At 41.1% G+C, this 144131-nt stretch overlaps 5 protein-coding genes across 11 annotated transcripts in view; 4 read left to right on the top strand and 1 right to left on the bottom strand.

Annotated features, from left to right (window-relative positions):
- znrf1 (zinc and ring finger 1) overlaps positions 1-16895 on the top strand; it is a 59462-nt gene extending 42567 nt beyond the window's left edge. The window contains exons 2-5 of the mRNA XM_028585415.1: positions 1119-1214; positions 14318-14423; positions 15585-15680; positions 16173-16895. Of these exons, the coding sequence (XP_028441216.1) occupies positions 1119-1214; positions 14318-14423; positions 15585-15642 (260 nt within the window). The 3' untranslated portion in view covers positions 15643-15680; positions 16173-16895. The remainder of the gene's footprint in view (positions 1-1118; positions 1215-14317; positions 14424-15584; positions 15681-16172) is intronic.
- A 6429-nt stretch (positions 16896-23324) lies between these two features.
- Positions 23325-33345, top strand: gins3 (GINS complex subunit 3). Its single transcript, XM_028585397.1, has 3 exons — positions 23325-23678; positions 24471-24704; positions 32070-33345. The coding sequence occupies exons 1-3, from the start codon at positions 23508-23510 to the stop codon at positions 32298-32300; spliced, it is 636 nt and encodes a 211-aa protein (XP_028441198.1). The 5' UTR covers positions 23325-23507; the 3' UTR covers positions 32301-33345.
- A 12273-nt stretch (positions 33346-45618) lies between these two features.
- ndrg4 (NDRG family member 4) lies at positions 45619-123791 on the top strand. Of its 6 annotated transcripts, none has more exons than XM_028585107.1 (17): positions 45619-45683; positions 85756-85846; positions 100200-100238; positions 105855-105960; positions 108367-108487; positions 108887-108949; positions 110107-110167; positions 110562-110648; positions 110754-110810; positions 111536-111639; positions 111840-111896; positions 113461-113512; positions 115746-115793; positions 117549-117584; positions 117719-117770; positions 119295-119333; positions 122212-123791. In XM_028585107.1, exons 1-17 carry the CDS (start codon positions 45652-45654, stop codon positions 122364-122366), a joined length of 1200 nt encoding a protein of 399 aa, XP_028440908.1. In that variant the 5' UTR covers positions 45619-45651; the 3' UTR covers positions 122367-123791. The 6 variants fall into 6 exon arrangements, with proteins under 6 accessions (XP_028440908.1, XP_028440909.1, XP_028440910.1 ...); XM_028585109.1 differs by lacking the exon at positions 45619-45683 and adding an exon at positions 53590-53711; XM_028585108.1 differs by lacking the exon at positions 119295-119333.
- Positions 123792-127805: 4014 nt separating this feature from the next.
- LOC114560859 (olfactomedin-4) lies at positions 127806-136026 on the bottom strand. The gene is made up of 7 exons (XM_028586515.1): positions 135395-136026; positions 134640-134765; positions 133719-133937; positions 132923-133076; positions 132164-132391; positions 130559-130727; positions 127806-128572 (listed from the first exon to the last, which is right to left on the bottom strand). The coding sequence occupies exons 1-7, from the start codon at positions 135446-135448 to the stop codon at positions 128107-128109; spliced, it is 1416 nt and encodes a 471-aa protein (XP_028442316.1). The 5' UTR covers positions 135449-136026; the 3' UTR covers positions 127806-128106.
- A 5447-nt stretch (positions 136027-141473) lies between these two features.
- The window catches only part of LOC114560576 (olfactomedin-4), a 6850-nt gene continuing 4192 nt past the window's right edge, over positions 141474-144131 (top strand). The window contains exons 1-2 of one of the 2 annotated variants that reach the window (XM_028586044.1): positions 141474-141557; positions 141849-141967. In XM_028586044.1, coding sequence (XP_028441845.1) covers positions 141536-141557; positions 141849-141967 — 141 coding nt within the window. In that variant the 5' untranslated portion in view covers positions 141474-141535. The remainder of the gene's footprint in view (positions 141558-141848; positions 141968-144131) is intronic. The other variant, XM_028586045.1, reaches the window with a different exon arrangement.

The raw sequence follows: 144131 nt of genomic DNA, 5'->3' as shown, positions 1-144131 counted from the left end.
TTTACAGTCTATGAGAGGAACTGTGTTAAAGTCTAATGTTTTTGTTGACAAGTCCATCCACCCCGACCTTCTCCCGACACAGAGTTTGTCGCTCTATCATAACGTCACCGTACTTTCTCCATTGCTCCCGTCTTAATTACTTCTTTGTCACTTCAACGTAAACAGATGTTTGGGACACTTGCTGAAATGACCGATGCTGCCTTTCTTCTTGGACAAACATTCTCAAAAAACCATCGGGGCAATTTGTGTTAATTCGTGTCCACTTGTGTCTTTGCTTTGACTTTATATACTAACACGCCTTCTCTAAAACTTGCTCAACATTACTGATGTCCAAATGAAGCTTCATGAACCATTAGTTGTATTTGTTGACCCCACTGGATGGATAAAGAAAAGGCTCAAGCAATTCAGTGTGCTTTCAACCCTTTGTTGAACAGCGAGCACCATCTATTGCGCTCAGGAAAATAAAGCAAATGCTCAAATCATTGTGCCAACCTTTAGATCTTGCTTCACTTAACTTTGTGGTCGTATGAAGTGCAACAGCTAGAATCATTACTGGTTCAAAAGTTTTCTTTTGATGATTTAATGCCTCAATCCACATTGGAGTATTTTTCTTTAAAGTTCACAGTGGATTTTGTTATTTGTTAGGGCCAGGGCCTGTTAGGGTGGAGCTGTTTTTAAAGTCACAATGAAGAAATGTAAAACATCACTAACACCACATGAACATGTCTTTGTTTGAGACTCAAAGGGGTCCGTTTCGTCCAGGCTGCATCCGCACCTAGTTTGACATCAGACGGGATCCAGGGGCCCTGATGATGAATGACCCATCAGCAGGTTGCTGTTTTTCATTAGGGCCTCCTAGATTTTAAATCAACACTTGAGAATATAAATGTGTGTCATTGTTTAAATCTGAAATACATTTTTTTGACCTTTCATTTATGAAAAAACATGAAAGAAAATGCCCTTTACCCCCTTCCTTGGAGTATGCTTTGTAATGATGTGATAGGCTGTCAACTGGGTTACAAGTACCGATGATGGTGAAGTTGATACTTATTTATTTCAGATGTACTTTGTATGTATTTGATTTTTTTCACTCATCTGTTCTCTGCTGTTCTTCCTAGGATTCAAGTGTCCTGTCTGCTCCAAGTCCGTGGCGTCCAATGAAATGGAAGTTCACTTCATCATGTGTCTAAGCAAGCCTCGCCTCTCCTACAATGGTAACGAACACCTTTATCTCTTTCTCTTTTTACTTTGTGTTTATACGACAGGAGGCCAAATCTGGTACATAAGATCATGAACTGATATGGGCCCTGGTTTTTACTTTGGTAGTTTACTTTTTTCATATTTATTGGTCTTCCAGAGGTTGTGCCAAGTGTCCTGCTGCTGGGCTGATAAATATTCATGACAAGGTGGGTAGGTCTATGGACTGATGCGTGTTGTCGAGCTAGTACTTCTAAAACATGATGAATATGAATGAGGGGAAATGAGAAAAATCATAAAAAAGCATAGAAGGAGTTTACACAACCTGGCATATTCAGTCATGCACTCTCGAAAATACCAACACGACTGAAGCTGCGAAGACCCCTAATGGCAATCGCCCCTTGCTGTAATATGTAACCTCTTTAGTGTCACAAGATGCTACTGTTCCCATCTGAGGCCATTGTGTCTGTATTTCTTTAAAACTACAGGTCAAACTGTGCAAGAAGCCAACACTACAGTGTACAGTACAGTGAGTCCAGTAGTGACAGAGGTAGCAATAAATACCATATTCTTCACTTGTAAAGATAAATAAACTTAAGGCTGTTAGTCACCGTGGGTCCATGCAGCACATGACTAAAATCTATTTTTTTGTCACATTTTATTATCAATAAATATCAATTTTTTCTATTTCTATTTATCTATTCCACTTTAATAACTGCTCTTCAATTCAATTTCAATTTGTTTTTATTTATAGTGTCAAATCATAACAGGAGTTATCTCAGGACACTTTACAGGTAGAGTAGGTCCAGGAATAACTTCCGTTTAACAGACAGAAACCTTGGACAGACACTGACTCTTGGTTGGTGAGCGTCTGACGCTGCTGGTTGGGACACAGACACAGATACAGATATACAGAAATATGATTCATAAGTCCTATAACAGTTGGTATGATGAACAGTGGCAATTATAGTAACAATAAAGATAATAGAACTATGACTTAAAATAATAGTAGTAGCAGTGCAGGGCGTAGCAGGGCGTTGAGCAGGACCACGGCAGCAGCTGCAACCATGATTTAGGTTCCACCCTAATCCAAGGAAATCTGCGAGGCGAGAAAACATAAGGACTCCGGGGGATAAGCTCCCCGGAGCTAAGTTAGTAACAAGCACTGGGACATGAATGCACACAGATGGAAAGAGAGAGGAGCTCAGTGTGTCAAAGGAAGTCCCCCGGCAGTCAAGGCAAACCTGAGCCCGCCTACTAAGGGTTGCTCTTAATTGCAAAGTGCTCTAAGTTCTAATACATTGTAAACAGCCTCTCCGTTCCTCATGCAGCGTAGTACTTTATTTTTCACGTTGCTGTTTTCCTTGCTTTTATCATACACCCTTTCTATAATTTTAATTTGGATATCCCCAGTACTTGTAATGTCTCCAATTTTCTTATAACATTTGAGTACTTTGCCATTTTAACCAAATAAAACAATAATTTGTTCATCGGCACTTAACAACTACAGCTCCCGCTCTGTCGCTACTGTAGGAGCATTATCAAAACCTTATGGGTATGCTAACAGAAATTGTCATTTATTTGAATCTGGTTGAAATGATTAGGTGTTTAAAATGCATTGTCTATCTCCAGAATCAATGGTTTGCAAACTGTAGCATGTTCTGATGATTATTGTGTTTTTATCGCTTATTTATTAAATTTTTCAATGAAATACTCTACAGAAATATAGTGTATTATAGTAATATATTAGCTTTAATATGTATCTACTCTTTGGAGGCTGTGGGGCTGAGACTAGTGGAAAAGACTAGCTTGGAGAAGAAGTTGATAACTCAATTTCTTTAATACAAGTGAAAGAATAATCCTATAAGGTCTATATTAGCATTATTTGTAGGAATAAATACAATCACTGGATTGTTGGTATAGTAGTGACAGACATCACAGATGAATACCACCTCAAGAAACTCAAACTGCTAGTTCAGCCAGAAGTTTGCCTCCATAAAACCACGGCCATTAGTGCAAATATAGAGACAATCAACAAAAGAAACTCAAACTGCTAGTTTTCAGGCCAGGTAGATGAGAAGGACAAACAGAAGAATGATCTAACGAATAGTGTAAGGAGTGCAACTAATCGAATCATTGCATATTGCATGCAAATTTATAGCACTTGCATCTTTCTAACCTTTAACATTTTATTCAATATAATTTGTCAAATGATCAGATGAGATGGACTGCCAAAAAAAAAACTTTAATATACTGATCCTTCTGTTTTTAATACATATTACTTGTCAAAAGGCTGAATTCAAATGCTTGTGGTATAATTTTGGAACATAATATTGAAATGTAGTTTAGTGTGTCGTCGAAACAAAGAGAGTTAACCATCAATAACCTTGAAGATCAATTCTCAGCTTGGTCTCTCTGGGTTTCCACGTAATGTCTGCTGTGGGATCCAGCCATGTCAGGGTCTTTTTTTCATTTTTATTGATCGTCTGTGTAGAGGCAGAGGCAGAGTTAGCTCATCCCTCACTGTCTCTCCATGCTGTTCCTCTCTCCTTTCTCCCACTTATTCAACCACCAGTTGGCCGATTCGATTTTGTGACCACTGATCTATTACTCCTTGGTGTATTTCATGTTTTGGGGGAATGATACCAGCAATTAGTTTTAGTGAACTGTAAAGGATTACTTTTGTGAATTTGTCCCATTGGTCAACCAGCCAATGCATGATGAGATGCCAAAATCATCCAAGTGTCCCAGGTAGTATCAATATTAACTGCTGGAAGGCTCAGGTGTATCATGTGGACGCGCCGACAATTTGGTTTTCATCCCTTAGAATTCCTAATGGGGGGGACAGAAACTACACACTATAGCTTTAACAGCCATTTGTCGACCCTGGAAGTGATTTTTGTGTTAGTGTGACGTCACAGCGATTCGGCCTATAAGATCCAAAGGGTTAAATGCCACCAATAAGACCAGGCGGGGCGATGGAAGATGGTGCTTACCTAGCCAAGACTCGTTCTAACATTCTTCATGTTTATTGTTACTCTGTGTCCATAGTGATACCCAGGTATATTTAGGAACAGAATAAAAATGGACATAAAGAGCAAAAGGAGTCAGTAATACCACTGCAGACACACCATCCACCTTCCACTCTACTGTTTATTTCCCTGAGTAGGCTGCTGTTTAATTATGGCCTGGGCTGCCACTCCTGGTTGCTTGGAGACACGTGATTGACAGCAACCATCCCTGTTTATTACCCCTAGCAACTTTTTGACATTTAATTGACATTCACTTGTTTGACTCAAGAATGTGTTCCACTGATCTGGAGCCTGAATGTCACCTTGTAGAAGTGTGTGTGTGTGTGTGTGTGTGTGTGTGTGTGTGTGTGTGTGGGTGTGCATGCAGTGTTGCTGTGTTTCTCATGATAATGATGATGGAACCACACACTAAATCCTGACTAAATCCTCTAATAAATGACTAAGTCATTTTACAGCTCCACAAATAGCTTTCAACTAGACCCAAAGACCAGTGCAGAAAAAAAAGTAATGTAAGTATGAAGCCTGCAGCTGGATTCAGACTGTAGGGGAAAGAAGAGTGAGTGACAGAGACAGAGAGAGGAGAGTGAAACTGTCTCAGGGAAGATGGGATCCAGAGTGATGGAGTACCCTGATGGCTGATAACGGATGAGAGGAGAGAGGGTAAAAGGAGAAAGACTCCCATCATTCCTCTCTTTTTTTCTACAGCTCTGTCTGTCCTGTCACTCTTTATTTCCAGCAAATTACTCTTTCTCTCTCTCGTTCTCCCTCTGTCCCTCTCTCCTCTGTGAGTCCATCCGTCTGTCAGGCTCTGTTCCCGCTGTGTTATCTCACTGTCTTTTTTTCCCTCCCTCTCCCTCTCTTTCTGGGGTTTTTGAGACCCATAAAACATGCCGAACTGCAGCTTATCTTGTTTCCCAGCATGCTCAGGGGTATTGTCAATCACCTGGGCCCAGTAACTACCGCACATCAGCATATCTCTGAGCAAGGTCATCACACGTTTGCTGTACAACAGACGCAGGAATCCAATCAGACACTTTTTCTCAATATGTAAGTATTAGCTGCAAAGATGTAAAACTTGCGTGAGAAGGGTAATCCAAGACAGTGAATAAGGAACTTCATTGTTTGAGTTTAATTTGATTTATCACATGCTTATGCAGTTGCTAGCAGGGCGGTTTTTAACAACCCTTCTTGGTGTTGCGTTCATGTTAGTTTGTTTTTGCACACGTTAAATATCTACATTGTAGAAAGCCGATCATTACCTGTGTTCCAATAAGATATACTTATATATCTTATTGGAACACAGGTCGATGGGGTACTGTGCAGAGCTGTGATCCAGTGTGTAGTGCAAGGCCGGAGCACATTAGCCCGTCTGCCCCGGCTGTCACCGAATCCTGCACACCAGACCAGCAAGAGTCGGTGCGCGCTGTGTTGCTCCCAAAACCCAAGATCCCGTAAAATATCTCTCAGAGCTCTGCTCGGCATGCGCACGCTACAAGGCAGTTTCAGCCGATGCAACTAAGTGCAGAAAAACATTTGGACCTGAGGTTTGTTAAAGAAGTGGAGACTTTAAATAATGTTTGCTCTGTACGCTCCACTTTTGGTAACCAGGGTCACGTGTATGAAGGTAAATATGTAACACAAGTATGTGAATATTTTCTATGAGTAAAAAAGTAAAGATTGTTTCTACCAGCTTTCATGTGTTTTTTCTTTCTGTGACTTCAAATTCAGCTCACATGTGTATTAATATTTATACAAGTTAAAAAATGTGCATACAAGTTCAGATTTGTGTTCTAAAAGTACACACATTTGAGGCCTATATATATATACATATATACATACATACATACATACATACATACATACATACATACATATATATATATATATATATATATATATATATATATATATATATATATATATATATATATATATTTATATTATGGTATATGCCGTTTAGGAAAATATTATACATATGTGAAGTATGAATATATAAAATGAAACTTGAATATATTGAATGAAAGTCTGAATATACTGAATTAAAGTCTGAATATATGGAATAAAAGTCTGAATATATTGAATGAAAGTGTGAATGTATGGAATAAAAGTCTAAATATATTGAATGACAGTCTGAATATATGGAATGAAACTTGAATATATTGAATGAAAGTCTGAATATACTGAATTAAAGTCTGAATATATGGAATAAAAGTCTGAATATATTGAATGAAAGTGTGAATATATGGAATAAAAGTCTAAATATATTGAATGAAAGTCTGAATATATGGAATGAAACTTGAATATATTGAATTCAACTGAATATATATAATGAAAGTCTGAACATATGGAATGAAAATCTCAATATACAGATATAAGGAAATAAAACAAAATTGAAATAGAAACAGGTTAAACACATGTAAAAGCCAGAGAATTAAAGTGGGTCTTAAGGTGCATCTAAAAGCATCCACAAACTCAGCCATGGTCTCTGGCAAACTACTGCAGAGCTGAGGAGCCGCTACAGATAAAGTCCTGTCCCTGGCCTTTTTTCTCCTTGACTGGGGACAGCCAACATGCCACAGTGGGCTGATCTGAGGGGTCTGTTGGTTCTGTAAGGGGTGAGAAGTTCTGATATATAAATATATATGTAGTGGTGAGACCAAGGAGAGATTTGTAGAGGGTTTTGAAATGTATCCTGAAATAAACAGGGAGCCAGTGAAAGCATTCAAGGACAAGGGATGTGGTCTCGTTTCTCTGTCCTTGACAACCAAAGAGCGGCTGCTTTTCAAACTAGTTGAAACCAGGGGAAAAGGCAGCCTGGGAAATGCAGAGGAAGAGGGAATTACAGCAGTCCAGCCTGGATGACATGTCAAGTGAGTGTGGCATCAAAATGACTTTGCTGTTGTTTTAAGGTAAAATAGCTACATAATGTTGCTTTCAGGTGTGGTCAAACACTAAAAACAGCACATTTACCAAGCTTGGACACGCTGATAGACTCTCCTGACATTTTCACTGCACACCAATAACAACTTGGTGAAATAATGACACCAATGTGACGCTAAATGTATAAAATCAACTAAAAACACACGTTTAACTACTTGTCTGCACTAGGTATACTCCATGAGCCCATATGAGCTGACCACTGGATCTTTTCTGGGCTTTGACTTTGCATGATGATATTTTAATGTCCTCCCACTAAATATAGCCCCTTGCACAGAGAGGTGGGGGGGCACATACACACATAAAAGTCAGAAGGGTGGTACTGTATGGAGACCCAGGAAGCAGGAGCATGTGTGGGAGAGAGAGAGAGAGAGAGAGAGAAAGATGAGGGACATGTACTTTGCCTCTCGCAGCTCAGGTCATCAGAGGACACAGAAAGAGAGACAAGAAAGAAGAACTGTGAGCTGCGAATCAGAGAAGCAAAGAGCAACTCCTTTAACTCATAATTGATGCGGAGGTGTTGGATGCCAAGTGTCTGTTGGCGAGCCGGCAACCGGGAGAGACAGCTGAAAGTCAAGAGGGAAACAGGGGCAGTGAGGAGGGAGCCGATGATTGAGAGACCCGGCAAAGGCTGCACCACCTGAAAGCACACATGCAGAGCTTTGCACATTCAGGGTTCCACACGGTCTTAAAAAAACGACTAAAATTTCAAAATCAAAATTGACGGCCTTAAAAATTCTTAAATTTGCTGAATTATAGTGTTTTCTAGGTCTTAAAACAGGCCTTAACTTCCCTACGTCCATGTAACACTACCTCTAATTTTTTTAGGATTCCGTTCTTTTGCTAGTCCAAATATAATTTGATATTCTTATTCATTCATTTATTAATATGCTACTGTATTGGACAGTGCAATTTATAAAACACCTCTTTATAATAAAACTCCCATTAGTCACCTGTTGGCAGCGGAGACAGTGTACCTGTGAGCCATCTAGTTATGTAGCAACTCCTATACATAGTGTTTATTTATATAAAATATTCAGTGTTCAGTCTGTTTGTATGTATTCATTGTGTGCTAGCAGCCTAAGGCCATGATCACACATGGCGTCTTTTTTGACAAGAAAAAGACTATTGACTAAGGCGCTTTTGAAGGTTAAAAAACCTGGCAGTGTTTTGGTTCAAAAATACAGCCGAGAGCGTCTTTTGTTGCTATCACACTACATATGCTACTGCTACAGCAGGCTATCCCAAAGTAGCATGTGGAACTGCGCTAGATAAAACAAAGCGATCTAGAGAATGAACAGAGGGAGGAGCGATGCTAATGCTAATGTTAGATCAAATTGCCGTCCTCCGACACTAGCACAAGTCTATCAATGGGCACCTTCTCCATTTTTTTCTTGTTTTCTTGTTATGGAAAAGACAGGTCTCACTACTCTGCTTTCCATTGGTCAACTGTCAAAAAAGCGCTTGACAGAATTTTTTTCAACTTTAAAAAAAATGCGCTCAGGTTTCTTTTTTGAAAACACGGTTTACTCCATAGGATTCTAATGTGTAAACCAGACGCTGGCAGCTTAAAAAAAGACGTCAAGTGTGAACATTGCAGGAGGATGTAAATGTCAGTGCATCTGTTCATCTGTCCATCCAACATTGCCACAACTTGGCTTATTTTTTATGGTTCCCAGAGGATAAAACCTAATGACCTCCTGTCCTGTCCTCAAAATGAGTAGTGCACAAAAGACGACAACGAGTTCTTTAGTGTAGTACAGTATGTTGTACTGCAATGACCTAGTTTCAGCTCCAGGAAACTGGATATTGGGTCAGAAGCAGGCACACGAGGGGTTAAAAGCAAGCTTTAAGAGAATAGAAAGGCTTAATGTATAAAATATTATAATCAGCTAAAATTCGCTGGGAGTCCAGCGGAGAGGAGGTGATATGCTCCAGTTAACAGCCTCGCTGCTGCATTTTGGACGGGCGATGTGGAGAGTTTCGGCTGAGGCAGGGCTATGATGAGTTCAGGATCTAACTCCGGATGACCTCATTTTTTTTAAAACATTTCACAGGTGAGGGAAACAAGATTGAACAACACTCTTCACTTGATTATAACAGCTTGGGTTAGATGTTGCCTTTGGATTTAATACACTCTGCACTCACAGTCAAATGCAGACTTTTGGGAAGTTGATTAATCTCCGAGTGTTTTCTGCTTGGATTTATATGCTCAGGAAATTTGGGGAAGAGGAGGCGTAGAGCTGCTGTATTGTTATCAGACAGTGCATGTAGATTCCTGTGAGTTAATCCGGAGCACTCTGTCAGAGAGATGCTGGGTGTTTTTTAAGGGGTTGAAAGAGGATGGAGAGACGTGCCAATGTGAACAATGGAAGAAGGGATAGGGGGTCAGAAGAGGAGAGAGATAGAGGGAGGGAGGAGGAGAGTGGGGTTATGGGAGTTTGTTGAGGAACTAAGCTGATTTGCAGTCAGAACATATGTCTTCTGTGTCTTATGCTGTCTCACAGCCCATCCATCCATCCATCCGTCCGTCCGTCTGTCTGTCTGTCTGTCTGTCCATCTGTATCAAAGATTCCTATTCAATGAACATTTCTCTGTAACTGCAGTTTCTTTTGCATTCATATTTCATTTGACAGAAAATTGTCCACTATCATTCTGGCACATCCTTTTTTTCTTTAGTATCAAGGCAATAATGTGTGACATTTCCACATGAGTAAATGTTACACTTATGTGGTTGGCGTAGTGCAACAGTGATTGAAACTTTGTAGAGGTGTTTGCATTCATTCGAGTGCTGTACTTGAATTCTGTCACTTTACTTAATGCTTAGTATTACTATTTCATGAGACTGATTAGTAAATGTTAGCAAACTAACATGCTAAACTAAGCCGGTGAACATTACACCTGCTAAACATCAGCATGTTAGCATGCTGGCGCTAGCATTTAGCTTAAAGCACTGTGCTTCTTGTGACTTAAAAGTAAGTGCCTCCAGGATTTCGCGGCCTTTTTTTGAGATTGTTGCGGTCCAAAATGCCTGATTTCGCGGGAGCTTTTGTAAAAAATTGCGATAAAAGTTGCGATGTATTTTGTATGTTTGTTGCAATGAAGTTGCAGGAGACATAATAATTTATTGAATGAATCAAATTTGAAAATATCTATCAGTGGCTTGTTGATCTTTACATTGTTAGTTAATTTCCTAACCTGGCCTGGGACTCACATTCATACGATTTGATAAAGTTCTGACTTTGACTTATCATTGCACTTACAATAACGAGCGTAGCTGTCCTCAATTTAGGTCATTGTGTCGTCTCATCTCCTTTTTCTCCTGCATCCACCGTGTGTGCTGTTTGTGTGTGTGTCTGTGTGTGTGTCTGTGTATGTGTTTGTGTGTGTGCAAGTGTCAGTTGCGGAGGGAACGGAGCAGTAGCCCCACCCGCTGCAGAGAGCCGACAGCCAGGATTGAAACGGCAGCGGCTTTTAAATCATTAAAGTCTAAATCGTTGCACGTCTTGCAAAACAGTTCACCCCCACTTTCGTAAAGAACATCTGGAGACTGTTTTTCACGGTCCTTTGCTGTTATTTTTGTAGGTAAATGTGAGACGTTGGCAGCACACATGTCTGCTGCGCATGCTGCTGCATCTTCTGAACAAAACAAGGAAGTGAGTTTGCTGACGTATGACGACGCTTTGCAGGAGACCGCGATGATTGGTCAAAGTTGTAGAAAAGTTGCGTGATTGGTTGAATTCGCGTGAATTGGCGCGATCGCGACATCGCGAAATCCTGAAGGGACTGAAAGTTACCTCATAAAACTTGTGAATTTGGTTCTTTGAATATTTTGATTTTGGCATTATTTACGCTGCGTTCCATTTACCTCCGAAGTCCGAGCTCGGAACTGGGAATGAAGACCACGACACCCGGGTCAACCGCGATCCAGTAACAAGTTGCAAAACCATAACTGACTCTAGCCAGGTTGGCAATACCAGTTTACAACAGTATTTTGTGCATACAATGAGTAAAGAGTGTGTTTGCGATTAGCTTCATGTAAATCAAAGAGAAGGCAGTTTGGTTTTATTCCAGAAGCTATAAGGCTTGTGAACAGCCTCTAAATCACAGGTGTCAAACTCAAGGCCCACAGGCCAAATCCGGCCCCTCACAAACTTTGATCCGGCCCACGTATCAATTTAGGTTCACAATAAAAATTTTGGCCTCATAGTTGTGCTCCAAACCAAAAACTGTTTTTTAAACTGTAACATTCAGAAATTCCTACAGAAGCAGAGAGTTTGCATATTGGCAGCATCAGGCTGTGAAACAGGTCGTGTGTGTCGGCTGTGTGGTATTACACTTTTAATAATGTAATCAAGTGAAGTTGTTGGACTGATGAAAGGTGCCTGTGTGCTCTGTCTGTTGGTCAGCACTGAGTTGGCAAGTGCCATCCACTTTTATGTTTTCTTAAAGCTTTACACTCTCATATTTTTTATTTAAGTTACATATTGTTTTATTTGTGTAAATGAATTGCTGTGTTTTATGTTTTCAAAGCAGTTTGCTTCAAATAACACGCTTGCCCCCATTGCTGGGGAAATGGTATAAAGTTTGGTTATGATTTGACACTAGGGATGCATGATATATTGACTCAATATCGGTATTGCGATATCACATTGCGCAATATTATATTGAAAGTGTTGCAATAAGTATGCAATATTTTGTTTATTTTGTGGAGCACTGCGTTAGTTGTGTTTGATTTAGAGCTTGAAACGCTGTAATGATCAGGTTTCATTGGCCAGTTACCGTGCCACGTGCACATGTTAGTGCACGTCAGCGCACGGGGCCACTACGGCAAACCCTATGGAGCGTACCACTTGACGTGTGTGCATATTTCAACAGAGTGACAGTGTAAGTGAAGAAACAGATAGAGACAACAAAATGGGACGGATCAGAGAAGCGAGAGGACCTAAAGAGAGAGCAAAGGGAGTCAGTGGAGCGAAAGAAAGAACACAAAAGTAAGAAAATGAGTGTTGCTCAGGGAGAAGATGAAATAACAAAGACTGAAGAGAAAACTTTAGTGGCCAAAAGTAACGCCTCCTCGGTAGCTTGGAAATACTTTGCTTTAAGCCAACAGATGTTGCACAGGCTAAAGCACTATGCAAAACATATCAAATGGTGGTAAACTGCGCAAGAGGCATTACAACAAACCTATTTTTTGCATTTTAAAACCAACATATACAATATCAAAATTAATAACTCAATATTCATAATCAATATCGCAATATCACATTTTGTCAATATCGTGCAACACCATTTGATACTGTAAATCAAATTGAAGTAATTTGAATTGAATTGATACCTACCACGCGTGAACAGACAAAGAGAAGAACAGCCTGTTCATGAACCATTCGTTCAGAAAGCTACGAAAAGTTTGGCACTGTAATTCCTAAGCATTACACGTTTTTTTTGTTTGTTTCTTTTGCTGTATCACTACATTGCCATCCGGCGTCACGTGACCAGCTGGCGGTCTCCTAATTTCATAGTATATCATATGTTTTGGTGTGCATACATTTTCATATAATATCATACAAACCTGTTCATGAGAATGCGTTGCAAAGACTAATGTTCAGCACACGGTTCAGCAGCAAAAGATGACACGCAAAAGAATGAGCAGCAGGCTGGAACCAGCTCGTCTCTTGCAGTAATTGACTCACTGTGGATTAGAAGCTGGGCTTTCTGCTTTTGATTTACCAACCAGCCAATCTCAAGGTGGAGCAGCATCCAGGCAGCAGAGTCTTTGTAGCTGTGCCCTACACTGACAGATGTGAAATCAGGTGTTGTGAAATAACAGGCCGTACTGTGTTCTACTATTCTGCTATATTTCAAGTATGATCCTGTATGACATTAAAACGGTAAGATGCTGTGAGATTTTAGCTGTAAATTTACATCAAAGGTACAGTGTATGTGTGCTCTTGGAGGTGGACTGGTAGCTGGAGAGGTGCCAGTTCACCTCCTGGGCACTGCCAATGTGCTCTTGAGCAAGGCCCCGAACCCCCAACTGCTCGGGGCGCCTGTCCATCGACAGCTGCAGCCCCCTCACTCTGACATCTCTCCATTAGAGCATGTATAGGTACTGAGCAGGTGTGTGTAATTCAGGCCTGTGTGTAATGTGTATTCTTACAACATTGTAATTTCCCTTGTTGGATTAATAAAGTATAAAGTATAAATTATTATCATTATTATTATTATTATTATTATTATTATTATCATTAACGGTATAGAGTCGAATGAAAGACTGAAATTCCGCATAAGGAGGTTGGTTGGTTGGGGGGGGCGGGATGGGTCAAACAGCATAGGACTTTCACCCAAGAGGCCGCAGTGTCCCATTCTTGTCCCGCGTGTCACTGACACGTACATTTTGTAACCCCACCCACTATCTTTTCCTAAACTGTCCCGTCTCATGTTCCTGTGTGTTCCTGTGTACAGTCCATTCTTTTGTCATGGAAATGGGGTTCCATTATCCCTCGTTAGTCTTTTGCTTCACAAAGATGACAAATCTTTGTCGCAGGTCTCCAGTCATGCTGGTTTTGATCTGAAGACGAACAGAACGTAAAAGTCCTTTCCTATCAGGAAACAGCCGTAGTCTTTCCAAGTATGCAGGATCCACGAGGTGCTGTTGAATCGGTATTTGCCATATTGCTTCATTCATTTAGTTTTTCTTCCTTCCCAGCTCAGCCTTGACTTCATCTGACTGAATATCTCTCTTATAAAAAATGTAACTTTATAAACTACATTTGATGTATCCATCTTTTATATAGACCATCCAATACTCTTTAAGAGCCTGCCTTCATTACAGTAAGTAAATGGTTGAAAATAAAAACATTCAGTGGTGAATTTCCATATGATGATTGACGCTATTTTCTACAGTTGAAACTCCAGCTTGTGCATTTTCACTGGTGCATGCAGAAACTAACCACCATATGTACTGTGTGTAATGTAATGCAACAACCTGCTCTCTGCTTTGTTTGATATGCTGCCGGAGTATGAAATTGTCGCTTTCTTTGGTGCATACTAAAACGTGTTATGCTGTGTATGCGTTTGTGTGTGTGTGTGTGTGTGTGTGTGTGTGTGTGTGTGTGTGTGTGTGTGTGTGTGTGCGCCTGCCACTTTAGATGATGTGTTGGCGAGGGATGCCGGTGAGTGTGTGATCTGTCTAGAGGAACTGCAGCAAGGGGACACCATAGCCAGACTGCCTTGCCTCTGCATCTACCACAAAAGGTGACACACACACGCATGCACACACACACACACACACACTGCACACCGCACACACACACACGCAGATTTGAACCACTGCCCGTTATACAACTTTGCACTTCTTCTAATTAAATCCACTTACTGCACTCCAATAAAAGACATTCCTTAAAGATGGACAGTAGTTGTTGCGTTTGATTTAGAGGTTATTCATATTATATCGCTCGACAATAAAGGTGCTGCGTGTAGCATTTCTAAACATCGATGTATCACTGTCAAATTAACTGTGATGGCTTGGGATAAATACCATAAATATATGAGAGCAGGCTGCATTGAGTGCTTCGTTAGCTTTAAAGAGATCGTGGGATTTCCCAAACTGAATAATTACCGCATATTTAAACACCAAACTGCTGTGCTAGCTCTATCCTGTTATAACTAAGATATCTGCTGAAAAAACTATTTTTTCCATGGATACATTTAGATACTAAATGTCAGCGAACTTCACAGAGACGATTTCCTGTCTCTGTAAAACGTTAGCAGCTAATGTAAGCTAACGTTAGCTTTGTAGAGATCGTGGGAAGCTGCAATGGTTAGCCGATCAAACACTTAGTTGACAAAACTGTTTTGATCGTTTCCAGTTTCTAAAATGTGAGGATTTTTCTTCTACTTTTAATACTTTTAAGTACATTTTCCTGATGGTCCTTACATACTTTAACTTAAGTCACATTTTCAATGCAGGACTTTTACTTAAGTAAAGGATGTGAATACTTCTTCCACCACTGATGGAACTGTATGTGAATCAACTTGCCTTTGGAAGACTTTGGAGACCCAGGCTGGTGTGAGTTCATCTGCACACGTCTTCAGAAAAGGGAAAGCTGAGACGCCATCGGGGCCTGTGGCCTTATTGGTGTTAATTGCTCTAAAAAGCCTTGTGACGTCCCCAGGACTGATGTCCATCCTTTGGTGACCCAGTCATCCATTGTTACAGTACTTTGTTGTGCACATGACCAATAAAGAACCTTAAACCTTGTGTTACTTTAGCAACAATTTGTAGTACTGAGTCCATTTTTCAATTCTCTTTTGATCTCTCTCTTTTTCCAAGTGTTCTCCGTATTTGCAGCTGTATTGTGTAGACTTGTTGTTTGACTAAATAACTTGTCCCTGTGTTTCTATTTGTATCCGCAGCTGTATAGACTCATGGTTTGAGATCAATCGGTCCTGCCCCGAACACCCATCTGACTGACTGACTGACCACCAGGCCCACTCTGAATACTGTTCAAGGTGCGACACACAGCACACACACACTACTGTCTGAATGCTAATTATTGCAAGATACGTTTGTGCCAACAAGTCCTCCAACCCATACCACCACATAGGTCATCTGTTCCTACCCTCTGATACGACACGTTTCCTAAATTAGTTCCCCCTACCGGTGGCAGCACCGTGATGAACACGTCCTCATATCTAAATGTAACAGTCGCAGTTTTAAACATGCGGTTACCGGTTAGGTTTAGGCACCAAAACTACTTAGGTTTAGGGTAAAATAAAAGAAGTATGTTGAACTGGAACCACACTGTCAAGCTCTATACAGTGTGTATCTGTAAAATTACACAAATTATTGTCATCTAAGCCACTAAAGCCATTTTCCATCTATTAATATGCTGCTTGAAAAACCATATATAACTACAAGTCACGCATCATTTTCCAACTCTCTCTCTGTCTCTCTGTCTGTCTGTCTATCGGTGCCCCATCCCTCCTCCTCTCTGTCTCCAGGACATCCCGTGGTCCTGCCATGGATATCTGGACACAGACATAACCAAATCGGATGAAACAATCAAAGCGATCAACACGTACTTATCCTGACAGAATCCATCATCCCTAACCAAGATAATTATTCCTTGTGAGCTGAACCCAGAAATCGTGACTGTCCAAACCATCGTACACATTAAAGGGCACACATTATTACATCTGCTGAAGAAACTGCTTACCCCCTCCTCCCCCCACCTGCCCTTCCTTCTGTCACCCTCCCACTTCTCCAGGCTAACAGTCCCCTTAAAGGGCTTCATCGGCCTCCCTGACATGCTCAGGATTCTTGCAGGCCTCCAGCAGCTAGCCTTCCATCTTGTATCTGGATCCAGGCCTGTCAGTCTTTAGTGTCCAGCCCCCCCATGGCCTTAACTGGGGGAGAAGAGAGGAAGCAGAGCAGGGAGGGGACAGGAGGGAAGATGAAGGAAACCACACGAGCAAGAAAGAAGGAAGACGGCAAGCATGAGAAAGAGGGGGAGGAGGAAACCAAGCGATTGACGATTGTTAAGCTGCAGAAGCTTGCTTTGAGATCAGACCTTTGAAATGATTTGGTGGGGGCCTCTCATCTCACAACAGGACTCCAACTCGGTGACGTCCACTCATAGCAGTTCAGTTCTGCGCCCTTCCTCGCCAATATGACTCAAATCCGAAAGTCCTCAAAATGCTTCTTAGATCTGGTTTGTGCACACCAGGGCGGGCGGGGAGGGAGGGAGGGATGGTGGAACACAGAACAAACAAACTGGGATGTCAGCTTGTCTATGTACAGAATAGAGATGGGGGGGATCTAAAGATGGACTGGGGGTGGAGAGGAACAGTCTGAGCATGCTCAGTTCTGATTGGGAGAGAGCAGTGTACTTTACGCTCCTACTTTGTAATGTGCGTGTGTTTGGGATGCTCCAGTGTCAGGCTTCACCCGGTATGTGTATGTACACTATGTGTGTCTGTGTGTGTGTGTGTGTCTGAGCTTGGAACTGTGACAACATAGCTTTTGCTGAAGCCTAATATGTGTGTGTCTGTGTGTGTGTGTGTGTGTGTGTGTGTGTGTGCTTGCGTGTGACAGCGTGAAAGGTCACTGTAGAGGGCTGACTGGGACAGTGCTGTGTGTGTGTGTGTGTGTGTGTGTGTATTGAAATGTTTACAGTCTAGATGTCCATGTTCCCTGTTTGTGTGTGTGTGTGTGTGTGTGTGTGTGTGTGTGTGTGTGTGTGTGTGTGTGTGTGTGTGTGTGTGTGTGTGTGTGCGACTGGCAGTCCTCCCTTTACTTTGCTGATGTTTACAGCTACAGAGAGGCGACATGACATATTGTAAATTACCCACCTAACCTCTCTCTGGGGTTCTTTCTTTTTAGATCTGCCAGATTTTTTCATGTGATCATGATTAGTCATTTTCTCGTGAGCATCTTGAGTGTGAGAGCGTGTGTGTGTGTGCGTGTGTGTGTGTGTCTCTGTACATGTGTCTCTGAGTGTGTGATTCTAAAGGCGCCTCTTGGTCTATGCTACTGTCGGTTCCCCACATTGTGTTTCTGCTGGACGTGGTCTGGCTGACTGCGACTGGAGACGCGAGCCACTCAGACCCGAAAAAGGACTCTGTAGTCCCACTGTGGATCCACTGGATGGGGCTTATTTATTCATTTGTTCATATTTAACAATATTTGTTTAATATTCCAATCATGTGAGGTGTTACCCACTCTTCAGAATGCCAAGAGCTGATGTATGAAGACTTCTACAAATGAACATACAAACAAACTGCATTTACAAAGCTACTGTAAACAAATGGTGGAATAAAATGTGCTAGATGACTCTATTTTCATTAACTTCCCTTCTGTGACCCAGAAACATCTTAATCCTGGGATAATTGCTGGCCTATAGACACACAGCATGTATTATACCATTTAGCTGTATATTAATAGGACATGATGTTACCGTTAAATCTTCGGAAGAGCCCACCCTTCAATCATTTACATCTCTTACACCGGTCAGAAATGTTCAACACTCCAAGGGTTATTTGGGGATTGAATGTGAGGTATCCTCTTTCTCTTAACAGCCTGTGTGTAAATCCTTTCATTTAGCTTAGTTTTTAGTTTTACTACAGTTCCCAGAATGCCGTTACACAAGAAATGGGCCTTGAAGGGACATGTTTATAGGTATAGTATATGGGTACAACTGTCTACTTCTACTGCTTATTGAACATGTCGGAATGCCAGTAATTGTTGCCATGGCGAGAGAGTTGTGAGATGCAAGGAGCTGCTTTTTCCAAACAAGTTTTTCCCCTCTGTAAAATCTGTAAAAAACAATTTCCTCAACGTTTCTCAACATGGAAACGCAGGGGGGGTCATGGATTGTGATGACTTCTTATAAATAATGCACGTGAGACAGATTAGCATATAGCAGAAGGCGGCTTTACTTTTCAACAACCTGTTCGACGTACAACAGCTATCCCAGCATTCTTAGCTTTCAGGTACTACGGCGCAACTAAGTTGCCAAAATACTACATCACATCACCTCCACTTAGAATGAAGGTAGTGATATGATATGATATAGTCTACATCCACGACCTTCAACTTCTGTTACAGCAGGAAATTCCACCGTATGTCCTTTTTTTCCCTCGCATTTTCATACCTTCCTCTTTCTTTGTGTTGGCGTTCTAACCTCCGGTGGATTTGTGAGGACTATGGTTAACTGCTCCTCAGATCTCTGCAGGGTAAATCCAGACAGCTAGCTAGACTATCTGTCCAATCAGAGTTTTCTGTTGCTCGACTAAAACTACTTTTGTGCAGGAATCTTAATGTGTAAAGTAACTAGTAACTAAAGCTGTCAGATGAATGTAGTGGAGTAAAAAGTAGAATATTTCCCTCTGAAATGTAGCGGAATAGAAAGTAGAAAGTGGCATGATAAGACTCAAGTAAAGTACAAGTACTTCCATTTTGTATCTAAGTACAGTACCTGAGTAAATGTACTGTAAATGTAAATGTATGTCCATTCCAGCACTGGTTAAAACCAGGAAGTCGTATTTGAAAGGGGCCTTCTGTGGCTGACCGGAAAACTGCCTCAGATGTGACAGGTTGGGAGTTAACTATTGACACAACAATGGCTGCTCGGCACTCATACTGCCTATTTCCTGTAAAAGATGGACGGTAAAGTCAGTACAGTACATTTTGGGGATGTACTGTATATCAGGAGCCTTTTCATAAACTTTTCTTGAAGTGCATTATAAGCATTGGTGGAAGAAGTACTCTGATCCTTTACCTAAGTAAAAGTACTAATACCACACTGTAAAAAATACTCTATTACAAGTAAAAGTCCTGCATTGAAAATGTTACTTAAGAAAAAGTATGTAAGTATCATCAGGAAAGTGTAAAGTAAAGTGATGTTACCCTAAAAGATTGGAAAATACAAAATTACAGTATGAGCTAGCTGTGATTTTCCAATTTAACAAAGCTTCCTGACTGATAAACATTCCTAAAACAGGACCATTGGCTGTATACAACTGACAGCACACAAGGGGGGCTTTACATTTGGAATGGTAATATTCTGACCTCTAAGGGCTACATTTGTAATTGCACCTGAATTTAATTTTGTTATTCATTTCACTGTTGGAAACGTTGGCATTACAGTAAGGGCATTCTTTTTTCTCTAATGCAACATATTGTATTTGAATTCAAACCAGCTTTAAAGGTCCAATATGTAATATTTATACTGTAATAAATCCAAAAATGACACCAATGCCTCATCAGATATTAAGGAAACATGTTAAACTGAAATACTATCTTTTTTGACAACAATGCTAATTTCAGTATTTTTTCTTTTTGAAATTTACATTCCGTGATGGAATTTATGTTTATGTTTTGATCTGTGTGTTGTTATCAACGACCCAGTTTGACAGGCAGGCCGGGTTGCCAGATATACCTGTAAAAACTTAAACCCAGCGCGCTACAGCTGTAACGGTAGTACAGCCATGAAAGCAGCAAACAAACAAACAGGATCAACGGAGATAGATTCTACATGACATACAAAAAAGAAAACAGCATGTTTCTAACAGTTGCGTGACCAGAGACGTAACAACCCCCTGGTAAATATTGGAGATGTATTTGAAAGATGGAGACAGCTTAGAGCCCAAAAGACGCAGAGTTGGCTTATTTTCTCCTGAACAGGTAAGCATTAGCTTCAGGCTAATTTATCACAGCTACTAGGGATGGGCATTTTTTGTCATTTCAACATTTGTGTACTCACATTGAATTATATAGCTAGAGTAACCGAGTTGGTTACTCGCAAAAACAATTGAGACATAGCCAGTAAAGTGATCCCGACTGGTCCTGGCTAACGCCGCCATGCTAACCCTGTTAACTGCTAACGTTACCGGGAGGACCAGGCAAGCAGCCCATGGCTGTTTACAACGTGTAGCCTTGTCAGCAGCTGGAGCCGACAACGGTGAGTTATTTTAAACCACGAGAGGGGGGCTGTAAATCGGAAAGAGAGGACTGTGAGTTTGCAGTGTGTTTAGCGATTGTTGCCGTAATTCTAAGCCAATAAAGTGTGTCGGCAAGGTAGTGCTATTTTTAGCGTTTCGTATTGTAATTCTAAGCCGAGGAAGTGTGCCTGACTGGCGTGTGGAGAGGACAGTGAGGTTGTTGTGTTTTTAGCGGTTCATACTGTAATTTTAAGCCGAAAAAATGTGTCTGTCAGTTGGTTACAGAGCTCCGCGTGAGCACAGGCTTTTATGACTGTCAATATAGCCAGCATCTAACGTTAGCTACTCGGCTGTGCTGTGGAGTAATGTCTGGCTATGTGAGACTAGCATCTAACGTTAGCTACTCGGCTGTGCTGTGGAGTAATGTCTGGCTATGTGAGACTAGCATCTAACGTTAGCTACTCGGCTGTGCTGTGGAGTAATGTCTGGCTATGTGAGACTAGCATCTAACGTTAGCTACTCGGCTGTGCTGTGGAGTAACGTCTGGCTATGTGAGAAAAGCGTCTGGCAACATTGTTGTGAATGCTGCGGTCTCAGCCTGGCAACCCCCGTGAACTTGGAGTCTGGGCAGGAGGGGGCGGGGGAAACAACTCTCAAGTATTTTGAATTGGTAGTGCAGTAACTATTTTAACCGCTAGCTGCCAGTATTACACACAATATTACATATTGCACCTTTAAGATGCAGGATGCAGGAAAACATGGTAAAAACCATAGACTGTATAACAGTCTATGGTAAAAACACAAGGTGGGTATGGCTGCAGCCTGGAGCGTCCCATCTCATGCCGTCCCGTCTCATTCCGAGGCGTGTCCAACGGTAAGTTCAGAGGGTCAAAAATACGAAATCGCGAATTATTTTATTATTATACTACTTTCATCTTTGTAGAAACCTTTTTATCTTTAATTTGAGAAATTATATTATATATAACATTCATTTACGTTAAAATTCCTAAAAATATGTGTACAGCTAGGTTTTGAAGCTGAGAGAGAGACACATTCTTTTCCCAGACTCCTTATTCCATAAACATCCGGAAGCCTCAGTTGGCTTTGGCGATCAACGTTACATTCAGATTTGCATGTTTCAACTCATTAAGTTCAGATGTTCAATCCATCTGTTTTGGATTTTAAGTTGTTAAAGTTATTCTAGGTGCTTTTGGTCTGTTCCTGACCACATTAAGTTGTTCAATAACATATTTAGTTAGATCTGTTTTAGGAATTTTGGAAAATAAAATGCTGATTAATACTTTAATTGCAGCGATCTTGCGCAGAAGATTAAACCAGGAGAATTGACTGCGATCTACAGCAAGGACATCAAAGTAAATGGGTTTCTACGTATTTTATTGTTTATTTTCCATGAATGAGCTGTGCTGAATGTTGTACACGGTCTTACTATATTTCTGATTTTCAGGGTCTCCCAAGACAGGAAGATGGCAATGCCTGTGGGATCTTCATGTTAATGGTATTGTGTGTTGTCCTCAAATGTCACTTAATCGTGTTAAATATAATTAACCTGACAACATATTAGCTGTAGATCTCTTATTTTATTTAAATACCAGGGGAATATAGCTTAGTATGTTTTTCCAAGACTAGCACAGACCAATACGTTTTCTTTTTTATTACAGTATGCTCTTTACATTGTGCTGGGGGCAGATTTTGACTTCACAACTGTAAGTGCCCAGAAAGTCTACAGACATATTACAGTACAGTTTTTGTAGAACATGACTTCATTGTTTAAAATGTTGTATTTCTAGGGTGACATGGACACAATCAGGACATGGTGGTGCCTGTTGCTCCTGTCTGGTCATTCAGTTGTCAGGTGTGTCTGATTTCATTATCACATGTACAACTGTAACATAAAAATGTGTAACAAAGTCAAAATTATACATATAGATCAAATTGATATTCTTCTTAATCTCTAACATGTAATTTAAGAAAATCTGTCTGTTTTAAAGGTTCGCACAGAAAAGGAAATATGAAGATCAAATCGCAAGAATCACATTTTGATAGTTGTTGACGATGTTGTGTCCTGCATGCTAAGGATTATTTATTATATGATTTGATTCATTTTGGATCCAAACCTCCCACTTCATATGCATACTTTTTACTGACTTTTAAATATTTAAATGTGTATTTGCACCCTGTGATGATTAAATAATTGTTGTCTGTGTACAGATAATAGCAGATAAGGATAAGGAGGAGGCAAAGAGGCCCAGGACAATCCCTCCTCGGTTAGTGTGAATGAAGTAAACTTGATGCCTCAAAATACTACAAACTGTCTACATAATGAATTCTCAAAATAAGTGTTAAATGTGTTCATTCAGGAACCTGTTGACCTGAACAAGGAGGGGATTCTGGAGGTCATCAATGTTTCTGAACTTATAATAAAATAAACATGTTACACTCTTTCCAAGACTGCTTTTTATTTTTATATTCTATATTGCACCAAATATATTATTCATTAGCATGATAGTCGACGCAAAAACGTATTTTATTCCGGACGGCACCAGGCGGGATGGCAAGAGACGGGGACGCGAGCTTTTATTTAGAAAAGTAGAAGGTCAGGGATGGCCCCAGGCGGACCAGCATGGGACGCTCCAGGCTGCAGCCATACAGTCTTGAAAAACACGGACAACTTGACTCAGTTCGACTCAGATTGAATCGATTGCTCTGCTCTAGATCTGACAGCAGCGCTCTGATTGGTCAACAAGTCCTGGCGCCAAAATAGCAAGGAAGAAGAAGACTGGTAAACACAACAGGAGAGGTCTCTGCTCACAATTTCAGTGTTTTCAGCATATACTTAATATAAAGCTACTACTTTCGGTCTTATTCGGGCACACAATGGATACACAGTCATATCTACCTGTACAACCTGGGGTGGGGATGGGGGAGAATTTCCTGTCTCTCGACGATATTGTACTCTCTCATGAGAGACTTCCCATCCGGACAGAGTGCCGTTTTCCCCGGCTGGGATTTCTGGAGAAGTCGAGTGACTCGCAGGACATACCGGAGGTCGGTAAAGTTACTAAAGAAAAATGCCGTCGTAATAGTTACAATGTTGTCAATGTATTTGTTTAGTGTCTTTCAGAAATACAACTAAAAGTACCCCAAATACAGGTCATTTTGTTGTGTAAAGAAAGTTAACCAAACGTCATTCACTATTTTGCGGTTTAACGTTAACGTTACTCTTGGTTACCATACTGTATTGGCATTAGCACGTGTGGTAGAAGACAACTGCCACAATCAATAGTGAAGGACATAAAAGCAATACAATATAAACTAACGCTACAGGCCTAACGTTATATAAAGCTGCCTTACCTAAATGGAAATTGAATAACACGCACGTCAATATAATTTCAACGTCAGTGACGTTATGTCACAGATCATAGTAGATACTTAAGTTATGTTTTTCAGGACCCAGCATTAAAGGTCCAATATGTAATAAATGAAGACTACATAAAATATAACACTGCAGTCATCAAGTATTCAGCTCTGATAATGTGTGTAAAGCTCCTTTTGGTATAAACATGCAACCAAATAAGAAACAAACATAAAAGAGTAGCTTCTTATGCATAGGCTAGGTGGTATAGGGGTGTAGAAGATTAATTCAGTACAGTATATAATTATTGTTTTTCCACCATAAAGACATGCATGCTGGGTAACTAGGACTACAGTTGAAAATTAACCATCTGACTAACACTGGCACATTTACAGAAATGTTGATTTAATGTGCATTGTCCTTATAAAATAAATACATCTTAAATCTTACTACTCCCACTCTGAAGTCCATTTTCTTTATCTCAGGGTACAAAGATGGAGCTTCCGTTGTGGCTGTCCAAGGGTCTGTACGAGAAGAAGAGGAGAGTGTTGTCAGTTGAGCTTCCGAAGGTGTACAGAGAGGGCTGGAGGACGGTGTTCAACGCCGACCCAAACGTGGTGGATCTGCATAAGATGGGGCCCTACTACTACGGCCTGGGGTCCCAGATGCTGCACTTTGACAGCCCAGAGAACCCCGAGATCGCACAGACGCTGCTGCAGGTGAACAACATGCACAGACATCAACACAAGAGTTAATTAAACATGATTGAATGTCAAACCTCATTGTTGGTATTATAAAAAAAGCATCTTTCTATAATGTTGTCAGACACTTAGAATATTAATCTGAGTCTGTCAGCAGCAAAATGAGCACTTTTGTAAACGTAAATACAAGCTGCACAAAAACTCACATTGTAGCTTGTTTCGTAGCTGCCAACTGCAGAGATCTCTCTTAATACTGGACCAATGACAAAGATTGTTGTTCCCATCAGTCACTTATGGCGCTTTTCCATTACATGGTACCTACTCGCCTCGCCTCGACTCTACTCGCCTTTTTTGGTTTTCCATTACGAAAAAAAGTACCTGGTACCTGCTAACAGGTACTCTTTTTAGTACCTCCTCAGTCGAGGTTCCAAGCGAGCTGAGAAGGTGACGTGAAACCCTGCAGGCTACAGATTGGTCGGAAAGAATTGTCACTGATCACTGCATTGCTAGCGACAGACGGCATTTTTAAATAGTTTAGCCAGCTGTGTTTTTTGCTGCCGGAGGCTCCACGCAGAGCTTTCTCCGTAGCATACAAGTGGCCTGATGGTTATACTGGTGCGCTGGTGTGTGTGTGGGGAGCTGGTGAGAGAGTGCCTGGCGATCGCCGTGTGTGTGGGGAGCTGGTGAGCGAGGGAGAAGTGAGAGAGTGCCAGCAATTAGCTCGGCAGCGAGTAGTGACTCTAGAGTCATATAGTGAGAGAAACAAAGTGTCTCCCCTGTTCTTTGTGACCACGGTGGGAAATCTGGAGCAGGAAAAGTTAACTATCTTGTTGATTTCATGTTGTTTACGGAGAAGGAGAACCAGGAAATGAGTCGGGGGAAATGCAACGCTACCAAGCCGCGCCCACGGCAGTCGCTATGACGACCAGCCACGCTGAGGCGATACTAAAATCTGCAATGGAAAAGGGACGCACAGTGCGCCGAGTCGAGTAGGTACCATGTAATGGAAAAAGGCCATTAGACACAAAAACATAGGAACATAGGGTCCAGGTTGAAAAAAAACGGAAGTTACCCTTTAAGCTTTGTTTGCACAGATAGACACAGAGTATGCTTTTACAGATCCCAATATCTCTTATTGTGTGGTGCTAATTGGCTGTGAAGACAAAAGACCCCGTTAGACTTGGATTGCTGTGCATTGCTAAATCTACCTTGTGATAATTATGTCGATATATGCTTTCACTAAAACAACTACACATACAACATACTTACATTTTTTCAATATCATTGGCAATTAGAGAAAATACTGCTAAAAATAATAATACTATTAAAAATAATAGTAATAACTGTCTGATATGATTTTTCCATAACGTATATTCAAAATAGTCCAGCATTTTTACTCTTTGGTTTCTGTGCGGACTAAGCAAACAAGATATAACATGAGCGTTAGAGGCAGTGTTTCCCAAACATAGACTATTGTGTGGTGCTCCGCCTTTTTTTTTTTTTTTTTTTTAAACGCTATTTAAAATACGTTCTTCTGCATTGCCTTTCCCTGCTCTCCTCCGTCTCTCTGTCACTTGTGTCTCGCTCACATACACACACACACACACACACACACACACACACACACACACACACACACACACTCAGCTCCTCCCACCATGCGGTGTTGGGTTTTTTTAAGCCCCTAAACATCACCTTCCAGGCAGTGCGGCAATGGTTATATTTAAGGTTACTGTGAGGGTTAGTGCCTGTAAGGCGAAGTTGGAGTCTTAAAAAACCATCAACCCCACACAGCGTCTTTCTCCATCAAGGAGAAAAGACGGCTGGCGAAATTCACAAGTTCACGAAAGGTTGGTATCTATCTGGTGAACACCTTTACACAATCACACATTCACAATCACCGACCGACTCTTAGCAAACAAGCGATTGTGCCCTCTTTAGAAAGTTAACTAGTCGCAAGTTTGCGGTAAAATGCAGTTGGGTTGTCGAGGTCAAAACCCTATACAGTGGTGTGAAAAAGTGTTTGCCCCCTTCCTCATTTCCTGTTCCTTTGCATGTGTGTCACACTTAAGTGTTTCGGAACATCAAACCAATTTAAACAAAAGTCAAGGACAACACAAGTAAACACAAAATGCAATTTGTAAATGAAGGTGTTTATTATTAAAGGAGAAAAAAAATCCAAACCATCATGGCCCTGTGTGAAAAAGTGATTGCCCCCCTTGTTAAAACATACTATAACTGTGGTTGTCCACACCTGAGTTCAATTTCTCTAGCCACACCCAGGCCTGATTATTGCCACACCTGTTCACAATCAAGGCATCACTTAAATAGGAGCTGCTTGACACAGTAAGGTCCACCAGAAGATCCTTAAAAGCTACACATCATGCCGAGACCCAAAGAAATTCAGGAACAATTGAGAAAGAAAGTAATTGAGATCTATCAGTCTGGAAAGGGTTATAAAGCCATTTCCAAAGCTTTGGGAATCCAGCGAACCACAGTGAGAGCCATTATCCACAAATGGCGAAGACATGGAACAGTGGTGAACCTTCCCAGGAGTGGCCGGCCGCCCAAAATTACCCCAAGAGCGCAGCGACGACTCATCCAAGAGGTCACAAAAGACCCCACAACAACGTCCAAAGAACTGCAGGCCTCACTTGCCTCAGTTAAGGTCAGCGTTCATGCCTCCACCATCAGGAAAAGACTGGGCAAAAATGGCCTGCATGGCAGAGTTCCAAGGAGAAACCACTGCTGAGCAAAAAGAACATCAAAGCTCGTCTCAATTTCTCCAGAACACATCTTGATGATCCCCAAGACTTTTGGGACAACATTCTGTGGACCGATGAGACAAAAGTGGAACTCTTTGGAAGGTGTGTGTCCAAGTATATCTGGCGTAGAAGGAACACTGCATTTCATAAAAAGAACATTATACCAACTGTAAAATATGGTGGTGGCAGTGTGATGGTCTGGGGCTGTTTTGCTGCTTCAGGACCTGGAAGACTTGCCGTGATAAAAGGAACTATGAATTCTGCTGTCTACCAAGAGATCCTGAAGGAGAATGTCCGACCATCTGTTCGTGTACTCAAGCTGAAACGAACTTGGGTTCTGCAGCAGGACAATGATCCTAAACACACCAGCAAGTCCACCACCGAATGGCTGAAGAAAAACAAAATGAAGACTTTGGAGTGGCCTAGCCAAAGTCCTGACCTGAATCCTATTGAGATGTTGTGGTATGACCTTAAAAAGGCCGTTCATGCTCGAAAACCCTCTAATGTAACTGAATTAGGACAATTCTGCAAAGATGAGGGGCCAAAATTCCTCCAGGACGCTGTAAAAGCCTCATTGCACGTTATCGCAAACGCTTGGTTGCAGTTGTTGCTGCTAAGGGTGGCCCAACCAGTTATTAGGTTTAGGGGGCAATCACTTTTTCACACAGGGCCATGATGGTTTGGATTTTTTTTCTCCTTTAATGATAAACACCTTCATTTACAAATTGCATTTTGTGTTTACTTGTGTTGTCCTTGACTATTGTTTAAATTGGTTTGATGTTCCGAAACACTTAAGTGTGACAAACATGCAAAGGAACAGGAAATGAGGAAGGGGGCAAACACTTTTTCACACCACTGTATGTAGCAGCTGTGAATCAAATAAACGTGTTATAAATAATGTTATGTATTTTTTTACTCTTACACTGAATGTTTGCTGCTTCAATCCAGATGAGTATTGTAAAGTATTTTCCGCAACTGAAAAAGGCCCGTGTTGAGGATGAGGACCAGCCTGAACCGGAGGTATCAGTCTGAAACCGAGCTCAACAGTCCCACCAGTGGAATTAGTTATGTTATTAATTTGTTTTACAGTATTTTCAGGCTTCAACTAGTGAAAGACAGGGGGGTCAGGGAGAGATAGATTCGTTAGGCATTGAAGTAGGACATGAGGACAGCATCCAACTACTGTTGCCTCTGGAAAGAGCCAGACTAGCTGTTATGCCTGGTTCCAGTAGCCTTAAATCAAATGTAGAGGTATGAGAGGGGTGTCGACCTTCTCATCTAACTCTCCGACAGAGCGCAAATAAGTGTAATTTCCAAAATGTTGAACTATTATTTTAACAAGATTTTGTTACATTTAGTTTAAATGTTTATAATAAAAAGTGATGGCAGCAAGCAAAAGTCACATTTGCTTAGTCTCGCTTTGCTCCAAAGGATGGTCTGGCTACTCCATATAGCATTCGGGGATGGAAGGAAACGTGCTCTGGTTTAATGGCATATCTTTAAATTAGGGCTGTCAAAATTAACGCGTTAATTTTTGCGTTAATTTTTTAATATTTAACTCGTTAAAAAAATTTAACAAAATTAAAGCAGCTGTGTTTGTTTACTTCATGGGGCGGCTGAGAAACGTAATACGCCTCCATAACAGCAGGCGGCGCTACTCTGTATTGTTGCCCAAGTAATGAAAACTGGCAGCTGATTGGACGAACGCGTCACATGGGTTTGTTTTCTCCGGACATCCAAAGCCAGACTGACATTGCGGCCGTTCAGAATACGATCTCATATTGTACTAAAATAGTTCACTGAAACATGTTTCTGAAAACATTTTAAGCGAGAAATAGGCCGTGCAGTTGCTGAATCTGTCTTCATTTCAGCTCAACAAAGGTCAGTTTAGAAGATTTTCGTCAGATTTTGAGAGACTCTAGTCACCTCATCCTGCTGGCCATTTCCGGGTGAGTCCTAACTGCCCTGCCGCCAACTGAACTCTCGGCTCGTTGGAGATGAACTGAACTCTCGGCTCGTTGGAGATGAACTGAACTCTCGGCTCGTTGGAGATGAACTGAACTCTCGGCTCGTTGGAGATGAACTGCTCCTCGCCGGTAAAGTAGACGCGAGCAGGCGACAGCAGCCGGGGACGGTGACAAAAATCTGCTCTCAAGTCAGACAGTTTCTTGCCGTTTCAGCAGCCTTCAGCAGGACTAAGCCAAATTGTTGCTGCTGTTGTTCTGAAAGATATTAAACATTCTGAACTTAGCAGAACCTTTCCTTGTTTGTTTTTTTCTTCATATTTGCAAAGTTAAGGGATTTAGCATTTAAATATCCATTATTATAAGCTTCAGTCTCAATTTAAAAAAAGCGATTAATCGCGATTTAATTACAGCAAATTGTGCAATTAATTAGTTAATTTTTATTAATCGATTGACAGCCCTACTTTGAACCAATCCGAATCGTAATGGGCAGCGCTTAACTCCGCACAGAGCCGTTGCAAAATAGTCGTGCAACAGAAAACAGAAAAGATTGGACAGATAGCTAGTCTAGCTAGCTGTCTGGATTTACCCTGCAGAGATCTGAGGAGCAGTTAACCATAGTCCTCAGTAATTCACCGGAGGTTAGAACGCCAACACAAAGAAAGTGGAAGGGGGCGGGACATAAATGCATCCGGCGGGATTTCCTGCAGCACTGGAGCAATCCCCGAAGTGGAATGCGAAGGAAATAGACGAGATTTGCTATGCAGAAAGTGAGAGCACATTTGGATTTTCTTTTAGAAAAAACTGTTCATGATTGCTTCACATAGAAGTCTGTATGGCAGAAAATTTCACAATTTATGGAACACACACAGTAGGATTTTCAGCCTTTGGCAATGGATTTGATTAATAATAAAAAGGTGGCCACATTTAATATGAACATGTTTTGCACTGTTCAACAGCGCAGATGCTTTGCTACAAAATGTCATAGACCAGCAGACACAATGCAGATTCTAAACAAACGCAGCCAGTGTTATTTACCACATTACAACTAGGGGGTGCAATCGGATCAGAAAACATGACAGACTATTACTGGTTGTCTGGTGCAGCTGTTACCAGGCAGATTATCTCTATCTCATTTTTGACAGTCAAACTGAAACAGAGGGTTGTTACACACTGTAAGGCGGGCGCCAAAAATTTCTCTATGAAGGAAAAACTCCTGCATACGGTTTTCACATATTTTAAGTGGCAAAATTGACACCCTGGTTGTTTTAACCACATGGACTTGATAAGAAAATGTATGATATTGGATATCAGCCCCATTTCCTTAACTAGTGTGTTTATGTGATGTTGTATCTCTGCCAAGAACCAAATGAGTGCAAACTGAGCTTGTTATAAAGAATGGTTTGCTGCATGCAGCCTGTGTTCAGATACACTGCTGGTGCTACCTACATTCATTTAAATGACACACAACTGCATATCTATAGAGACTATTTTAAAATGTGACAAAGGCACTGTAAAGACTGAAGAAACCAAAATATCAAGGGAGAAATTTGTTTTTTTTCCCATTTGATTGCAGGTTTATAGACTATATACCTGCTGCACTTGTAAAATGTTAGAACCAGTTCTTGGCTCAGCTTTAATGTTTCAATATTCAGTTTTGCCTAAAGTTACATGAAATAATACATATTTGAAGTTTAACATGACATTTTACATCAAAGGTGACTGCTTGCTTGGTCACAAACTGGAGGTTCAACAATTCCAAATTTTACTGTACAATTAATTGTCTCAGAAATAATTGAGATTAACAAGCTGATCGTCTCTTTCAGTCAAATTTTAAAAACATGTCTTTTTGCATTTCTTTTTCAAACAAATACAGTTTTGAATATATCCCAGGATACATCTTTTGGTTATATATCACTGTCATGTGACCCAGATAATGTAGTAACACAATTATACTTCCTATGAAGGACACTACGCCTCTTTATCATCACAAAACATTGTATTTTTTTCTGAAATGAACATGAAATTGACAATTACAATCAACAGCTATACACATTAGGACCTTTAGCTATTGTTACCAATTAATTGCAGTTAAACAAAGAAACACACACAATTACACACATGTATTTATAATCACGTTGATACAATGGTGATTTACAATAAAGCTACACTTTAGAGCGCAGCTTACTGTGCTCCATCGCTGTAACAACTAGCGCCTGGAGGTAAGGTGGCCTCTAGGGAAACCAAAACTTATGGCGCTTTTCCATTACATGGTACCTGCTCAACTCGCCTTTTTTGGTTTTCCATTACGAAAAATAGTACCTGGTACCTGCCAACAGGTACTTTTTTTTTTTTTTTTTTTTTTTTTTTTTTTTTAGTACCACCTCAGTCGAGGTTCAAAGCGAGCTGAGGTGATTAGAGTAGAGGCGAGTCGAGCAGGTACTGTGTAAGGGAAAAACGCTTTTAGTTTTAGTGGAACGATGATCAGATTCTAAACCACGATTTCACTCAACAAACGATTCCATTGGAATTGGAATTTTTGAAAGGATTCCAAGTTGGAACCGGTTCTCGATGCCCAATCCTAACCCTATATATGTGCTGTCCTTGTCTTCTGATCTAATGGGTGGCAAACTGTCCACATTGTCATCGTCCAGACGTTCATCGGTCGCTTCAGACGGAACATGGACTCCTCCCAGAATGCCTACAACGAGGACACTTCTGCGCTGGTGGAGCGTCTGGACTGCCTGGAGAAGGCTCTGTTCACGTCGGGGCAGAGCGGCCTCAACAGCTTCCAGAGCTGGGAGAAGGGCCAGGCCTCCCAACTCACCGCCTCCAGTCTGGTTCTCAACTACCGCAAGAGGAAGATCACTGATTTACAGCCCTGACCTGCAGCTAAAACATACAGAGACTGGCCAGAACTTAAGTCAGTACTTCAGAGCTGCACGACGGCAGCACTGACTTTTACATTCATTTTCATTTCGATGACCCTGCAGGGTTTCCCCCAGAAAAGTTGTTTAGTCCGGTGGCAAGTGTCTTTTTTTAGATTTTTAACCGGTTAAAAACTCGCCGTGGTTTACTTTGGTTTTTTGGATCAACCAACTCTCTGGTATTGTACGCAGTGTTTACACAGACTGGACTTTGGGGTCAAGTGTACTCAAATCCAGGCCCAGGTCCCTAATCTAAAAGCCCCCTTACTGCATTATATTCCATTATACTTTATTACTTTTTGAATTATCACCTACCTCTGGGTTTTCCAACATACATTGGTGCTCAAAAATGGATCAGAATGCAGGAAATGAAGTGTTTGGCACTCAAGATTTCCTGGGGGAGGACCCTCAGTTTGATATGTGTCTCCCCCTCCCCCCCCAGCCAAAGGCCCATTCTGAGGCAGGAAAAACCCTGCAGACTGATGGCAGCATTAATGTAGAGCCCAGTTGTTTCTGTGATGACAGAATCATGGACAGGATCGCGAAATTCAGAATTTTAAAAAGCTATAAGATTCCATTGGTGCCCTACATTAAGTCGGTGCTGAAAGCTAACTGGAGATTTGAATATACAACTACGTCTAAGTTTCCAACCGCGCCACCCCGCTGTAACTGTAGTTTAATAAATGTCTTGAAAATACATTACAAAATAATTCCCAGTGGCTGAGGCCTGGTGGGCCTCCGGGCTTACACTGGGGGAAACCCTGCCCTGTGTGGAGAATACATTTTATTTATTTTGTCCCATTGTATGAGTTTTATGTAATCTTGACAATTTGACAGTGTGTTCTTGATCACTTGGTGTTTTATCACAAGTACTGAAACCGTTGATTTAAAAAGTGGATTTTTGATGGAAATTCATTGATCTATGAATATGAATAGTTGGTTGCTGAAATTTGGTTGTTGATTAATTGTTTTAACATGTATTGAGTAAAGATTCCTAACAGTTGCTTGTTTTTTTTCTGTTATATCACTACAGATGGGTAACCTTATGGTTTTTAGGCAGGTCAGTGGGGGGTGAGATGTATGTGTGGATGTTTTTTGGCCTTGATGTATGTAATTTGATTACATAAAATGGCAACATTTTCCTTAAAGCAGTCCAACTCAGTAATTTCTAAATTGCCTACAAACACAACTGGAGATAATGAAGGGATGGCTATCTTGGTAGAGAAGCCGTAAAAAAGAAAAATCACCTGTTATCTCACTATCAGCAATTTATTTTAGTCCTGATTTTACAGATATCTGCATGGGATCTTGTTGCAGACTGTGTAAGCATCTACCTGCTGTCACAATGTTTACTGGCTGTGTTACTTCTGTGGTCATTCAAGTAACACTGTTGCATAGTCTGTGGTAAGATAGGCTTTGAAAATGTTAACTAGAAAGCAGCTATTGCTTTATTTTTGTTATAAATACTATACAAAGTGTAGCCACAGCATGCATATTTAGATATTTAGTACTGTTGTGCAGAGTGAGAAGTCCGCAATTTCCACTCACCAAATACTGGAAAAACTGAGTGACTGAGTTATTGAGATGATGTCATTCTGAATGCATTTATTAATAGTCTTTCCCTCATTAAGCATAACAATGTAGGAAACAGGCTGTTAATTAGCTGTCTATTCTGCTGCTGCTATTTTAAACAAGTGGCAGAGTCTAAACTACAAACTTTTCCTTTCCTTTCTTCTCTTCCCTAAGTGTAACTTTCCTTAAATGAGATGAGATGTATGGTTAAGTGAGGAAAGGCTGTGGGTGGATAGGCTTCACCTCCCTCCTGGAGACTTATACCCAGTGTCCGAAATTAACCAACGTCTGATCCGCAGAGTGCCCATACCACTTTTGACTGTCATGGTAATGTTGATAACGGTATTGTCAGACCTGATGTTCAGCTTAATGGCTCGCTTGTATAGCTGCCTTTGCCGTTTGGATTTACAGCATCACTGCCTGAATCACTGCTGCATTACAAACATGTTACATGGAATAATGTGGCGAAAAAATATATATATATGCAGAGTGCCGAGAGGAAAACTACTTTAACAAAAGATACAGTTGTCATACAGTAATTTAATCCTCAATAACACTGGAAGACATGTACCTAACAAACAAGAAAACCCATGATCTCCACCATACTGGTATATACTGACTGTGTTATTGCATGGTGTTACTGGTATTTTGTCCATGCCCTCTCTGTGTATGTGTGAGTGTGTTGGCCTTTAGCTGCTGATATCATTAGCTTGCTATCCTTACAGTGGCACTGCTTGTTATCCAGAAGTTACATTCAGACACCTCAGCCTGTGTGTTTGTTTTAGACTGAAATCACCCTAGGGCTTTTCTACATAATTAATTTATACTTTTATTTTTAATGCTTAAAGGTACAGTTTTTCAACCTGGAACCTATTTTCCTATGTTTTTGTGTCTGATGGGAACAACAATATTTGACATTGGTTCAGTACAAGCTACAATATGAGTAAATAGGGCAATTGTCCAGCTTGTATTTAACTTCACAAAGTGCTTGTTTTGCCACTGACAGACTCAGATTATTATTCTAAGTGTCTGACAACATTATTTAAAGGATCCCTACAGAGATAGACCTTTATAAAACCTCTTTAAGACCTTTGTGTTTAACCAGAAACAGATCTGAAGTCGCCAGCCCTAATACCACCAGACTCCACCAGACAATACTTTTAGTGTGTATATAGCCAACATATTTTGTGTAAAAGATGTAAATCTGTAAACGATGTGTTTATTTCAACCAAAACTAGAATTGTGATGGCTGGAAGAGTGGAAAAATGACCCAAAACGGCTTTTCAGTTTTATTTAGTTTCTGTCGACTTTGAATGAAGTGTATTTTACGATGCTAAAATGACTGTTTATTTACATGGAGTCTGGTGGCTTTAGCGAACGCAATTTCACAGATGTTTTCATGTTTAAAAAATGATCTTACTCTTTAACAGAAAGGTCGACCTCCTTAGAAATCCTTTCCATAATGTTCTCAGACACTTAGAATATTAATCTGAGTCTGTCAGCGGCAAAAACAGAACTTTTGTAAAGGTAAATACAAGCTGCACAATTGCCCTATTAACTTACATTGTAGCTTGTTTGCGACTTCCTACTGCAGTGATCTTGCTTAATACTGGACCAATGTCAAAGATTATTGTTCCATCAGACACTTAGGCACGAAACATAGGAACATAGGGTCCAGGTTAAAAAAAAACAGTAATTACCCTTTAAAGCTTGGGTAGGCAGTTGAGGTTTTTTGGAGCATTGGGCAAAAAATCCATAAAAACCTTTCAGGATATTGTAACTCAAGTGGTCTGAGAGAAAACTAGACTTCGGCACCTCCTCTTAACTCTGTTTTCAGGTTTTAGATAATCTTCACTCGTGACCGGAGACTCTGGCCAATCACAGGTCATTTCAGAGAGAGGGTGTTCCCATTGGCTGTTTTGACAATGCAGATGGCCTGATTCAATGGTGGAAAATCCTGAGAAAAAGTTGCTATTCCAAAGAGTCTAAATGTGAGCGTGACAATAAACGCAATACAAACTTGTCAATATTGGCGAAGCTTTTCGGAGAGAAAATGTAGCCAACAGTTCAGCCTTCTGCTAACTGTAGCCGTGATCTTCGGCTACGGTTAGCATAAGGCTGGACTCATAGCTACATTTTCTCTACTATTAGTTATCGTTTTCTCTCAATCCCTGAAACCCTTCGCAGATATTGGCACGTATTTTATTCATAAACATGAATCCCTGTATGTCATCTCAAAGGGCATTACATGCCGACAAGTTTGCAAAGAAAACCGGACTGTAATTCTCATAGAATTGCTGCTATTTATAACGGCATGGGGATCACAGTCATGATTATTGAAATGAATGGCAGGTTACTGTATGAAGAGTGTGCATGTGGCCGTGCCCGTCTGGTGGGAGGGGCTTAGGGTTGGAGAGGGGAGAGCTGCAGGAGGAGGGCTGTATTTTCAAATTCTGCTGTTTGCTGTTTTTTTATTATTATTGCATCTTTCAAAATGTTCTTATGGCATACGTTTTTGCTTGTAAAAAATGAAAGAAGGTAGGCAATCGCAGTGAAATTTGGATTGGTTAAATGTATGTTGTTTTTGTTCAGATCCATAAGTAGTGGTTAGTGGTATGTATCGCTGTCTACCACAATGCCATTTTTGATTCTACCAATGGTGCACTGTAATAAATTTCATGTTGGTTTAACTTGGAAATGAAAGTTCACCTGCTGCCTTGAAAATCGAAAATCGAAATTTCACTCAACTTGAAGACTGCCTTTGTTTCAACTTAGAAATTAAAGTTAATGATGTTGATGTCGCTACAGTGTTCTAGTTTTGTTAAAGTTGTTCTTTTAGTTGATTTAACTTTGTATTACTTGGTTTAACTTCATACTTCAATTTAAACCAGCACAACAATGACAATTACCAGGCAACAAAACACAACTCTATTTACCGCCTTGCATCATGGGAATTGGCCAGCCAATGAACCAATTGCAGTCCTGACTGCAGTACGCAGATCGGGGTTGGGCTAAATGTGGGTGGAGCAAGACGTTTGACTTTTGAAAAGAACTTTCCATTTCATTTTGAGAAGAGTGAAATTCACAAGTTGTTGACAGGTACTTCCTCCACCAGGCACCAGTGCTTTCTTATTTGCCACAACACATGTTATATTTTAGTAGAAATTTGAATAGGCTACATCACTTATCGGCGGTGTATAATTAATTTATTGTGTCCATGCTTTAACTTTGCCGTGGAAGAAGACAGGTTATTTTAAACTCGAAAGGCAACTCTTTTTTTGTTGCAACACACACATGCTTTTTTTTAAACTGATAACTTAGTTCAATCAACACATACATTTTTTTAAATAGTCAACCCATTGAATAAATGCAAGTTTAACTTTCAAAAACTCATAAAGTTAAGTTCAAAATCCACAACTTGTATAAGTTTGTTCAGTTAAAAATAAGAAATAAGTGGACATAGCTAGGGTCTGTAATATTTTACAGTGTGGGTGCCAATTTGTTCACATTTTAAAAAATGGCTTTAGATTTTAAATATTTAAATTTATTATTCCAAATTTGAGATCTTTGGTTCCAACCGCTGTGTCTTTGTGCGATGCAGAAAAGATGAACGGATGGATTCTACATGCCTGGTTCCCACCGTGAAGCATGGAGGAGGAGGTGTGATGGTGTGGGGGGGCTTTGCTGGTGACACTGTTGGGGATTTATTCAAAATTGAAGGCATACTGAACCAGCATGGCTACCACAGCATCCTGCAGCGACATGCCATCCCATCTGGTTTGCGTTTAGTTGGACCATCATTTTTTTTTCAACAGGACAATGACCCCAAACACACCTCCAGGCTGTGTAAGGGCTATTTGACCAAGAAGGAGAGTGATGGAGTGCTGGGCCAGATGACCTGGCCTCCACAGTCACCGGACCTGAACCCAATCAAGATGGTTTGGGGTGAGCTGGACCGCAGAGTGAAGGCAAAAGGGCCAACAAGTGCTAAACATCTCTGGGAACTCCTTCAAGACTGTTGGAAAACCATTTCAGGTGACTACCTCTTGAAGCTCATCAAGAGAATGCCAAGAGTGTGCAAAGCAGTAATCACAGCAAAGTGTGGCTACTTTGAAGAAAATAGAATATAAGACATGTTTTCAGTTATTTCACACTTTTTTGTTAAGTACATAATTCCATGTGAGAATCTACAATGTAAATAGTCATGAAAATAAAGGAAACGCATTGAAGGTGTGTCCAAACTTTTGGCCTGTACTGTATATATATATATATATATATATATATATATATATATAGAGAGAGAGAGAGAGAGAGAGAGAGAGAGAGAGAGAGAGAGAGAGAGAGAGAGAGAGAGAGAGAGAGAGACTGCACTGACAACTTCAATAAGAAAGCCTGTTTTGTCATTGCATAGAATTACAACGAAATTAGTTGTGACACTCAAGTGATGCATTCCAACATAAAAACACAAGAAAGAAGACATGCAGTGGAATAAAAATGTGATAAATGAATAAATAAATATAAAAGTAGTTTGAGAGTTATTTTTTTATTATTATCTGCTCTAGTTTCACACACAGATATGCTAGTCTCGCTTAGCCAGACCTTCCTTCACAGCGCTGCGGAGGAGGGTCTGGCTAGTCCACACAGCATTCTGGGATGGGGAAAAAAATGTGCTCTGGTTTATTGGCATATCTTAAAACCAATCACAATCGTCATGTGCTAAGCACCGCACGGAGCCCCGGTGCCTCTGCTAAATATCCTCAGGAAGGAACTTGTTTTAGTGGAACATGTGTACGCTCAAAAGTAGTTTTAGTCGTGCAACAGAAAACTCTGATTGGACAGATAGTCTAGCTAGCTGTCTGGATTTACCCTGCAGAGATCTGAGGAGCAGTTAACCATAGTCCTCACAAATCCACCAGGAAGGAAGGAACTTCACAAAGGAATCCCAAGGCAATGGACATCCAGCCTAAATGAGTGAAATCCGGAATTTGAAGGCGGAATTTCCGTCGGCAACGGAGCAATCCCAGAAGTGGAACGTCGAGGATAAAGACTACAGATATGGTAATAATAATGGTCCAAAATAATGTTAGAAAACTCAAAATTACCATAAAGTGACACCAAATGACCACAGAGACCCCAAAATACCCCAAAGAAAACACAAATGACCAAAAAGAGACACAAAATGTATGGGGAAATTGCTTTTTTTTGTTGAAAAACATCACATTTTCTTGAGGAAGGACACCTAAACCCCCCGCCAAATATGCACACCTAAGTCTTCCACAAACCGAGGGAAAACACTGTACAAGCAATATCAGAACGTTCCTACATCTTCCCTCTGACTTAAGATCAAGCATCAGAAATTAAATTAATCAAAAATAATTACAGAATTTACAAAAAAAAACAGTAGTCTTAAGGAATTTCTTTTTATTTCATTGAGCTGGGGCCATCTGCTCCATTATGCACAAGGGCAAAACTCTGCTGTGTTGTTGCCAACCTCAGCACTTCACATGCTGAATATTTAACACACTGGAGGCTAAGGGTCAAGTCAACTAAAGTCACTTTGTTCTCCTCAAACTATCAACTTGCTGAGGTCTGTTAACAGGTGTTAAATTCACCTTTGACTATTAAAACAGGGTTCAGTCAGGAACACTCGTCATAGATTTAACCATTTATTGCAACAAATAGAAATACAGTTATGCTTGGCGCTGATGGCTCCGCTCTTGATAATGCTCCCTGGACTAGCCGAGCAGCATGCTAAGCTGAGACAGGGAGCGCCATGCTGGAAGCCCCTGTATACAAGAGTGAGCCAAAAGAAAGACCCTTTTAAACTTTGAGTCAGGTTAGGACTCTGAAGTAGGAAGGTGGAGGCTGGGGGGGGGGCAAGCATAGCCAGCAGCAGCAGTGAGTGAAGCAGCTTCAGTGTAGCAGGGTTCAGTGAGGAGGGAGTCACATTTAAATGGACCACCTGAAAAAAAATATAAAAATAAATAAACAATAATAATAATAATAAATAAATGGACCACCTTGATGTGATTGATGTGTATCTGATAGGAATGAGGATTCAATTAGTGGGTGTATGACTTCGGTGTCCTGCATGAACTAACGCTAAGCTTAATTTTAGATAATTTAATGGTATTTATTTAGAAGCGGGCTGGCTGGTTAGTTAGGGGACGCTTGCTATTTCATCAAGCTTCATCAAACAGAGTTGTCCCTCCCTGGAAATAGAGACCCTGCATTCCCCGTCCTGTTGGCTCAGAGCTCCACAGCCGTAGTCCACAGGTACCAATTAGTTTTGCACCAAAGGTATCGCAACAAGCGTTGCAAAAGTCGAGGCGCAGATTGGCCACATTGCGATGCGAGAGAGCACATATGTGAAGTTGCAGTGACAGATTCCAGAGGTTGAAATCACTGAGTTGTGGTTGTGATGGAAAATGGACCAGAGTAAAAAAAAAATGTATATGAGTAAACATTGCATTACAAGTTTGCATCTGCCATTGTGTTCATGTAAATATCAATCTACACATTTGTGAATTTTTTTCCCGTGACTTCACATTCAGAAGACGGGTGTGTGAACGTTTTCTACGAGTGCAAGTTTCAATTTACAAGTTCAGATTTTTTTACAAGCTCTCATGTGTTTTTTCTTTCTTTGTGGGACTTCAAATTCAGATCACATGTGTGTGAATATTTTTTACATGTGCAAATTTTAATGCAGATTGTTTTGTGGTGCAGGTTCTCTCTTACCTTCATAAACATCCCAGGAAAACCCTGGTTGTTGTTGTTGTTGTGCATATTCACAGATAGCCATTAGGCTGTTATTGGTCATACATGGATTTGTGAAAATGTGAAAAAGGCATTAGTGTAACAAAAGCATGTGATGGTGGCTCAGTCCTAGTCGCCTGCCGGAAGTGTTAAATGTGGGTCAGGTGATGGACAGCGAGTTCAGAGATCACTGGTCACTGGTGTTGAAAATATTGACCTTGCCTCTGGGCTGTAACTATACTGATCCTGACATGGAATTGTCCTGACAGAGGGAGGGAGGCATACACAAAAAGACATTAGGGCTGGGCGATTAATTGAAAATGTATCGACGTATTTTTCCCATGACGATAATTTCGATAATTTATTCCTGTTGATAGGCCTACTCCTTCTCCTTAAAAACATTCTACCACGTGTGTACATTGTATTTTAACTACAGTGTGGATCATAACAGCAACACTCCTCAGGATTACATGAAAGTAACAATGGTCATAAAATGAAAGCTGCATTCACAATGAATTTAGCCCACATGTTGTGACCATTGAGGTACAATCTCAAGTCTCTGCAGTCTCAGCCACAGGCTAGGATTTTATGTTTGTAGGTGAATCTAACCATTACTGTCTGGTTGCATGTCTCTGCAGGCAGATCTATTACAGGCCTTTCATTACTTCTGTCTGTGGGTTGGGTTTAGCTGAAGCATAGGGCAGACTGAGGGCGGTCGTCCAGGAAGCTGACATACAAGACACTAATGCTGCCTCTGGCTTCTGTCTACTTTAAGGGCCTCTGACATTTGGTATTTGTTGGGAAACCATGTGTGTACATGATAAAATACTGAGAGGAGCCCAAGGCTCTTTCTCCCTCGCTCTCCCTCTCTACATATAAGTACCTAAATTGTTATTTCTATTCATCTATTCTGTTTTGTTTTATTCAAATTTATAGCCCTATATCTCTCTCTCATTGTGGAGACATTGTGCAGCCAGCATTTCTATTCTCAGCAGATATTGTTTTTCTTCCCCTGATACAGGTGCTAAAGCGATACTTTTAAAACCGGTGCCTGAACCGAAAAAAAAGCTAGAAAAAGAAAAAAGAAAAGCAGAAAATGACAGTGCCTTCACTTTATCAAAGTTAATCGGAACATTTTGGTCGCCTAAAAATGCCTTGGTAGCACCTTGCCAACCAAGTTATCTAGCTAGCGCTAGCGTTAGGTGAATTAGATGATTTTCGGTGTACTGCCGTACATGCAGATGAAAGGTGCCAGTTCCCTGAGCTTAATGTTTACCCACCGGCAAAAAAACTGTAAAAAGTAAGAGGGAGGTGATCCTGGATAGCAAAACATGGGATTTGCAAATCTGGATCAACTTGATCCAGATTTGTACATTTTTGAAAAACTGGGCCCAGAAGAGAGGGGTTAAGTGCATGAGGAGAAGAGAAAGAGAAGCGGGCATAGAGATGAGAACAAAGACAACATGAGAGGGACTGAATGTCAAGAAAGAGGAGAGGAGAGGAGAAGAGAGGAGAGGAGAGGAGAGGAGAGGAGAAGAGAGGAGAGGAGAGGAGAGGAGAGGAGAGAGACAGGGAGCAGCGGCTGAGGCGAGCACTGCAGCAGCCAGCCACATCTTGGCGATGAGGTGTGAGGATTAGCTGTATCTAAAGCAATGCCCCCGCTATGCTCTCCAAATGAGTGCTTTCTCCCCCTCAACCCCCCCTGCATTGGCACAAGAGCAACAGCTCATACAATGCCACGTTGTCAGGGATGGGAGGGGGAGGGAGTTCATCACGCTGAAGCCTCGCTTCATTATCTGTAGCAGGTGGCAGGCAGCTGGCAGGAAAAAATAGGCAGCTATTTGGTAGCTGGTGATATATGTGTTGGACTATGTAATAGTGATGCATGTGTTCGGACAGAGTTGTAAGATTGCATGGAAGTGAAATAGAGCTGATATGATAAGATTGCGGAAGCATCCTTCTGCTTTTGTATCGATATATAAATGTTAGTGATTACCAGCTGAACCGCAAGTAATGTTTTCACCTCGCAAGTCTGTTTGTGTCATAATTGCAATTATGTTATCGTGTTCACAATGCATGATTAATGCATAATTCATAGTAAACTCCTTTCGTACAGCAAATAAATAGAAAATGTATTTAATGTAAAGGTGACATTTTGAATGCAATAGTTAAAATAACGTTAGTACATTGTTTTTGTTCCGTCTCAGAACTAACGTCTCTGTTGTGGTTTCTACTTCTACGGACTTTAATATTGGACTGTGTGAAATCTAACGTGAGCACATGTTACGGTACTCTTCTACAATTCAGTCGGAGTTACATTGTTGATGTCGAAGGCCAAGGCGGACAGTAAAAGAGTCTTCAAAGGACTTTTAAGGATTTAAGAATCTTTTTTCAGTACAAGCAGCCAATGAGGTATTCTATTTTACATGTAAAGCTTTGTTAATATTCGCGCCATGTGCAATTTGTATTTTTCTTTGCTTCGGTACTGTATAATTTATTGAGGCACTTACTATGTTCATTCAAATATAGTTCTCACGGTGTGACACGGATGCGTCAAAGAGAAATGAAGAGAGCTACAGTAGTCCTAGTCTCGCATTGCCAGACCTCCCTCCACAGTGCTGCGAAGGAGGGTCTGGCTAGTCCACACAGCATTCTGTGATGGTAGAAAAAAAACGTGCTCTGGTTTATTGGCATTTCTTTAAACCAATCACAATCGTCTTGGGCGGTGCTAAGCGCCGGACGGAGCCACGTTGCCTCTGCAAAATAGCCTCGAATGTGTATGTTCAATAATAGTTTTAGACATGCGAGAGAAAACTCAGATTGGACAGATAGTCTAGCTAGCTGTCTGGATTTACCCTGCAGAGATGTGAGGAGCAGTTAGTCTGTCTACATAGTCCTCAGAAATCCACCAGAGGTTAGAATGCCAACACAAACAAAGCAGAAGGCAACGTGCATCCAGCTGAAATTAGTGAAATTCTGGCAGAATTTCAGAAGACAACGGAGCAATCCCGGAAGTGGAATGTCATGGATATAGACTATTAACTAATAACTTAAACCAGCCAACGGGACTTACAGCTATAGTGAGTAGCTTCTGTTGCCCCCATGAGGAATTCTAGTAAAGACAGCAACACTGTCCGGGCATCCATATGACGAAAGCCTTCGGTGGTCACAGTTACACCACCACTTGGAGTTGTAAGTAGCGTTTAAAGGCCAATTTATCCTTCAGTGGGTACTTACGTAGGTACGTGGAGATACCTTTGAAAGCAACGCCAGTGAGCTGTCAACAATAATTTTGTTTTTAGAAAGAAATTATGTCATTTGCTAGTAATCATATGGGGAATGTACATAGTGTTGAATTGGTACACCTCAAATTAATTAATTTGATTGCAAGTGCAGTCTAACCAATAGAGACTTTTTCTAAAAATTCTAAAATGTTAATGGAAAACAAAGTTTCCAGTAATATGATCAGTGTCAAATTAGGTAGTTGTTCCCGGGAAACCTTGATGGATGTATTGTGAAATTAGTAAGAAACTACAAACCTGTAAAATAAAGTTACACACAAAGCATGACTAGCCTCGTGAGACCGTTCTGATCTGGCGAGCTCCAGTTTTCCACTCGCAGATCAGTCTGGCATCTTGAGGCAGAGAAAATTTGGAGCCGTTAGCCAAACGACCGGGCCAATCAGCGTTGGTTTTGAGGTGGGTTAGGTGGTGATAGACAGATGGTTTATCCAATCAGCTAACCAGTATTATCAGACAGCGGTAGCCCTTAATTCTGTTAGCGGCTCGTAATTGCTTTTTTCTCTTGGATCCTTCTTTTGGAATATGGTCCGGGAACCTGAAATGGTGTCTTTTATTCCTAAATTCTCGTTACACAAACGGCAAATATCCTTTACCGACATGTTGCTTGCATGCTGAGCTTACGAGCTATGCTTTGCCTGCAGCAGCAGGGGCGGGCTTGTGGTTGTATTTTCATACGCTTCTTGGATCTGATTGGTTGATTTGGCCCGTCTATCACCAACATAGGTGATAGACAGATGGTTCATCCAATCAAATAACCAGTATTCCGCCCCTTCCCAAAAGTTCTCCAACGGAAAGTTCCCAGATGGATATGCCGAGCAAATGCGAAGCAATCCATCTGGCGGAGTCAGGTTACAGCATATATACATTGACCTTAATTAGCTTCCATTTGGTAACCAATTGGAATTTAATCCAGAAACTTTACCACAGATTCAGCTGGTGTTTTGATCTGACAAATTGCCTCAAGTCATGTTGGTTAGCTCACCCAGGGGCGACTTAGGCCCCGCCTGGGGCCCCCAACTAGGCTATAGTTATATTATCATAATGATACACCAATATATTCTAATAACTTACATAAGGCCTCAAAGCACTTTTGTTTTTATCGCCGTCAGTGCACTGTAACAATGTCATACCAGTGCAATGTTAAATCAGTAGAGTACTCTTTTAATGAATAAACCGCATCATCCCTCCCCGATCATATATCATAATATGATATATGATATCATAATCATATTATGGTCTCTTTACGCTGCAGGGCATTCAATACTAACTCCATATGTCTGTTCTATGGATGACAACAAAATGTCTGGTTCTGTCTGTAGCTTGCCATTTAAAACATTATACAGTAGCACAAGTCATTCACTCACTCGCTCCCTCCCTCTCCCCCATCCCTCCCTTCTTCATCCCCATCTCATTCAATTACCCTGTATTGTATCTCTGTATTACACACAAACACACACTCACGCATAAAGAAATCTACAGAGGCCAATTCACTGTATAACAGGCCGATGAGTCATAATAATGATAATAATAATGACAGCAGCTCAGTCCTCCCGGGGGTCTGTCTGTCTGTCTGTCTGTCTGTCTGTTGGCAGTAGACACACTCAGGGCTCCGGTGGCATTAGTGCACTAAGTGAGGGCTTTTTAGACAGGATCAATGGGAATGGACATTGGGGACAGACATGCCAGGGGGTTGGCTTTGTGACTGGTTCATGTAAGTTTTAAATCCCTGTCTGTGGTGTATTTGTGTGATTGGGTTTACTCTTTTTAAAGAATAGCTATAAATGTATAAAGTCATGATTTGTTGGTGGGTAAGGGGTTTGAGTCCAGGGTGGGTTGTCTAAGCCATGTGGTGGATCTTTGGAAAACATAAAAGAACACAGATTATATACAGGTCAGCAGACTAAAAACACTATTAGTTGTATGGCTGTCCTTTCTACAGTATACTGTACTGTGACAGTTTGACTTTATTTTAATCTGTTTTAAGAAAGTTTTATTTAGTCAAGGGGTGCCAGCCAGGTCTCTCTCCTGACATCTAAAATAGTCTTAGTTAGGTAACGTTTTATGTCAGTTGTAGTTTGTTAGGATATAAAATCAAATCAACCACACAAGCGTGTACATATTAAAATAGCACATAGTTTCGGGTTTCCACCTCTGACGTAGAGCAGCGTACAACCACTTCCATAGCGAAACTCTTTGTCTCATTCAGAGACCAGAGACCCAAACGGGGCTCTGTGTCTGTCTGAGATCTACCGTATCAGCAGAGCAATCACGTAATGCACAGCAGACTATGGTGCAGGTATAGATTATTTTCTGAAATATAGCTTGTAACTTTATTCTTGTAATAGCCTATTATCACTTTATTTTTCTCAAAATATCACGACTCCTCCAAATCACAGAGAACACATATACTGTGTTTATATACTTTGAATGTGCACAAAGAGCAGTAAATCTTGCTCAAACATCTGAAATATTACAGTCCAGGGGTTTATTAATAAATTAAAATGAATGAATGTATCATTGAGGTGAATAATTGTCATATGCACATTAAGGAGGTTACTTAACCAACAAAAGACGCAAAACAGGAGGTAAGAGTAAATGATGCCTATAGGCTACATGTGTGCTGACTCAGGTATAATTAGAAAAGTCCATCCAAAGGAGAATAAATAGTTGAAAGCAATACAGAATGCCTGACAACCTTACTGCAATATATTCCATTATGTTTTTATATTTGGATTGTAATCTGTTTCTCTTTAAATAAAGATATTTGCAGCATACATTGATTCAGAAAAAGGTAGAAATAGGTGCATAAAAATTCACCAGAATGCAGGAAATTGAGTGTTTAATGCTCAAAAGTTTCAATAAATCATTTTAATTACTTTGCTGTTATTGGAATAAATAACACTTCAAAAAATCTTTTTTAGAAAAAACATAACATAACATAAATCTCACACTAAACTGAAAAGGGCTGTTTAAAATTAATAAATAAATGGTCTTCCTTAAAATACAGGGGGCATAAGTATGCATACACCTATGTTAAATTCCCATTGGCATGGGATACTTTAAGATCATCTCTCAATGCAAATCAAACCAGCTATTAGGCTAACCAACATAAAACCATGCCAATCTCTAGGTATGGTGAAGGCTATGTGACGATGTCCCCCACATCAGCTATTTTAATTCCAAAGGCCAAAGGAACTTTATCAGGATGCATGGTATCCTGGATCCATGAAATAACTGGCCTTTAAAAGTAAAAATCTGCCTGCCTCTATGGGAATTTAACATAGGGTTATGTATACTTATGCCCCCTGTATTTTAAGGAAGACCATTTATTTATTTATGATACATTATTCATTCACGAAGAAAATTGGTGTCCTTAAAAGGATGGATTTTATTTTTATTTTTTATTTTTATTTTTAATTAAGGCATTAAGAACAATTTCCAAAAGATTTTTTTATTCCTCTTTTTAGTCAATTTTAGCATGGGTATGTAAACTTATGAGCAGCACTGTATATATATATATATATATATATATATATATATATATATACACAGTACAGGCCAAAAGTTTGGACACACCTTCTCATTCAATGTGTTTCTTTATTTTCATAACTATTTACATTTTAGATTCTCACTGAAGGCATCAAAACTATGAATGAAAACATATGGAATTGTGTACTTAACAAAAAAGTGTGAAATAACTGAAAACATGTCTTATATTTTAGATTCTTCAAAGTAGCCACCCTTTGCTTTTTTTGATAACTCTGCAAACCCTTGGTGTTCTCTCAATGAGCTTCATGAGGTAGTCACCTGAAATGGTTTTACCTTCACAGGTGTGCCTTGTCAGGGTTAATTAGTGGAATGTTTTCCCTTATTAATAAAAAAGCAAAGGGTGGCTACTTTGAAGAATCTAAAATATAAGACATGTTTTCAGTTATTTCACACTTTTTTGTTAAGTACATATTTCCATATGTGTTCATTCATAGTTTTGATGCCTTCAGTGAGAATCTACAATGTAAATAGTCATGAAAATAAAAAGTAAAAGGCATTGAATGAGAAGGTGTGTCCAAACTTTTGGCCTGTACTATATATATATATATATATATATATATATATATATATATATATATATATATACATACAGTGCTGCTCATAAGTTTACATACCCATGCTAAAATTGACTAAAAAGAGGAATAAAAAAATCTTTTGGAAATTGATCTTAATGCCTTAATTAAAAATAAAAATAAGGACACCAATTTTCTTCATGAATGAATAATGTACTGTACTATATATGTATGTATATATATATATATATATATATATATATATATATATATATATATATATACACATATCTCAGTGTAGAGCTCTAGACACACTAAACATAAAAGTCGAACTTGTCTCTTTGGATGAGTAATATTGTTTTTAGTAGACTGGACTGTTTTATATTTGGTAATATGTTAATGATGTTTTAATTCACATTACATAACTGTCACATTGAATCACTGTGGATGACTCTGACGGTAGTGGAATACTGGTCTCCTATGAGAGAAAGACCGTGTCGTGATTTGCCAGGCAGCCAAACGAGACAATTGGTAGACTTTGATCTAAGAGATTGTGACATGTGTCAACAGATATCAAATGATTCCAGATGACACAAACATGTCAGAGAAAGCTGCTGCCGGTCGTCAGAGGGTTTATGACAGCTTCTCATCTCTCGTTCTTCAGACTTGTATTCTATCTCACAGGAATGTTGTCACGTAGCAGTGCATGTCATTTGCAGTAGGTAGTCAGTTTTTCTCTGAAAAAACTTTACTTTCACAATTTTATTTAATAATTTATGCATTCAGCTGACACTATAGTCTAAAGCTGAGATCTTCAACAGGAAGTCCAGGGCCCCTATAGGGACCCTTAGAGTTACTGCAGGGCGGCCGTCAAATTATTGTCATTTTTTTACGTGAGGTGCTTTGGAGGGGGATAAGTAACTCACGCAAACTTGCAAAGAATAAATTTAATAGTAGGCAATGTTTCGGTACTAGACCATCATCTGGCAAAATGAATGAAGGGAATTCCTTTGCAACTTTTGAACGTTTTTTCAAAAATGAATATGTCTTAATATGAATCCAACATATTATTAGCAAATATAAATCAGCCTATTTGTGAAAAAAACATGAATGATAGGCTTACTGGCCTATAGGTGAGGTAGTCACCAAGGTAGCCATCCACAGATACAGTTCAATAAGCATTCACTCTCACATGTATGTTTAACACTAAAACACGTGTTATAAAATCATATCACCAATTATTTTTATAGCTTAGTTTTTTATACAATAAAAAAGAATGTATAAAGGCTTGAGGCTTTTATTGTAGGCCCAGTTAATTTGCAACTTAATTTGATAAAATATGTAGTAGGGGGTCCCTGCTTTGTCCCTCTCTCAGATAAGGGGTCCTGGGCTTGAAGACCCCTGATCTAAGCTATTTGCAGTGCACTGGTGGGCTGTCAGTCTTTTGCTCCAGGCCATTTTTACAGGATACACAGCTGTTGACGGGTCCAATTCAGTGGTTCATATGAGTTTTATTCACTGCGTAGTGCGGACAGAAGCTTACAAGAAGCTGTAGGATTCTCTCTGACCAGAATTAGTTTTCTGGTCAGGGTTTTATCCAAGGTTACAGAAAGCAACATAATATAAAAGGCTGAGACGACATTCCCTCACAAAACTATCTGGGTAGATTTGCAGAGACCCAATACGGTCTGCTCAAACTATTGAAAAAAGGTCCGTTGTTTAAACGAGGTGTAAACTCCGCTGGAGCCAACCTGGGCTCTGAACAAAAGGTCTCCCTCCCAGTGACCAAAGTAAAATGCTTTGTTTTTAACACTAAGCTAGACCAAAGGCAGACAGACTTAATTAACACAGGAGACACTAGAAGTTGTTGATCAGAGAAAATAATAGGAACCTAATCAGTGAACAGGAAAGAGGATATCAGGATATAATGAGACTAAAACTGTTCGGTAATTTATTTTCTTCTACAACGGACACATTGGGAGATTGCAGAGATTGAGCCTGTGGCTGTCTAGTTACAGAACGGTATCAGTCTCCAGCCTCACTGTATGGCTGGCCTTGTGGTTTAGTGGTTGCTAGAGTCTGACTAAGATACACACATGACGATAGCTTCATGTACTGTACAAAGGAAGTATGCAATGAGCAAGTACTGGTAGACTTCAATTGTAGAAGCTTGCTCTAGCCGTTCACGGGTGCGGTAAACATTACCATGGCAACAGCGAGTTCCACCAATCAGAGACGTAACTGTTACACTTAGGATTGTGGATACTGTAGTATTTCTCCATAAGATCACAATTTTTTATTTTTATTTTCTTAAAACAAGGTTAATTTCCTAGAGACACAACCTCGGGGCTCATGGTCAGTCTATCTTGGGATGGTTTAAACATTATGGATGATAATCAAAAACCATATGGAGAAAATTAATGTGATTTTTACTTCCGGAAGAACACATTCTCACTCCCATTGCGTCAAAAAGTGACGCTTGGTCAGGTAATTTTGGCATTTGTTATTGACGCAAAAATTCTCCTTTAGCGTCATATTTAGATGTGCTTGGTCGGGACTCTTGGTGTCACTTTTTGACGCTTTGGGTCGGGACGTAAGTTTAACTGACATGCGGCACAAGAACAGGACAGTTTTTCAGGTTTAGGAAAAGATCGTGGGTGGGGTTATAAAACACGTGACAAGAACGGGACACGAACCCCGCTCTCTTGGCTGAAAGTCCTGTGTTGTCGCTCTTAATACTATGTCATCTTACAGCGGTGCGTTCCATACAGACGCTAAAGGGTGATTTTGCATCAGTATCTGACGCTGAGAGCCACGGACCAAGTGTCAGTATTTTAGGAGTTGGGTTGTCTATCACTTCATAATCATGATGTTCCTTGTGACCTATCATCCAGCTCCCTGACTCATTCTGCCATCCTGACAGGCCAGAGTAAGAGAGGCCTAGTCCAAAACAATGACTCACAGAAGTCACTAAGCCAATGACAGTATCAATTGATGCTTCATAACAGCGCCACACAGGCGTTCAATGCTGACATCTTTTTCCTCAAGCCCCATAAACAGCAGTATCCTATTTGTCATTTCTCACAGTAAATGAAAAATTATTTTTCTGGGAAAATATAATCTTTTATTATACCTAACTGGCCATAACTAAACAAATGGAAAGTGATAACACCATTCACCATTATTGCCAAAAAAAAAAAATGGCAAAGTTGCTTATTTCAAGACAGATAATCTCATTGCAAGCTTCAAAGTGATTGCCATGTAATTATTGCACAAAATGCTCTAAATGTGTGCGCGACAATGTGAAATACATATTATATAATGTGACACAGATATGCTATTGACAATTCTATCCGAATCATATTAAATGCTCAACATGGTACAGCATATGCTTATCTAATGAAGGGTTGAGCCATCTATTTAAATCTAATACATTTAAATTAGATTAAACTCCAGAGCTGTTATTATATGCTGTTAGATCAAGATAAGTTAGATAGCAGAGAGTGTTTTGGGTGAGCTGCTGTGTAGTCAGTCAGATTGTAGTGTGCTAAGTAGGTCACACTGTCCATGAGAAAAAAAGAAATACGTACAGGGCAGGGAAGGGGAGGGATGGTGGGATGGATGGATGAACAGATGGATAGATGGCTCCCTTGAAACAAAGACAAGGCTGAGTTTCCCCAACTCTGAAAAATAGGTTTTACATGCACATTTCCGAAACGTTATCAGGATGGCAAACAACAGAATCAACTAGCAATCTTTTTTTTTTTTTTGCTTGTGCATTTGGACTGTGCATAGGTTATATCAACAGAGTTTCATTTCCCGGATTGTTCAGGTGGCGCCGAAAATTACGCTGAAAGTCCCTCATTTTACAGCCGGATATCTGTTACCTTCCTCTGTCTCTGTGTTGGGGTTCTAACCTCCGGTGGATTTGTGAGGACTATGTTTAACTGCTCCTCAGATCTCTGCAGGGTAAATCCAGACAGCTAGCTAGACTATCTGTCCAATCGGAGTTTTCTGTTGCACGACTAAAACTACTTTTGAACGTACACATGTTCCACCAAAACAAGTTCCTTCCTGAGACTATTTAGCAGAGGCACCGTGGCTCCATCTGGAGCTTAGCGCCGCCCAGGGTGATGGTCAGCGCTGCGGAGGAAGGTCTGGCTCGTCCACACAGCATTCCTGGATTGGAGAACAACGTGCTCTGGTTTATTGGCATTTCTTTAAACCAATCACAATTATCTTGGGTGGTGCTAAGCCCCGGACAGAGCCACGGTGCCTCTGCTAAATAGCCTCGGGAAGGAACTTGTTTTGGTGGAACATGTGTACGTTCAAAAGTAGTTTTAGTCATGCAACAGAAAACTCTGATTGGACAGATAGTCTAGCTAGGAATATTGGTCTTTCATACTACTGTCTGTCTACCGTTGTCTCTCTACGTCATCTTACAGCGCCGCGGCCCAGCTGCGTCTAAACGGTGATTTTTGTGTCGGTATCTGGCGCTGAGAGCCACTGACCAAGCGTCAGTATTTTACAAGTTGGGAGTGAGAACGGGTTGGGCACATCCAGCCACACCAACCAAACTCCCCACCACAACCACTCTCAAACAATCTGGCAGTGCAGGGAACTGATCTGGAAATCAAGGGTCGAAAGTCCAAGAGAAGTTTACATGTTTAGAGCTTTGTACTAAAATATCTCCTCTTATACACATAATATATTCAATACAGTCTCTGCTAAAGTTTTCTCATGGATTGCTCAAGTCAGTGAGATAACTGAGCCACATGGATGATGTTGCTATCAGTGATCAGTGTTACCATCATTTCATGCCCCAGTTGCCCAAACATGGTCTGTTCCTTGACGGTAGCTTTAACCAGTCAACAAAGCTCTTCTGGTTGCCTGTGGGCTGTTGTGTTGGTATGCCCGTGTGTGTGTGTGCTTGCGTACGAGCTTTTGTGTGTGTGTGTGTGTGTGTGTGTGTGTGTGTGTGTGGGTGTGTTTGTGTGTGTGGGTGTGAGGATATCTGGGAGCTGATATGGAGTAATTTCGTGTCAAAATTGGATGCTCAGAAGAGGTAATTTTCTTTCAGATTTGAATGAATTTATTTCCATTTTTACACTTTTTTCTAAAAAGCATGAGTAATTTCAAAGCAGGCATTTGCCAACTCAGAGCTGCAGTGTCCTGCTTTCACTAACAAGATGAACACACACAGGACAAACATCCACGCACATACTGTACACACATCTCTTTTCCAGCCAGACTCAACTCTTTCCCTTTTTCCTTTTCTTGTCTCCTCTCCTCAACTTGCCCCCTTTGTTCTTCTTTTCATCAAGTCCGTTTCCTCCTTTCTTTCTCCTCCCGTCACTTCTTTCCCCACCTTACTTCTGGGTGCTGTGATCTTCAGTGTGCTGCATCATTGGTGAAGCCACGTGCTTTCTGTTTATCATCAGCAAGGGGAGGGAGATAGAGAAAGAGAGATACAGTAGAGAGAGGAAGACTGCGTCTCTCTCTCTCTCTCTCTCTCTCTCTCTCTCTCTCTCATTTTGTTTAGTACACCCACAGACACACACGGCGACTCACAATATTCCAATCCTTAGCAGCCTGAGGGACGCACACACTAGCACAGAGAGCAGAAAAGCAGCTAAACCAGACTATACCGACTGGAAAAGATCTGAACTACACCACAGGTACAGTAAAGCTTTATCTGTCTGGAGCATGATTTTTAACAGTTTTTTGTCTGGAAATGTGTGTGTGAAACAGTCGTCCTGAAGTGTTTTTTGTACCAAAATCAAGGCTCTAAGAGTCTTTGTGAATCTGAATTGGGCAGAATATGTTAACTGTCTAAAAAAAGTATAAGAATTAAGCACCCATATGCCGTAGCTGTTTTGTGTTAGAGGACAACAGGAGGAGGATGTTAAAATGAGGACAAGAGTTTTGGCACGATGTGTGTGAGGGCTTTGTACTCTATACTGTACTTCACCACACACACACACACACACACACACACACACACACACACACACACACACACACCCCTCTGCATTGGAGTGAATAGCATGTCGACAGGCTGAATTTATTGTCCCCACAGAAAACAAAGTGTGCCATTTACACTACAGCCACTACAGCAGTGCTTATGAACACAACTCAAACAGTAAACATCGCAGACCTAAGTCTAAAGGGACATCTAACTGCAGAGAGGAGGAAACAGTGTGCGCTAAAGAAAATAATGTTTGGTTTGCAGCAGACCATGTTGAGTGAATGATGAACCTAGAGTAGGTGGAAGTCATAAAAGTTGATTGAATTTGGTGCAGGCTTGTGTTAGCGGTGCCCCGAATCTGCCTGTATTTGCTGAATGCTGCTGGCAACTCCTGAAAGACTGAGGCTGTAATGCATGACGGTATAATGGCAGAAAATAAAGCAGTTGGGTGCTCTTAGGCTACGTTTAGACTGCAGGCAAAAGTGACCCAATTCCGATTTTTGCTCATATATGATTTTTTCATGACAGTGTAAACAGCCTGAGTCACATGACATCCGATCTTTTCTGATTTGGGCCAGCCCAATTCCGTTACAGGTCAGATCAGAGTCTGGACAGTCGAATTGGAATTAATGCTAGAGCAGGGCTTCTCAAACGCATCACTGAAAGGTCGGCATCTGATCTTTATTCCAGGTCAGAGGTCCAGAACGATTGCCGATAGCAAAACAACATTGGATCAACTCACTTTTAATTTTTAAGCAACATACAATCAAGATGAGTTTTCCTGCTCAACTTTTGGACCAATTTGGGTACAAATACATTGAATTAGGTACATTTTTTAGAGGTTCATGCAGTTTTTCTACATTTTCGTCCCTTTTTCCCCCGCCATGATTCATTATTTGTATTATCTTATGGTACATCCAAGGGCTGGGTGCTGTAACGCCTGTAACATGGATATAACGTTATTACCATCTCTGTTCCCGAACTGCCGGCTATTGGCTAGCTATCGGTAGCTACTAGCACTACATAACAATTACATCTCCTTGGTTCTCTGAATACATCCATGGGTTTATTTTGCGTGACGTTGTAAAAATCAGATTGGAAAAAAATCGGAATAGAGCATTAAGTCTGAATGTAGCCTTAGACCCAGTAAGACACTTAAATATGTTAAAGCGCCTGGATTCTACCTGGATAGTCATATTTGTTTATTGGAAATACTACTAATAAATCTCATAAGACTCACAATTATTGTATTTTTGTATTGAATTTTGTATTTTCAAAGTGCTTGATTGGGTCAGGCCAGAACTAAACTATCAGCAGAAACGTCAACATGTAGCTTGTAGCATGTAACTATTGTATCCCATTCAAAGCCTTTGTAATAGCAATACTGTAATGTCCCATTTTAGTTTGGTCCTCCTTACATAATCTCTCTGTAGCATCCAGAACTACGCTCCCCTTTTCGTTTCCTTGCAGGAAATATTTGCACATTCTTTTTTAAACCCATAAAACTTATTTGGTTTTTGTCACTGCTGTGCTGCTCCTTCAGTACATAAACCAGCCACTAAAGCTGAGCCTGTCTTCCCTTTGGGAGCAGGTCTGTTTCTCAGCTCTGGGTTTATAAATAGATTTACAAAGAGCAATACACTCCTGCTTTTGTTCTTACATTAGCTTCACTTCATCACTGCTCATTTTGAATTTTTAGATAGCAGTAGCTAACTATTTACCAGAATCCTCCACAAGTTTGAGTGTGCAAGAAACTAGAATTGAAGTCAAACTGAAATGATATAGGCCTATATTTTTGCTAGAAAAATGTTACTTAAAAAACTCAAAATTGTAATTTCGAGGACAAGTTTCTTTAAGTTTTCTCCAGTGACAGCGCCCCCTATATCTTACTGTAACATATCACCTAAATTCCATTGATTCGAATCAGCTGGTAACATGCGTGTGAGTGTTTAGGTTACAGGGCTACCTGTTGCTGTCTGTGTTGTTTTGACAGTTCACCATGACTGGACTCATGAAGGAGACAGCTGAAAACCACTCTCCTTTCTATTTCTATAAAGCAAGATGAACAACAGCAAGTGACTCTGCAGGTTTTGAAATAAAATGAACAAAAAGTAACATCAAGTAGGAATCAGGGCTAAATGAATTTGCCAAATTTAGCAAGGTAGGCTAACTTTAGCGAGGTAGGCTAACTAGCTAGTTGGAGGGCTTTCACTTTCTGAGTGGAATACAAGTTTAACAGCACGACTGGTTTTCTTAAATGTTGAAAGTTGTTAAGAGACTGCTTAAGTCACAACAGTTGACAGTGACAGCAGGCTTGTTGAAAAGGGAAAAGGGTATCGCCATTCATAGAATATTTTCGTTTTCAATTAGATTTTGAGGGTAAAGAGACAATTACTGAGGTCTTAACTATGTACAGTATATTAACTACTTTAAGGATCCTTAGGGCGCTTTCACACCTGTAGTTCGGTAGACCCGGTGCGATTCAGACGTGGAGTTTGGTTCAGCTTGGTTAGCGTTCACACTGCACTTTGTCAAGTGCACCAAACATTGTAAACCAATGTCACGCAGTTGACTTACGGTCGCCTATTGGACAGAACGTCTAAGTGAAACTCACCGGCACCTCATGGTCTCAGATGTAATGGAGCAACACCAAATGTATGTGGTCTTAGGTTTTCTGGTTTTGCTTTAGTCTTTTTTAATAATTTAGAAGAAGGCGAACAATTTGAGCAGCTGACCGACAGAAAGGAAGAAGAGGGCAGGCCATAATGAGAGAGAGATTATCATGTGAGATATGAGCATAAGTTATGGATATGAAAGTTATCATCTGTTAAGTTCGTATATTGTGTGCAAGTTTGAATTAATTTTAAAATGCAAATAAATAAATAAAAACTAGTAAATGCATTGTTTTTGGTTCACTTCCTATATGTGGGTCAGATGGAGTTTTCACCTAAAATGAACCAAACTCAAGTGCTCTTGAAGGCAAACCGAGACACACTTTCAGGCAGACCAGAGTTTGGTTGTTTTGGGCCACACCAGAGTTGGATTGAGCGTTCACACCACCCCAAACCAACCAAACCATCCAGTGAAAAACTCCAGGGTTCAGATAAAAAGGACCAAACAGCTCAGGTGGGAAAGCGCCCTAATACTGTATGTGTTTTTATGATTCATACAGTTGCTGATCATTACTCGTGAGTCATTGATTTAGATGTTTCTGAGATTTCTGGCATGCAAGGCTAGCTCTGTGTTTCTTTCAACTTGAAGTCCCCAAACCCCATTTTCATGCTCCCAGCCCCTCGAACCCGCTGGCATTTTCAACAATGAAGTTTGGCACTGCAACCGGAAAAGCAGTGTTATTACTGTGTTTTGCATGCTAATATTTGTTCCTCTTAGCTCGATGTTTCTTTTAATCTAATTAGCTAGCTTCCTTGTTTCTGTTGGGAAATAGCACTAAAGTAATATTCATGGGAATCACAGTATGTGTTGCACTTCTTAGGGGCGTATGTAGCTTTAAAGACCTCACACTGGATTTGTTATTGATTATGAGATTTAATAACTTTGACAGTGGCAATCACTCGACCACAGAACAGTCTTCTTATTTTGTTAACCTTCACATTTCTCTCCCTTATGGCCAGTTCCACAGGATCCTATTCATCTCTCTCTCTCTACCTAATTTTATCCTTTGTCTGCTCTGTGTAGTTGTATTGCATGGAGTCTCCTCTTATAATTCTGTGAATCATATTACTGCCTTTGCACCTGCAATGCACCAACACCAGTACAGTAGATCTTGTCTCTTGTATTTTTATACCCACTGCTAGATGGGGCCTGGATTGTTTTGGAACTTCCCTCCCAAGGCTGGCTGCACGGTTCCACAGAGCCTCCTGCAGACCATGTACGTAGGATTGTGATGCCGCTGTACCTACCTACATTACGTACCATACCGTGCCACACAGGTCTCTCCTTTTTCCAGCCTGTGTGGATTTATCTATGGCATTTCCCGTCCATCCGTTCCATTCTGTCAATCAGTCAGTCCAGTGTTTCACATATTCATTCTGCAGCAGTGGGCAAAAGCCCCCAGATCCAATGAGAAGTCATCATGAACTTATTAAGCAAACCTGCAACACGACGAGTAGTCCATCTGTCATCTGATAAATTTCTATTCAGAATTTTTTTTTTTTAAATCATAACATACTGGAACAGATACTGGGAATTAGGCTGGGAGCAAAGCCAGACCCTGAAACTGAAAAATTCCCTCAACACCATTTGGTGCCAGCCTATTCCAGGTGACACACTGTGTCAGTGAGCCCTTTACAGCATCAGCAGTTTGCTCATCCCTTTTACCCTTTTAATGTTTTTATATACACATCAGAACCAGACACCACAAATAATCATGTCTTTGAAGGGACTGTACTCGACATTCAGAACATTAATGTAGCAGCAAACAAATATTGCTATGTAATGTATGTATGTAATGGAGTCCTGAGCAGAGAATGAAGTCACACTTCCTCTGTGTGTGGTAATCTGAGCTTCTCTGTTCTATTTTTTTGATAAACGGTTTGGCCGTGCGTGCATGTTAGTGCATGTACCCGCGAAAAAACGTAGGTATTTCAGGTATTGGGGAACCGTATGTGAGAGCTGTGTGGAGGCAGCCTGCTGTTTTTTCTCAGTATTTCGAATACAGCCCCTTCGCCAAACCTCTTGAGCTCACTGACTCCCATTCAATTAATAATACCATAATATGATATACTTTTATTTGCTTAAATGTGCTCCCAGTTACACCATGCCCAAGTTGTTTTGGGTTGTAGTTGTACAGATGAGCTTCTCTTAGACTTAAGCTTAAGACTAATCACTACATGGCATATTGTTGGCCTTAAATGTGATACTAGATTGACGAAAATGGATCTCTGGGATCTGCATTTATGCACTTAAAAGCATTCATAAATCCTGCAGTCACATAAAACTGTATGCTAAAGGGTTGGTAAAACTGAACAATAATTACATTACAGCTTGGGACCGTTTAATTACATTTAGCTTGTAGACGCTAGCTTAGGGTCAGATGTCCTTTGTTATGCATTTACTAGGTTCAAAAAGTGGCTGCACCGATTTTTTCTGCAATTCTTCAAGTACATGATACAATTTTACAACAAGATTACCAATAACTATGTTGATCCCATATTTATATTTTGCTATAATTTCAGCGCCCTGTTTCCTTGGAGCCCAGGCGACAATCCAGTGTCCAAAAACACCAGTACATTCGAACAAATCTTGTAACTCCCTAGTACGTTTTTGGATCCTTAACAACAAAAAGATACGATTCGATTGGGTGATTTTTAGGTGAATCCCACCCTGAATTGGTTAATATTACTGTAAGCAGAAAGAAATGGAGCATAACAGCATGTCCTGTGATCACACACATTTCTGTTCTCTCAATGTGTGTGTTATCTATTAATGTCGCCCATCAACTTAGAAATGCCGGCCTGGATGCTGGCTGTCCTGTGTGATTGTCTGAGTCAGTCTGGAAGGAACTGCACGTTCCACACATCTCTGCATGCGTATTATTACATATTATTTTTATGGAGTGTTATTGTGTATGCAATATGGTTCGTCTTCATCTCAGCAACTGCTATAAAGAGTTGCATATCTGTGGTAATAATGTTTATATGTTCCTGAATTGTCAAAAAAAAAACACACTTTTTGTGTTTACGTGATCACTGCAGAAAAAAAGCCTTCCTTATCAGAATTTGTTCAGAGCCAGAGCGGATGTCATGATGTGTTAGAGAGAAGGGGATCTATTCATTAAGTGAATGCTGCTGCTGACATATTGGTATTGAATGCCTGCGCTGTGGCCACTAATGGAGGACGTCTATTAAAATACAGGGTGGCACACCAGGGGCAACAGTTTCATAAGTGTGGGAAATGATTTAGCATTTTGCCCTCAAGATGAGTTGTTTGTGAGTTGAGCTTTTATTTATTAGAAAAACTGAATGGCCATTGCTCTCAGCAAAAACAATAGAAAATTATTTGAAATGTCACTGAATACAAATTGGTACTAAAATAGAAATGTGAGCTTTGGTAGTAAATTACTCTGCATTAATTAGTGGGTTATTTGTATGGAACAAAGATAGTAGCCGGGCAAGGATCATCATCTTCATCAAATTTCCCTTAGTGTCTGTACGGTAGCAACAATCAGAAAAAAATTCAATCTAGTGTTAGCAATAGCTACTAAATGAACATAATGAAATGTAAAGGCTAAAAGTAATGTTTTATGGATTGAATGGAAACAACTTGGTTATAAAGAATGTGTTTGTGGTCTATCAATCCAATAAATGCATCAGTTTTGAATGTGATCACTCTATGTTACGTTAGTTGGTTAGGTTTAGGCAACAAAAGTACTCGGTCAGGTTTAGTAAAAGATTATGGTTTGGGTTAAAATACCTTGCGTTAAGACTAAGAGCAGTAAAAATGTCAAAGGGAACTGACATTCCAGCCTCATATCCGCTAATAAAGCGCCTCAAATTGGCAGTTCAGGAGCATTTGTGGACCAAAACTTTAAATTAACGGTTCCGGATGCGGACCTTGGTCTGGACTTTGTGAAGCCCTGGATTAATTCACTTTTTAATTCCCTGATTAATAATCAGGAAAATAGGAATATTTCCTGACAATTATCGTGATGTCAAAATCTGATATTGTGACATCCCTACCAGGTAATAAAAAAAAAAGTCAACATTGACTTTTGCTTTTACACTGGACACGTCTCCTGGGTGAAAGTCCCGTGGTGTCCGACCCACCCCCCACCCAGCCTTCCTTGTTATGTAGAATTTTGCTCTTTATACCAGATACGCTTTAGAAGCTTTAGTTATAGAGCATCTTTGTTTATACAGTTTCCTACCATTGTCGCTCTTCATACTACGTCATCTTACTTAGCGTTGACTATTGACGCGGATGGGTGATCCAGCTTACCGAACAGTTACTCTGGATAAATTGGAGACATCCGTGTGAACACATTTCCTATAAAAATGTACAATTAGGTCTGTGGATATTCCAGAGTAACAGGGACACTGTTTCTTCTCCATCGCATTGGGTTGGAGGCAGAATTATCACAAGCCAACATGACAAGCTTACATTGCTGTAAGGTAGTTGGGTTTTACAAAGTCATCAATCAGCCTTACTGTATCTTTACCCAGAATAAATGTATCAATGGTGTTGAATTTTAAATGCCTCCACATAGCCTATGACCTCTCAGATGGTTTGGTGTCATGATTGTCCAGTCAGCACACTTTGCCAGTTTTCTTCATTTTGCATTGGCATAGACAACAACAACAGCCTAGAATCCTGTTTGTCAATACACTGGCAATATCAAATGAAGCAAAATAAAGTGACAGCCCTTCTCGGCACATAAAACTTGAAGTATTTCCTATGGCTAGATACATCTATGGAGTTAAGTGAAAGAAAAGTAGGCCTACAGTATGTCTTTCTGTAATTTGGGTTAACCCTTTATTGCTTTATAGGTTATCGCCAATAGATTTTCATCAAGATCTATTCCAAAATTCTCTCTCTGGGGAATGATGACCCCTTTATTTCTACGTAATTTGGCTTTACACCTCCAGTCCCAGTCAGAAATTAAAATGGAAGACAATCAGCTGTTGGGGTTCTGGGTTATGACCATGATGTTTTCAGTGGCCGCTGTAATAAAGCCATGTGTCTCTGAAGGAAGCGGCTGCAGTTTGCTCAGGAAACCATTAATCCCCTCCGCGTGCTCCACTGAGCTTTGCTCCTCGACATCTGGTTCGCCGTTTGGTTCAGGAAGGAGACCGGCAAACACTCCCCTCACCCCACAGTGTACTGCTGGTAGCCACACACTGTCTGCCCGTCTGGCTTGCTGGCATCCACCCCTGTGGGCGGACCAATAAACACACCCTCTAGAGTGGACATTTGGTTGTATTTTTCAGTGCGTCTGGTGGACGGTCCAACAGTGCCATTTAGCTTGAGCCAATTTAAATATAAGTCATGGTGTGTAAATGTTGGTTGATGAGGCTAAGATGTAGTGTTTTCCTGTGGCTGGTGGCCTTAGCATGATGGTAAAGGATCGGGTTAATAATGTCTCAAGAACTCAGCATGACACAAGTGATCGGTGAAGCATGTTCATAAAAACTGTGAGAGGTAGATGTGCTCTTTTAGCTTATATTATTATATTATATGATATTATATTTTTGAACCCAAAGACATGTTAATAACAAGGCAGAGCTATGACTCAGTGAGCATTAGTGAGTCCCAACACTGATGTTGGTGATAGGCTTCCAGTTCATCACCAAGGTTTTGGATGGGGGTTGAGGTCAGGGCTCTGTGCAGGAAGGTCAAGTTCTTCCACAACAGACTGGGAAAAGCATTTCTTTATGGACCTGGCTTTGCTTACAAAAGTGCATTTTGTATGTTAAATAGGAAAAGGTCTTCCCCAAACTGTTGCAACAGAGCTGCAAGAACACTATTAAGATAGTGGGCACTATTTTAACGATCTGAAACGCAAGTATGAAACGCAAAACGCAAGTAGCTTTGTGTGCGGATCTTGGGCGCTGTTGCTATTTTACCGGCGGGATAAATGAGTCTTGCGAACGACCAAATCTAAAATGGGTTGGTCTGAAGTAGCTAGGTGTGGTTTGGGCGTAACGTGAAAATAACCAATCAGAGCGTCATCTCACATTCCCTTTAAGAGCAGGCGCGCTTGTTCCATGGTGGATTGCTATTATGACGGTGGATTTGCCTGGCGCACGCCAGCAGGAGCTGTCCGGGATGCGGCAAAGTAATAAATGTCCGTCTTGGCCGGGTGGTGATGTTGCTGCGGCCTCTCGGGCGCATCTCCTCAAGTCTGGAGAGGATTGCTGCAGCCATGGAGCGTGGGCCTCCAAACGCACCACCTGCTCCTGTTGTGCCCCTTCCTCCTCCCCCCAACTCCATCTCCGTCCACCCGCTCCACCAGGAGCGCATCGCGCATTAGTCCCGGGCCAGATCCCGCCGGAGTGTCCAATCCCGCCGTAGTTCAACATCACGTCTCCCTAAGTCCTAATATTTCCTCATTTATGTCATCAACACATCCATGATTCATGGAAATGTTGTGTAAAACAAGCCACAAAGAATGCTGGGACTTTTTGAGGACTGTACTGTAAAGTTCCTCCTGATCTATCCAAACACCTGAAGCGCATTTTCAGTAATATGTTTCCTTGTAATTATGTATGGTTTGCAAAAATGGGAACTGCTGCGTCTGTTTAGATGAGAGAAGTCTATGCGCGTTGTGCACACGCTACATTATGGCCAAGCATGCGCCCCTAAAATACCATCTGAATAACGCGCTACTGACTTTAGACTAGCACCACTGACTTTAGACCAGGTTTTTCCTGGTCATTGGCGGAATTGGTTTCTGAAACTGCAAAATAGCACCAAGGAACCTTTGCACCTGAACACACCTCCTCTTTTCGCTGAACCGCCCCCGGGAGCGCAAATACATTCCCTAATTTACCGACGTGTGTCTGTGGAGGGAAAAGTCAGCTGTGCGTCAGGTGCAAAATAGGAATGATACATGCGTCGGTGTACAAAGGCAATTGCGCTGAGTGCAAGATAGGGCCCATAATATGATGACCATTATTACTCCTTTACCACCAACAGCTTAGCCTGGCATGGCCACTAAAGCCTAAATGTATATTAGTCTGGAACCTCACTGTTCATTTTCAAATACCACTGGGCGTTATTGCAGCGCAGACTGCCTCTGAATGCAATTAAATCAGAGCAACGAGACAACATGGTTATGAGTGTCACATGCAAGTTGGGGCAGGGTAGATGCTAGATCGCACCCGATACACGTGTCGACGTCAACGTGAGCCTACTGCGCAGGCATCAACCCTCGGGCTTTCCGTCTGTCATTGCAGCCGAAGACCGACTGTGACAGAGTCTAGCTGCGCTTTCTACCACCAATATCACCGATAAAGTCAAGCCAAGTCAACTTTATTGTCAATTCTGCAATATGTGCCAAACATACTGTGTAATACTGTGTAACAATCATGGCAATCAGTAAGATGGATACTACAATTTAGGTTATGGTTTACACAGGCACCTGTAAATATTATGTTGTATACAGTATTTCTGGCACACAGGATTGCACAAGTTTTTAGCATTAGAACAAGTTGTCATATCAGACTTTATTCACTGCCTACAAATTTGCCGAGCAGAGTCCCAGCTGTGAACAAGGTGATGATTAAAAGTGTGCTCACTCAGCCTTTCCAAATTACAAAAAAGGGTGAAGGCGACAACCTAAGTACCACTGGCCTCTTGTCCGTGGTGTAATGTGGAATTAATGAGACAAGATGATATATATCCATATCACTCCATTGTTCTGCTGGGGGACTTCAACGCACACGTGGGCAATGATGGAGACACCTGGAGAGGCGTGATTGGGAGGAACGGCCTCCCTGATCTAAACCAGAGTGGTTGTTTGTTGTTGGACTTCTGTGCTAGTCATGGATTGTCTATAACAAACACCATGTTCGAACATAGGGATGCTCATAAGTGTACCTGGTACCAGAGCACCCTAGGCCGAAGGTCAATGATCGATTTTATAATCGTTTCATCTGATCTGAGGCCGTATGTTTTGGACACTCGGGTGAAGAGAGGGGCAGAGCTGTCAACCGATCACCATCTGGTGGTGAGTTGGGTCAGAGGGTGGGGGAAGACTCTGGACAGGTAAATTGGGAACGTCTGGAGGAGGCCCCTGTCCAACAGACTTTCAACTCACACCTCCGGGCGGAGCTTTTCGTGCATCCCTGTGGAGGCTGGGGGCATTGAACCCGAGTGGACAATGTTCAAAGTTTCCATTGCTGAAGCTGCGGCGAGGAGCTGTGGTCTTAGGGTCTTAGGTGCCTCAAGGGGCGGTAACCCACGAACACCGTGGTGGACACCGGTGGTCAGGGAAGCCGTCCGACTGAAGAAGGAGTCTTTCCGGGATATGTTATCCCGGAGGACTCGAGGCAGTTGCAGGGTACCGAAGGGGTTCGAAGGGCTGCAGCCTCTGCCGTGAAAGAGGCAAAGCAGCGTGTGGGAGAAGTTTGGAGAAGACATGGAGAAGGACTTTCGGTCAGCACCAAAGTGCTTCTGGAAAACTGTTCGCCACCTCAGGAGGGGGAAGGGGGAACCATCCAAGCTGTGTACAGTAAGGATGGGACACTGTTGACCTCAACTGAGGAGGTAATAGGGCGGTGGAAGGAGCACTTTGAGGAACTCCTGAATCCGACTAATACGCCCTCTATGTTAGAGGCAGAGCTGGAGGATAATGGGGGATTGTCGCCGATTTCCCAGGCGGAAGTCACTGATGTAGTCAAACAACTACACAGTGGCAAAGCCCCGGGATTGATGAGATCCGTCCCAGAAATGCTCAAGGCTCTGGGTGTGGAGGGGCTGTCCTGGTTGACACGCCTTTTCAACATTGCGTGGAAGTCTGGGACGGTGCCAAAGGAGTGGCAGACTGGGGTGGTGGTTCCCCTTTTTAAAAGGGGGACCAGAGGGTGTGTGCCAATTATAGGGGTATCACACTTCTCAGCCTCCCTGGTAAAGTCTACTCCAAGGTGCTGGAAAGGAGGGTTCGGCCGATAGTCGAACCTCGGGTTGAGGAGGAACAATGCGGATTCCGTCCTGGTCGTGGAACAACGGACCAGCTCTTCACTCTCAAAGGATCCTGGAGGGAGCCTGGGAGTATGCCCAACCGGGTCTACATGTGTTTTGTAGATTTGGAGAAGGCGTATGACCGGGTTCCCGGGAGATACTGTGGGAGGTGCTGCGGGAGTATGGGGTGAGGGGGTCTCTACCAGAGCCATCCAATCTCTGTATGACCAAAGTGAGAGCTGTGTCCGGGTTCTCGGTAGTAAGTCGGACTCGTTTCAGGTGAGGGTTGGCCTCCGCCAGGGCTGCGCTTTGTCACCAATCCTGTTTGTAATATTTATGGACAGGATATCGAGGCGTAGTCGGGGTGGGGAGGGGTTGCAGTTTGGTGGGCTGGGGATCTCATCGCTGCTCTTTGCAGATGATGTGGTCCTGATGGCATCATCGGCCTGCGACCTTCAGCACTCACTGGATCGGGTTCGCAACCGAGTGTGAAGCGGTTGGGATGAGGATCAGCACCTCTAAATCTGAGGCCATGGTTCTCAGCAGGAAACCGATGGAATGCCTTCTCCAGGTAGGGAATGAGTCCTTACCCCAAGTGAAGGAGTTCAAGTACCTTGGGGTTGTGTTCGCGAGTGAGGGGACAATGGAGCGGGAGATTGGTCGGAGAATCGGGCGCAGCGGGTGCGGTATTGCATTCAATCTATCGCACCGTTGTGACGAAAAGAGAGCTGAGCCAGAAGGCAAAGCTCTCGATCTACCGGTCAGTTTTCGTTCCTACCCTCACCTATGGTCATGAAGGCTGGGTCATGACCGAAAGAATGAGATCCAGGGTACAAGCGGCCGAAATGGGTTTCCTCAGGAGGGTGGCTGGCGTCTCCCTTAGAGATAGGGTGAGAAGCTCAGTTATCCGTGAGGAGCTCGGAGTAGAGCCGCTGCTCCTTTGCGTCGAAAAAGGAGCCAGTTGAGGTGGTTCGGGCATCTGGTAAGGATGCCCCTGGGCGCCCCCTAGGGAGGTGTTCCAGGCACGTCCAGCTGGGAGGAGGCCTCGGGAAGACCCAGGACTAGGTGGAGGGATTATATCTCCAACCTGGCCTGGGAACGCCGATCCCCAGTCGGAGCTGGTTAATGTTGCTCGGGAAAGGGAAGTTTGGGGTCCCCTGCTGGAGCTGCTCCCCCCGCGACCCGACACCGGATAAGCGGACGAAGATGGATGGATGGATGAAGATGATATATATGCAAACCTGGGCATGACTGGGCTTCACTTTAATCACACCTGCTCACTCACATCTCAGGCTTCTCATCCATCCAACATACTCCTTCAAAGCTGGTAACATATTTTAGGTTATACATCAGAGCAGGATTTAACAGAGTTATGCATAGAGTTATTCTTGGCATGCAGGTTATCGTCACTGCTGGTGCTTATAAAGAATCTAGACATTGAACTCAAAATGTAAATTCTCTAAGTAAAGCGTTTTGCATTCTTAGATTAATACCAAACAGTCAGAGATAGAGCTGAAATCAATATATCCCAAATTATCTGTTGTTGACCCCTCAGTGATGACACTGCAAACAAGTCACACCCACAAAGCATGGGCAACTAGACGGTGCTGTGTTTGAAGACATTGCATTGGACTGCATTGGAAATGTTAGTTAAGTAACAATATGTATCATCAGGAAAATGTACTTAAAGTATTAAAAGTACTCAATGCAGACAAATCCTCACATTTTAGAAATTGGAAACTGAAAAAAATCTCATTTTGTAAAGTAACTAGTAATTAAAACTGTCAGATTAATATAGTCAAAAGTAGTAAAAAGTACAATATTTGTAAAATGTAGCGGAGTAGAAGTAGAAAGTGGCATGAAAAGAAAAGACTCAAGTAAGGTACAAGTACCTCAACATTTGTACTTAAGTACAGTACTGGAGTAAATGTACACGGTTACATTCCACCAGTGGCGAGGGGTGCTGTAAAGCTCACGGCAGTTGACCTCTCGCAACATCACGTGATCATGCGAGAAATGCGCGATCAAATCTCACATGAAAATGTAACAAACCATCTGATACACATTTCAAAATGTTAGCTTATTTTCTGCATTTTCCTTGATAATCAGGTAAACTCATGATACCATTATATCGCAGTGGTAATCGCAGTATTGTAAATCACAATGACAATATGAATATTTCTCCAGATTGTGCGGCCCTATCATTATCCTCATTCATATTTGAAGACGCTACAAATACATAATATCCAGCTACAGTAAAGCCTGTCGGATGTTAGAATGAAAGTACAGAGAGTCGTTGCTATGGACATGATTCACCGTCTGGCCTATTCATATTGGTGTAAAAACTGGCAGGTTTTATAAGGCTGCAGACCAGCTCGTTGCAAGTAGTTGCCAGTCTTAACGCGTCTCGTCGCTTGGTCTGAACTGGGCTTTAAAGAGTTCTTTAAAGCTCTTAGATTTGTCTTTCACTCCAAATAAATGATTGAATAAGACCGGCGATTACACAGGTTCAGTCCTCTGTCCTGTGCTCACATCTTCACTGCTGGAAACTAATATTAGCCCTACCCCTGCACAGTGGCTGCTACACTCAGCAGAATCAGCAGTAGACCCTTAAGGTGGCGCCGGCCTCGCCCACCCCAAATCTGATGCCACCACTGAGAGCTGAGGCGAAAAAAATCGCTCCGAAGGAGTGTGTTGTCAAAAGTGTGAGCACACCACTGTGTGACTTGAAACTGCCTGTGTCCTCTTTATTCTCTTTTGTTTTACCTGGGTCAGCTTGCTGTATGCTATGAATACAGTATGAACGCAAAAATACACAGCCTTTAATCCCCAAATGTGGCTGCTTTTCTTACTGCCGGTAAAGCTGACTTTTTGGATACTGTTTGTAACACTTTTTTAGAGACACAAAGCTTTCATCTGACAGCGCTGACAAGGAAGCTTTTCATGCCAGAAGAAACAAGTGCTTCTCAGTCTGGAGCCGGTAGCGTATATTTAATATTTAATTCTCCACTCCGACATTGATATCTCTGCTCTGTGTAGCTTCTCAGCCACAGAAGACTCTTCTAGACATTCAGCAGCTATAAATAATTACAATTTTCACTTAAAATGGTGGGGAGAGCTGAGTTACTAACTGAGATTTAAATACAAGCAGTGCCATGATTATGCCAATTCTTTTTTGCATTAAGGTGTGTAAAAAGATGTCAGCATGTCAGCCGGCAGCAGGTATCTGTTCATTTTGCATGTTTGTGGTCACCACAAAGACCACCAGGTTGGATGATGGTGATGTGACCGATGATGTATAGAAGTGAATGTCGGGGCATGTCAGTAAGGATTAACATCTCCGCTCTGCTTGACTGGAGGAAGCATCCACCTCTTTCAATAACACCAACAACTGAAATACACAAAGTCATCAGGAATGAAATAAGACAGCAGATATAAATGGGATGGACTGCTGCATAATCAGCTAATGACGTGATGACTCGGGCTGGGTATCGTTAAAATTTTTTATATCGGTACCGATACCAATATCGCGACTTCAATATCGTTTCCTGAACGATACTTTTTCAAATAATAATTTCATAAAATCCATTTTGACAAAAACAAATGACTACATTAAACATTACGGCACAGTTCCTTTTATTTATTTTTCAGCTCCTGCGTAACGTAGAGTTCTTCCTGCATGTTTAGACGACATGTAACGTTAGGTTAGACAGCCAATCACAGACATTATTAGATCTTGGTAGAAGCATGCTTATTGGCTCACTGATGCTGATGATATTTATTCCTTAGGTATTGAGCTTTGGTATTGATTGGCGAGGCATTTTTTGATACTCGATACCAAGGAGGCAATTCAGTCGTGCCTAAAAAGTATCAAATTCGGTATCCAGCCCTAGTGATGACTCGCCCCCTTCAGAAACCAGAGCTTTGCTCCACTGTCAGAAGCAACACAAAATTCTTCATACTTGAAATTTTCTTGCAAAGCAATCTCATGTTCATAAAACAGTAAATTCATCCAACTCACAGAGGTTAAATATGAGACTAGTGAATATAAAAGTATAAAAAGTATAGTAACACAATCCAGTTGTTGCATGATAAAGATTGGAATGGGGAGTGAATGCTTTGAAATGCAATCTGTGACATATACTGTAAAGCGTCTCATATCCAGTGGCTCTATAGATATACTGTACGGTTGTTGAGCAATGTTTAAGCAACTTTGTTAATTGCTTTTTTTATTGAAACTATAGAGAATTACAGAAAACAATCCATTTAATATTATGACATTGATTTCCTGGAAACAGGTAGTGAATCCACTGTATCCTGCTTTATTTCATGTTTTTAAGGCTTGACCTCACTGAACAAGGGACACTGCCAAGTGAAGCAAAAGCTCAGTGAAGCAGAACTACAGTAGACACATATTTTATTGACTTCAGGCTTTAAAAAGTCAATTTCCAGTGTTTTGTAACAAGACTGAAAGTCTTCAGCCACACTAGCAGCTCTGCGAGGCTGTACTTAGGCACAGTTTCTTCAGCCAGATGTTCTTTACTCACACTGACAATGTTAACATGCTGATGTTTAAAAAGTATAATGTTTACCATGTTTACCATCTGAGTTTAGCATGGTAGCATTGTAACATTTGCAAATTAGCAGTAAACACAAAATATTGGTACCAACTATTGGACAAAATTAAAATTTGACCTGATAATGGTGCTAGATGAAAAAGCAGCGGATCACGATCAAATTCATTCAAACCCATGCTCTGGGCTCATGAAGAGGTGTATAACATTTCATGGCAATCCGTTCATAGGTTGTTGAGGTATTTCTGCCTGGACCTAAGTGGTGGGCCTACTGACAGAACAACACTGCCATCCATAGAACCATGCCGCTAGCATTACTAGCAAGTTCATTCAAACAATGCTGTTAACGGTCCTATATTGTAAAAAATGAAATATCTTCTGTACAGTTCAGGACTTCTGTATGGTCTGTATGTCATAAAAATACATTATATAGGTAGAAAGTGCTGCTACAGTGTCCTTACTGTCATTTCCCGGCTGCAATGATGGTGCAGAGACTCCAAGAGCGCAGATGCAGAAGACCTGGTAACACCTCCAACTGGGCTTTTTGGGGAAGGGGACTTTAAGAGACAGGCACAAAACATTTCAGACAGAAGGTAAATACAGGTATATTCAGACAGACAGTATGAGAAAAAACAGTGTTCTTTGAACATTAAAGCGTGTAAGAATGTTCTTGTAGAAACCCCAAATACAAGTACAAACCTGAACATGTGCATAATATACGACCTTTAAAGGAGCAGTGATTTCTAATTAAGGGAAAATATGTTGGCAGAAATAGAGAATCATATTCATAATTGTTCTAGCTAATGTATGATCACATTGAAACTAAACATTGTTGTGTTTCTGTCTGCTTGGAATGAGCCTCTTATCTAGAAAGGGAATGCAACCTCACAGCTAAATCCTACGCACTGGGCCTGTGACATAGGACACTCTTAACTACTGTACAGCATGCTTTTCTATCTTTACCAAAAGCTGTAAGTTGTTGTTGAAGTCAAACTTCAAAGCTGTAGTTGACTTCACAGCATTTCCTTTTTAATTTTCTGGCTGAAGTAATAGATCTGTAACAGTGTGTCCTTGTCACTTGTACTATACCAGTCACTCCATCTTCTAAAGCTCTGCAGGTGGTGTTGTGTGTGTGTGTGTGTGATCTCAGTGAACGGGAGGAGGAGTGTGAGCAAGCGAGAGAGAGAGAGAGAGAGTGAGAGAGAGAGAGAGAGAGACAGCTGTCCTTTACAGGGCTGTTAGCCTTTTTGAAGTATGGCAGCCATCTGTTAATTATTAATACACTTGAGCAGAGTCAGGAACTAGTCATCCATCCATCCATCTTCGTCCGCTTATCCGGTGTCGGGTCGCGGGGGGAGCAGCTCCAGCAGGGGACCCCAAACTTCCCTTTCCCGAGCAACATTAACCAGCTCCAACTGGGGGATCCCGAGGCGTTCCCAGGCCAGGTTGGAGATATAATCCCTCCACCTAGTCCTGGGTCTTCCCCGAGGCCTCCTCCCAGCTGGACGTGCCTGGAACACCTCCCTAGGGAGGCGCCCAGGGGGCATCCTTACCAGATGCCCGAACCACCTCAACTGGCTCCTTTCGACGCAAAGGAGCAGCGGCTCTACTCCGAGCTCCTCACGGATGACTGAGCTTCTCACCCTATCTCTAAGGGAGACGCCAGCCACCCTCCTGAGGAAACCCATTTCGGCCGCTTGTACCCTGGATCTCGTTCTTTCGGTCATGACCCAGCCTTCATGACCATAGGTGAGGGTAGGAACGAAAACTGACCGGTAGATCGAGAGCTTTACCTTCTGTCTCAGCTCTCTTTTCGTCACAACGGTGCGATAGATTGAATGTAATACCGCACCCGCTGCGCCGATTCTCTGACCAATCTCCCACTCCATTGTCCCCTCACTCGCGAACAAAACCCCAAGGTACTTGAACTCCTTCACTTGGGGTAAGGACTCATTCCCTACCTGGAGAAGGCATTCCATCGGTTTCCTGCTGAGAACCATGGCCTCCGATTTAGAGGTGCTGATCCTCATCCCAACCGCTTCACATTCGGCTGCGAACCGATCCAGTGAGTGCTGAAGGTCACAGGCCGATGATGACCACATCATCTGCAAAGAGCAGCGATGAGATCCCCAGCCCACCGAACTGCAACCCCTCCCCACCCCGACTACGCCTCGATATCCTGTCCATAAATATTACAAACAGGATTGGTGACAAAGTGCAGCCCTGGCGGAGGCCAACCCTCACCTGAAACGAGTCCGACTTACTGACGAGAACCCGGACACAGCTCTCGCTTTGGTCGTACAGAGATTGGATGGCCCTGAGTAGAGACCCCCTCACCCCATACTCCCGCAGCACCTCCCACAGTATCTCCCGGGGGACCCGGTCATACGCCTTCTCCAAATCCACAAAACACATGTAGACCGGTTGGGCATACTCCCAGGCTCCCTCCAGGAACCTTGCGAGAGTGAAGAGCTGGTCCGTTGTTCCACGACCAGGACGGAATCCGCATTGTTCCTCCTCAACCCGAGGTTCGACTATCGGCCGAACCCTCCTTTCCAGCACCTTGGAGTAGACTTTACCAGGCAGGCTGAGAAGTGTGATACCCCTGTAATTGGCACACACCCTCTGGTCCCCCTTTTTAAAAAGGGGAACCACAACCCCAGTCTGCCACTCCTTTGGCACTGTTCCAGACTCCCACGCAATGTTGAAGAGGTGTGTCAACCAGGACAGCCCCTCCACACCCAGAGCCTTAAGCATTTCTGGACAGATCTCATCAATCCCCGGGGCTTTGCCACTGTGGAGTTGTTTGACTACATCAGTGACTTCCGCCTGGGAAATCGACGACAATCCCCCGTTATCCTCCAGCTCTGCCTCTAACATAGAGGGCGTATTAGTCGGATTCAGGAGTTCCTCAAAGTGCTCCTTCCACCGCCCTATTACCTCCTCAGTTGAGGTCAACAGTGTCCCATCCTTACTGTACCCAGCTTGGATGGTTCCCCGCTTCCCCCTCCTGAGGTGGCGAACAGTTTTCCAGAAGCACTTTGGTGCTTTGGTGCTACAATCAGGAACCTTGTAGTATATATTGATGACGTTTCATTTAGGGGTTTGATCAGGTGCTGTCGGAGGTTCCGCTGGATGTCCCTCATTTCCGGCCAGATGTCCGTTACCTTCCTCTGTCTCTGTGTTGGCGTTCTAACCTCCGGTGGATTTGTGAGGACTATGGTTAACTGCTCCTCAGATCTCTGCAGGTTAAATCCAGACAGCTAGCTAGACTATCTGTCCAATTTGAGTTTTCTGTTGCACGACTAGGCACTGTTGCTCTGTACGTCGCTTAGCGCCACCCAAGACGATTGTGATAGGTTTAAAGAAATGCCAATAAACCAGAGCACGTTTTTCTTCCATCCCGAGATGCTGAGCGGACTAGTCTGACCAGAGGAAGGTCTGGCGATTCAAGACTAGGAACCTTGTAGCCTGACAGGTGAAGAGAAGGGAGGTTGGCAATTTTAATCAACATGTAGGAGTCTTTGACCGAGCAACTTTTCTGTTATGTTGAGCAAACATAGAAATAAAAGGAAAGAAGTACATTTAATCTGACACTTTTCTGTGTCAACTTTGGTGCTTTTATTGAGGGGTTCTCTATTCTTTTCCTTTACCGTGGACAAACCCCTCACAACCAGTGAAACTCACTCTCCTAACTCTGTCCTGTTGCTGTCACAGGTTACTCTCCTTGCGTTTTATTTTCTGCCTGCTGTCTCTCTCTCTCTCTCTTTCTCTACCCGTGTCTCTTTCTGCTGTCCCAGTTCCAAGGTATTGATTCAGTGATTGTACATCAGATCCGATGCTTCCCCTTCACATGGACGTGCAATTGATTTCCCCCTATTACAGGAAGTTTCTCTCTGAGCCTCTTTACTGTCCTTCCATCCCGTCAATGTGCACCATTGTCATTGGATGATTGGAGCAAAAAAACTGGCTCCGAATTTTCCATCACTCATACATACCACACAAATGATTTCACTCATTTACACGCATTCTCATGAACCTGTTTGTATGATATCATTCAAAAAGTTAGACACAACAATTTGGATGATATTTAACAAAAGGTCTCTGTAAGCCGGCTACCAGGCACCATAGGTAATGGTCGTGACAGAGGCTGTTACAGCAAGTTTAGCCAACAAAAGGTGACTCTGAGCCAGGTAACGCACTGTAACTCATGGTTGTAACAGTGATAACGGTCGTTCATTTGGCTGATAACATTCAAAGGGGATGTCAGGGAGGGAGAGCAATAATGCCAAATCTATTAGTTAAAACAATGAGAATGCAAATGCAATGATAGTATTCATGCTATGGTGCCAGCTCTCATAAGATGGTGGGAAGATTTTGTGTAACATAAAAAATAAAAGCAATGAGGAGAAGGTGAGCCAGACTCTAAGCCAGACTAAGCTTGGTTGTCATAGCAACCCTGTCTGGGCAGAACTGAAAAAAGGAGCCAAGGAGCGAGAGAAAAGAAAAGAGGACAGGTCTATTTTGTTCTCCTCAACAAACTGCTGTAAAAGCCTCCCTGAACTAGAAACTAAAAAGCCACTTGTTTCTGAGAGAAAAGGCTCTTTTTTGGCAGTGTTCCTTAAGGAAAGAGTGGACATAGAAAACAGGCCTGTAAATAACTTCTCACCCACTGGCACTTTTGGCTGCCTGACCACAGTTGGTTGAGGGATAAGAGAGAGGCTTTGAAGTTAGGCTTTCCACTGTGATGGCCACATGTCTCACTGATCCATTCATCAGGTACAAAACACATTCCTGAACGGAGAAGGTGAAATGAAATCGGAAAATATAATAACGTTTAAATATATTCCAACATATTAGCTATCTATATGATAATGTGAAGAATATATATATTATAAATGTTAAAGGGGTGGTTCAGAACTTTGGACATAGGATCTCATTTCCAAGTTAGCCAGTGTGTTATTTATCAGTGGAGACAGTTTTTAACACTTTTCATCCAGTCCTTCCAGTTGCAGAGTTCGCCGGTGCTAGGCTAGCGCAAGTTAACAGTATCTGCTAGCCCAAAATCAGTCTTATACACTCAAGAGTACACCCGAGGCAAATAAATGATACTATCGATGTAAATGTCTGTTGATAGAATAATGTTAGAATTAAAACTACCCTTGTATCTCAGTGATCGCATTACATTTTGAGGGACTAGTTTCTGGGTATGCATCACATTACCAGGTCTGCGTAAAGATATAGAGAAGGCAGGTGGCAGGTTTCCAAATTGTCCAAAACAACTAATTAAACAATCAACCCCATTTCCAGACAAGAACATTGATATCGGACAGTTGTGCAAAAAATGAATACATCCGCCAGAGATGACCCCAATGAAGTGATTACCCCTACCCTCCACTCAAGACACCAAGAACGTGCTGATTATTCAAAGGGATTGTAACATCATGTCCTTTTTTGTGGTTTTTAAAATTCTTGCCTTCTATAATATCTGCACATATATATCAACTATGGTTTATGTATGGTTAGGGTGAGGCAACCAAAACAAACGACCATGATCGTGGTTACATTTAATAAAATATGAATACATGAATGTTAATTGCAGGTCTATGACCGAACGCAAAGTTTGTTCCACTGTGTAAAAGCCAGATGCCCATGCACCATCCCGACATCCACACCCTTACTTCTCACCTCGCTATGTATAGGGCACACCATTTCCTGCATTGGCACTCAACATTGGCACTGGATGTAAATCCTGAGTTGTGGAATTGTAAGGATAATGGCCTGAAACAATTCACCCTCTCATGAATATTTTGACATGGCACAGCTCCACTGCTTCCTACGTTGCTCTTCTGACATCTGTGTTGCCCCAGTGGTTTACAATCGTCTAGTCTCGCATTGCCACACCTTCCTCCACAACGCTGCGAAGGATGGTCAGGCTAGTCCACACAGCATTCTGGGATGGCACAAAAAAACTTCCTCTGGTTTATTGGCATTTCTTTAAACCAATAAAAATCGTCTTGGGCGGCGCTATAAGCCCCGGGAAAAGCCACGTTGCCTCTGCAAAATAGTCTCAGGAAGGAACTTGTTTTGGTGGAACATGTGTACGTTCAAAAGTTGTTTTAGTATTGCAACAGAAAACTCCGATTGGACAGATAGTCTAGCTAGCTGTCTGGATTTACCCTACAGAGATCTGAGGAGCAGTTAACCATAGTCCTCACAAATCCACCGGAGGTTAGAATTACAACACAAAGAAAGCAGAAGGTGTGGGACATCCGGCAGAACATCCGGCGGCACCTGAACAATCCCGGAAGTTGAACGTCATTGATATAGACTAACAATCTCTTCCTACCACACTGACCTACCAAACTGAGTGACCTACATTATAGTACTGCTACTATTATTATTCCTACATTCTTATCAGTAGCTGGAATCCAAATGTAAAGTTTGTCCTGAAGGAGTGTCCCAAAGACTGTGCTAAGTGAGTTTCATAGCAATCCACAAAAAAACCTTAAGGAATAATTTTATGGGGACCTTGACTACACCAAATTCCATAGAAATCTTTAAGATACCTTATTAGGGAGTTTATCAAGTGGAAATTAGGGGCCGAAGAGTTTGTCATTGGAAAATTAGGGACCAAAGAGTTTGTCGAGTGGAAAATCTTACTTGATGGTGGTGCTAGACAGAAAGGTCACAGAGTCACCAAAGGATTAGGAATCATTCTCTGGGGACTATAAATGCTCCACATTTCATCCCAATCTAAACAGTAATTGTTGTCTTGCTACAGTACAAAGTGATCAGCAGACCAAATGATCAACATGCAGTCTGACCAATTTAAATGCTCACAAATTCACAACTTCACACACCATTTACAAACTGTGTACATAGACTAGCAAGGAGACACACAATCACTTATAAGTCCTAAACTACATGTGTTTGAGTAACATCTCTTGTAACAGTAAAGAAACAACAACTTCACCATGGATCAATGCAAAGTTAGGCATTAGACAAGGCATTAAATCAGAGGAGGACCGCACCGGTGTCTTTCCACTGGTAGCAGTGGCATCATGAGGCCAAATATAGCCAGTGTAATGCAACGGTAATTGATTTCACAACCAGCTGTCTTACATAAGCATGTCAGAGTGAATAGAGATGGCGAGAAAGAGAGGGATGAGACGGGGTGAAACGAGGAAAGAGAAAAGACAGGATGAAAGAGGGATGGGAGGATGAGATGGCGTGAAAGAGGAAGAGCTGAGTGAAATATTTGCAGTGACCAAGAGGGATAGAAGAGAGACTTGCTGTGAGTGGCAAGAAGAAAAAGAAAACGACCAAAGACAGCTAGAAGAAGGCATGAAATGCTGGGAGACAGAGAAGGAGGTGCACAAGGGAAAAGAGTTTGGAAAAAAACTGTCAAACAAAATGAACCAGAGACGTAGAGAGTGACACAACCCGATTTAACAGCAGAGAATGCCAATGCAAGAGAAGCAGACATGGCTGGTGGAAATAACACATTTGTCAAGACTGTCCTCCCCTGCTTCATTAAGTTGTTGAAGCAGCTATTACGACTCATATTTACGTTTATAGTGGTGGCGCACACTAGCAGTCATAGTAATTATGATTGGAGCAAAGAAGTCAAAAGTCAGGTGACGAACAATAAGAGCGCCAAATTTGGCGTATACTTTATTTGGTTTAGATGGAAAACACTCCTATGACCTATGTTGTTGCATGGTTTGAAGGACATGGCTATGTACAAGTAATTTGTAAAGCCAGCAATGTTGCACTAATTAATAGTTTTTAATGTAAGCAATGTATGAAATGATTACATCCATCCATCCATCTTCGTCCGCTTATCCGGTGTCGGGTCGCGGGGGGATTACATATCATGTGAAATTTATCGTGAATCCACAGAGAATTATCACCCAACCTTACAACTAGCTTTTTAGCTTCTTTTAGCTCATTGTTGAGGTTTTACATCTGCAAAGTCTCTTCTCATCAGCACCATTTTCTAGCAGCAGCAGGCAGCTGTTTTCCGTATAAAAAAGAAGCTCTAATGTACTGAGTTTACACTACTTGCTTAGCACCAGTCGAGTCGCCGGCTCCTCATTTGTATAAAGTTGAATCCAGACAACTTTATGCAAATGAGGAGCCGAAAATCTTTTAAACTGACTTGCCAGAGTTGTTGATCTGAACTAAAGACAGATTCAGCAACTGCATGGCCTATTTCTCGCTTAAAATGGTTTCAGAAAAACGTTTTGGTGAACTATTTTTGCAAAATAACAGATCGTATTCAGAACGAGCTGGCATTATGGTCGGTTTTGAAATCTAAGAGCAGACAGCCCCACGTGACGCATTCGTCCAATCAGCTGCCGCCATTGTAGTTGTAGTAGGATGTAGACTGTTTTCTTTGTCAGTGTAGAGAACCTGGTGGCAAGCTAACTAGCGTGCAATACAGGGAAACAGGGCAATTTTCATCCCATGAAAACAACATGTATATGGACACGTACCATACAAGCAGAGTGAATATTGAATTTACATTCATCGGGTGACCTTTATCATGACACCAAATGAATGATAATGTTGTTCTGTGTCTGCTGGATACATACAGTAAATAGGCACTGGATATTATAATCGATCAGCAATCAATGTGAAAGGTCAGCAAAACAACATTGAAGGCCACGAATCAATAAATGATAAATAAAAACTAAAATCAATAAACACCGTTCTGAATCACATTCGCTACAAATTTCCAAGCTCTTTTTTAGCCTTAAAACCTGACGTTAAATGACCCCCCCGATGAACGCTCACCAACTGTAAAAAAATAATGGTCAAATTCATTCTGTATTATTGTAGTTTGTGTTGTTGTTTAGCTGATTTTCCAGAAAGATTTCCTAAAGATTGTGTTACTATGTGTGTATGACAGATAAAACATAATACATATTGTATACGGGGATGTCTGAGTTGTGTAATTAAGTTTTGGCTGATGGATCAATAACCACACAAACTTTAGGGAAGACAATCTTCTCAAAGTTATGCACAATTTAGAGAAAATCCAGTATGATGTACACAGATGGTCCAAGAGGCAAAATTGTAAATCCCTGGAAGCGATTATGTAAGAAACCCAAGGAGGGTAGAAACAAGGATTTATCAAAGTGAAATAATGATGAGGTTATCCTTTAGGGTGTTTGTTGTTTTGAATATTTCATGCTCAGTGCTTATTTCTGCGCTGTCTGTGGGCGGCACAGTGTTCATTTTCTTTGGATTATCTGTCAATGACGTTGGAATGTGTGTAGGTGGCGCTCTTTTCTTTGTCTGTTCAGCCGTTTGGGCTGTGACTGCTGGCGTTACTCATCCAGTTCTAATTTTGATTCCAGCTTAAGACAATTCACAGGCTGTCTAATGCATATTGAGTTGATCTTGCTGACAGTCCAGAGGCTTTACTTCTTGGCTGTCTCCAATGTCAGTCGCAAGTGTGCACTTCCATTTAAAATAAGGCTTTGCCCCCGGACCCCCGTACACTACCCCCAAATATTTGTGTTTCCATCATTCATGATGAACTTTACATGGAATCTGCAATTTGGTGAGACAAATGGTATAGGATATTTTTCTATAAAAATCCTCCTCCTGAACAATCTGTCCCTCTCAGTTCAGGGCCAGCGTAGTCTATATCCTCAACGTTCCATTTCTGGGATTGCTCTGTTGCCGCCGGAAATTCCGCTGTATGTCCTTATTTTTAGTTGCACGACTAAAACTACTTTTGAACGTACACGTGTTCCACCAAAATAAGTTCCTTCCTGAGACTATTTAGCAGCAGCACGGCGGCTTTTCCCGGTGCCTAGCGCCACCCAAGACCATTGTGATTGGTTTAAAGAAATGCCAATAAACCAGAGCACGTTTTTCTCCCATCACACAATGCTGTGTGGACTAGTCAGACCTTCCTCCACAGCGCTGTGGAGCAAGATCTGGCAATGCAAGACTATGGACAAATCAGACTCAAACAGGAAACAAAGCTAAACAAAGACACATGAAACCAAACACTACATCATAATAACAGGAAGTAAATCAAGTGAAACATGCAAGATGAGTACAGGAAAAACAGCACAAATAACAAGGAATCAACAATCAATCAAAACACAGAGCAAGAGTTAACAAAATAAAACAGGAACCACGAAAACAGAAACCCACAACCCTGACAAAAAAAAAGAGGATGACAGATAGAGGAATACTTTCAGCAGCGGGAAGTATTGTCATTATATAAAGGATTTGATCCGAGTGGGAACGTCGATGACATCCAACATGTGACTGTGAGCAGAGCAGAGCAGTGCCCCTCTCCCCTCTTGCCTTGTGCACAGCGAGTTGCTATGGTGATGGGAATCTGCATCGCCAGGTCTGTTTCATAACGTAAGCCTTTGTGAAACTCGACAACAAACTTAATATGTAAATGTGCGACAGGCTTCGTAACATAACATAGTTTAAAGTCAGAATTTAGACTTTTTTTCTGAGATTAATGTCAGAATTCTGAGATTCTGACTTTAGACTAAATGTTCACATGTGGCCCTAATGCTCTTCCATAGGTGTTTGTACAGCAACTGTAAAAAGCATCTATGTCAACCAGAAATACAGAATAGGAAATAAATTGGCTCAAATAAACATCTCGTCACTGATTTGTTATTTTAATAAGAAGATAAAGGATGATGATGGAGGAAAGCAGCAGAAATGCAGCTATAAAGTAAAGGGAGCAGGAAGAAGAGAGGAGGTGTTGTTTGGTCTCTGTTCTCTTCGTGGCTCCAGTCCAGTGGCCTCAGAAAGGTCACATTCACCCACTTAATAAACTGGTCACAATGGGAGGGAGAGAGCAAGAAGAGAAAAACAAAATCATTAGGTTTGAATGGAATGTGTGCCTGTCTCCACGTTTATATAGCGGTTGCGAGGGATTTCCCCCTTTCTGGTATATTTCTAGACCTCCTTCATGTAGAGAAGAATGTGTTTACCCAGAGTTACCCAGAATGTGTTTGTGTGAATATCCTACTTGAAATAAGCCTAAGCTCCCTGTCACCAGTGAGTAATGGTTCCTGCGTCTTGGAAACACAGCCAGGACATTGTGCGAGTGCAATCTAACTATTAACCCTGAGAGGTCGAAGGGCATTTTTACATATCTTTTTAAAAGAACCTTTTAAGGGTATTTGTATATATAACATGATCCCCATGTGTTTCATATCAAAATGTTCAGAACAAACTCAGCTTTCTGTATAGTGAGGCCCAAATGTGTTCCAGAGCAATGTATAAAGAGATCATTTGGCCCTAAAGCTGAAAAGGTGATATTCGCTTTTTGAAATTACTGACATCTCTTGGGTCTTGGGTTCGCAATAGTAGCGTAGTATATGAATAAAATAGTAAATAAATGTCTAAAATTAACATTTTGTAATATCGCTTCTTGAATACGAGCGTTGTCAAACATCGCTTAGACTCGCCAGTGCGTCTTTTGTCCTCAGAGGGTTTAAACAGTATATGGAGCTCATAGTGATGAACCCACCGAGAATTATTACCAAGCCTACAGTTCCCCTCAGCTCCACAGAGCATTTCATCATGTTTCCGCTCATCAGTTGGTTTTTTACGGCTCACAACTTTACAGTTTTGGTTCAGTCTCACAGCTGCCTTATGCGTCATTTCCAGACATATTTCATTTTCCAGCAGCTGTTTACACCAAAATTTTAAAAAGCCTTGGATGCATGCACAAAGCTCTTAGGTTGATTTGAGTACTCAGTAGTCACATATTAGCTTTGCGGTGGAGCTTTACTTCAAAGATCCTCAATAGCTATGGTCTTCACTACTTTTCCATGAGAGCTACACTGATAGGACCAAGTCAATAGGAGAGCCCCTTACTGCAAAGTATCAAATGTTACATCCAGTCATAAATAGCATGTCTGCTTATCAGTCTGTCATCCCTGAACATATGTAATTCTTTGCATAGCTGGACAGACTGCCCAAAACTGGCAACTTTGCAGGGAGTCAGTGTTATGGATGGAAGGGTAGAGCAAGTTTAAATATATTTTCTAGTCTATATTTCTATCTTGAACGTTGTGTGGATGGATGAAACTTATATTTCAATAATTTATTAACATTTTATTTTGCTAACATTAGATGTTTACACAGCTAAAAGGCATGTTCATATTCATCACGTAGATTAGTTTTGTTAGGGTGTTCATGAACATTAGCTGACGTTAGCTCCTCTGTGTTGCCAGATCTCGCGAGAGTTTGGTCCTGAGACAGAAACAGGTCTCAAACTAAGAATGAATGAATTAGTGTCAGAATGTTCTGGAGATATGTGGCTTCTGAAGAATGGGTCCAATATTTACATTGGTGACTATGAGGCTAAAGAATCGCTCATAATCTGTGTTCACGTTCACTTCTCTATTGGAATCAATACACTCTGGACCTGCCGCTAGTCTCCTAAAGAGGCGTGGCCGTGGCGGAGCCCATGTGACACAGATACAGGAAATTACTCCGAGTTGGGGCGTCTCAATGTTTACTTAAAAAATCTGTCCAGGGCTAATGGGGATAATTTCTTATAGGGTGGATTTTTGTTTGTAAGTAGTGTCTCTGACTCTCTAGGGTCACACACACACTTCATCAGCTGTAGGGAATGACTGTAAGTGGCATCTGGACTTTGTCTCTTTAAGGGTGTCGGATAAAAACACAGATTTCGCTGAACCACTGCCAGAGAGAGGAGACGGAGGGCAAATGAGGATGGAGAGAGAGCAAAGGGTGGAACAAGATGGAAGGGAAGAGACAGAGAGGTGGTGTGTGGGTTGATACCATTGTCAAGGTGTTGCAGGCCCTGACAGATTTGGGTCAGTGACATCATCAGTTACATCCATCTCTCTAACTTCACATTAAAGGAGAAATTGTGTGTGTGTGTGTGTGTGTGTGTGTGTGTGTGTGTGTGTGTGTGTGTGTGTGTGTGTGTGTGTGTGTGTGTGTGTGTGTGTGTGTGTGTGTGCCCTCAAACACAAAAGGTCAGTTTAATCAGACCTTAATACAGCCTCTTTCTCTTATTGTCTTTGGGGCAGTAGTCTGTGTACTTGAAAGCTCCACCTTATACAGAGTAATCAGTCAGGAAGCATCTATGTCACATCTTTGTTTGCTGCGTTTTTGTAGATACTGTACTTTAACCTTTTGGAAAAAAATAAGATGGTTGGTCAATCTCTCGGGGATTGCTTTTTAGAGTGTGGTGGAGAGTGATGTGGTGTTTGTGTGTACAGAAGAAATACAATCTGTATCTGTCCTGCGTTATCACTTCCTTGTTAGGTAGATTAAACTCATGTCAGGACTGCAGACACATGACATAAACTGTGCTTTTTTTACTCACTGTACTGCAAGTCCAGACACACAATGTACAAATTCCAGCACAATTAAAGGTACCCTGTGGACTTCTAGTAGCGCTAGAGCACTGGGTTTATGAGTGAGTTTTCTTTGTCTCATGCACTCGCACAAGAACAAACATTCTTGCGCATAGGTGACTGCCAATGGTTATTTCATTCACATTATTCCAGTGACCTATGCACCAAGAAACAGTAATGCGCCAACAAAGGCAGAACGAAGAATGGATATAAGCAAGGCAGGTCTCAAAATGCTCAAAAAATTGTGTTTGCAAATGTATTCCGCGGCAGGCTGTTCTCATAAACCATTTATACATATATCTACGAAAAGACTTGCTGTTATTCGTATTTATTCCACTTATTTATTGATGTATGCACCACAGTAACTGCTGCTGTACAAGGCTACATTTACATTGCTACGTTTTGGTTTTTAAGCAGAGTTTTGAGCCAAAAGCGCTCTAACTAATCTCCATTTAAACTAACACGCCCAAACCGCATATCTCATCAACATTCTCATACTGGGCATGCGCGTGCCCGTTTTGGTAGTTGCCATGGTAATGTTAATAGCTTAGTCTTGAACATCATGATGGGTGAAAAGGCGGTGAAACGTTGGAGTCAGTGTCAGTGTTGCCAAAGGTCTCCGTTTGCAGCCGTTGAGACTGCAACACAACCCCGCAGATTCCAAACCAAAACAGGTCAGAAGGGTTTCCTAATGTCTCCGGTTTAGGGGCTCAGAAACACCAGAGCAGGGGGAATGAGAGGGGGGGACACCAGAGCAGGGGGAATGAGAGGGGGAAACACCAGAGCAGGGGGAATGAGAGGGGGGGACACCAGAGCAGGGGGAATGAGAGGGGAAACACCAGAGCAGTGGTGGAAGAAGTATTCAGATCCTTCACTCAAGTAAAAGTTCTAATACCTGTAACAGTAACTGTACCAGTTACCTGTACATGTAACTAATAACTGTAACAACACTCACAAGTAAAAGTCCAACATTGAAAATGTTACTCAAGTAAAAAAAAAGAAAAATCAGGAAAATCTACTCAAAGTATTAAAAGTAAAAGAACTCAATGCAGACAAATCCTCCCATTTTAGAAACTGGAAACGATCTAAAAAGTTCTGTCAATCCACTAAGTGATTAATCGTCTAATCATTTCAGCTGGACTATATATTGTTGGGTGTAATGTGTAAAGTAACCAGTAACTAAAGCTGTCAGATGAATGTAGTGGAGTAAAAAGTCGTATATTTCTCTCTGAAATGTAGCGGAGTAGAAGTAGAAAATGGCATGAAAAGAAAAAACTCAAGTAAAGTACAATTACCTCAACATTTGGACTTAAATACAGTACTGGAGTAAATGTACTTAGTTACATTCCACCACTGGGGACCAGTGTTTAACCCAAACCACAATCTTTTTTTCAAATCTTAACTAGTCGTTTTGGTGCCTAAACTTCGCTGTCATCCCCACATGACGCTCACATTTTGTCGGCTAAACTCAATTGAAACGGCCCCTAAAACGGTACCCGATTCCCAGTAACCTTTTCTCTAACTAAACTAAACTAAAACTAAACTTAGCTGTTATGTGATGGCTGTCACCTAATTTCGTAGGATATCACACTAACCTGTTCATGAGAATGCGTTGTATGAGGAAGGAAATGCATTCAACGCGGTTATCAGACCTCAAAGATACACACAGCGCAAACACACTGTAGCATTATGAAAACTCTACAGAAAAAAATCTGTTTGGATTAACCTCTAGCTTGAATCTAAAGCATCACTGGTCCTGTTTTTACTTTTTCATTAACTTGTCATTAAATTCTGATATGTACGGTAACGGTTTATGTTGTGTTGATTTCAAAATGAATTAGGTTTGCAGCAAAACTAATTCCCATCTTGATTCCATCTCCTCTTTTTCCCATCAGCTCCTCATCTATCAGCTGCTCACATTATTTCCATTCAGTACAACCTTTAATCAGTGATCTGAGTCCTTCCATAATTTCACAATGTGGATTTGTGAAATTACCCCAGGAAGGACTGTTTTTCATTCCATTGAATTACAACGGCCATCATCATGTATCACACAAGTGTATGGTCAAACAGAAAGTATTCTGCATAATGAAATAATGGTGTAACCCTAGATGTATGTGTGTGCGTGTTGCCATGGTGATTGCAGGTTGCTGTCCAGGATGGCGGGTATGAAGGAGCAGCAGTTCACCGAGGAGAAGCCCCTGCTGCCGGAGCAGCGAGGAGCGGACTCAGACATGGTCAGTCCGCCTGCTTTATTTACCGTGTGTGTGTCCTCTGTGCAACTAAGCCTCCTTTGTGCAATTAACCCTCCTGTCTGGGCACTCACACTCTGTTTAGTGTGTGCAGGATGAACCGTTTTGAAACTCTTGTGTGTATTAAGACAGAGATGTTTGTGCTCATTAGCTGTGATGGCTCATAATTAGACAATGGGCTTGTTTACCAGCGGAGAAGGAAATTAATGAACTCCATCCAACCATGACTCATTTAAGCTGAGAGAGAGTGGTGGAGAACAAAATTCAATTCAGTTTTGTTTATAGTGTCAAGTCATAACAGGAGTTATCTCAGGACACTTTACAGACACTTTATGGATCAGAGTAGGTCTAGACCACACTCATAATGTTCAAAGACCCATCAATTTCCCCATGAGCAATGCAATGCATTTGGTGCAACAGTGGTGAGGAAAAACTTCCTTTAAAGGTCCCATCACATGGTGCTCTTTGGATGCTTTTATATAGACCTTAGTGGTCCCCTAATACTGTATCTCAAGTCTCTTTTATATAGACCTTAGTGGTCCCCTAATACTGTATCTGAAGTCTCTTTTATATAGACCTTAGTGGTCCCCTAATACTGTATCTCAAGTCTCTTTTATATAGACCTTAGTGGTCCCCTAATACTGTATCTCAAGTCTCTTTTATATAGACCTTAGTGGTCCCCTAATACTGTATCTGAAGTCTCTTTTATATAGACCTTAGTCGTCTTCTAATACTGTATCTGAAGTCTCTTTTATATAGACCTTAGTGGTCCCCTAATACTGTATCTGAAGTCTCTTTTATATAGACCTTAGTGGTCCCCTAATACTGTATCTGAAGTCTCTTTTATATAGACCTTAGTCGTCTTCTAATACTGTATCTGAAGTCTCTTTTATATAGACCTTAGTGGTCCCCTAATACTGTATCTGAAGTCTCTTTTATATAGACCTTAGTGGTCCCCTAATACTGTATCTGAAGTCTCTTTTATATAGACCTTAGTGGTCCCCTAATACTGTATCTGAAGTCTCTTTTATATAGACCTTAGTGGTCCCCTAATACTGTATCTGAAGTCTCTTTTATATAGACCTTAGTGGTCCCCTAATACTGTATCTGAAGTCTCTTTTTATAGACCTTAGTGGTCCCCTAATACTGTATCTGAAGTCTCTTTTATATAGACCTTAGTGGTCCCCTAATACTGTATCTGAAGTCTCTTTTATATAGACCTTAGTGGTCCCCTAATACTGTATCTGAAGTCTCTTTTATATAGACCTTAGTGGTCCCCTAATACTGTATCTGAAGTCTCTTTTATATAGACCTTAGTGGTCCCCTAATACTGTATCTGAAGTCTCTTTCCCTAAATTCAGCCTTGGTGCAGAATTACAGCCACTAGAGCCAGTCCCACAATGAGCTTTCCTTAGGATGTGCCATTTCTGTGTCTGTAGCTATTGAGGAGGAGAGAGGGGGGGGGCAAGGTGGAGGGTGGGGGTGTGGCCTTGACCAACTGCCACTTTGCTCGTTTGAAAGCCATGATGTCTCTCTCTCTCTCTCTCTCTCATGGGTGGGCCAAATTCTCTGGGCGGGCAAAGCAGAGAAAGGGGAGGTAAGCTTGCTCCTTATGACCTCATAAGGAGAAGATTCCTGATTGGTCCATCTGAGCTTTCATTTTCTCAAAGGCAGAGCAGGATACCCAGGGCTCGGTTTACACCTATCACCATTTCTAGCCACTGGGGGACCATAGGCAGCCTGGGGGAATGCAAATTAATGTTAAAAAACCTCATAAAGTGACATTTTCATGCCATGGGACCTTTAAAGAGGCAGAAACCTGGGACAGACCCCTTGGTGGGCACTGCCGGTTGGGACACAGATACAGACATACAGAAATAGGATTCATATTAATAAAAGCAGTTGGTGTGATGGATAGTAGCAATTAGAGTGACAACAAAGATAATATAACTATGACTCAAAATAATAGTAGTAGCACTGCAGGGCGTAGCAGGGCGTTGAGCAGGACCACGGCAGCAGCTGCAACCACAATCCAGGTGCGACCACAATCCAAGAAAACCTGCAAGGCCAGAAAACACAAGGACTCCTCGGAAGAAGCTAAGTTAATAACACACATTAATGGCACATGAATGCACACAGATGGAGAGAGAGAGGAGAGGGGAGCTCAGAGTGTCAAAGGAAGTCCCCTGGCAGTCTAAACCTATAGCAGCATTACCAAGAGCTGGTCCAAGGCAAACCTGGGCCAGCCTAAAAAGGGTTGGTAGATGAATACGACATCAATGAAGAGAAGCAGAGCTGAAGAGGAAAGCAAAGACAGAGAAAAGGGAGTGGACGGTTACATGAAGGCCACCTATCCATTATCTCAGCAACAGGTTGTGGCTGAATCAGGGCTCTTGCTGTTTGAGAGCCACTCGTTGCAGAAATTATGGAAATAGTGGAGATGTGCCACATCAACTTGACGGAAAAGCGACACGAAGAGGCAAGAATTATGCCTGAAAAAACAGTCCTTTCTCCTTAAACTTTTTAAACAGCCATTGCTTAGTGAGGTGCATTGGTTGTCACCAGACTTAAAAGTAATCTGCAGATTTTTTTGGTTTTGTTTTGAGCTTCTCACCCTATCTCTAAGGGAGACGCCAGCCTCCCTCCTGAGGAAACCCATTTCAGCCATCTCGTTCTTTCGGTCATGACTCAGCCTTCATGACCATAGGTGAGGGTAGGAACCAAAATTGACAGAGTAGGTCAAACTAAATATATAAAAACTAAAACTAAACCTTAACAAAATATAAAGAAAATTAAACTAAAATAGCAAACACACTAACACTGAACTAAAATGAAATAAAAACTAAACGCTAAACTATTATAACCTTGGAATGGAGAAGAACAAATGTAGATAGAGTGTGCTCGATACTAAATTGCCAATTATGCAAATGCTGTTTTTATTGTAGTGGAAAGCAAACAGGCAGCGAGGTGATTACTGCCCAGAATAGCGTGAAAACAACATATTGAACAAACCATAAACAAGACTGGCTTATTCTTCTGCTCCTGACAAGCATCTCATTTCTGTTGGAGGAATCAGATGAAACATGTTAGCCATGACGCACTTGGCCAGTGTGTCAGAAATGAAACATGCAGCCAGGAGACACAGTCGCTCAGGGTCTCTTGACTCTGAAGCTTAACCCTTGTGATGTCCTCGGGGCAAATTTGACCCATTTTCAAAGTTTCTATTTCAGAAATATAGGTATCTTTCAACCAAATTGCCCAATAATAACACAGATGGTTCCATACAACGCTCTTCACAAGTAAAATGAAAGATCAGTTCACTATTTTCATTGAATTGTGGGTGTTTTATTCAACAATTTAGCACATTTCTGCTTTTTAAACAAAGAAATTAGGTATGATTTCATATAAATGAGGTGTAGTATGTGTTAAACTAGTGTTTATAATTTGGTGTTAGTGGGACAAAAAATGTCGGAAAAAGTTACAATCAGTCAAACACAAATATAAAAAAGTGTCAAATTCATCGGAAAAAAAGCGACAAAAATGCAAAAGAACGTTGAAAAAAGTGTCACATTATTTTTTTAGCCGGGAGGACAACACAAAGGTTAATAGAAGTAGCCATAAAATGCTCTGCATCAATATGAATGACTAATTATGCTATTGATCAGCTGGGCTAGCTGCAGGTCATTAGGCCTGCCTCGTTACCACTTGCTGCCTGGGAATAAACTAGGCCATGGACTCCTGGAGCTCTGAGCCAGTTACATGCAGCGGTGGAACAAGTACTCACATACCACACTGTACAAATACTCTGTTACAAGTAAAAGTCTTGCATTGGAAATGTAACTTAAGTTAACGTATGTTAGAATCATCAGGAAAATATACTCAAAGTATTAAAAGTAAAAGTACTCAGTGCAGACACATCCTCGCATTGTAGTGTGCGTAAAGGATCCAACCAGGTGTGTGTTTAATGGTCTCATCATCTCAGCTGGACTTGTAGTCCGTTATATTGTTGGCTAGTTTACTTTAGAATCAAACATCAGATTTTATAAACTACATGTGTTCTGTGTGCAGAAATCTGAATGTGTAAAGTAACTAGTAACTAAAGCTGTAACAGATGAATGTAGTGGAGTAACTAAAGTAACTAGTAACTAAAGCTGTAACAGATGAATGTAGTGGAGTAACTAAAGTAACTAGTAACTAAAGCTGTAACAGATGAATGTAGTGGAGTAAAAAGTACAATATTTCTCTCTGAAATGTAGCGCAGTAGAAGTAGAAAGTGGCATGAAAAGAAAAAACTCAAGTAAAGTACAAGTACCTCAACATTTGGACTTAAATACAGTACTGGAGTAAATGTACTTAGTTACATTCCACCACTGATTTGCAGAGTGTGTCATAAGTTTATTAAGTAAAATACCTGAATACTTCTACCACTTTTGTTAACTGAAGGAGAAAGATATAATCAAAATATCAACATTTTTATCTTTATCCTTCTCCAGTGTTGAGCAAGTTACTCAGGAAGTGTAATGTGTTACTCTTGACTTATCATCCTGCAGGGATAACAGAGAAGTCCTGCTCCTGATCAAGCAAATTCAAATATGACAATACGCCAAATAACAAACGCCAAAAGGCACCTGACGAGGCGTCCCTTTTTGACGCCATGCACTCTAAGAACTACATCTGTAAAATAACACAAAATGTACTGGCAGCTCGTTACCTGGACTTTGCCCCATAATAAAAAAAAGAAATTATGTGTGTAACTACAGTTAAAATACATTTGAAAGAAACTTCAAAAGTGTTGCAAAAAAAGCGACAAATGCCGAAAAAAGCGACAAAAACCTTGTAAAAAGTGTCAAAAGGTCAAAGAAAAGCAACCAAAACCTTTAAAATGTAGTAAAAAGCGAACCAACCTCTGTGGTCGCCAAAAGTTAGACAATTTCTGTTACAACATACAGTGATACTGTTGATACACAGATATTTCTGTGACTGTGAGTGTGGGAGAGAGAATGTGTTGCCTTAGTATGTCTAAGATCCTGCGCTACGGCCCTGAAAGAAACATCCCAGCTGCAGCCTTTTTCTACTCTGCAGCTTATATTTACAGTGTTTCCCATGTGACTTGAATGCAGCATATTCCTGGTTTAGAGTTGCATGTGCACAGTTTCATCCAGCAGGTCTCCGCCCACAACCAGTTCCTACCAAAGGAAGCTTGACCTTCCTGATGATGCTGGAACAGAAAGTGATGCTAGAAGTGTGAGCCGTAAAGGCTTTGAGCGGGGGTGTCAAACTCAACTTCCCTGAGGGCCACACTGGAAAAGAGAATCAGATCTGAAGGGCGGGACATGTAAAGTTTATTGACATGCTTTAATTTCAATGAAAAAGTCAAATATCTTTGACCTTGTTATTGCATGAAGCTCCTAAAAAGTCAGCAAAGAAGTTTGGTAGCCATCATAGAAAAAATGTCGAAAGAAAGTGACAAAAAAGGTTGAAGAAAAGCAACAAAAACAGCAGAAAAAGTAGCAAAAACGCCAAACATGTCGGAATAGATGTGGCCCGCGGGCCTTAAGTTTGACACCCCTGGCTTTGAGGCTCACTGTGTGCATCCCCGAAGACCTCCATAAACACTGCATCAGAAAATGAATGATGAATGATATTCATTGTTTTGACTTCCCCGGTTGTTACCCAATAACCACCTTGTGTTTGTTGTTTTCGCCACACAGCAGGATAAAGGAGGGGAGGCATCAGGGGGGTTACCGCGCCCCGCCAGCCCCGCGCCCCTTGACCCCCCTCCTCCCCCCAGCCGCCCCACTCACCGCTGGCATGTCATGGCACGGCACTGGCTCCGCCAGACCCGCCGTCGGACCAGCGGGGTCCTCCCGGTAACTACCAGAACCAGCAGAAACATCCTGACTGCCAGCACACTGAGTCAAACACACACACAACATGGACACACAGCTCGGAGGAATGAACTGGGTGCAGCTGAGCAGTTATAGAAAAGCAGGAAGGAAAAATGTCAGTTTACAAAATCATAATAATAATAGCAATAAAAATAACTTTATTTATAGCCCCTTTAAAAACAATAGTTTACAAAGTGCTTTGATGGAAGAAACAACAGCACATACATACAATACACAAACACATATACAGTATACGCATCATTGTAATAGAGAAAATAGAAGATGGAACACCTTTAAAAGGACAAAAGACACATTTTATTTATCATAAAATGAAATGAAACGGGGTGATAGGGGAAAAAAAACGATTAATAAAAGACGATAAAAGACGACATCACATAAAAGCAAGCCTATAAAAATGTGTTTAAGAAGTGATTTAAAAAAATAGACAGATAGATATTTATTGTCCCATGAGGGGAGATTTGTTTTCACAATTTCAATAAATCAACAGATAACATAAAGCACATTTACATTTGTACGACACCGGATCTATACAAGGTCAGCGAGATAGAGAAGAGACAAAACTTCTGCCATAGCCAGTCCTTCTACACCTCAGAGTCCTGGATCTGCGGCCCGATGGCAGCAGTGTGAAGTGTGGATGTAGAGGGTGATTGGTGAGGGCAAGGCGACCTATCGATCAGGTCTGAGATGTCAAAAGTCAGCCTGTTCTCATGAACCATTCGTTCAAAAAGTTACAAAAAGTTAAGCACTGTAATTTGTAAGCATTCCACTTAAACAACTAGCAACTGCCGCTCAGCGTCATGGAGCTCGTAAACAGCTGGCGTGGTAACATGACCACCCGGCATCATGTGACCAGCCGGCAGTCTCCTAATTTCGAAGGATCTCATACATTTTGGTGTCCATACATTTTCATACGATATCATACGAACCTGTTCATGAGAATGCGTTGCAAAGCTGAATAGAAGCGACTGATTCGGCAAGTCTTATCTCCTCGGGGCAAGTCGTTCCAAAGCCGAGGCGCCCTGATGGAGAAGACACGGTCCCCTCTGGTTTGGAGCCTCAACTTTGGAACAGTTAGAGGTCCCCCGCCTGAGGATTTGAGGCTGCCAACAGGCAGTCAGCATTTCTAGGATGTAGTCGGGGCATAGACAGCGAAGAGCTTTAAAAGTGATCTTAAAATCTATTCTAAAACGGACAGGGAGCCAGTGAAGGGAAGCTTGGATTGGATTGGAGTGATGTGATGTCATCTGTTAAAACCTGTGATAACATCACACTGCGATGTTTTCAATTTCCTCTTGGCTCATCAGAGGCAGGGTTGATCCCAGGATTTTTTAAGTGGGGTGGCACAGGGGGGGACCAATGACAAGTCAGGGCGGCAGGGGATTTTATCAGAATACAGCATAGAAGAATCTGCTTAGAAATATAGGAAATATTGGATAGGATAGAACAACACAATGTAGTTTTGCTAAATAAAACACTAATAACTTTTTTTAGTTAAATTAATAATTTAACAAATTGTGTATCCACATACAATACGCATTTTCTACTGGCTCCTAGAGCCACATTTTGGATATGTGGAAACATTAATAGGTCATGTGACAAGGGCTGGGAAGATGTTTTGTCACAAAGCCTCACAAAAAATAATGGCAATACATTTCCAATAAACTTGCCTCTAACTTCAACAAATAGAACCTTATTGTAAACAGTTTTCAGATAACAGGAAACAGAACAGAAATAAAGTGCAATACACTATTTATTTCTCAGGACTCACTTTCTTTTTCTTTCTAATCTCTCTCTCAGAGACTTTCACTAGTATAGAATGGGACATTTTGATAAGATTTGATTAATATGATGATTTAATAAAACAACATCACTTATAACACTGCAAATCAGTTACATAGGCTGACATTAAAGATTGTCGAGTATGAAACCACAATAAAATCCAAAGGCTTATTTCCATCGGGGTTCTGTGGAAAACCACATATCCACACAAGATAAAACGACACAGCATCAAGACAACAAGTGCAGACAACACCATCAACATACAGTATGATGTCAGACAGCGGGGTTGCTATGTCAACTTGCTTTTTAAAAGTAGAGTTAAAATGAAAATGCTACATGTTGCTTTGTGCCATGTCTACCATTTTAAGCACACACATTATGCCACTGTACTGCTGCCGTGTAGACACAATGTGGTCCTCAACAGGGGGTCCACAGAGTGTATACATTAACATAATTCCAACATATTATTTGTAAAGATAAATCTTTCTTTAATTTACTGTTTAATTAACTGTTCCACATTTTAACAAAACCAGTGTCCTACCTATAATTCATTTGGCTCGACAACTAAATAACTTTAAAATCTAGCGAGTTAAGGTCTTTTGCCTTTGTAGGGCAGTAAAGTGGCGTTGATTTTGAACACATTTTTCCAAAAACATACAAGCCACACATTTCAGCCAGTACACATTGCAGGTCCACGGTGCTCTCCCCTCTCACTGAGCTCAGTGGCTGCCCATCCTCTACATGCAGCATCACGGTGCGAGGGCAGGGGGGGTTATAAGAAAGAGAAGATTGCCACCTGCTGGTCCGACCACCATACTCTCATTTTTATTCCCTACTGAACACAATGATCCATTTGCATGACGTCCACAGGGACTGAAGTTGCCCTGTCAGTTGCACATTTTCTGTTAAGATCACTTGTATTGGATTTCTCCCACTCTGGTGATGATACAGTAGCATATCGGATAAGTTAACAGCTCATTAGGGCTGGGCCATACATCGATATTATATCAACATTGATATATGAGACTAGATATCGTCGGGAGACACTACAGACAAAACCATACTTTTTTCAATTTTGAGTTTTTGGGCTATTTTGCTTCCATAGCATTTCTTCTTTCAGACTATTGGGGAAAAAGCATCCAAAATACACATTTAGATGTTTATTTTAACCCACTTTGTCTATTTGCGCCTGTATATTTCTCCTAAATTCACCAATAGTTTTTTTTACAGAGGGATTTGTTCAGATATCATACATAGCCTGATTTATGTAACATTGTATTCCTAAAAACATGGCGGAAATTGATTTTTGTTTTTATGGCTGTTGACACCATATTCTGATTTATGGAGTGATAAAAAGAGATTTTCTAAATTCCCTCTGTTAAAACCTTTGACTCTAATATGTCAACAAAATGACGTGAAATTATATATCACCCAGCCCTATGGCTCATTCAATATTATTTGATATATCATATTCTTCCTATGGGGCAGCTTCAGGTCCTGTTGTTTTCTCTCTCTTTAGGTGTGTCCGTGATCTGACTTTTTTTCACTCGGTGGAGTGCCACTCCTGTCCTTTCTTTTTCCAGTCATCACTGCTAATCACTTCAAATGTGACTGTCTTCACTCTTTTCCCCCTTTCTTAATCCACCACTATTCCTTTTCCTTTTTTCACAGTATCTGTACAGTATCCATCTTTAATATTGTCATACTTTCTTTCAGCAATAATATCACAAATAATAGTATCTTCTATTTGTGCATGTTTCACAAAGGAAGCTGTGTGACAACCATCTGTCTGACAGTTCCGACTGGTGGTGTCTAACCTCATGTGCATGTCCTTTATTTTAGTCGTCGTCGATTTCCAGATGTTCCTGCTCTGCTCTAAGCTTTCACAAAGGCAGCAGAGCAGGAATTAGCACTTAAAGGGTAACTGCTGTTTTTTTCAACCTGGACCCTATGTTCCTATATTTTTGTGTCTAAGTGATGGAACAACAATCTTTGATATTGGTCCAGTATTAAGAGAGATCGCTGCAGTCAGCAGCGGTGAAACAAGCTACAATGTAAGTTAATAGGGTTATTGTCCAGCTTGTATTTACCTTCACAAAAGTGCTCATTTTGCCGCTGTCAGTCTCAGATGATATAATATGTGTCTGACAACATTATGGAAAGGATTTCTAAGGAAGTTGACCTTTCTGTATGTTTTTTAAACATAAATTCTGTTCGCTTTACCCACCAGACTCCATGTAAATAAACATCGTCATAACGTCATTTTAGCATTGTAAAATACACTTCATTCAAAGTCAACAGAAACAAAATTAAACTGTGAAAAGCCGTTATGGGTCGTCTTTCCACTTTTCCAACCATCACAACTCTAGTTCTGGTGGAAATAAACACATAGTTTTTTAGGCAGTGGTGGCCTAAAGGTTAGAGAAGTGCGCTTGTGACCAGGAGGTCATCGGTTCAATCCCCAGACCGACAGGATAAAAATCTGGGTGGGGAAAGTGAAAGAACAGTGCTTTGTCCCTCCCTCATTACCACCACTGAGGTGCCCTTGAGCAAGGCCCTTAACCATTGGAGCTGCTCAGTGGCCAGCAGATCAGACTGTGGTGGTACTGGGCAGCTTCCACGTATGAATGTGGAACTGTGTGAATGTGACAGGTCGTCGTTGCAAATGAGAAGTTGTTCTCAATCGACTTACCTGGATAAATAAAGGTTAAATAAAAAAAATAAAAAAATGTACATGTGAAAATATGTTGGCTCTATACACGCTAAAAGTATTGCTTTTTTAAATAGAGTCTGGAGGGTTTAGCGCTGGCGACCTCAGAGCTGTTTCTGGTTAAACAGAAAGGTCTTAAAGAGGTTTTATAAAGGTCTATCTCTTTAGAAATCCTTTCCATAATGTTGTCAGACACTTAGAATAATAATCTGAGTCTGTCAACGGCAAAACGAGCACTTTTGTGAAGGTAAATACAAGCTGGACAATCGCTCTGTTAACTTACATTGTAGCTTGTTTTACCGCTGAAGACTGCAGCGATCTCTGTTTTGTGTCACTTAGACACAAAAACATAGAAAATAGGGTCCAGGTTGAAAAAAACAGAGTTACCCTTTAAATGGCATGTGCTGAAATAACACAGGTTAGGATCAGTGAGAGTTCACTGTTGTGTTGAGAAATGACAGAAATCATATTAAAAATGAGGGTAACACTTTTTAATAAGGGAACATTAATTAATGAATGTCAGTAATGCACAAGGATTAATAGTATATCATGCATGACTTCATGCAGGAACAATACTTTAACTAAAAGCCTCCTGGCACGAATCGCCCCCGACGACCCACCCAGCATACAAAAGCGATACCCAAGGCGCAATGGTGGTGAGGCAAACTTAAATTATAATTCATGTACCATTATTATAAAGTGTTACCAAAATGAATTTGAAAGTCGCTCTGTCATTTCCCAGCACATCAGTTACATTTAATCATGGATGGGAAACCTGTTTTATGTCAATGCATCTCTTCTTAAATTAAGAGTCAAGACCAGATTCCTCAACAAGTACACACTGCAAGAGAAAAGCATATTTTCTATTTTCTCTAAGGCCGGTTACACACTGCACGCGTCGCGCGAGCGTGTCAGCCGCGTGGCGTGTCCGTTTATATTTCGGCTCCCATGGTAACAGGTTAGAGCTTACACACTGCCGGCGTGAGAAATGCAAATGTTGCACTGGTCATACAGAACGAAATATTCTGTAACATATTTTGCAGTCAATACTGCCGATGTTGTCTTGCTTTAATCAAATCAGTAGGCTCTATATATAAGGGTAATAGGATAGGCTATGATAACAACGTGAGTGACGGTCCAACATCAGATAGGCTGTATAGGCTCTTTACAGCTACACAGACAGCCCACTTACCCATTTTTCAGAGTTTGAATCTGTCGGCACTATGTCCCGAGATCAGCCCTCCCTGTACCTAGCAGTAGGAGCAGCACCGCGTCAGACACGCTTCTGGTGTGGAGGACACAGAAAAATCCACGCAGCTGACACGCAGCTGAGACGCAACAGAAATGCCACGCTCGCGAGACGCGTGCAGTGTGTAACCGGCCTAAGCCTCCAAAAAATGTATTGCCTGACATGATATTCAGAGGGTTCCAACACTGGAAAGCTTTTTATGACGTTGGCATAGCTATCACTTTGACTGATGCCAGCTTCTCATCAATCAGTGTCTCTGGAAAAAAATCTATTTTGGCAGGGATTCTGACTTACTGTGGCCGGATGACAAAATCATCTGCCTCAACTCGTCTTTGTATACAGACATAGATGACTGGTACGGAATCTGGTTGCTTTGCTCTCTCTCTCATCCTCTATTTAAAAAGACTATCTAACCCTCACTAGTTACTGCTGATTTGTCCCCAGTGTCCCACATGCACTTAAGTACTTATCTTTACTGTGTCTTTAGAACGAGATAACGCTGGAATAACGACTGCATTTGGCACTAACCAAAGGCAAACAGATGTGTTAAAGGGTAATATCGGTATTTTCTTTTAACCTGGACCCTATTTTCCAAAGCATTTGTGTCTAAGTGACCTGAAATCTTTGAAATTGGCCCAGTATTGAGCGAGTAATCGTAATCCTTGAGGGCAAATGTTTACCATCAATTTACGTCCACTAAAAATTCAGTTTTTGCCGCTGACAGACTCAGATTATTATTCTAAGTGTCTGACAACATTATGGAATCCCTACAGAGATAGACGTGGTTGTTAAAGAGTAAGATCCTTTTTGTTTAACATGAAACTGCCCCGAAATCGCTATCACCAAACTCCACCAGACTCCATGTAAATAATCAGGACTTTTAGTGTGTATTTTCACATGCAAATTGGAGAATTAAGGTTTTATTTCAACCAAACCAGAGTGGTGATTGTTGGAACAGTGGAAAGATGAACCAAGATGGCTTTTGATGTGTATTTTGGGATAATAAAATGACTGTTTATCTGAATGTAATCTGGTAGGTATTACTGGTAGGTAGCTGTTTTATGTTAAGGCGCTGACACACTAACCCAAAAAAGTCTGGTGTGATCGGTGACTCGAGTCTGTTCAGTGTGTTCCGTGCCGTCGTCAGTCTGGGGGGCTGTCGGCATTCACTTTGGCCGACCTGACATGTCAGTAGACCAGAGTCTCTCAAAATCGGACAAAAATCTTTTAAACTGACCTTTGTTGATCTGAAATGAAGACAGATTCAGCAACACGTTTCGGTGAACTATTTTAGTCCAATATGAGATTGTATTCTGAACGAGCCGCCATGACAGTCTGGCTTTGAATTTCCGGAGAAAACAAACCCATGTGACGCGTTTGTCCAATCAGCTGCCGGTTTTAATTTTTTTGGGCAACATACAGATTAGATTGGGGAGACTGATCAATCCGACTGGCTTTTCTGCCGACGGTCGGCCGTTTGGTTGGTGTGTAACTGCCCAAAAAGGATTTTGCTTTTTAACAAAAAGGTCTATCTCTGTAGAGATCCCTTCCATCCAATGTTCTCAGACACTTACAGTAACACCCTGAGCCTATCAGTGGGAAAACAAGCACTTTTAGTGGACGGAAATTGAAGGTGAGCATTTGCCCATTAACGTTCCATTACAGCTTGTTTGGCTGCTGCTGGCTGCAGCAGTCTTGCTTAATGCTGGATCAATTTCAAAACTTGTTGCTCCCATTAGTCACTTAGACACAGAAACATGCATAAATCCAGGTTGAAAAATACCAAAGTTACCCTTTAAAACAGTGCTTTTAAAGGGGCACTCCACCAATTTTACCCACCAATATCAGTTTGCTAGCCACAGAGATATAGAGTAGAGTACTACTACTTCTTTGAATTCAGTTGAATCATGTCTTCTGTGGCTCTGGACGGAGCGTTTCAAAGTCCAACAAAACAACCCTGATGATTTCATTATGATGTCATCAGGGTTATCTCAGCTTGGGCTTGGAAACCTTTTAACAGAGAGTTTGTTACAAACTGGTGATGTGACATTTTAAAGACATGGCTGTTTACCAGGGCCTGATGAAAGCCACTGACTTGCTGCATTATGGGAAACGTAGGATCCAGCATTGGAATTTGAACCATTATAGGGACTAACTCAGACTTGACTTCCGTTGCATCCCTTCTGACCATTCGGTTTTAAATATGTCTCTTGTTAGTAGCTGACCCGATGCAGTGCATTACTAAATTGCTGGAGTACCTTTGAATTAGTTCAAATGCCTACGGTACAATTCTACTACAAACATATTGGCTTTTTGTGCCTATAAATGGGGAAAATAATGCTAAATTGAATTTATGACCTACATTTCTGTTTATGTTCAGAGACAGTTAAACATGATTGAACACGACACTGTACTGCTAAGGTGCTTTTGGGAAACTGTGTTTTTTGTGTTTGTGGTTTGGACCTACAGTGCACAGCTTGTGTTGCTCTTCTGTAAGTCTTCAGTTCCAACAGTGGATGCACACTTTAATGTGTGTGTGTGTGTGTGTGTGTGTGTGTGTGTGTGTGTGTGTGTGTGTGTGCGTGCGTGTGTGTGTGTGTGTGTGTGTGTGCAAGTTCAGATCACTTATCTCCTACCCATTTTAATTTGGTTCTCTCTGTCTTTTCTCTCTCTGCTTGTCTCTCATTGCAGGAAAGCTGTGAACAGCTGATGCCAGCGGGGGATTGGAAGGTATGAGCTAGTGTGTGTGTGCTGCTGTCATGTTGAGATTTAAGCCTTCCTCTGTCTCTGTTCTCTCCTTTTCTTATCAGTGCGTCTCGTCTTTTGTGTTCTTAATCTTTCTTTGTTTGCTATCTCTTGGTGCTTGCTTACTATGGTAAACAGCAATCGCAGCCTGAGTCAACAGAGAAAAGAGAAAGAGGAAGGCTGCGACTAACGATTCATTTCATTATTGATTTAATCTGCCAATTATTTTCTCGATTAAAGCTTTAGTGCGTAACTTTTTTATTTTAATGAATGTGACTTACATTCAATCCATTGCCAAATGAGTTGATACAAATGTCAGTTGTGGTTTTGACCGGTCTTGAAATACAATCCCAAGTCCTTTTTAACTGAGGCCTAGACAAGAATGAGAAAAAATTGACGTTGATTCCAAGACGAGATAAAGACCTTTAAAAATTGACCGGTCTCGAGACAGCGTGTCAGCTGCGTGGCGTGTCCATTTTTATTCCATGTTAACATGTAGTGTGCAGAAGGCCTAACTGTCCCGTTCTTGTGCCGCATGTCAGTTAAACGTAGGTCCCGACCCAGAGCGTCAAAAAGTGACACCAAGAGTCCCGACCAAGCGAGTCCAAATATGACACTAAAGGGTTATAAAAAATAAAAAAATATCCAAATCCACCGGACCGAGCGTCGCTTTTTGACGCGACGGGAGTGAGAATGTGTTGCTATGGTTGAATGGCCAACATATTCTTTAAACTATTTTCAGCATTGTGGTGGCTGCCCTGGCAGGTTTTACACCAGTTTTAATTTCAATTCATCAACTTGCATGAACCGTTACGCCAGCCATTTGAGATGTCCTTTTTTTTTAAAAGTTGAGCTTCACACATGTAACAACTCTGGTTTATTTTAGTCTGACACGTGCTGCGGGACTAATGAGACGTTTTCTCATGAAACACCTCTCTTTCGCACTTAAACCTGACACTTCAAGCTCTCAAAAAATGATCGCTGCATTTAAAGAGCTGTGTTGTTTCTTCGTGCTGGCTGCCAGTGAGATATATCTCCTTTATAGAATCCATTCTTCAAGTAATTTCTAAGTTTTTTGTAAGACATTCATGTGTTTAGCTAAACTGTAAAAGTTGTCATTTTACCAAATTGCTTCATTGCAAACTTGATATTTGCAATATATAGTGTACAGACTATTTTTAACCCAACCCACAAAATATAGAGATTTGCAACATGAACATGGCATTACTGTTTTGAGGTTTGGCATAAGTCTGGGAAATAAATTTATATATATAGTTTGTCCACTATATAACTTATAATGTACACTATAATGATGACTCCCAAGACATAGAAGAACTGTTTTAGACAACACAAATGCTTGTGTAGCATTGCTGTATGTGTGATATTAATAAATATGGCATTACTATTTTGAGTATTGGCAGAATGTCATGAGGGCAAAAGTGTCTGGAATTTTTTTTAGATATTTTGTCCACTGTATAAGTTATAATGTTTATTTTTTTCACTGTTTGACTCCCAAGACATATGAGAACTGTGTTAGACAACAGAAATGCTTGAGTTGCCTTCATCGAAGAGGGACATAACAACTTACGGTTCAGCTGAGGACCGAGGAGTCGAGGAGCTATCCAATCAGGGTCATGAGATGCAGCCAATAAATCCATTCATCCTCTGCTTCCTGGTCTAACAATGCCAGTGAGGCGGCTGTGGGTGGACACAACTTCAAAACTCACTAGAGCTCACTGTACCCCACTGTAGTCTCCCACGGCTCGGAGGTACAGTGGTCGCCCCTCAACCACAAGTTTTTAGGTTTGATTCCCAGGCTCCTCTGGCCGCATGTCAAAGTGTCCCTGAGCAAGACACTGAACCCCAAGTTGCTCCCCGGATGCTGTATGTATAGCTAGGCCTGTAACAATTATTACATAATCGTCTTTTTTCTTACATAATGGAGGTTTCTTTGTTTAACTGCAATTCATTGCTAACATTAGCGAAGGTCTTAAGGCGTATGACTGGAAATTATTGATTTTGTTTAGATGTGCCAAATTGTAATTATAGAAGTGACTATTGGTCAGACTATATATTAATTTATTATCAGTTAGTTCTGATGAAAAGTCTAAATCCTAAACAGCCTCAATAGATTTTAAGACAAAGTGGAGAGGCTGTTGCAATAATCAACGCGTGATGATTCTCCTCTAATTCTTGTTGACTGCTGCAGACTAACTGCCGTCCTCCAGGAGAGGTCTCCTAATATTTTCCATCAAAAGATGCGGCCTCATTACGGCTGATTCAGGAACAGCAGCTGCTTTGTTTTGTTTTGGCCAAAAGGCTGGAACAAAACCACGGTCGCTGAGGAAAACAGAAAGACAGTGAAGAAGGAATAGATCCAAACCAGAGCAGTGGTGCTGATGAGAGAGAGAGAGAGAGAGAGAGAGAGAGAGACTAGAGACTGATGAGACAGCTGACCAATCCTGTGCAGGGGAGGCAGCGCTCTGAGCGAATCATCTCCAGCCTCCCCCCACACCCTGTCTCAGGCGCCTATAGAGTGTGAGAAAAAGGACTGGGAGGGGCGGGAGGGGGGCAGCTCCGAGGCTTAAGAGTCTGGGGTGGGAGTATTGCCCAGCAGACAAAGACACTGCAGCAGTCTGCAGCATCTAGCATCTGACTCTCCACTGTACAGCGAGGGCTCACCAGGACCTAGTCCCTTAAAACAGGAGAGGCCTGGCTGCTCGTCCACCCACCCCCCACCCTCTGCACCCTCCTCTTCTTTGTCGACTGAGAGTGCAGTTACTGTGGAGCCATGCCTGAGTGCTGGGACGGGGTGAGTGGCAGGCAGGAGAGTGAGGGAAAGATGTATATATATATATATATATATATATATATATATATATATTCACTGTGTTTTGGATCTGGTGTGATAAAGCAATGTCAGAATGAATGTCTGGGTCTTTACAAATTTGGTATATATTTGCTTGCAATCAACGGCCTTTACACTAAAAAACTGTTTTGTTTTTTAAAGTGAGCTGTGTTACATTATAATATGGAATATGTTCTGTATTAATATTCTGTATTGAAAAGAAAAAAAACTGCAGCGTCATTGTCAAATGATGGGTCAATCTTTGACTCTGGCCCACTGACACACTTAAGCTCGCTAAACGTGTACACAGATGGTGTGTGTGTGTGTGTGTGTGTGTGTGTGTGTGTGTGTGTGTGTGTGCGTGCGTGTGTGTGTGTGTATGCGCTTTCTACTCTTTTTTGGACCCAAGGTCACAATTAAATGAAACAAATCACACCAATCATGTTGCTGTGCAGCATCAGAAAAGCTTATTTTGAAAGCGTGATTGCCACTTCCATTGAGAGATATTATAAATTCCTCTCTATGTTTTCCTCCTGGCTGTCTGAAGGTCAATAGGAGCTCATGTGTTTTTGGAATGTCTCCATGTCATATTTACCAGAATCCACTGCAAACAGACTGTGAACAAAGCCCCTGATGCAGTAGTCTCAAATTAGAATGCTGATTGCAGATAACACTGATGTTGAGGCTGGAATAATACAGAGATAATCTGGCTGGATTAACTCATAACTGCTGGCTGCATGACTATCTGCTGCTGTGGGGGGGTTTTGCAGATGTATGTCAATTGGCTGCATCCATACGTGCAGTTTGTTTCTGTACTGTGAGAAATCACTCCATAGTCAATGCGTATGATCTTTCAGTGAGAGATGCAGTAGATTGACTGAATAGTTTAGATGTTGTAAAAACATGCTAAAGGAAAAACAATACTTGTGTATTGGATCCCTGTTGGTAGAGTTTAAATTGGAGTACATAGACAGGAGTGTGAGCATCATCAATAAAGGCTTCCATGCATTTTATCGCCCAAAACACCACGCCGCTGTGTCTGTGTCTGTGTGTGCGTGTGTGTGAGTGTGTGTGTACGTGTGTGTGTGTGTGCGCGTGTGTGTGTTTACATGGTAACACATTATCTCCTACCTCCATTTTGAGTTTGGCTGGCTGTGACCAGCGGCTGCTGACAAAATGTGGGTCATAACAAGAGAGGTTTGGAGCCAGTAGCAGCAATTAGACATCTCTACTTTTATTTCATGCCAAATAATTGACTGTAAAAAATAAAAAAAACAGAGCACTAACTTATTTGGATGCTGTTACTTTAACCAATGAGATCATTATTTTAAAGGCAAAACTCTTAATACAACATTTAAATAATTGCCTGCTATGTTATTAGGTAGGATTTTTTTTAAAAGCAGAATTTGTAGTCAAATGAATATTCAAACAATTTGGGCAGTCCCAGATAGGGCTGGGCAATATATTGATATTATATCGATAGCGTGACATGAGACTAGATATCATCTTTGATTTTGGATATCGTAATATCGTAACATGGCATAAGTGTTTTTTTTCTTCCTGGTTTTACAGGACGCATTACAGTAAAGTGATGCATGTTCTGTTATTTGCCTTTAACCACATAGTCAAGTGTGAAGATATTTTGTGAAAGCACCAATTGCCAACCCTAGAATATTGTTGCAATATCGACATCGAGGTATATGTGGTCAAGAATATGATTTTCTCCAAGAATATATGGATAAAAACCCTGCCAAGCTACAGTGCCTCCAACATAAGTCGGATGAATCATTATATTTTTATGTAAAATAACTCATTTTGACCTTACCAAATTCTCCCTCAATTAGCTTCATGTACAGTTTCGAATGTTTCCAATTCCCATCTACTTGTATAATATTACATAGATTCAAACCGCCCTTCTCTTTTTGGCATAGACATTTTTATATTACATTTTTAATTTCCTTCTTTTTGCCATAGAAATGTTACAGTCTACAGTCTTTACAGCCATTTACTGCTCAATTATTGCAGAGCATGGCATCAATCCACGTGCACTAATTTACTGTCAGGATTCGGATATAGCTCACAGTAATTACCGACCTTCTTTCCATGGAGCTGAGACGCTGTCTCTCTGTCATAGTGATGTGGAAGACGGAACACTGAAGATTAATGAGGAGCAATCCTGCATAGATTGGCTGTTAATGGTGAAGGAGCATTTGACTGAAATTCAATAAAAAGCAGGTTGAATAATGAGTTTCTTATAATGCACAGATGGATCTCCTTACAACTGTTTCCCTGTGAGGATTCACATGCCAATATGTTCTTTCTTTCTTTTTTTAAAATGTTTTTATTACATTTTCAACAATTCCATGATCTTCCAGATGAGAGATATAGTCCTTTTTGGCTGTTGTATAGCAAAATCAATACATTTGTATTCTTGGGGTTTCAGATTCAGATTTGTTGGATAACAGTGCAGCAAAATCATCTTAGGGTCACTGCCAAGATGAACATAGTTTTATTGATCCCCTCCCTCCAGAATGATTGAATTTTGTCACACTCCCAGACTCAGTGCATAATGCATTGCAATTGTTTGTTGTAATTTATTCTAAGGATGAGAGTGCAGGAAGGTTTTGCATAGAAGAAATAAAGTTCCTCATTTGGAGATATTAAAAAAAATAAAAAAGTGCTAATGTTCTCACTGAAGCAGCTGACTGTGTGTGAACACCAGGTGAGTGAGAGTGTGTTTGTGTGTTTCACAGGAACATGATATCGAGACCCCTTATGGGATGCTGCACGTGGTGATCCGCGGGGCACCCAAAGGAAACAAGCCTGCAATCCTCACCTACCACGATGTGGGACTGAACCGTGAGTATCCAACAAAAATGTGTGTGCGTGTGTGTGTGTGTGTGTGTGCGTGCGTGCGTGCTTGCATGCATTCACATCTGTCTGTCTGTCTGTGTGTGTGTGTGTGTGTGTGTGTGTGTGTGTCTGTACACGTGCATGCGTACGTCCTTGTCTGTGTGCGTGCATGCGTGTTTCTGTGCTTGTTGCTTGACAGACGTTTCAGGCTTTTCGGCAAGGTGTTTCTTCACATCAGAAGTGATAATTGGCGTTTATGTTGCTTCATTCCTTTCCACCTGCACTCTGCTGGCGCACACACACACACACACACACATCATTAGTGTGATGAGTGGCGACAGAAATATAAAATAGAGAAGGAAATGAGGTGGCAAATGAAAAGATGTGAAGATTGTGTAAGAGGCATCCATGAAATGTAGGTCAGAAAAACATCCCCATCCTGCGGAGGGAGGCGGGCGGGGCCAGCGGCTCTGCTTTGACGGGTGGGGGTGGGAAAGAGATGGCGGGGGCTACTGTTGTGTCTGTCCCACTGCAGTTTTTGGTCCTTTTTCTTTCCTTTATTACTAAGCTGATTATCCATCTCACTTAGAAAAAACATAATAAAATAAACATACACTCTAATGCATGTGGAATAAAAAAAACAGTAATAAAAGAGACATAATAGACAAAAAAATTAAATAACTGGTGACTGAGGCTTTTAGTATTCACTGCCTGTCACTAAATCACTCGACTGTGGCGCACAATCATACAGCAGGACAGCAAGGGATGGAAGGAAGGGCAAAAACAAGAAAATTAGTAGGGAGTTTATTGTTATTTTATTTATTGTTTATTGTTCCATGTAAAATGACTCCCAATCAACAAATAGCACAGTGCCCCCAACTCCCCCGATTAGAAACACAGACGTAGAGAGGAGAAGCAAAAAAAGCTAGAGAAAATGAAATGTATTGATTTTGTCATGCCAATAAAGCAAATTGAAAAATGTAAATGGAGAGAAAGAGATGACGAGAGAGAGAGACAGTGTGTGTGATTATCTATGTATTATAATTATAACACTCACACACACACACACACACACACACACACACACACACACACACAAATACATTCCTAAAAAACAACTGTATGTTTAGTTTATAGTTATTTATTTGTAATAGCGCTTTAAATATATGTTCATATATATCATATTTAGAATATTTAAAGATAATCTAATGAACATTTAAAGACATTTAACATTATAATGTTAAATTTTCCTGTCTTTAAATTTTCATTATTCATATTGCTTAGTAACTTTTGTTTTCATATGTTTACTTCTTTTTCCTATGCCAACAAAGCCCCATGATTGACTGAGAGACAGACAGACAGAGAGAGAGGCAGACAGAGAGAGAGACAGAGAGAGAGAGAGAGAGAGAGAGAGAGAGAGAGAGAGAGAGAGAGAGAGAGAGAGAAAGAGAGAAATTTAGAAAAGAAATATGTGCAAGGGAAGTGCGAAGGGAGTAAGTAGGTCAAGAAGTCAGTGGGAGTGCAGACTGCGAACGCCGACCGATGACTCAGCACGTATTGATGACAAAGTGAGAGAAACTTCTCAGCGCTCTGTCCTCCCGTAGCATCGGTGTTCCTGTTTACATTAAAAGTCAAAAAGAGCTTTAACAAGTTAAAGGAGCCATGCAGCGCAGTGGTCATCTTCCCGACCTCCCCTACTTCTCCATCTCTAACTCAGTCGCCATGTTAACCGTTTTGTTAATCAACAGAGCTCAGTCGGAGCAAGAGGCGAAAACAATGTTGCTGCGCGGTTTCACCGAGTCTGACACGAATTTGGGGCTGAAAGTAGGCCAACTGCAGAGCCAGGGGGAGGAGGGCAACAACTGAGCTGACATCCATTAAATGTAGCTATTTCAGAATGCCATGTTGTGGATTTTCTACACTAGTTCAGGAAATAGAGCTCACATTTTTTGAGATAAATCCTCAGTAAGTCACTCTCAAAATTAAGCTCTCTTTCACAAGAAAGGACATTTTTTAAATGTAATTATAGTCCCTCATAATCCCCCTTCATTTCAAAATGAGCTGAGGGACAATGTGGAGACACATACTGCAGTACTGTTACACAACACATACCCTTGTATGGCAAAGAACATTGTTATACAAGCTGTGCTGCTCTGTAAATATTTATAATATTTTCATTTTAAAGACGCTCTAGCGTCAGAAATGATATCACAGTTTGAATCATCGAGGTCCTCTCTGAGCGTGGTTAATGTCTGATGTGATCCCATTCCTCTGCGCTCATCCCTCCATCCTCTCCCCCACTCCTTTTGCTTTCTTGCTACCTCCCTCTCACGTTTCTTCCCATCCTATCTCTCTGTCCTCTCACCCCATGCTACCTCTCCTTATTTCCTCTCCTCCCTCACTCTCCTGCAGACAAGCTGTGCTTCAACTCTTTCTTCAGTAATGAGGATATGCAGGAGATCACCAAGCACTTTGTGGTGTGCCATGTCGACGCCCCGGGACAGCAGATTGGAGCATCGCAGTTGCCACAAGGGTACAAAAACACACACACACACACACACACACACATGCACACTCGGATGGTTTAGAACAGAGATCTTCAACAGAGACTCTGAGCACTAGGGGGGTGCTGCCAAATTATTGTTTTAAATACATTTTTGAAAGTTAAAAAAGACCCCTGGTTAAAAGTTTCACTTTACGGCGCTTTACTTAGTTTAAAGTACTTCTATTTTAGGTAGGTAATAAATGGTCTATTGGTGAAGAAGCATTGATAACTTTGATACATTTTGTTGGATAAAAATAATTCAGCAGAGGCAGGGATATGTAGACCAGAAAGGGGGGAATCCCATGCACCCCCCGGCAAATCACAACCGGCTCCCTACACAGCATGTGAAACATTGCTGACCAGACGTTGTGTCCCTCCTCTCTGCAGGTACCAGTACCCCACCATGGACCAGTTGGCCGCGATGCTGCCCACTGTGGTGCAGCACTTTGGGTTGGTGCTTTTAAAAATGACACATATTGCACATTTACTCACAGAGCCAACACAGCCAATGTTTTATACCATCATATGCCATCTGCAGGGACATTATGTCAGAGATGAGACATTTTTGTGTTGCTGCAAAAACTATCCATTACCTCTTTCCCATAACATATAAAATCAGCATTATTATCTGTTCATCTTTCCTTTCCTTCCTCTAGATTAGATTAGATTCAACTTTATTATCATTGCACATGTCACAAGTACAGAGCAACGAAATGTAGTTAGTGTCTAACCAGAAGTGCTTAAGCAGTGATTAAATAAATTAAATAACATGTGCTACAGTATGAATAAATAATATATGCTACCGTACAGAGTGCAAGGTATGAATGATATGTAAGTATATAGATATGTGTCTATATGAGTGACTATTACTACAGGTTTGTACAGGCCATGACTATGGTAATACAGAATAAACAACTACACAGTATTACACAGTAAATTGTGAGTGTTGGAGGGCTTTTACAATATGTACGGCGATTATACAATATGTACAATAGTGCAAGAGGAATGATTGACAGTGAATGATTTACATCAATTCAATTCTGTTTATTTAATAGAAGGACAGTGCAAATTAATAAAATGCATGATTATACATGGGTTAAAAATGCCAGAATTAGCCAAAAGGCTATTTTTCATTTGTAGGCCTCCATGTTGTTTTTAAATGCTTTTAGATATTTTTTGTATATTTAAAATGATGCATGAGCATGCAATTATTGTTCAAAATAAAAACCAGTCAACATTTTTAGATTCACCTTTTTTTCCCGTGTGTTCAAACAGCACAGCTTCACGGCCATGGTCAGGTTGCTAGTCAGCCTCTTTGATTCCCGTTTTTGTAGATTGCAGATAGAAAATATCCAGTGAAGACATTTCTTGCCAACAGGATGTAATTTTAGCCTGGACATGGAGTACCGCAGCTACGGTACAACACTTGGCTCGGAACAAGCATGCTTTTCAATCTGTGCTTCCAACAATGGCAGTCTGTAACATTGTATACTGAACGCACACCAGACTGCCACAACACTCTGTCAGGATTCTTGTATCCATGTACCCTCCACACATATGAATGATTCATAATAGTGTATCATTATTTCTCTTTCTCGTCTCTTTAGATTTAAGAGCATCGTTGGGATCGGAGTTGGAGCTGGAGCTTACATTCTGGCCAAGTTTGCTGTAAGTGACATCTTAATTCTCCTACACTGTACTCTATTGTTTACAATGTTGGATTAAACATTTAGGGGTTTATGTTCTGCAGTGTTTTTTGCAACAAGTCCTCCAAACCATGCGACAATATCAGTCGTATATTCCTCCCCTCTAATACGACCCACAGGAGCGTTTTCTGTCCTCGTATCTAAACCAGAGCCTGGGTGAAAATCCTGTCCTTGTTTGCCTCCCTACATGGGACATGGCACTCTTATACTTTGTCACATAGCTTTCTGCTTTTGCGTTAATATGGGTCGTAATTGCTGCTTAATCAATCGTTTTTAAAGGGGAGGACAGTATTGTTTTTTGTCAAAGTCTTTTTGTCACTACCTCTGAATCTAAGACGTGTGTCTCCTGCTCTCAGCTGATCTTTCCTGACATGGTGGAGGGTTTGGTTCTGCTCAACATCGACCCCAACGGCAAAGGCTGGATTGACTGGGCTGCCACCAAGGTGCCTGTTTATTACTGTGTACTAATGTTTGGAGTTGGTACACACTGTATATACACTTCCAAATCCACACCTGCTTGTTATTCTTACAATACCAATCTCCCCCAGCTGTCAGGTCTGACCAGTGCTCTGCCAGATACTGTGCTGCCACATCTTTTCAGCCAGGTAAGCCCAGGGACCGGGAGTAAAGTTGGACAAGAATTGTTTTTCATTGCTATTCTAGTTTCTTTCATTTTATGGTACGAAAAACAAGGCAAGGAAAGTGACATTTCCTAATTCTCAAATCAGACTATATTCACCCAGATATCTGTTAGAGCAAGGGTGTCAAAATCAATTTCACTAAGGGGTCACACTGGAAAATAAGAATCACATTAAGGGCCAGACATTTATAGTTTATTTACATGCTTTTATTTCATTGAAAAAGTCAAATATCTTTGATTGTATTCCTGCATGTTGCCTTTTTTACGGTGGCCGACAGGTGCCCATTTTTGTTATTTTTGTAGATGTTTTTTGACATTTTTGTTGACATAAATCCCTACAAAAGTGAGCCAAAATGTTCCTTAGCCAAGAAAGAATTTAGCAACTCAAGCAAAACAAAAGCAGCTACCACACAGCTGACTCAAAACAACCTCTTTCTCAGCCTGAATATGGGGGAGTTTCTGAGTCTCAAAGAAAATAGAAGAAGAAGAAAATTCTGTTTGAATGTTGCGTAATTATGGTCTACAAAAGGTTTGGCGCACAACTAGACGGGCCAACATTTATCATGAACCTAAATTAATTTGCGGGTCTAATCCAAATCTGCCAGGGGCTGGGTTTGGCCCGCAGGCCTTGAGTTTGACACGTGTGTTTTAGAGGCAGATGTGTGAGCTGGTGTGTGTGTTTGTCTGCAGGAGGAGCTGATGAACAACACAGAGCTGGTGCAGAGCTACCGGCAACAGATTAACAACACCATCAACCAGTTCAACCTGCAGCTTTTCTGGAACATGTACAACAGGTGGAAAGATACAACTTACTCTCTCTTGAGTGCATTTTGCTGTTGACACGTCTTAATAACTCTGTACCTGCATGAGTCAAACTATGAATGCAGAAAGTGTGCCCGTAAATTAGTATTGTTACATTGTGCACATGTGCTAACTTTACTTAAGTAAAGGATCTGAATACTTCTTAACATAACATTTATGATGTCTCTTTCAGCCGGAGGGACCTTGAAATGAATCGCAGTGGGACGGTGCTCAACGCCAAGACTCTGAAGTGAGTCTGCACACACAGTTTCATAATATAACCATGTACATCATCCAGTTAATTTGGGTCTAATTGAGTTAAATGTAATTCATATATATAAATTAATATGTATATATATATATATATATATATATATATATATATATATATATATATATATATATATATACACATCTATTACACGGCTTGGCCATGGACTGAGTTTTGATCATAGACTCTGGCGGACCATTTTCAAATCAATATTCGGGCTCATACAGAGCTCCACGGATCAAGTGTCCACGACACTGTGATGCGTCGGAAGTGTCCGGAACACAGTGAGCTTATGCTAGCTGCGTCATTAGTTGTGTGATAAGTTGTGTAATAAGTGGGATAATGTAGAGCAAGCCTGTCATTATTGCGAATTGGAACCCTGACAGGGTGATGCAGCCTGGGTAATGGTTCCCATACATACTGTATAACCTGGATAAACGCTCTCCGTAAATAAACTCAGTATGTGACCAGATCGTTTAAGTCATTTATGAAGATGAAAACACTAACGGTAATTAATATAATATTTGGGGGTTTTGGACTGTAGGACAAAACAAGCAATTTTAAGGTGTCACCTTTTCCCTGTGGGCCTATATGCATAACGTTCCACTTCGGGGATTGCTCTGGTCACTATTTTTGACCGGGTGTCCATCTTTGTGTTGGAATTTGACTATTGACTAATTTGACTATGGTTAACTGCTCCTCAGATCTCTGCAGGGTAAATCCAGACAGCTAGCTAGACTATCTGTCCAATCTGAGTTTCCTGTTGCACGACTAAAACTACTTTTGAACGTACACATGTTCCACCAAAACAAGTTCCTTCCTCAGACTATTTTGCAGCCGCACTGTTGCTCCGTCCGGCGCTTAGCACCACCAAAGGCGATTGTGATTGGTTTAAAGAAATGCCAAAAAAACAGCACGTTTTTTCCCATCCTGGAATTCCAGACCTTTAGGGCAATGCCAGACTACCCTAAACCTATCCCCACTACACAAGCTGATTAAAGCTATAGTACATAGTTCCTGTCTCCCCCATGAGGAATTCTTAGTAATGACAACAAAACTTTCGGCGCGTCCATGATGCAAGCCTTCCGTGATCGCGTACCCCCTCCTCCTCCACGCAGTTGCTAGTAGCCATGGAGGACATGAGGGATTAAAAAAACATTCAGAAGAGATCTTCACTCTAGTTTCTGTGTGCGAAAGTCGCCGGACACCCCAATCTCCTGAACATAGCCACACTGAGAAATCCAGAGATAGTTGTGTGGAGCTGATAGTCTTAATTAGCTTTGTAGCAACTCATTTGGCAATGGCTTGAATGTAATGGATGTTCATTAATATAAAAAAAATGATGCACTCAATCAAAATAATAATTAGCAGAATCATATCAATATGATTCTGTTCCCCCCGCGACCCGACACCGGATAAGCGGACAAAGATGGATGGATGGATGGATGGATATCAATACTGAAAATAATCCGGCCTAAAACTCAACATATAACCATGAGGCCGCCTCCAGCCACTTGTCTTAACAGTCAAAATGTTTCTGCAGGTGTCCTGCGATGCTGGTTGTGGGAGACAACGCCCCGGCGGAGGAGGGAGTGGTGAGTCCATCATCTTTCTCCCTGCACGACTTTATCCAGATGCTCTAAAACACTCTTTTTTTTTCTCAGCGTGCGTTGCCTCTGTTTCCCCAGCTGTCTTCTTTCTTTAGCTCACTCCTTTAACTTTCTCACTGAGCACTGATATAACTTCTTCCTGTTTCCAAGAAATATTAAATCTATCTAAAGTAGGGGTGACCCCGAAAAGTCAAATATGCTGATTTGACTGCCAGTCTCACAGTCAAATCTTCGCCCGGCCGTAAAGTCCAGTTCAGACCGCAGTTTCTTGAAAATAGATTATGCATGCCTTACAGGAACAGTGAACATTGAACATGGGTGGAAATTAACTTCTAGCTTGTGTTGCTAAACATGACATGATGACATGAGGGCAGATAAATATATAATGCTCCATTTTTGACTGTTTTCGCTTAATTATGTGTCTAAGGATTTATCACACGCAGCCGAAAGAGGGCATGAATCTTACAGCTACTTTGCCATCGCTCTGAAACCTGCCAGTTCACACCAGTGAGACGAGATGAGACGGTGAAGATGATAATCTTCATAGCACAACGACTCTTTGTACTTCCATCCTAACTTCCCACTTTCAGGCTGGATACATAATTTGTTATGTCTAAATATCAATGTGGATAACGCAAAGATCCTCTATTCTAAACGGTCTGTGGTGATAGTGAGATGCTTGCAACAGCTGCATTTCTTTTGATGAAACAGCGAAAATGTTTTATTTCTCTGATTCACATCTTTGTTTTAATTACACTCACTCTCTATAGTCTAGGTCGCCCGACCACATACCGTGCTTGCTGGTGGTCGTTGAGGTTTTGTCTCGTATCTTTGAAGCTTTTTGTAAATCTTTTTAAATAAATTCAACTGCCCAGTGACAGATTAAAGTTTCACTTTCCATGATCTGTGACCGGCGGTGGCCCACCACCCACATGATTCGACAATCATTCGACAACAGGCAAGACTTGACAATTCTGATTGGACTATGATAATTCTTAGTCGGGGACACCCCTAATCTAAAGCTCTAAACAGCAAACCCTCCCTTTCTCCCTCTGTTCCTGCCATGTTAAGTGTTTTGCACTTGTACTCCAGTTGGTGACTGTCTGTCTTTATTTAGTGAAACTGAAATAGGTCCGCCAGCAGAGACCTGGTTCACTCTCACTGCAACCTTGTTACAGCCCCAGAGACTCTGTGTGTCTCTCTGTCTGTCCATCCGTGTGTAATGCCTGTGATACTATTTGTGTGTGTGTGTAATTTGTGTGTTATCCAGGAGCCAGATGGCATCGCTCCGTCTCTGGGGTTTCCTAGTTTGAAGTGGCCCAGATATGTGTGCTTCTGCACCAGTTAGTCTGCCACATGTACAAATTGAAATCAAATCCCTCCTCTGTCCGTCAGAAGAATGGGATGGATGCATATGAAGGGAGGGTGTGGAGGATTGTTATGAAACAGAGAAAGATGGAGAGATGGAAAGTGACAGAGGAATGGAGGCAAGCAGTGTGAGGAAGCGAGAGATGAACAGGTTTTTTTTTTTTGGATGTGGCAGATGGAGGTTATGTTAATATTTTTATGCGCTGATATGACCAGTTGAGGCTGCTGGGTTTGCTCCCACTTAAGCCATGTTTCAATTAAACCCTTTTGTGTGTAGTACCTGTATGGACCGAAACATTTTTACACTGTTTTTACTTTAGTTTTTTTTACATTATTCACATATGATATGGGGTAAATATACGTATGTGAGTTGTATATAGTTACATATTTCCAGTACATGTTTGGGCAGTAAAATATGTAATTTGGAAATCTGTGTGAAGGACTAAAGATTAAACGCAGCGCCGAGCAAAAACCTGTTTCATTGGTGTTTGACACTGGCTGTGTTGTGTGTACACAAGTGTGATGGTCATGCGTTGAGTGTGTATCTGTGCACATCTGTCTATTGTAAGTGTGTGTGTGTGTGTGTGTGTGTGTGTGTGTGTGTGTGTGTGTGTGTGTGTGTGTGTGTGTGCACTGCGGTTGTGCTCTCAGCCTGCCTGGATGACTCATCACTGCAGCACACTGCAGTATCTGGGTCACTCTCACACACACACACACACCCACACACACACACAGATATAGTCTCCATGTATGCACTATAAATACAGTACATCCACAGATCCTCTTCGAGTCCTGATCATCTTTTAGCTTTTGGCCTTATTCAGTTCAACCTGCTGTTTTTGTCCTTAAGGTGGAGTGCAATTCCAAACTGGACCCAACCAACACCACCTTCCTGAAGGTAGCCATTTGTCTTCATCTCACCTTCAGCTACTCCATCATTACACGAAAAAGTCTGTTTTGATGTGCAAGCACAACTTGAATTTAAATCAACTTTTTACTTATGCAAAATAAATAAATAACAGTCCTAATTTACACAAAATATGAAGCTAAACAAATGCTCAATTTTGAACATTGTAAACATTCTACATTGACATTACTTTTAGTACGTACTGCAGCAGCTCTAACAAAGTATGTACCGTTGCATGCAGAATGCATACAATTGGGACACACTTCCTTTATAACATTGTGGCTTGAACTTTGATCCTTTTGCTCATATGCTGCAAAGGATTATGGGTTAGAATATGACAGAAATGCATGCTGGCTTGCCAACACATTCTCATTCCCATTGCGTAAAATACGGATGCTTAGGCATGTGCCTTTGGCGTTGTTATAAAGGAGACCTTTAGCGTCATATCTAAACACGCTTGTTCGCGACTCTTGACGTCACTTTTGACGCTCTGGGTCAGGACGTACGTTTAACTGACATGCGGCACAACAATGGGACAGTTAGGTTTACGAAAAAATGGTGGGTGGGATTATAAAATGTATGTTTCAGTGACAAGTGGGACAAGAACGGGACATGAACCCCGGTCTCCTGGGGGAAAGTCCTGTGTTGTTTGACCCATCCACCACCCCAACCAACCTCCTTATGCAGCATTTCGGTCTTTCATACTACTCGCTACCGTTGCCTCTCTTAATACTACGTCATCTTACAGCGCCGCGGTTGAGCTGCTGCTCTGCCCGGTGCGTCCCATACAGACGCTGAAGGGTGATTTTTGCGTCGTGTCTGAGGCTGAGAGCCACTGACCAAGCGTCAAGCCTATTTGACAGATTGGGAGTGAGAACGTTTTGGGATTGCATACTGCAAAATCTGACTGGATGCAGTACGACATCTTGGTATTTCTGGCTTACATTTTCAAATGTTTAAACCTGGCAGTGTTAACCTTACAGCAGTACTCAACAATTACTATTGTCAAACTGTTTTTAAAATGAATTAAGATTAATTAAACTTGCATACCTGCAGGTGTTTCCTGAGGTTGGACATTGACATTTTGGCAAACATTATTTTTGAACCCTTCTCAGATTTTATGTATGAATTGTTTTTTTTTGTATTTCCAGAGGGGCATTTCCATTTCCATTTCCATCAGACAGCTTGAGAGGCAATGCAACTAACTGTCAGACAGGCGGCGCTGCAAATTCAAACAGCAGAACCAATCGAAAGCATCATTATAGTATCAAACTTTACTAAACAGCTGTGGCTGGAAATGGCAAAGGAATACATTGCGCACACATGAAAAACATGATGATGTTTGATAATTTTAATAATGAATATTATTCAACATATAGCCTAGCTTTTTACATAAAATATTCAGATGTAACCCCCAATGTACTCACGAACATTTTCATAGGTACATGCAATTTAATTCCCAGTCACTGTAACAGTTACCTTTATTTTGTAATTAATAATGTAACGCTGTTACATGTAACTAGTTTACTCCCCAATACTGCCGAAACATGTAAAATTCAAATACGATTATTTTAGAGCTAACTCCTACAATATATAATTTACACCACATATGATGCAAAGATAGGAAGAAAAAAACACCAGTTACCTATTGCTTGCAGAACAGAGGCAGGCAAAGTAAGAGGGGGTACAGTCTGGTTGCGAGCTATTAGCAGTTTGGTTAATTGCTGCTCTCTCTTCTCGTGGTAGATGGCTGACTCTGGTGGACTTCCCCAGCTCACACAGGTAACACTCAAACAAACCTGCATAATCCACAGGCAGCTGTGCAATCAAATGCAGACAGACCGTGAATGCATCATCCACATATGACATTGTTGGCTCCAAATTCAGTGAAATGAAAATGATGTGTTGTTTTCCAGCCCGGGAAGCTGACCGAAGCCTTCAAGTATTTCCTGCAGGGAATGGGCTACAGTAAGTATCCAGAAAAAGTTAGTTAGACTTTAGTTAGTAAGTGATGGTACGTGTCCATTGGCAAGTGTTGTTTCCCATTTTATTGTCCATGTGGCAATGCATTCTGGTAGCGTCGTAGCAATTTAAGTGGAGTTGCCCGCTCCTCATTTGCATAAAGGTGAGATCCAGGCTACTTTTTGCAAATGAGGGGTGTCAGTCTTTTAAATTGACCATTGTCGATCTAAAGTGAACACAGGTTCAGCAGCTGTACAGCTTATTTCTCACTCTCTTAAATGTTTTCAGGAACCCAGTGGCAGAACTATTTTTGTAAAATATGCGAAAGTTTCCAAACGAGCCGCCATGTTGGTCTGTTTTCAAAGAGAGCCCACGAGTGAAGCATCCGTCCAATCAGGTGCAGCCATCGTGGTTGTAGGAGGGTGTAGCCTGTTTTATTTGCTTGTCAGTGGGCAGTAAAGAGAAACTGCGTCCAATGCTGGTTAGCTGGGCGATCCCTGCCATCGGAAAACGCCACTGTGGCAGCCTGTTCTCATGAACCATACGTTCAAACAGCTATGAAAACAGCTACGAAAAGTTCAGCATTATAATTCGTAATTATTCAACACTTTTGTGCACCACATTGACTGCTGCTGTATGAGAACGCGGCTGGCAGTGTAGAGAGGGGCTTCAGGTGGATGGGTGTTAAAACACAGGACTTTGATGCCAGGGAGCAGAGTTGGCTTCCCGGGGGAAATGCATGTCTCTTGAGAGTATTTTAATCCAAAGCTGAAGCAGTACCTGCACAAGAAGCTGCTGGACGTCCTCGTATGACGCTCTCTCTCTCTCTCTCTCTCTCTCTCTGTGTGTGTGTGTGTGTGTGTGTGTGTGTGTGAGAGAGTCAGAGGCGACACCCGTTACTGTTTTGAATCCGTACTAATGGTTTGGGTGCCTAAACTTAACCGCAATGTCCGCCAAAACGGTGCTCTGTACCCAGCTCAAAATCAACTATTCTCAGGTAACTGAACCACCAACTACCACTGATACAACAGAGCACCATGCGGAGCACCATGCGGAGCACCATGCGGAGCACCATGCGGAGCACCGTAGCCGGCGTCGCAGAGCTCTGTAGCGGCTAAACACGTCTACTAACTGCAGCTGATACGACCGAGCTATGACGGAGGTCTGTACCCAGCGTCACAAAGCTCTGTAGCAGCTTAAACAACTAGAAACTAGAGAACTTGACCAGCTGGCATCACATGACCGGCCAGCAGTCTCCTAGTTTCATATGATATCATACGTTTTGGTGTGCATACATTTTCGTACGATATCGTAAGAACCCGTTCATGAAAATGCGTTGACTGTGGACACGTACCATGAGAGTGTGATCTGATATGTTTGTGTCTTTGCCCTTGCAATCATTTCTAATAACTATTTCAGTGGCTGTGTTATCGTAGTGATGTGCGTGTGCTGTGATGTCATGTGTTTCATGCAGATGGACATGAGCTGTGTTAATCTTGCCCTCTGTCTCCCCCCGCCCCGTTCTCTCAGTCGCTTATGTGAAGGATCGGAGGTTGAGTGGAGGGCCAGGTACTTCCTCCTCCCCCTTCATCCTCTGACCTCTTATTGCTGCCCTGTGCGATGACATTGGCATTGTGAAATTTATTTTAATTTTATTTGGTTATGAATACATTATTTTGGGCAATTTTACATTTGCTGTCATTTCTAGTGGTTTGTTTTTTTTATCCCAAGAACATTAAACCCCCATCATTGTTTTATTACAAATATATTTTCCTCCCACAGAAAAATATACTGCCCTTACTTCCTCTTTCCACATTCCTTTGCCATTGCATCTCCAGTACTACTCTTTGCATGGCCTTCAGCTAGCTTCGAGCACAGCCTTTTGAAATAAGTTTGCAAACGACAATGTCTTTAAATGACGACCAACCTTAGACAATTACAAATTTAGCCTTTAAAGGAGAATGGGCAACATAACAGTAAATCTAGTTTCTGTCATCAAATCAGAACTCAAGTTAATTAACCACAAAATGCTGTTCAAAAACAATTGTCCTCAGAGTTATGCGCGTTCTGTGCTAAACTGCTAAGCCTAAACCACGTAAGCAAAGTATACATTATGAAACATTCAAAGTGTACTTGGCTCTGGGCTTTTGTTGAAAACCATACAAAGACTCTGCAGCCTCAATGAAAGCAGAGCTTGACATTTTTTCTAGAACCAAAGAAGACTCACCCAGCAACCCTTGGACTGATACAGGTCTCTTAAAGCTGGAGCCAGGGTTTTAAATTGTTCATGCTCAAACCATTCAAGGTATTCAACGTTTTCTTGAGTTGTACTATGGTCAGGGTGGAAACACTAAAACAAACAAATCAAATTAATTCCAGGTTATCAGCTCTTTAATGCTGCGCTAATCAATATTAACATGGATCAAATTACTGTGTGACATGCGAAAGGAGTCATTTATTGTGAAGAATTATGCCTCAGCCCTGCAGTTCCCCGCAACTTCTTTTTAGCCTCTTGTAGCTCTTTGTTGTTTGTAGCTCTGGTTAACCCCCATACACTACCCGAAAGTGCCAAATAACAGATAAAGCAACGTTTGTAACTAGCTGGATAACATAGTTGCAGCTTCAGAGCCTGATATTTTCTTCAGGAGTTGGTAGAGACCAAAACAGATCTAAAGGGAAAGTAAAAATGTTTAAGTTGGATGAGAATAGGACTCCAAATGAATGCTACATAAAACAACGGTACTCGGAGTGCGCAGTCCTCCACCAAGGCATACCTTAACTCACATTGTTTATGCAGTGTGAATTTTCCCAGTCGGGAACTCATTTTCCTGATTATTCCGACACCATATGAATTTTTTCATAATCCTGCTGACAGACAAACAGACAAAGAAACGGACAAACGGAACGGAAAACATTACCTTCTTTGCGGAGGTAGTTAATGCAGCTTGAGGCATGGTAACCATGTCAACTGTAGACCTTTTTTTATTCATCACTGCTTTAAACTTACCTACCGACTAAAATAATTATTTGACAATTACATCAATAATGTATTGTTTTATTGCATGAATCCGACAGATTTCTTACGAATTATTATACTTTTGTTAAACCTCAAGCTTAACATATTCACAAACAGGATTGATACATAGAGCAAAATGTGTAATTCCTAACCTTGGAAACAGCAGTTGACAAAACAATCTCAATTCACTTGCTATTAATTAATTGATTATTAATTAATAACTAGGCTAATTTAATACAATTCCATAACAATAAGCTTCATATAACACAAAGTGCATGATGCCGACAATGTGTCTGTGTGTAGACACACTGACAGCTTTAAAAAGCTCCTATTATGTTTTTTTTTATTTTTCTCGTCTTTTAGTGTGTTATATAGTTTTATATTTAGTTTTATTGTATATGTAATAGATGTATAAAGTAAAAAAACAAAATATTTCACTCCAAATGGAGCTTTTTCTCCTTATCTCAACTCCCTAAAAACGCATCGCCCACATTCCTGTTTGGAATATCTCAATTAGTGATGTCACCGATTGAGGACACCTGCCCAGTTTTTCATATGTGCTGCCCAGTGGTGCTGCCTGAACAAGCACAGGCCGCCCAGTGGCTTGTTTGAATTTGGTTTACCAATCACAACAGAGTGGGCCAGCTGACCAATCAAAACAGACTGGGCTTTTCAGGAAGGCGGGCCAAGAGCTCAGACAGGCAGAAGAGCTACACCAATGGGAATGAGAAACAATGTTTTTTGAACATCAAAGCAGGGCTGTCGTCAAGTCCAAATTTGTTGAGTCCAAGACAAGTCAAAGCCCAGGACTAGTCGAGACTGAGTCAAGAGAGAGTCCAAATGAGAGACAGTCATGACCGAAAAATAGAATTCTGAAAATGATTGATGCCTGATAATTGCGGTATATGATGCAGCCAGGCAAACACCAGGCGACCAATGTCAATGCCTGTTCTAGATGGATTTTGAATTAAACCAACACCTGTTTTCTGAACAAGCACGCTTCATCAATGGTTATGTTTTAAAGGAGCATTAAGTGCTGGACTCGGTCCAGACCAACAAGAAAATTTGGTAAGTCATATGGCTGAGTCCAAGACCGTTCCGAGTCCAAGACAAGTCCAAGATAATGGAAAACATTTTCTCAAATACTACAGCCCTGCATCAAAGCATGTAAACCTTTTTTTAATAGACCCCCAGAGTACAAATAAGATGCTGAAAAGAAGTATAATAGGAGCTCTTTAATGAACAACTCTAACCATTCAGGGCTGTTGTGTGAGCCAGCCAGCTGCCTTTTCTCACGCTCAAAAAGATATTTTTCAGTTGTCCACATTAGCATGTACTCCCAACATCTCCACAATATCAAATGATCACACACTTTTTTTTCCCAAAATGTAATGCTGAATTCTGATTTGTTTCCACCCCTCCCCGTCCCAGTGCCCTCCGCCAGTATGACCCGCCTGGCTCGTTCCAGGACGGCCTCCCTGACCAGCGCCAGCTCCATCGACGGGTCCCGCTCTCGGGCCTGCACCCATTCCGACAGCACAGAGGGAGTCGGCCCGGTCACCCACACTATGGAGGTGTCCTGCTGAGGAGTCGGCCAGCCCTAGAAAGAGGGAGGGGGTGGAGGGATGGAGAGGGACAGAGCAAGACAGAAGGGATGATGGCCAAGAAATGACGGGGGAGGGGTATGAGGAAAATGGGAAGGATAGAAGGTGTGACTACTGCTGTGTCTCAAATCGCCCACACCAAGCTACAGGACCACCAACGTTTCTTTCAAACTTCGAGGAAAATACAGCGGTCATGATTGAAACATGCGAACACCGAACTTTACAAATGTACTTCATACACTTGTTTATTCAGTAAGTACTACTATTCTGTATTCAGATAGTGATACAGCAAGCCAATAAATATTTTGGCAGGCGACAATAGGTGGCGGTAATGCTCTGCCCGGCTGCAATTTACCATTAAAATGCAAAGGTAGAAGCATTTTCGATCAGTGCATAACAACCGTGCGCGATTTGAGACAACACTACCCTGTTGAAATGTACGCACTACACAATTAAGTACATAGTGTACTCACGGGAGTATCCAATTGAGACACACCTTAACTCTCCGGATCAGACATGGTAGATTGTAGAACGAGACAGCAACAGGAAGGAAAGTTCATGAACAAGGTGGAGACAGCTCTCTCTTTGCTTCATCTATTTCATCCGGATCCCTTTGTCTGCCATCTTTTCCCTCCTCCACTGTAAAATAACATGTGTTGCCCCCCCTCACCCAGCACTTAAACGATTTAAGCAACTGTTTTTGTTCTTGCAGTGTTATTCTTGTGTTTGCTGTCTCCTCTTTCTTTGCCTGCACCCCCACCACCCACGCCTCCACAGAAAAGGACGTAACGCTGTCTATATGATATGAGCTGCTGTTAATAATGTAATTTGGAAAGGTGAGAAGAGGTGAAAGTGTGGGCAAGGAAAACACAACCTTTAGGTGGTACCTTAATGAAAAAGTGTTGTGCATCAGTATTTTTGCAAACAGTTATTATTTTGTTGTTGTATGGACAAAATGTGAGTATCTCTCTCACTGTTGTTTCTAAGAGATGGTTTCTTCTCTCTATGAGTGACTTTGAGGGTCAGAGGGTGTGTCCAGAATTTAAAAGACAACAGTGCACAGCCCATCATAGCCAAGTGCACCTGTAGTGCTTTGAGAGGATTTGTTAGCTTTTTTTAGTCTAAGTAGTAAGAGCATAGCTAGCTATAGTACACTACGCTGATTTAAAGCTGCACTTGGTAAGATTTTATGTCAAACTTGTGAACTACACTTTGAATGCAAAAAAAGTGATATTATCTGCATACATGCGTTTCAGGCCGCAAGTCATTAGCGAAATGAGACCTAGCCACTACACCACCAGGGAGCTTAGCTGGCATAAATGTGCACCTCCATCCATTTGTATTGCTTTTGCCATGATAATGTGTATGTGATATGGCCAAAATACAACCATATTTGTGTTTAAATAATCTTGATGATGAGTGCAATGCAAGATTGTCCTATTCACACTAATCGGGACACTACAGATTCTTGTGTTTGTCGTATCACTTCTCTGCCATGGAGAAAAGAAGAATCTAATTAAACTGTCTCCTAAGAGGCACTTATCCACAGACAGCTTTATTCCATTAGGTTTGATTCTGTATAGAGCATCACAGAGACAGCCAGGCTGGTGAACATGAGACATCACATTATTGATTACTGAAGTTCAAAGCTTCCCTTATTACTGCCATTTGGAGACACATTATTGCAATGTTGCTGAGTGCAGCTTAAAGCTGTGTGCCATCTCACATTTTGTAGCCAATCCACTACTACATGAATATAGGCTAGAGGAAGTATTTATTAACACGTATATGCATGTGAACGTAAACGTCATTTTAGGGCATTCTAGTATCTGAGTAGTATCTAGTATTAGTGTGTTATTCATTAGCACCTTACATGTGGCTAGTTATATAGAGCCATGGATGTGACCGCCATCATCAGTCTGTAACTCTAGTGCATGGACGCGGTTCTGGCCATATTCGGCTCTCCATCATGACAATCACACTCTGACCTAAACCAAACTAGACCAGGACGACCGAGGCAGGACCAGGATGACCCAGAGAAGCTCTCTTTGCGGGTCACCACCAAAGACCTTGCAGCAGCCTTCCCTTACAGCGCCCAGCGTCTATCTGTGGATATACCAAAGCTATCTACCCACCAACCCCCCCCCCCCCCCACCCCTCCTCGCACTCCCCCAACACACACACACACACACACACACACACACACACACACACACACACACACAGTATCCACAACCACAAACAGTCCCATGCACACACGCATTTTCACACACCTTCTCAAATGAAACCTGCGTGGGCTGTAAGGGAACTAAGCCAAAAGAAAGACATTAATACACAAAATCACACACAAAAAGGAATCCATTTCTATGTCAACCTGTTCTCACTCCCAACTTGTCAACATACTAAAGCTTGGTCAGTGGCCATTAGAGGCACCCTTTAGTGTCCGTAGCAGTGCTGTGAAATGACGTAGTATGAAGAGCAACAATGAAAAGGAGTAGTCTTAAAGACCGAACATCCACACAAGGATGCAGCATGGGGTGGTGCGTCACTCCAACCCGTTCTCACTCCCATCTCGTAAAATACTGACGCTTGATCAGTGGCTGTCAACGTTGGATACCGACGCAAAAATCACCCTTTAGTGGCTGTATGGAACGCACCGGGCAGAGCAGCAGCTGGACCGCAGTGCTGTAAGATGACGTAGTATTAGGAGCAACAACGGTAGCGAGTAGTATGAAAGACCTAAAATCCGCATAGGGAGATTGGTTGGAAAGTGGATGGGTCAAACAACACAGGACTTTCACCCAGGAGACCGTAGTTTGTGTCCCGTTCTTGTCCCATGTTTGACTGAAACGTACATTTTGTAACCCCACCCACCATCTTTTCCAAAAGCTAACTGTCCCGTTCTCATGCTGCATGTCAGTTAAACGTACCTCCCGACCCAGAGTGTCAAAAAGTTACGGCAATAGTTCCGACCAAACATGTCTAAATATGACGCCAAAGGGCTAGATGCGAGTCCTGAGAGCGTCAAGTAGTGACGCCAATAGTCCAGACCCAGAGCGTCAAAAAGTGACACCAAGGGTCCCGACCAAACGTGTCTAAATATGACGCTAAAGGAGACTTTTTGCGTCAATAACAAACGCAAAGGCACCTGACCAACCATAGCTTTTTGATGCGATGGGAGTGAGAATGTGTTGGTCCCTCAAACGTACATTTTTTAACCCATCCACGATCTTTCCCTACCACTTACTGAGTGGTGTTACAGTACTCTGCACGTTGAAAAATTACACCAAGGGTTCCTGACCCAGAGCGTCAAAAAGTGACATCAAGGGGTTGTGACAAAGTGGTAAAAAGGTTGGGAGTGAGAATGGTGTTGGCTGTGTGGTCAGTGTGTGTTTTGATGTGATGTGTAACCATAATCTCACCAGTAGAGTACACATATTAATGTATAGTTTTAGACTAGTGAAGCTGTGTGCTGTTGTCTGCTGTAAAACTGGAACATCTTGTCAATAGTAATCAGAGATGGGGTCCCCTGGTTTTTGGATTAGTAATGTACAGTATTTGTGTACCATAAGCACTGTTTCCACTGTCACAAAAAAACCCTTTGGTCCCCAGTCAGAAGGGGCCGTAGCTTCCAATCGCTGAGGTGTGCGCTTCCCTGAGGTGGCCTGTAAGGGGCGGGGCTTTTTTGGAGCCATTTGGGCGCCAAGTTTGGAATGTAGGGCAACCCCCAGCCACCTTAAAAAAATATACCCCCATCCCCCTAAAAAAATCACAAGGTGCCCCGGCTCTCACAGGCAAACCCAGTCGCAACCTAAAGGGCTATCAGCTGAAGTCACTTTTTAAAATGTTGGTAGTGTTAGTTGTGTTTTTGAGCACCAGGGGGCCCTAGAGATCAGCAGATGGATTTTTTTTCAAGCAAAGAAGAAGATAAGGGATTATTACCAAAACAGTAGAGAGAAATTCGGACCTGTAAAATAGTGAATGACTGAATGAATGAATGTTACAGGAAAAATAATGTGATTTTGATGAAGCTGGAGGAATTATTGTTGACTTGTTTGAACTATCCAATAAATGTAATAGTTTGAAACAAAATCAAGAGGAGAGATTATTAGATGATATTAGACAGACAGTCAGATCAAACACATCAGTAACTCCTCTGTGAACCTTATGGTTGGATTTCATGAACACAGAAGTTTGCATGTAGCAGAGTATAAGATCCATCTTTTAGTGTTTTCTCTCTTCACTAAGCTATTTTCTGCCACCTACACTTTGGTTTCCTCCTACACAACTTTTACCCAAACTGCCCAGGGGGGCTCCTGAATGTATTTTGTCCTTTTTTGAAGTGATGTACAGTATTGTCAACCTACGCCTCTAATAAACCCCTTGCATATGGTTTGCACTTCTATCCCTGCCCCACATCTTTAACATGTAACCCTGTACATGAAAACCCAGTTCCTTCCTGCTCCCTCAAGGTCTATAAATAGTGAAGTTCAGTAGTGATTTGTGAAATAGACAGCTCCTGTAAGCTGACACTCGATCAGTTAGTATAGACCTTGGTCCTCCTTGCACTTGTAGATACTTTTTATTTATAGAGCAGGTTACCTGAAACGAACACTTTAACACTACTGTATTGTGAAGAAAATTTCAACATATTTCTGTTCCTCTTCCCTTGGAGTTTCTCTTTTTTTATAGGCAACGATAGGGTGTAACCTCATCTTGGTATGATGATATTGGTTCTTGTGTACTGCTACTTTTCTTCTTCCTTATACTGCCATTATGATGATATGATTTGTATTGAGCAATAAGTTCTTTTTTTCTCATTTGGTTGTTTCGTGTTGTGGGAGTCTTCCCTATATGAGCTTGTTTCTATTCACAACAGTAGAAAGACTCTTACCTACTTTGCTGTCATTCAGATGTGTAATGTAAAGTTTCAATATATTACATATAAATAAATATAAAAAGTAAGCTGTCTCTGTCCATGTACTGATCAAGTAACAAGTAAGAAATAAAGACTTTATGTCAGATATTTGTGGAATCAGGTGTCTGATCATTTTCAGTTTGTTTTCAATAAATGGGGAGCAGCTCTCACTTCCGTTTGCACATCTCTCACCTCTGCTGTGACAAAATCAAATTTACAAAATGTCCTTCAAACCATATGACGATACACATGAGCGTTTTCCATTCTCATATTTAAACGTAACAGTTGTTTTTTGAAACACGTTAAAGTTGTGAAATGGTCTCAGTTTGGTTATGTTTAGGCACAATAACGTGTTCCATTAAAACAAGTCGTATTTTCACTGTGGGATTTTATCTATCCAGGTTAGCCAATGTTAGCAATACCAGTTAATAAAAACGCATTAGGCTGTATTTTGTGCATACAAACTGCAAAACAACATGTTCACAGATAGACGTTGGACAGTATTGTGTTTAAGACTGATTTAATGATACACAAATAAGACAGAAGTACTAATAAACTATATTACTACAGCGTTCACACTCTAAGATATGCATAAATCACCTGCAGAGAGAACTAGGTTTTGCAATGCAAATTAACATTGTGCAGAATTTAACGTGTAAATAGACGTGTACCATGTACAGTAGGCGTATAGTAGTAGTAATTCCACACCCCCTCAATACAAATTTTTGCTGGCCTTTACTAAGGAGTCACCTTTATTTCTTTGTGCTGGTCACTATTACTGTAGCCATTATTTAGATACAGGCTTTAATAGAAAACATTGTCAGCATATCCATTTCGGTTAAACAAAACCTTATAGGAGACCATGTAGGAGTCACAGTAGGCATGCAGCATCTGGTCCACAGGGCTGTAGTTGAGGGCATAAATGTTGGGAGACATCTTTTTGATGAAGATGCCAATGTTGAACCTCTGCTCTCCTGTCGTGGTGTCAAACGAATAGAAGATCTCCTCCAGCTCCTTGTTGAGGTACCGTGTGGCATAAAGCACGCCACATGCCATGAAGGTGTTGGTCACCCCCTGCTTTAAGACCGAGGTGTGCCAAGTTCGGCCGAGCCTCAGCGGTTCACTCTCTTCCACCTTGGACAGCACCAGGTTGCCAAAGTCCTGGGTTGTGGTATAGATCACCCAGACACCTGACTCATCTGTTGCCAGATCCAGGTCGGTGAACGGGTAGCATTCATCAAGGTGGCAGAAGTTACCCTTTGAGTTAAACCTGAAAAAAACAGGAGACAGAACTGATGTTTCATTTGGAAAACAATATATCAGTATCTTTTCTTGGACTCATTATGTTGTGCTTGTACCTTCATAATTTTACAAGTATGTGAAATTGTACATTCATAATTTTACAAGTATATAATTTTTTTTTAAAGAGGTAGATTCCATAGAATGTTACAATAGTGGACCTAGCATCAAGGATGTCACCCATTGGTTTGTGGACTGCTGTTTTGAAGCTGTCGCCATCTTGGTATTTTGGAGCCAGTAGTGATCATATTTGGACAAGATAGCTGGGAGGATGACACAGCTAAGCCAGTGTTCTTTATGGTTATAACGTGTTATTATGGAACCCATGCAACTTCTAAGCTAGACCCGCCCTTCAATAGCATTCACATGCTACTGTTGGCCAGGCTTCCATGTTTACGCAAGGTAACAGAACCCAATTTGTTCCAGGTCCTATCCTCTGACCAAACGGCTATTCTAACCATAACCACTCGAGGTCAATGCCTAACCCCAACAATCAGGTTGCTTCGTAGGGCGGGACTTGCCTGGAAGTTGCGTGGGATCCATGATAATGTTATTATATACGTGCCGCGCTAAATGCTAAAGAGGAAAAGTTGTTGATTTTTTTAACCAGCTGAAGTGAGTCATCAAGCCAAGTTTTGCAGGCTGGTTAACAGGGACCTGTGGGCACTTGCTCCGCTCCGCTACGGGAGTACAGAAAGCTGGTTGGCTAACACTACTGCTAGCTAGGTAGCTTTGGTTGGCAAGGTGCTGGTGTTGAACAAGACCATTATAGTCGGCCTACATGTTCCAATTAACCTTCATGAAGTGAAAACACAGACAGAGTTTTATAACAAAAAAAGTCTATGTTCATGTCTTTAGCATCACTAAGCCTCCATCATGATTGACAGTTTGGCGTGTAGCCACATCCCCTGCTTTATCATCTATTTTAAAATAAATGGGACTATACTTTACAAATGAACATCATGATGTTTTGAAGAAGACTTAAGGATGGTGTTTGAGGCCATAAACTCATTAGTAAGATGTTCACTGAGGTAATACATCTGGTGAGAAGTAATGTAATTGGTAACACTTTACTTAAAGTTTTCTACATAAGAGTGACATGACACTGTCATGAACACATGACACTCACATGACACTGTCATGACACAGTCATGACACATGAACCCTAACCCTAACTCTCAACACACCTGGATAGGAGAAAAAAACGGTCTGGGTTGTTTTTGCATTTCTTGAAACCAATCACAATTGTCTTGGGCGGCGCTAATCTTGCATCTCAAAGAGGATGGAGCGTTAAAATAGTCTCGGGAAGGAACTTGTTTTGGTGAAACATTTGCACCCTGCTAAAGACAATGCCACATACAATATTAATTGAAGTTAACTCTTACCAGTGTATCACCGTGTGTGTTTTTTACATAGCAAGTCCCCGCCAATCGAGGGAGGCGCCACCAGTTGGAGAGTAAATGCTGTAAAAATCTTTACAATCATTCCCCGAAAAAAACAAAGCAGGCTAGCACATCCAAATTTTCTTCAAAACTTGCCATTTATAGCGTTTAACCTTAGTTGCTAGCTCGGTTCTGGTTGCTGTCTCTCAATGTGAGCGGAGTTTAGAAACTGAACTCAAAGAAAGCAGAAGGTGAAGGAACTATCCAATAAATTAACTGTCGTCGATCCAGACTAAATCGCACCCTTCTGGAAATTAGATAGAATGCAGGTTTAAGGCACTTTAGCAATGGCTTCACTTTTCCGGCCCGTAGGGTGCCGTTTGGTTGATTCCTACATTCTAATTTTTTACATTCTTGTTTTGTTGTCCTACAAATCTACAAAATTCAACATTGTCGTGCAAATGTGAAATATTTCATGACGTTTGTCTTTTCTTTTTTTGTTTTTGAAACAAGACATTTATTCCGGCGTCCGCAACATCCATTCAAATAATGATCTGAAAGACAAAGCAGCAAACCTGGTGCCTTTGGGTAGTTGTAATGTATCAACAGTTTGGCTGGTCAGGTTGAATCGACAAACAGAATCCAGGTTGTAACAATTGTAGTACAACTCCCCTCCATACAGCACAACATTTGGCCCCTGGATGGTGTTGGTTGTGGGGTTAGAAGGACTGATCTGGACATTACCTGGCAGAAGAAGAAGAATGAGCAGGAGGGGAAGGAACAAATGCAATCATATGTAAATTTATTGTTATAATTTGTTAAATATTAAAGAAAGCAATAAAAAGTATTTGTGCCCTACTCTTTTAAAGGATAAGTATTTAGTTTTCTTACTATCAATAAATCCTACAAAGACCCAAATCAGTAAATTAATTCCACTAAGTATTGAAAACAAACAACACTGTTGCACTGAATGACATGTTCCATCATTACCATGAACACACACACTGTAGATTATTTTGACTCAATCCCACACACACACACCGTCCTGCTGCCCCAAATACTCACTAATGCAATGTGGATTAATTCACTGCTGAAAATAATCCCCAACAAACCTCCTATTTCCTCCTTGCTAACAATTACAGTGTTCAGCTGTTTAAGGAAATAGTTTAGTCTGTTTTAAAAGTTAAAGTATAGCCTATTATACAGGACAATTATACATATATATACACACATATATGCAGTGCCTGAAATGGGCCAGTAATCACCAGTACGTACCGGCACTTGTCTGATTGTTATTAACAGTATTATTAGGCTGATATTTTTACCAAAATAGGTAATATATCATGATTTGCCAAGCAATTATATGTAAAATCAGCCATTCAGCACCCCATATAGCTCACATGGAATTAAAATATGTTTCATAACCATATTTTCAGACCCTACAATGATTCGACGGTGAGGAAGGGCAGTCTAATCAGGCTCTTTAGAGCAAGTCGTCGGATAGTCAACTATTCAGGTTCATCCTTACAAGATATAAATATATCAAATATGCGAGACATATAAGACACATGCAACTGGACCTTTTTCTTGTCCAATTTAGGCACTGAGTACATACACAGACAGACTGGAGACATCAGACAGTCTTCTTTTTACCTGTAAACAATCAGTAACTCACACATTGCAGTTGGGATTTTTGTAATTTTTGGAAACATCTAGGGCCAATTAGTTGCATTCATTAAAACATCTCATTGCTTGAGTGTTCATTTCCCCAGAGCTTTGTTCACATTAATCAAACAAATAGAAAATCAGCCCCCCCATCAACCCTTCCATTTTAACATGATCACAGTAATTACCAGTGGGGCTTTAACCCTCTGAGGTCTAAGGGCATTTTTACATATCTTGAACTGATCCCCATGTGTTTCATATCAAAATGTTCAGAACAAACTCAGCTTTCTGTATAGTGACGCCCACATTTTTTCTAGAGCAATGTGTAAAGAAATAGTTTGGTGCTAAAGCTGAAATGTTCATGTTTGCTTATTGAAAGTCCTCAAATCTCTTTTTGAAAACAAACCTTAACTTATAATGTTTTGTACAAATTGTTTCGATGCTTGAAATGAGTTTACCAAAGTCTTATGCCATATATCATTAAAATAGTAAAGAAAAAGACAATGGTTCGTTACCTGGTGTGCTCACCCCAACAATGAGAGAGCTCAGGCTGGAGTAGAGACGGACATAGTGGGCGTATCTGTTGCTGGAGGTCAACATTACCAGCCAATACCAGCTCTCCTTCCCCACCTGTGGTTTGGGATCCTGACCCCAGGCTCCATACTTGTAGGAGCCAGGGTACTCTCCTGCTGTGTACACCCTTGGCCCCGTTATGTTCAGAAATTCACCATGGGGGCAGTTCCCTAAGGGGAAAATATTAAATAAATGAGAAGGAAAGAAATTGTACATAATAATTACAGCTGATTGAGCAATGATAATCACTTCCACTTATCGACCTCAATTGAAGAGCAGACACAGTAGACAGATAACCAGAATGGCCTTTTGATATTGGGTGTAATTTTGCTGGAGGTTAAGGACAAGACAGACCATATCTCATTTTTCTCAGGTAAAATATCAAACAACTCATCAAATTAGATCAGGAAGCCCAGTCAGTTTCTGTGGGTTAACGGTCATGTTCATCTCACTTCAATGTTAATGCTGAAAAATGCAGACAAACTGACCAACACACAGATAATAATAATACATCGATTCTTGGCGTCTGTGTATCGATACAGTATTGCCATGGAAAATATTGTAACACTATGCTGTATCGCCACTCCTACTACACAACCAGAGTCATATTTCATCTGGTGGCCTCCAGTGGAAGTGAAAGAGAAGTAAAATAAAATCTCCCAACACGCTGGTGCTTAGTCTGGTTTTGGCACATACGGTACCTTGTGGAGGCTGAGTGGGTTGGATGGTGGCGTGAAGTCCATTGCTGCACTGGTCCAGTTCTTTCTTCAGATCCTTGTTGGCTCGTTGGGTCTTCACGACCTGCATGATGTCGTACGTCTCCAGCTCCTGCATCTCTGCTTTCAGTTCCTCCAACTGAGCAGCAGAACAGACATCACAATATTTGTTTGGATTATTATTTTCTTTTTTACAAACATGAATGCCCTTGAATGCAGCTGTCATCAGAGACACTGGACTGGCTTATACATTGATAATGAATAGGGGTGGGGGAAAAATCGAATTTTTTGTAATGGTACATCTTTTTTCTGACCGAAAGCAGAAAATGCAGAAAATCCATGTAATAAATGTCAGACTGACTAACTGGCATGTGATGTGCATTCTTTTTAGAAATCCAACATATTATTGGAAAAGATAAATCTGCCTATTTGTATAATAACAGCAACGACCTCAACAACATTGATGATAGGCTAACTGGCCTATAGGTAAGGTAGCCACCATGGTAGCCATCCACCGATACAGTAAAGCTTAAGGAGTCACTGGGACTTCCACATGTATGCTTGACATTAAAACATGATGATATATGAATTTGTAAATTATAGCATTATGTTAGGCCTAGTTTAATATGCAACTCAATACAATATATGTAGTAGCTAGTCTCTCTTTCAGGTTAGGGGTCATGGCCTAAAAACAACCCTGCTATAGATACCAAAATTAATCTGCATATTAAGCAGACAGACACTGCTTTCCTGAATAACAGGGCCCTCTGTGTGACTCTACCTGTTTACTAGTGTCAGCAGTTAGGTGCTGGTGTCCCAGGGTGGTGCTGTTGAGCCTGTCCATGAACAGCTTGATCTCCCTCAGTTCGTTCTCTATCACCTGCAGGCTGATGACTGCGTAGAGGTCTCCGTCATCCTCCCTCTCCAGCATGGACACATCGTCCTGCAGCTGGGGCAGACGCCGCTCCAAACCCAGCAGCAGACTCTCCAGCTCCAGAGTCTGCACACAGAGCAGACCAACACTGGGCTCACTCAGGACTCACTCAGCAGCATTATTATTATTATTATTATTATTATTATTATTATTATTATTCAGTGGTAGAAGAAGTATTCAGATCCTAAATGCTGTCTCAAAATGAGTCTGTTTCATTCACACATTGAAATGTAAACAGTAAACTCATGAATCGAATAAAAAGCCTTTTAGAAATAATTGATTACATGTCATTTTGTTTAAATACAGAAAAAGTACAATCCAGTTATACTGCACATTTAGTTGCCTTTTCCTTCAACCCTTTAAACAGCATCACTACGGTGCAAACATAAGTATTCAGATCTTTTACTTCAGTAAAAGTACTAAAACCACACTGTAATATTACTCTGTTAGAAGTTAAAGTAATGTATTGAAAATGTTACTTTAGTAAAGGCATGTAAGTATCATCAGGACATGTATTTAAAGTATTAAAAGTAAAGAAAAATCCTCACATTTTAGAAACTGGAAACAATCAACAACAACAGTTCTGTCAATCAGTGTTTAATGGTCTAATCATTTCAGCTGTACTTGTTTGCCTGGATATTGTTGGCAGGGGCGGGTCTAGAGGGGGGGCCCGTGGTGGCAACCCCCCCTCCCCCCACCCTGAAATATGATTGGCCCCCCTGGTGCCCCCCCAATCCACTGGGTTCAGAGGATAATGCAGCTACTTACCTTCTGTGGGGTGATGTTGCTATTGCATTTTAATGCATTGGTCTCAACTGAGCCGAGTTTGTCATGAGGGAATGCCTTATCTGAATTAGTCAACTCACATGCACACTTATCGCGTGGTGAAGGTGCCTGAAATCAAGAATATTAAACGTTAGTTGTTTTTTTGCCACTGTTGAATTGAGCTCAGAAAATGTGCCGGCACATTACTGGGGGCGAAGAGGCTGACTGAAACAAGTAATCAAGATGAGGAGGATTCAAAGAAAAGTACAAGAAGACGTTTTAATACCAACTGGACAATTAATTGTCTCTTAAATAATTGCAATATAATTGTCTCTGAAATAATTGCAATATAATTGTCTCTTTTAGTCAGATTTAAAAATATTAATTACTTTTTTAAACATATTAAAGTTTTGAGTGAATCCCAGGGTACATCTTTTGGTTAAATCATGTCATGTGACCCAGATAATGTAATAACACATCCTAGGAAGTAAACAACACGTATTTATTGTCATAAAACATTTGTTGAACATGTAAAGGGTCAAGTCCCAACATCTAACAATTGAAATAATAGTACAAATATAGTCCATATATTACAATTTGGCATATCTAAACAAAATCAACAGTTACGAGTCCTACGCTTTAAGACCTTGGCTAATGTTGGCAATGAATTGCAGTTAAACAAAGAAACCGCAATTATGTAAAAAGACTGAAAATTAGACCATTATGTAATAATTGCTACAGGCTTAGTGTTTTCTTACCTGTTGGGTGAGGGTGAACAGAGCACATAGTGGAACGATCACATACAGCTTCATGGTGGAGCAGAGAGCAGAGCTGAATGAAAGCGTCCCTGAACACACCGTGACTATGACTGTGTCTGACTGCAGCTTCTAACTTGTGAACACTCCCTAACTTGTGTCTTTATTACATTATGGGGTCCACAATCTGGTAGCACAGTCACAATATGGGTACCAAAATGTGTTTGTGTGTGTGTGTGTGTGTGTGTGTGTGTGTGTGTGTGTGTGTGTGTGTGTGTGTGTGCCATTAGTCATGTTTCTTTCACAATGTGATCACTTCCTCCTTGTGGTTGGAATAGCAGCCACGTGGACGTTTTTATATAATGAAGGGAAAACTCCATGAATACTGACAGATGTGAAATAAGACATTTTGAGATAAAACTTTCCCTTTTGGAGCACTAAGATCATTGGTACAATAGCACAATAACACAATGTAAAAACAGGCACACTTTCTGCATTCATAGTATGACTCATACAGCTACAGAATTTTTTAAGACGTGTCAACAGCAAAATGCAAGATGCATCAAGCGGTGAAAGTACTCATTATGCATATTATAGTCAGTGTTGGGAGTAACGCGTTACAAAAGTAGCGCAATTACAGCAATGTATTTTTTTTAATATTTTTGCTGTAACGCAGTAATATAACGCATTACTAATTAAATTTCGGTAATATTATTACCCGTTACAATCTCAGTAACGCGAGTTACAACACATTTTAACGCAACATTTTTTAAGAATTTCCCAACACCGCGAAGCATTTGTTAACAGGAAAAAAAAGCCGTGCGTATTATTTCATAACATCTGTGTCCCAACAGGTGACAGCAGTGTGTCCGAGCCGCTGACAGATTTAAACATGTCGGGAATTAATGTTTAGGTTGTTACATGTAAATCATTGCAGTTTATCAGCCGTGGAGAGTAACTCTGCCTGTAGTGAAACTGCTTCGAATGACGACCAAAAACGTTTGTCTTTTATTGTTCAATATGTTGCTGTCATGAACGGTAATAATTATTACAGTTGCAGTTTTACAAACAAGAAAGTGAGCAACTTAGCTTGACGGACATGGTGCATCCATAGACAGTATTTGTTGCATCAACAACAGTTGCATCTCAGTAAGCTAGCAAGAGTACACAAGGTACACAACCGACAACTTCCGTGTAGACTACTTCAAAATAAAAGCACTTCCTGTGACGGTTCGCAGTAAAACTAAATTACTGTTAAACAAATAAGGTTGTGGACCTTTTCACATATCAGCTTTAAATCAAGTACTGTAAATAATGTAAATAGTGAGTTTTAATCACACTATAATTGACAATTTTCTTTAGACTGTTTTAAACTAAACATGAATTTCTTATTCAAGTGCTTTAAACAAACATTTTACAACAATGCCGTAGTCTACTTCAATACAACTGTAAGGTACTTTTAATTGAGTATTTTCATTTTCTCCAACTTGCCTATTGTACATTTTACTTATCTATTTTTTATAGCTTTAGTTACTTTGCATATTCATATTAATTATACAAAATATTATGAATAATCTGTGATGTATTAAAGTGGATAAAGATGAGACTTTATTGATCCAGTGGTGAAATTTACAAGCCAGCTGCCAACTCAAACTTCTGCTGTTATTTTGGTGAAAGTAACTCAAAAGTAATGCAAAAGTAGTGTAACGCATTACAATTCAGAGACAGTAATATTGTAATATAACTAATTACTCTCAAATGACAGTAACTAGTAATCTATAATGTATTACATTTTGGAAGTAACTTGCCCAACACTGATTATAGTATTGGATTATTATTATTGTTTCATTAAGGTTTAAGCAGCAGTTTATTATCAGCTGAACTCAACTTGAATATGTGTTGCTTTAACGTTATAAGTAAGTTTAATTACCTGTTTTTGTTATCTTCAATTGTCCGTATCCCTGACCTAAAAACAAAAAATCAGATGCGGCCCTTTGAGTGATAGGTTTGAGAATGAGCTTTCTTGTATGCTGCTCTCTTTGCCCCCCCTCTAAGGTTTATTGCCACAGAAAACCTAAACAAACAAACATATAAAAAATGAATATGAAATACATACAGAAAACAAATATATCAGCCTGACCTTAACGTCCGACTGAAATTCAATTGCTGCAACATAACCTTCATGATGGATCTATAAATCACTTGTCATGTGTCCTCCGTTGAGAAATAAATCAGAAACCTAAAGAGTTTCAGACACAGACACGGTGCTGCAGCCAGCTCAGACCAAACGGAGCATTTCAGTTCCCCAAAAAACAATATATTTTTTTAATACTGAAAACCTATACATACATTAAAAAAAAATAAAGCATCACCGTTTCTTTACAAAAAACTAAGGTTTTGGTCCCTCCGGACCTTCATCAAGAGTATCTCAAACAACAAACATTCTGACAGGCTTATCAATGGGAGTATCTCTCAATCAACACATGTGTCACTTGTGCAGCATTTAACACCCATACAGGCTATCAACATCCCAATTCAACTGCAATACTTATGCATTATATAATAATTGGGATGTTGATTGCCTGTATGTATGAGTATCAAATGCTGCACAAGTGACACGTGTGTCGATTGAGAGATACTCCCATTGATAAGTGATTGTCTATTGTCCCGGACCTGGGATTCTTGATGAAGGCCTGGAGGGACCGAAATAATAATCGCTTGATGTTAAAATGTGAAAGGGAAGCAGTGGCCACCAATACGTGCCTTTGGTTACTGGAGCGCACACAGTATCTGTGGATGTGGTAGCTGGATTCAGGAACAGAAAGAAATGACTCTGCACTGAGCGCATAAAAATATCCACTTAAGAAGTTCCACAGACAGACAAACAGACGGACTGCAACTTTTACATTTCAGTACAGTTTTTGGTATTAATTTGGACCCCAAGGTACTTGTATGAGTCCACCCTTGACACTTCCTCTCGCTGGATAAGAACCAGGACAGAGGTCCCCGGTTCCTCTTTGGTTTTGCTGATGTTAAGCTTCAAGTGCTTGTGACAAAGCTCACAATTCTTAAAATGTATTAATTAAAATGTAAGTTCCCCTTGTGGGATTAATATAGTCATCTTCTTCTTTCTTCTTCTTCTTCTTCTTCTTCTTCTTCTTATTCTTCTTCTTCTTCTTTCTTCTTCTCTATAAGTCTTCTGTTCTCCATTGTAAAAATAGTATCTAAGTAAAGACAGCATGTTTCTTACTGGACATTATTTAGGCTACTGGAATCATACATGTCAGTATAGTGGTAACCTGGGTGTGTTTTATGAAAAAAGCAGGGGGGGACGTTAGACTTAAATCCTCCTTCCAATACCATGGATGCCACTCGACCAGGCATGCCAGTACAGTAATTTAACACATCCAAACATTTTGACCACCATTGTTTACACAGTTCCAAATGTATTTTTAATTTCAGGGGCAATTACTTTTTATATGAGACAATAACTGTTTTGAAGCATGAGTTTTAGTTTGAGGTGACTTATTATTTTGTGTGAATGATATTCAGAACCCAAATGCAGACAGATGCAGAGCCAGGAGTGTGACTTAAACTCTTCAACTGACGTTTTGATACTATAAATAAAATTTAATTTAGCTGACATTGAATTAAATGGCTTGATCATAGAACAGAAAGTAGAACAGAATGTGTCTTATTGTATCAGAAATTATGATCAAACAAAAGGTCAAACAAATGCTATGATAGAGAAACTGTAAAACATTATTAGATAATCTACACTCCCCTAAAGGATTATTAGGAACACCATACTAATACCGTGTTTTACCCTATCCTATCAATATGGGCCAACATTTCTAAAGAATGCTTCCAGCACCTGGTTGAATCAATGACACAAAGAATGAAGGCAGTTCTGAAGGCGAAAGGGACCCCCCAACACCATTACACTACCAGCCAGCCCAGTGGTAACAAGGCATGACCGATCCATGTTCTCATTCTGATTACTCCAAATTCTGACTCTACCATCTGAATGTCTCAGCAGAAATTGAGACTGATCAGACCAGGCAACATTTTTTCAGTCTTCAACTGTCCAATTTTCGGTAGTTCGTGCTAATTGTAGCCTCATTTTCCTATTTTTAGTGCAGATGAGTGGTACCTGGTGGGGTCTTCTGCTGGTGTAGCCCATCCCCCTCAAGGTTCTGCGTGTTGTGGCTTCACAAATGCTTTGCTGCATACCTCGGCTCTAACAAGTGGTTATTTGAGTCAAAGTTGATCTTCTATCAGCTTGAATCAGTCGGCCCATTCTCCTCTGACCTCTAGCATCAACAAGACATTTTCGCCCCCCAGGACTGCAGCATACCGGGTGTTTTTCCTTTTTCAGACCATTCTTTGTAAACCCTAGAAATGGTTGTGGGTGAGAATCCCAGTAACTGAGCAGACTGTGAAATACTCAGACCAGTCCGTCTGGCACCAACAACCACACCACGCTCAAAGTTGCTTTAAAAACAGAAAACATGTCATTTTTTACTGACATGACATGTTATGCTACTGTACTGCAATTTATATGGAATAAGAAACAAACCATATGGTCCAGGGGTAACTGCAGACCTCTTCCTCCCTGTCATCTTCATCTGCCTCCTCCTGATCACTCCCTGCCTCTGTCCCTCTTTCTGAATCTGCAGCCTCCTCTTCATCCCTCACAGTCAATTCTTCCTTTCCCTCTTTCACTTATTTATGCATCTCCTTCTGTGGTCTTCTCCTGCTCTGACCCACCTGGTCTCTCCAGTTTACTGCCTTCTCCTTCTTCATTTCCCTCCTTCTCTTCCCCCTGTCCACTACTCAGAATGTTCTTGGCTGGCAATATCCCCACTTTTAGTCTTCAGCTAATATCTCCAGCTACATCTGGTCAAGATGTGAAAAGCTCTGGTTATTCTTGTATTACATTACACTGTAGGGTAGGGTGACCAGATTTCCCGGAACTAAAACCGGGACACTTTGCGCGTGAGACCGTAGTGTGTTTGTGCACGCACACGCTTTTTAACGTGAACATGTGCCAGCCCAGGTCAGACACAGACACAGACAGTAACTTCATTATTTTGATCCTAGGCTCCTCGTCTAATAATAAGTGTTTTTTCCTGTGAAATTAACAAAATTGCAGTAACAGCCTTTTTCAGTTTAGTGTGCGATTTATGTTGAGATTTTTTCTAAAAAAGATTTTTTGAAGTGTTTTTTATTCCAATAACAGCAAAGTAATTAAAATGATTTATTGAAAATTTTGAGCATTAAACACTTAATTTCCTGCATTCTGGTGAATTTTTATGAACCTATTTCTACCTTTTTCTGAATCAATGTATGCTGCTAATATCTTTATTTAAAGAGAAACAGATTACAATCCAAATATAAAAACATAATGGAATATATTGCAGTAAGGCTGTCAGGCATTCTGTATCGCTTTCAACTATTTATTCTCCTTTGGATGGACTTTTCTAATTATACCTGAGTCAGCACACATGTAGCCTATAGGCATCATTTACTCTTCCCTCCTGTTTTGCGTCTTTTGTTGGTTAAGTAACCTCCTTAATGTGCATATGACAATTATTCACCTCAATGATACATTCATTCATTTTAATTTATAAATAAACCCCTGGACTGTAATATTTCAGATGTTTGAGCAAGATTTACTGCTCTTTGTGCATATTCAAAGTATATAAACACAGTATATGTGTTCTCTGTGATTTGGAGGAGTCGTGATATTTTGAGAAAAATAAAGTGATAATAGGCTATTACAAGAATAAAGTCACAAGCTATATTTCAGAAAATAATCTATACCTGCACCATAGTCTGCTGTGCATTACGTGATTGCTCTGCTGATACGGTAGATCTCAGACAGACACAGAGCCCCGTTTGGGTCTCTGGTCTCTGAATGAGACAAAGAGTTTTGCTATGGAAGTGGTTGTACGCTGCTCTACGTCGGAAGTGAAAACCCGAAACTACAGAAATACACGGAGCACAAACGCAACACACTACCGCAGCATGGCCACAGCTGAGCGCATCCATAAACCTGAAGCTGCGCTGCATTTTACATAGTGGACACTACTATAGGGCCCTGTAGCTAATGAGTAGCTAGCAAACATAAATTCAGAAGATATGTATTACATGCACACAGCAGGTATGTTTATAGACTAGCCTTCTCAATCCCATTGTATTTGTTGTTTTCCCAGTTTGACAGTACAGGATGTCACCTGGTTTAATTTGTGCAGTCTTATTGCCGTGATATGTGAGAGGAAGTAGGAAAAATGTAGGGAACTCTTGGCTTGACCATAACTGTTTGGAAACTCCATAGTTTCACATTTTTAGAGTTTCACATCCACAGGAAATGGTTTTTATGGTTCTGTAGTGACTCATCAGCGACGAGACGCAAGTCAGGGACACGTGTGTTTGTTGTGATTGTGTGTATTAGAGAAAAGAGAAAAGGAGAGGGTGCTGATTTCAGTACGAACAGCTTCTGTTCCTGTCAGTCCACGCTTCATCCTTCCAGCTGTGAACATGCTGCTGCTGCTCCTACTGCTGCTCTCATCAGTGAGTTCAATCTTGATATCATACTATTAGAAACTTAGGACAACTAAGAAGATATATAGCACTTTATGCCATTATGCTGAGGCATTTATTTATTCTTTTATATTTGTGAGTGCAGTCTCTAGTGTGATTTGTGCTTCTACGGAGGCTCCATGCAGACCTTTCGCTGTAGCCATAAGTGGCATGAAGTTTCTACTTGTGCGTTGGTGTGTGCGTCGATCTCTTTAAGAGAATAGCAGGGCCGGCATGTGTGTGTGTGTGTGTGTGTGTGTGTGTGTGTGTGTGTGTGTGTGTGTGTGTGTGTGGTAGAGTGAGAGAGAGAGTGACAGTGATTATCTTCAGAGGGAGTAGTGACTCTAGAGTCCTAGTGAGAGAACCAAAGTGTCTCCCCTGTTCTTTCTGACCACGGTGGGAGATCTGGAGCAGGAGAAGTTAACCCTCTCGTTGATTTCCTGGTGTTGATGGAGAAGGAGAACCAGGAAACGAGTCGGCATGCAACGCTATACCACGCCACGGCCGAGGGGTGTGCGTTGCCGCGACGTGTAGTTATATTTTTAGAGAGGCTTACGTCAGGCTAAGGCGGAGGGTTAATAGTTGACAACTAATCAATTAATCGATAAATATTGTATCATATCACATTGTATGTTTTATGTAAAGCCCCAGTGATTGTTTTATCTGTGAAAAGCGCTATATCAATACATTATGTGTAAGTGACTGATGGGAACAACAATCTTTGACATTGGTCCAGTATTAACCCTCTGAGGTCTGAGGGCATTTTTTGATTTCTTCTTGAATTCTCCTTTTTAGGGTTTTTGCATTTAGCCTGACCTGTGTTTCATATCTAAATGTTCAGAACAACCTCAGCTTTATGTATAGTGATGCCCAAAATTGTTCCAGAGCCATATATAAAGAGATATTTTGGCCCAAATTAGAAATATTTCTCAAATCTCTTGGGAAAACCTACTTACGCTTAATTGTTTTGGTGTTTGACATGAGTTTACAAAAGTCGTGGGTTCACAAAAGTAGTGTAATATATGAATGAAAATAGTAAATAAATGTCTAAAATGAAATTTTTGAAATGTCGCTTTTTGAGTAGGAGTGTTGTCAAACATCACTTGGACTCCATTTTCAAACAAGCTACAATGTGAGTTAACCGTGGCAAAAACAGCACTTAGTGGACCAAATGACGATGTACCTTTTCCCCATAGGGTTACATTGCAGTCCGGTCTATGGCTGCCAGTTACAGCATTCACGCTTAAAGTGCTCATTATATGCTAATTTTCAGGTATTTAGAGGTTATATCAGAATAGGTATACATTGTTTAATTTTCAAAAAACACCATTTTTTGTTGTACTGCACATTGCTGCAGCTCCTCTTTTCACCCTGTGTGTTGAGCTCTCTGTTTTAGCTACAGAGCGAGACATCTCACTTCTGTTCCATCTTTGTTCCATCAGTCAGAAGCAGAGTATGAGGGCGTGTCCTGACAGTAGCCAGGTAAGGACTACTAGCCAGTCAGAAGCAGAGTATGAGGGCGTGTCCTGACAGTAGCCAGGTAAGGACTACTAGCCAGTCAGAAGCAGAGTATGAGGGCGTGTCCTGACAGTAGCTAGGTAAGGACTACTAGCCAGTCAGAAGCAGAGTATGAGGGCGTGTCCTGACAGTAGCTAGGTAAGGACTACTAGCCAGTCAGAAGCAGAGTATGAGGGCGTGTCCTGACAGTAGCTAGGTAAGGACTACTAGCCATTCAGAAGCAGAGTATGAGGGCGTGCCCCGACAGTACCTAGGTAAGGACTACTAGCCATTCAGAAGCAGAGTATGAGGGCGTGCCCCGACAGTACCTAGGTAAGGACTACTAGCCAGTCAGAAGCAGAGTATGAGGGTGTACCATGCTAGCAGCTAGGCGAGCATTATAACGTGTGTTCCAAAGTGACCATGTTTGTCTCTGAAGTAAAGGCTGGACTACAATAGAGCTGTTTGGAGCAGTTGGTGAACAGTGTTTTCTGTTGGAGATGGGAAGTCACTTTGGGGGGGACTTTGGACTTTTTCACTTTGTAAACCTATAACGTGCACAAAAAAGATATATAACACAATAAAGGAGAGGGAAAAAGCATAATATGAGCACTTCAATACTGAATCAATGTCAAAGATTGTTGTTCCCATCAGTCAC

Source organism: Perca flavescens, chromosome 8 (assembly GCF_004354835.1).
Source record: "Perca flavescens isolate YP-PL-M2 chromosome 8, PFLA_1.0, whole genome shotgun sequence".
Taxonomy (NCBI): domain Eukaryota; kingdom Metazoa; phylum Chordata; class Actinopteri; order Perciformes; family Percidae; genus Perca; species Perca flavescens.
The sequence above is the reverse complement of the archived record's forward strand: the minus strand, read 5'-3'. Positions and strand labels throughout refer to the sequence as shown.

What these genes read in the sequence shown, in the direction of transcription:
- LOC114560859 (XM_028586515.1), bottom strand. Translation starts at nt 135,448, where the DNA reads ATGAAGCTGTATGTGATCGTTCCACTATGTGCTCTGTTCACCCTCACC. An exon ending in TGTTGGGGTGAGCACACCAG is followed by an intron (nt 130,728 to 132,163) that starts GTAACGAACCAT and finishes TTCTTCTGCCAG; the next exon opens with GTAATGTCCAGATCAGTCCT. An exon ending in CAACTACCCAAAGGCACCAG is followed by an intron (nt 128,573 to 130,558) that starts GTTTGCTGCTTT and finishes TGTTTTTTTCAG; the next exon opens with GTTTAACTCAAAGGGTAACT.
- ndrg4 (XM_028585107.1), top strand. Translation starts at nt 45,652, where the DNA reads ATGCCAGGGGGTTGGCTTTGTGACTGGTTCAT. An exon ending in TTCTGGAACATGTACAACAG is followed by an intron (nt 111,640 to 111,839) that starts GTGGAAAGATAC and finishes TGTCTCTTTCAG; the next exon opens with CCGGAGGGACCTTGAAATGA. An exon ending in GAGGTTGAGTGGAGGGCCAG is followed by an intron (nt 119,334 to 122,211) that starts GTACTTCCTCCT and finishes TCCCCGTCCCAG; the next exon opens with TGCCCTCCGCCAGTATGACC.
- gins3 (XM_028585397.1), top strand. Translation starts at nt 23,508, where the DNA reads ATGGATACACAGTCATATCTACCTGTACAACCTGGGGTGGGGATGGGG. An exon ending in ACTCGCAGGACATACCGGAG is followed by an intron (nt 23,679 to 24,470) that starts GTCGGTAAAGTT and finishes TCTTTATCTCAG; the next exon opens with GGTACAAAGATGGAGCTTCC. An exon ending in TCGCACAGACGCTGCTGCAG is followed by an intron (nt 24,705 to 32,069) that starts GTGAACAACATG and finishes GTCATCGTCCAG; the next exon opens with ACGTTCATCGGTCGCTTCAG.